Raw genomic sequence first — 144,179 nt, 5'->3', positions numbered from 1 at the left:
CCTTTTTACAAAAAAAAAAAAAAAATTATTTTTATTTATTTATTTATTTATTTATTTTGGTTTTTCAAGACAGGGTTTCTCTTTGCAGCCTTGACTGTCCTGGACTCACTTTGTAGACCAGGCTGGCTTCAAACTCACAGCGATCCACCTGCCTCTGCCTCCTGAGTGCTGGGATTAAAGGTGTGTGTCACCACGCCCAGCTAAAAAATGTTTTTTAATCATAATGGAGTTTTTAAAAATGGGCTATGGGCTTGAATACACATTTTCTTTGACTAAGACATATAGCTGGCCAATATGCACAGAAAAGTATGTCCAGAAACATTAATTGCCAAGGAAGTGAATATCAAAGATCATGAGAATCCAGTTCACACCCACAGGATGGCAACTGTCAAATACACAGAAGGAAAAGGGCTGGTGAGGGTGTGTGGAAGCCTCAGTCACTATGCACTGGTGGGAATGCAAAATGGCGCCTTCACCGTGGAAAACGCAGATCACACTGAGCCTGGCAACTCTACCGCTTGGTCTGTACCGCGAACTCATCCATACTTCCAAGCTCAGGAAGGGGCCACCATCACATGAATGGAAACCCATGGCATGGTAGAGCCACAGACCGGAGTATTATAACCAGCCTGAAAAAGGAATGAAGTGCTGCCTCACACAGCAATAAAGGCAGACCCTGAAGACACTGTTCTAGGTGAAATGAGGCAATTACAGCAAGACAAGGCTGTGTGGAGCTACCTAGATGAGTGAGAAAGAGCTGTGGAACTGAGAAGGAAGGTAGGACGGTGAGGGGTGGGGCCTGCAGAGTAGCTGGGAAGTTAGTGAGTAATAGGTACAAAGGCTCAGCTTGGGAAGGCGAAAGAGTTGTGGAGGTGGATGGAGACAGAGGCTGCACAGTACAGACAGCACAACCGAGCAAGGCATAATCATAAAGAGGCTGAGCTTTATGTCATGCCACTTGACCATAATCTTTAAAAAGGACGTCTAACAGAGGTACAAACTAAAGAAGTCAGGTTGTTGGAAGAGGTGGGGGCCCAACCCAGAGTACAAAGCAGGGCTGTGGTATGTGTGGTGGAGGAGGGGTGTCAGCGCCAGTAAGTCCAAGCAAAGGAGTCAGAGTCACCTCCCTGGGCTGCCGATCCTCAGAGCACATGCCCTGCAACTCACCTGAGCTACTGGTGTCGCTGGGTGGGAATGCAAGAAATGCCACCTGACTCAGGATTCTCTGGCAGTGGAGACACTTCCTGAGTTCCTGACTCCTAGGTGTTTCTTGGACCTCTAAGGCCTCAGTCCCCAGCATCAAAGAAGTGTGAAAAGTCACTCAGGAAGGGGCTGCCAGGAACAGTGGAACCTTCTGGAACATGGTGTGGACAGCTCTAGCTCAGCCCCTAAACACACACACACACACACACACACACACACACACACACACACACACACACATGCACGCGTGCGCCCCACACATCATGAGCTCCCAGGCACCACAACAGGAATGAGTGGAAACTCAGCTCAAAACTTCCTGGACTTTTGTGGACCTCCCAGGAACGACAGGGATCCCTACCATCAGAGCCCTGGGATCTGTGAAACCCTTGGTGGGAGGTCACCATGGAGTTAGTGGGCAGGACACATTGTGCAGGGTCAGCGTGTGCTGTTGACACAGGCTCCCTGCTCTTAGGTATCCTGAGCATGGATGTGTTGGCCAAAGACACCCTGGCAGATGCACATGGACACCAGAGGAGAAAATGACCACAGATACAAGAACTCCTATTTTAAAGTACATGCATTTAAGGACATGCATGATGGCAACACAGGAGAGCTCTGTCGCCTTCACAGGGCTGGAGAAGCAGAAGCTGGGAAAAGTGGGATCCGAGGTACTGATCACCTTAGGGTGATTTTTCTGGTCAGGACTCCATCAGAGAAAACCTGTCTGCCAAGCAGCTGACACTGACCTGCTAGGAGAAAGGAGGCTGTCACTCCATTTTCCTAATTGCCCAGGTAAGACAGCAACCTCACTTCAGCTTGCTAAGGTAGAACTTGAGTGTGTGACTCCATTTACAGTTTTTATCCTGGTCTGCTAAAGTCTGGAGCAGGAGTCTAGAACAAACCCTGCCTTCCTGAAATCTTTGACATACCCATAGCCTTCTGGGAAATGCAAATACTTTCAACCAATAGGGACATGACCAAAGGCCTCTGGACCAGAAAACAAAGCCTTCTGGTCAGAGTGGGTGTCCGGGAACAAGCCCAGTGTTTAAGCCTGCAGCTGAGGGGAAGGTGTGACTTCCCGAGAGCCAGGAAAACACTTGGGACAGGTGTCCAAACCACCACTGAGGGCCTGCAATGTGGTGTGAGTGCAGAAGTCTGTTCTTGGCAGCCACTTGCTCCTGATGATGGTGGAGCTTGAGGACAGCACTGGACATGGCCAGGTGGAGCGGAGGAGGCAAGGTGTGTACTCAGGAACTGCTGACAGGATGCCATAGGCCCGCTGACACGAGACCAGCCAGTAGGATGGGTGGCTGTACCTCCTCCCCCAAGTATGTTCTGGTGACCCAGGACACTGGCAGAACTAGCACCCTACCCTGGCCCTCAGCAAGGCCCACTGCAGGCCGAGCTGGTAAAGGTCTTCAGCATCGCCTGGATCTTTCCAAAAGCAGAAGGGAGTGTCTCATGCCACCTCCCAGCCCCTCTTACTTGCGAAAGACTTTAGATTCAGTGATGCATCCTGTGGTCTCTCTCTCTCTCTCTCTCTCTCTCTCTCTCTCTCTCTCTCTCTCTCTCTCACACACACACACACACACACACACACACACACACACACACACACACACAGAGTTCTTTTTCTAACCTGGCAGCTAGCTGGCAGCTAGCTCCCAAGCCAGAAAGCCAAGTGCAGCTGGGAAGGTGTCTGGATGCATCAGAGTCAAGGAGGGGTGTGAGCTCCTCAGCAACAGCATTCCAAAGCTCTTGAAATAAAAATGAAGAGGAAGTCAAATTGGGACTAAGGGATAAGTACCCTTCTGGGATCCCCGGAAGAGAAGTAAGGGGTGAATGTTCCGAGTAGGGATGGAGTGGAGCTGTTGGTGTGTGAAGGGGACCACAGATCATGAACGTCCGCTTTACCAGGAACCTGCATCAGCACCTCCATATGCAATCGAAGGAAGTGAGACACACGGGGCTCTCCAAAGGGGACAACAGAACACTGGGATGCCATGGAGCCTGCAGCTAGCTCCCTGAGCTCCTATGCGCTGTGCCCAGCACTCAGAAGGCTCTGTCTGGGCCAGGGTACCCCGAGTAAACAAATCTAAGCTCTCTAATGTACAGTTGCCCATTTTCCAACTAAGGAAACCCAGTTCTAGCGGGTTCTCAGCCAACTAACTGTATTATCGGCTGCCCATAGTGGGGGAGGCCCTCCTGTGTTTCTTCTTTATTCAGCAACACACAGGGGAACAGTGTGGCTGCCCCTGGCACTAGATCAGAGCAATCTGGATCACCCACCCCACTTCATTAGCTCACATCCCTCACCCTTCCCTTAGTGTCCCAGACCTTCCAGGCATGGAACTGGGGACCAAGATCCTTTCAAAGAACAGGAAATTCTTAGCCTAAGGTGGGGCTTCCCTGCTGTTTCCAAAGCCCGAAGGCCAGTCTGACATTTGGATCACTGAGGAAGGCCCAGCCAGCTCACTCCTATGGTGTGCATGCCACAGAGCAGACAGAAGTGAGCATTCTGCTGAAGCGGCCAGATGGCTGCTCCTGACCTGTGTGGATGTCAAGTAATTGGGGATACACAGGACAACTCAGAGGATGCTGGGCACAGAGTTGTAAAGGCCTTCAGGTGGCATCTGGGGCATCTGGTTCCAGGACTGTCTACCTGTATGTAGCCTCCAGGATGTGTACCAGTTAACCTTGTCCACCATGCTGGCCCCGAGACTTCACACCTGTCATTAGCAGATGGCAGACTGCCTGGCTGACATCTCCACCAGGCAAAGACCCTGGACTTCTGTGCTACCCAGAAGGTGTCCTCAGAGATGCATTTGCCACAGAATTTAACTCATCTCACCTCACAGCAGGCCTTCTTTCTGAAGGGCAGAGCCTCAGAAAGGGGGAGAAAGTCCTTAGACACACCACAGTGGAGTGGCAGCCAATCCTGGTCCCCACTCATGGATCCCCAGGTGAAGAGACCTCAACCCTGCCATGCAACTCACTGGGGTAGACTCACTTCCTTAAGGCCTCCTTTGTCCAGGGGTAAAAGAGAGGAGGGGAAGAGGACAGGAGGAGAGGAGGAGGACAGGAGGAGGGGAGGAGGAGCCATGTTTACTTGGAGCAGGTTTTCATATACATGTACTATTTCCAGACACAGTGAGCCAGGACCTCTGCCTCCTGGCGGAGGGAGGCAGAGAAGGAGGCTCTATTCTTTCCTGTGAACCCCTCAGGAGCAGGAACCCTCCCTAGATCTCTCACCTAAGGAGGCCTTGCTGCTCATCCTCCAGTGTGGACCACTGAGTCAAGTGTATATGTCCTCCTGAGGTCTGCCAGTGATTCTAGAAGGGAACCACCCGTCTTGAAGACTGCCACCACTCCTGCACTCTGGCACTCAACTACTCGTGTGCACACACAGGGGCAAGGTCTTGAAGGCCTTGATGATGCCCGCATCCCTGAGCTGAAGGGAGGAGTAGAGTGGGTTCTCCACCCTTGACTGGTGACACCCATCTGCTTAGGGGAGCTTGCATCCAGCTAGAAGATGCAGCGATGGAGACCCCAAGCATGGTGGCTCCCAGTTGCTCCAGAGACAGATGTCAGCCTCACCAAGGCCACAGGTGGCAATGGGTGCTGAGAGGTCAAGCAAAAGGTCCTTAGCATCCTCAGCTGCATGTTTATAGGCTCCAAGGCCCAGCCAAGCAGGGGATGAGGGGGTCCAGATGACAAAGTGACACACTGCTTGCTGTCTGAGTGGAGCCCCCATCTGTCAGCCAGCTAACTGCAGAACAAAGAACAGACAGACTGTCTCAGAGCTGGAAGCCCACGTCTGTGCCAGGTGCAGGCAGGCTGGCTGGCTCCTCCTGAGGCTTCAGGGACTCTGCCCCAGGCCTTGCCCTCACACTGAGAGGTCCATGTCAGTGTCGGGCAACCCGTGGTTCTTAGAGGAATTTCTCAGCTCTCTGCCCTTGTCTTTGTGTGACTATGGTCTCCATGTGTATAAGTCTGTGTCCAAATCTCAAACCCTGGGACTCCCCCACTCTCAGTGCGCGCATGCATATGCATGCATGCATATGCGTGCATGCGTGTGCCATGGATGCAAGTGAGGGCATGTGTGTGCCCCAGCATGTGTGGAAGTCACAAGAGACCTTTGGGTGCTGGTCTTCAGCTTTCCATCTTATGTAGGACAGAGCATCTTTGTGCTGAGTTACCTGGACAGCGGCCCCAAGCTTCTGAAGACGATGCCCTGTCTTCACTTTCCATTCCTGGCAAGTACACTGGGATTATAGATGCTATGACACTGTCTCCCCGTTTACATGGGTTCTGGGGATCCAAACTATTCAGGCAACAAGTACTTCACCCTCCCTTCCCCCATGTCACCTCAGCCCCTTAAGTCCCCCCCCCCCCGCTCCTTTACAGGACACTGGTCATGCTGGATTCAGGTGCCTCTTACTGTAGGTGAACTCCGTCTTGCCTCGATCACATCTGTCAAAAGCCTCACACTGAGTAAGGCTTGAGATAGGATCTGGTCGTGAAGCCCTAAGGGTTAGTACTTAACATCTTTGAGGAGGGGACAGAACTCAACCCAGGACAAATTCCCAAGTGAATATGTAACTCTACATCGCAACAGGTGCTTTAGAGAAAGCCCGGCGATTCACCACAGCAAGCTAGTTATGTTGCAAATATTAGGAGCGTGCTATTCCCAGAAGACTGCTTTCGGCCCCACCCAGGCTGGCTTCTGTCCCTTGGCATATCTTGTTGGGACATGACATTTAATTCCTTGTGGCCTATGCATAGCCGCAGGGGCCATCTGCCCTGCTTCTGGGTCTCACATGGATTGCTAGGGAGCACAGTCCCGGCAAGCCAGATGGCAGGATTCCCACCTCCCCAGCACCCCGTCATCTTCTAGGCTGCTGTCCCCTCCACCTGCCTGGAGTGACTCAGTGGGTGCAGTCGAGGCTTGTTATTCACCCTGGCAGCCAGGCTGGGTCATTCAGACACAGAAAACAGAACAGATGACAAAGGTTGCCCTTTTCTGGTCACAGTGCTTCTGGTCAAAGTTGGCCATGTGCCACTTGGGAGAGCCCAGTACATTTTGTCTGTGTTCAGGGCGTACAGAAGTTTGGGGTACAGAGCAGGAAGGAACCTCTGCCCACTTCCCTTCTGCCTAGATGTCCTTTGATCACAGGTCTGCTCTCAAACCTGCAGGGTCCTGGGCTGAGGGAGGCTGAAGGAGGCCTGCTGCAGGGAGCCCTGACTCTTCTCAGGGCCTGGGGCTTTGGCTGGCCATCTGTGCCCCCCCCCCCAGCTCCTTCTATGACCCATTTCTAGCATAGAACCTTTTCTAGGAAATATGGCTGCCTCTTTTGTTTGTAGCAAGAGAGGGAGAGGGAGAGAGGGAGGAAGGGAGGGAAAGAAGGAGGGAGGGAGGGAGGGAGGAAAGGAGGGAGATAGAGACAGAGATTCCACCTACAGACTAGGCTGGTCTCACACTCTTGCCTCCTCTCAGATGCTGGGACTGCAGGTGTGCACCATCACACCCAGCTCATGTAATGCTGGGGATTGAGCCCAGGGCCTCATGCAAGCTTAGAGGGGAATCTATAAACTGAGCTACATTCCCAGATAGACCTTTTTTTCCCCCCGCCCCCTTTTAAAGACCAATGTAGCATGGAATAAGTAAGGAGTTCCAACGTGAAGCAACAAAGCATCCTGCTCCCCTTGCACTAGAGAAAAGGAAGGCAGCCCTGCATGACCCAAGCAGTGCTGACTGTGGGGGCCTCTGCTCTCAGCTCAGCCACATGGATGACCTTTTACAGAGGAGGGGTCTTCAGATAAAGGAAGTTTTTGTTTGCTTGAGATAGGATCTGGTCGTGAAGCACAGGCTGGCCTGGAACCTTCATTCTCCTGCCTCTATTTTAGGAGTTCTGGGATCACAGGCTAGAAAGAATTGAGTCGGGAGGGCCTGGGAGGAGAGGACAGAGGGGGTATGATTGGGATTTAAAGGCAATACATGAATTAAAAGTAAATTTAAAGAAGAACTGAGTCTGCCTTCTGGTCAAGTCCACCTGAGTTGTAGTGTATATCTCTACAAATCCACACTCTAAATGAGAGGGGCTTCTGGAAAAGTATCTAGACATACAATAAATACATGCATCCATGTGCACATTTGCAACAGCGTCCTTTGGGGAAGTTCTATCTCTGGGATCTTCCTTAGCCTGGAGATTTAGTTGTTATGTGACATTCGAATGACCCTACTGAGCCATAATTGACATGCAGCAACTTACCCATGTTTCGAGTGATGTCTGGTTCATTCTGGCATAAATATATGGAGACACTAGCTAAAGCGTGAGGTTTGGTGCAGTTTGATATAAACCATGGGGAAACTCTTGGCAACAATACAAAAGTGAGCATGCCCATCCCATCCAAGGATCCTGGGAAGCCTCCTGCTTCTCCTCTGGCTTTCCCCCACCACTGGTCCTACTTTCATTCCCTACCTCCTTTCCCAGCAAACCAGACAGCCACAGCTAAGCTTCTGGCTACTAGAGGCTAGCTCGGACATTCTAAAGTGCCCAAAGGGATCCCACACAGGCACTTTCCTGGCTCCTCACTTAGCAGTGGTCCAATCAGCCATACTGGATGCTGATCCAGTACCTTCTCAGGATGGCTGTGTTCTTATTAGGCTGAAATGAGGCAGGCATCATGGCAGAAGGTGTGGAGGTAAGCTGATTACCTCATGACAGCCAGGAAGCATTCAGACAGGAAGGGGCTGGGGACTCAGTGTGTCTACCTCCAACTAGCTACCTCCAACTAGGTCCCATACTCCTAGATGCCACCACCTTCCCATAATGCCACCCTTTCACAAACATACCAATGAGTTAACCTACTGAAGAAGTCAGAGCCTTCTGGATTTAATCTCCAAAGTTCCACCTTTGGACACCAATGTACTAGAGCCAAGACGACACCAATGTACTAGAGACAAGACGACACTAATGTGCTAGAACCAAGGTGACACCGATGTACTAGAACCAAGGCGACACCAATGTACTAGAACCAAGGTGACACCAATGTACTAGAACCAAAACGACACCAATGTACTAGAACCAAGGTGACACCAATGTACTAGAACCAAGGTGACACCAATGTACTAGAACCAAGGTGACACCAACGTACTAGAACCAAGGCAACAGCAATGTACTAGAACCAGAGCAACACCAATATAGTAGAACCAAGGCAACACCAATGAACTAGAACCAAGGCGGCACAAGTCATTTCTTTTTTTGTTTTGCTTTGTTTTATTGGTTTTTTTTTTTGGGTTTTTTGTTTTGTTTTGGTTTTTTGTTTTTTTTGAGACAGGGTTTCTCTGTGTAACAGCCCTGGCTGTCCTCAACTCGCTTTGTAGGCCTGGCTGGCCTCAAATTCAGAGGCCTGCCTCTGCCTCCCGAGTGCTGGGATTAAAGGTGTGTGCCACCACTGCCTGGCCATATCCAAATTATTTTTTTTTTTCTTAACAGCATGCATTTAGCTTTCAGAGAAACTTTCAGATCGCGCACGCGCGTGCATGTGTGTGTGTGTTTGTGTGTGTGTTATATCCTGTGCACTTGTTCCTGTGTGTCTCTGTGTATATGTATGGTAGGGATGGGGTGGGGTGGGCAGGTATGTATGCCTATGCATGTTGATGTCACCAGATAATGTCTGGTGTCTTCCTCAACCACTCACTATCTTATTTTCAGACAAGTCTCTCATGGAACCTGGAGCACTTATTCAGCTGGGCTGGGTAGCCAGCAAGCCCCAGGGATCCTCTTGTCTACCTCCTCAGGGCTAGATTACCGGAACATGTCACTATACCTGGCTTTTTATGTGGGTGCTAGGGATCGAAACCCAGGTCCTCACGCTTGTGTAGCACATGATCTGCTGACTGAGCCATCTCCCCAGTGTCTCCCCCCTCACCCTAGACTGTTTTCTAGAGTGGCTTTACCAAGTTTCGGCCGTGCTAGCGTGGTAGGAGACTCTCAGCTTCCCCACAGCTCAACACCTGGCACAGAGCTTTGAACACTCAACTGAACTGTGCTTCTGGGCATGACTCTCATTTGCATCTTCCTGATGATTGATGGTGCTGAACTTGCCAGATCACTGCCACTCGCATCTCATCTTTGGTAAATGTCACTCACAGTACCCATTTTTGACGCTGGACAGTTTTGGTGTTGTGAGACCGAGGCAGTTACACAGTATTCCAGATGCAAGTCTTACTCCTTTTCTTGAAACAAATCTCCCAGATCTGGAGTTGTCTTTCCTCCTTGTCCTCTTCTTCATTTTCTTTTTTTAATTTGTTTGTTTTTGAGATAACGTCTCATATGCAGCCTGTGCTGCAGAGATCAAGAACGCAATCTTGAACTCACAGAGCTATATATGGCTGTGCTAGGATTAAAGGTGTGTACCACCGCATGGCTCCATATCTCCACTGAACAGCCTTTGCACCTTTGCACCTTTTCTTTTTTTTATTATTATTATTATAATGTATTCGGATTACATCCCAATTGTTATCCCCTCGTTTGTATTTTCCCATTCCCCCCTCCATCCCTCTTTTTCCCTATTCCCCTCCCCTAGACCTCTGAGAGAAGGAGATATCCTTCCCCACCATATGACCATAGCCTATCAGGTCTCATCCAAATAACCTACTTCCCTTTCTTCTGTGTGCCACTGGGCCTCCCCATCAAGGGGGAAGTAATCAAATTGGGGCACCAGAATTCATGTCAGAGGCAGTCACTGCTCTCCTCACAACTGTGGAGAATGAGCTGTGCACTGGCTAGATCTAAACAGGGGGTCTAGGTTTACTGCATGTACCTTGGTTGGTACAACAGTTTGGGCAGGCTAACCAAGCAAGTGAAAGACGTATATGAAAAAAACTTCAAGTCTCTGAAGAAGGAATTGAAGAAGATATCAGAAAATGGAAAGATCTCCCAGGATCAGGAGAATCAACACAGTAAAAGTGGCCATCTTACCAAAAGCAATTTACAGGTTCAATGCAATCCCTATGAAAATACCTACACAATTTTTTAAAGACCCTGAAAGATCAATTCTCAACTTCAAATGGAAAAACAAAAAACCCAGAAAAGCTAAAACAATCCTGTACAACAATAAAAGATCTTCCGGAGGAATCTCCATCCCTGATCTCAAGCTGTACTACAGAGCAACACTAATTAAAACAGCATGGTACTGGTATAGAAATAGGCTGGTTGATCAATGGAAGCAAATCAAAGACCCAGACATAAACCCACACACCTATGGACACTTGATTTTTGACAGAAGAGCCAAATCTATACAATGGAAAAAAGACAGCATCTTCAACAAATGGAACAGCCCACATATTTGTGCATCTGTTCTGTTCCACTGGCAGATTACAAGCCTTCATGCCAATGGCATGCCTTCACCACAGTGGTAACTTAAATACTAAAGTCTAAATTTAAAGTCAGATTATGCGTGTCCTCCAAAATTGAATTTGTCTGTTTTTCCCTTTCAGTAGTGTTGGTTGAACCTTGGACTTGGAGCTAGCCAGCTCAGCATCTCCTACACACCGTCGCCACCACCCTCTTTTAATTTTTTGAGATATGCTACCACTAAGCTCCACAGGCATTGAACTTCCAGTCTTTTAACTTCAGACTTCAGAGCAGCTATGGTCACAGGCCTGACTACTCTGCACTTACCAGATTTTATTCGGTCATTCTAGCTCCTTTCTAGTTCCCTATAGAGTTGACAACCATTGCTTTTCTCAACAAAAGACTCTTAGGATACTGGTTGGATTGCTTTAGATGGGCAGATTAATGCACAGAATAGACATTTAACACTGTAATTCCAAAACACAGACCCAGCTTCTCTTTCCATTTGTTCTATCTAGCTATCTACTCACCTTCCTACCTACCTGTCTACCCACCTACCTACCTACCCACCTACCTACCTACCTATCTACCTACCTACCTACCCACCCACCTACCTACCTACCCACCTACCTACCTACCCACCTACCTACCTGCCTACCCACCTACCTACCTACCTACCCACCTACCTACCTACCTACCCACCTACCTACCCACCTACCTACCTACCCACCTACCTACCTACCTACCTACCCACCTATCTACCTACCTACCTACCTATCTACCTACCTACCTATCTATCTATCCCCCCATGACAGGTGAGAGGGACCCCAGATTTGGAGATGAAGCCATTGTGGATACAATTAGTATGGTGGAGCCACAGTGAGCAAATCAGGCCTCAGTCTGATGCACATGGTGTCGTTATAGGAAGGAGATGTTTGGATACAGACTGACACACATGGAGATCATGTGACACACATGGAGATTATGTGACACACATGGAGATCATGTAAAAACAGAGGCAGAAGTTGGTGCAGTGCTTTTGCAAACCAAAGAATGCCAAAGACTGCCAGCAACAGTCTCCTTCAATTTGAGAGAAGCAGCCTGCCTCAATTTCAAACATCTCCATACTATGAGAAATCCATGGTGGAAAGCACCCAGTCTGATCACTGTTGGGCATCCCTAGCAAATGAAGAGAGGGAAGAGAACTCATCCTCAACTTGGCACTACTACCAAATGCATGGCAAGCAAGGAGGGGGGAAGGGATTCTCTCAGCTCAGAGTTTGAAGGTGCCGCCCACTGTGTGTATTGGGGGAAGGTATGGTGCAGTGGGACGAGGCCATAGTCAGGAAGCCCCAAGTGATGGAAGCCGTGCTCAGTTCACTTTGTTTTCCTTTTGCGTCTCTAACACCTCAGCCCACACTCTTCCCTCAGGTAATCCTGCCCAGAAACAAGCACACAGACATACTCAGTGCGTTTCTCATGATGACCTAGGCTTTGTCATTCCACTCAGGTTTACTGGGAAGATTGACCAACACAGCATGGGACATCAGCTGTGGGTGCCTCTTGGTCCCCTTAAACTTGCAAACAATAAAACAAAAGGGGCCCAGCAGCACATAGTCCCCAGGCCCCAGGCAGACGAGCTTGGCTCCTGCATCTGCACCGATGCTATCACCATCCCCTCTACCCTGCCTTAACGGTAGGCACGTGGAGGAGCGAAGCCTGCCCTCTGAGCTCCTTGCCATGGGCAGTTGCTCACTCTGCCCACATCTCCTTAGCTAAGGGATGGAAGGAGAGGGTCCTAGGCTGCAGTGCAGCCCACCTCCAGCCTAGCTGGGGCAGACACCAGGACAGCCACAGGCTCTGATGCACAGCCAGTTGTTCTGGCAGCACACAGTGTGGCTCCTCTGGGTGTCAAGCAGACAACTGAGATGTGGGCCACGCCTGCATGGAGTAGTCATGTCCACAAGGCCTCCTTGTCCTGGCTCTGGTAGAGTCTGGCGCCCAGTGGAGCTTTGGCTGCAGTTGCAGGGGTGGGCAGTACTCTTCCAGAACCTCCGAGAGCATTGTTGCTCCCCACCAACTCCATTCTCACGATAACTCTGTCAACACTAACCTGGTGCAGTGCCTGTCCCCGTTCCTGTCCTAGCTCTCCCCTGGCAGTGGTGTATTGCTCTGTGACTCATTCCATCGCCATCTCCATCCCATTTGGATTCTGCCTGTCTTGCTCTGTCCCCTATGTCTACATGGGTGCCTGGCACTATTTAAAAATGAGAAGCAGCTAGGGAAGGCAGATCCCTGTATGTTTGGGTAGAAGCAGGGATGCCTTGGCTGTCCACATGTATAGAGGTTGCCCTTCAAGTGCAGGCGCTTTGAGGCCAGCTGCTTTGGTCCCCTCTGGTTGGGTGGCCCCAGTTTCTGCAACCCACCTCTCCTTCCGAGGTGACCTGTGCTTTACACAGATATTTCTCCCTCCTGGTCCACAGAAGAACGAAGAGCACCATGAGGACAAAGCTCTCCTCGTGGGGACAGCCCAGACCAGCTCAGGTGGCCACTAGGACACAGATGGGGCACCCTCTTGGACAGGGACCCAGCCTCCCATCCCCTCTATACAGGAACCTCATGGGAAAAGATATAGAGGCTCAGACTGTCTCATCTCACAGACTAGGATTGCAGCCTAGAGCAGACAGGAATCTGTCTGTCTACCTGTCTGTCTGTCTGTCTGTCTATCTATTTATCTATTTGCACACCCCATCCATCCATCCATCTATCTATCTATCTATCTATCTATCTATCTATCTATCTATCTATCTATTTATCTATCTATACACCCCACCTCCCCCTACACACACGCTCTTCCTGTGAGTGGATTGATCTGTGTAGTTGAGTCTGGCTGGCAAGCCCACAGGGGAACTCTTCCTCCATCCTGCCAGAGCCTGAATTTGATCTTTTCCTTTTGAGGTCAGGATTTCAGCAAACCTTGGTGGCGGGGATTTTCTGGAAGGCTCAGTATCTCTCCTGGGGACCAACAGGGCCCTCTACCCACAGCCTCAGCCTAGGCTCAGGCCCTGACTGATGCCTCTCCCTGGGTTAGTTCCAGGAAGCCTGGTCACTGTCCTGCGTGCTGAGGGAAGCAGCTCCAGGCAGTGGCTCCCTGGGGTGAGGAAGGCACAGGACTCAGCAGCTGTTTCAGCTCCACAGGCTGCCTGCTCCTGTTCCCCAAGGTCACACAGCACCCAGGGGAGCAGTCCAGGCTGCTCCCTGCTTTACTGCTGGCATGGATCTGTGTTTCCTGAACACTGGGTTCCTGGCAAAACCTCCCTAGAGAGTGAAGGGCCTCCCATCATTGTTCCAAAGCCACAGGAACACAGACCCGAGATGAGGCAAAGGATCTTGAAAGTGGCCTAAGCCTCAGGGCAGAGTGCAAGCTGACCCTGCTACACACTGGTCTCCCCAACCACAGGCAGGGACAAATTTTGTCTTCCCGGATCTTGTTCTCAGCCCATCTGGAAAGCCAGGTTCCCAGCATCCTGTCCTTGGATCTAAAACTTCTAAGAGAGGCAGGCTTAGAACTTGTAAAAAAATGCCAGCTGGGACTCCCTACCAGCTGCACTGGAGGCCTGATAATCCCTTGTGGGCCATGTCTGAGCAATGGCAAGTACTTTCCTGACGTCTCTAACCCATCCCTGACAGGTGGAAAACTCACTGGGCCCCACCCCACCCCAGGGGCGGACTCTGCTGTTCCCAGGTTCCACAGTGCCAGTTCAGAAGGGACCAAGCCAAAAGCATGTGGTACCACTCCCTTGCTACAGATTATTGTGCCTGGGTGGGGGTACATTCCCAGGGACCAAGCACACCTGGTGTTGTGCAGGCAGCCAGCCCTCAAGGGAGGCCCTGCTGTCATCATCTCAGCCCAGCCCCCAGATGTGGAAACAGCCACAAAGTGTGCTTCTCCACCAAGTTCATGGGGCTGTGACTCAAGCAGCTTGCAAAGCTGTCTGCTGTGAGGCCATGTTAGGTGTGGAGGAGAGGGTGAGTGAGAAGGATGACCCATCACTTGCCTGCCTAGCATTACTGACAGGGCAGTGGGTGGGGCTGAGCAGCCAGCTCTGGCCCTGTGAGCCTCCCCATGCTTTAGAGGTTGGTTGGCCTCTAGAGGGTCATGGTGTCCACCCCTCAGGCACAGAAGCATATGCTCCGTCAGTCTCAGAAGCAGCATGTGGGGGTGGCTGGGCAGATAAGGGACAGGAGCTGAGGACCAAGGCTGCCCCCAGATCAGGACCTGGAAGTCCAGGCCACTGTTAGGCCTTTGCTGTTAGGGGCAGGCAGCTGCAGGGAGGTGCCGATTTCTCCCCTGAAAGAAGGCCTGCACCTTGGAAGCATCTCTGAGCTGGCCGTTAGAAAGCCTTCCTTAGGAACCCACAGCTGTCAGCAACGAGCTGCAGTGTAGCAGTGTTTGTTCCTTGTGGCCCTCTGTCCTGTGGGCGATCTCTCCAAGCCCTCACTCAGGGCCTACTATAGAAAGCACTGTGCTGAGGTCTGGTCTCTGCTGTGCTGGCCCCAGGGCACTTTATTTCTTTGATGTCTTCTGGTTGTGGCTATAAGTTTTTTTCTGTTTCTGTGGAGAATTACAAAATTATATGCTCCTGTGGTGCCATCTAAGTCCTAGGAAGGGATAGTGAAAGCATTCTAGGAAGCCAAAGCTATCTCTATCAATTGGCCAGGGCTACATTGAGAAACATGTGTGTGTGTGTGTGTGTGTGTGTGTGTGTGTGTGTGTGTGTGTGTGTGTGTATGTGTGTGCACGCATGTGTGTGTGTGCCTCCGTGCTGGGGATCGGTGGGGGAGGGGGTGGGCAGTGGGAGAAAGGAGGCTCAGCAGGCCATGAGGAGCAAGGCAGTACGAAGCACCCAACCCTGGTCTCTACTTCAGTTCCAGCCTTGACTTCCTTCAGTGATGGAGTGTGACCTGAGAGTTGTAAAAATAAACCCATCCCCCTCTTTTTGGTCATGGTGTTTTGTCACAGCAATAGAAACCCTAACTAAGGCAGACACCATGTGCTTTCAGCTTTGGCCCCGCTGATTAACAGCGGCGCCTCAACCAAAATGTACTTTCTTCCAAAGCAAACTGAGGAGGAAAGCTATTGCTCAGTGGGGACCAAGCTTCAACAAGGCGAAAAGCATCTGGAGGCATATGGGTTGGCAGCCGCCCAATAACAGTAACGTGCTTGTGCTTGACATCCCGAACTGCACTCTTAGAAATGACTGAGATCATCAGTTTCAGATGCATTTCACGAAAACAAAAAACCAACCAAAGCAGCTGTAACACCCACGGTATCTACGAGATGACCTTGCTACTGCTGCACATCCTGGGCTGCAGAGAGCCCAGGGAGATGGGAGGTGGTGGGCTAAGGCACCTCCCTCCAGGTGAGAGGTCAGCACTGGCTCACCTGGAGCAGGCTGTGCCCCCACAGCTCTCACCTCCATATGGCACTCACAGCAGCCTTGCCGGGCTTTCAACAGGCCTCCAAGCCCCTCATTGTGTCAGGCCAGAGTCACTCACACAGAGATGGGCCTTGGAGTCATGGTCAGAAGCCCAGTGGACAGGCTTCAAGGCAGAGCTCAGTGTTCTTTCTGGTGGAGCAGAGGGCAGATGCTAGTGTTCTTGGTGTGGGGGGCAGGTAACCTCCTACAGGGCATTGGGCAGGCAGTTCCCCACTCTAGCCCATAATGGAAGCAGCAGAGTGTGAGAAACAACAGTTCTTTTCAGGGATTCTCCCTCACCACAGACCCAAAGACACAAAAGAGACAGCCTTGACTAAGTCAGAGACACAAATGGGACAGCCTTGGCTAAGTCAGTCGGGGGTGGGGGTGGGGAGGAAGCTCTCTCACTTTAACAGTGTTCACTCACTTTTCACACTGCAGACATTTGCAAAGCTAACCCATCCAAGATCCTCAGCACCAAAGTGGGTTGGCCACCACTTCCATCCCCCACTCCTTGCCCAGCCCCAACACCTGCCTGACTCTGAGCTTTGGCAGACTCTTCCTTTCCCCTACACCTTAAATCACACGCACAACAGTAAGCTCTGCTTGGTTCTGAGTTTCACAGGATGTGAACCACAGTGTCCATCTTTAGGGACTTGCTCCACCGCTCAGCCTTCCATTACTGAGCAGTGTCCACGTGCATGTGGCCATCCATGTTGAAAGCCAGGGTAGGTCTTTGCATTGAGCTGCTCTCACTCTCTTCCCTTGGGTAGGAATACACAGCTGTGCCAGGTTGCTACTGGACGCTGGGGGCTGCTGGAACACCTGAGGACATGCTTGGGGGTCCCAGGCAGGCATGCAGCTTTCTGACGTGTAATCTGCTGCTCCTCAGCATCAGGGGATGAACTTGTTCCTGCATATTTGGCTGAGGTAACACGGCTCCCGTCATGGTCAAGTACGCTGGTTCCTCAGCAGAGAGTGACCGACTCTTTCCACATTTGCAAGACAAACTGCCCAATGCCCGTTTGGGACACGTGCCCTTTCTTCTATTGGGCTATTGGTCTTTCTCTTGATACTGTGAGCAATTTTTATTTTGCATGGAATTAAGTGTCATTACTCCTTGTAATGGTTTGTGGTTTTTTTTTTTTTACTTTTTTACTATATTTAATATTATCCACATTGTCATATGTATGGTTACTGTCCTTGATTAGAGCTTATGTTTAGGCATCCATGTTGGTGAGACTTTCTGGGTGTAGCTTCTGACATTCCTAGGAGACACGATCTCGCAGCAAACCCCGTTTTCTCTTGCTCTTACAATCTTTCTGTCCCCTGTTCCACGGTGATCTCAGAAACTTAGATAAGGGAGGTGGCAACTTTGAGACAGGGTCTCATTCCATAGCTTAGGCTGGTCTGGAACTCACTATGAAGTGCAGGCTGGCTCACAGTGACCCTCCTACTTCAGCCTCCATGATGCCCAGCTTCTTGGGAAGATTTTTGCTAACCCTGCTATCTCCATTGGCAAACGCTGGGTTCTAGTGGTCCTTTTCCAGACAGCTCTTCCAGGCCCAGCAAGTAGGTACACCCCCCACCCTGGCCACATAGGCCGCTGCAATCCCACTTACTAGCAGAGTGTACATGCAGAACATCTCTACCCCTAGAAGCTTCAAGCCAAGGATCCTTCTGGCCCCATGACAGCTAGAATCCAAAAGGACAGTGACCTCTTGAAGGGTAGAGGGGTCTCAAGGGACTCCCCTCCAATGAGACATATGTGAGCTGGGCCTCATTAGCTAGGAGTACTCAGGTAGGAGACCACTGTTGCCTGGAAGGGCAGAGGGTGCTGGGGCAGGGCTGGCTGGCTGAGTCAGCAGGATGCATGGCCCTGAGGACATAGGCCCTGAGAGGTTAGAGCCGCCTAGAGGGAGGAAGGTCCAGTCTACCCTTAGCGGGCTCCACAGACACCCAGATCAGACCCCACAGGGTCCCCAGGCAACAGCTGCAGCTGTACCCTGACAGACACTGTGGCAGCTGCGGCCTGGCCAGGCTCCCACGCATCCTTCAGAGCAACCCTGTGCTGCGGCACTGCAGGAAGAGACCATGTCAGCCACAGGGAGCCACCAGGAAACAGCAGGCAAGAGCACAGGCCAGCCGATGGGCACAGAGACAAGCTCCTGCAGCATGACTCAGGACAGCCCTGCCTAACCTATGGCCTGGAAGACTGCTCCTCCTGCTGTAATCCTTCATCGCTCTGTGCTGGGGTAAAGGCCAGCGGGGCGGGTCTGCACAAAGCACACATCTGGGGAAGATCAGTGAACTGTGTGCTGGTGTGGCCAGGGCCCAGCAGCTCTGGGTAGATTAGGCCGTTCAGGCCTTCTGCCATATCCCTGCTACATCCTGTGTGCAGTTAGGGCTTTGTGTAGTGCTGTCATTCACAACTCACACTCTCCTCCAGTAGACATCTCGCGGTCTCGACAGGCAGACTTGGTCCTTCTACAGCTCGCCCCTCCCCCCCCCAACCCAAGCACAAGGGCTTGCTGCCTGCCCTCCCTCCTCACACTAGCTGAGCCATGCAGGTTCCTTACTGAAGAGGTAATGTCATTCTTTGGACGGTGAATCCTGGGCAGGCCTTCAGGTTCAGAACTTCCGGTGGGGAAGCCCTGCCCACACTCAGGAGTCTCAGCCCTGGTCCAGGAGGCCCTGAGAATAGGAGGAACTCTCGGAATACTGCTGCTCCTGTACCTTCTGCTCCTAGCCACATCTGGAATCCAGCTCAGTGCCTCCAACAGCACCCCAATGCTGGGAAGGGAGCCCATGCAGGCTAGGAGCAGGAAGGAGGGCATGGTTCCTCTCCATCCTGCTGGGTGACTGCTGTGGCAAGTGCTCACACTGACTGACTCACTTCCTCCTCCACAGCCTGAGAGGCTGAGTGGTCACTGTCCTGGCCCACTCTGCAGCATCAGTGCACTTACTGTTAAAATGGCTTGCCCATCTTAGAAAAACATCATAGCTCAGGCATAGCATGTAAGTGAGGGAGGAAGAAGGGCTGGACTTGGGAAGCTGAAACAGCAAGATCACAAGCTCAAGGTAGAGGTAAACTACACAGCTAGGTCCAAGCCAGTCTAGGAAACACAGCCAGACACTGGCTTAATACACCGTATAAAATGGGCTGGAGATCCAGTGCAGTGGTAGAGCACCTCCCTAGCATTCATACGGCCCCAGGCTCAATCCTTGGTATCATAAACAAAACAAAAAGAAAGCAACAAACCACATGATACCAGGGAGGTGCAGCAGGTACAACAGGAAAGGGTTTGTCTTGGTGCCCAGGCCAGCCTCAGAAGCTTCTTGTGATTTCACATGAGAATCAGGCAACGAAGCCAGAGCACACCGGCAGGAAGGGACACTGCTGGGACTTAGGCTGGGCTCCAGTCAAGATGACAGTTCAGAAGAGGTGCCTGGGCCAGCGCGGTCTAAAGGAAGACACACAGCCAGGTATAAAAGGTTCTAAAAGGACCACGGAGCAAGTACAAAGCCCAAGGGCAAAAAACCATGGTATCGAAGTGTGCAGAGCCAAGGGACTGTGTGGCCTGGCAGCTGCACACATCTGGATCAACAGAACAAAGAATTCTCCTCCACCTGCAAACAAAATTCCCATCCAGGACTCAGGAAGGTTCTGGCTCGTGATCTAGGAGTTGATGGGGCTTGGGGGTTCCTTAATGACCAAGAAGCCATGGTTAAATGTGCAGCATTCATGGCCCTTCAACTATTTGGTAGCACTGCCCACTGACCTGTGGCCAAGCATCACTGTGGGTGCTGAGACAGGCAGAGAAGGTCAAATCCAGATAGATAATCAGCAAGGATTGTGCTCGCCAGCGCCAGCGGTGTTGGTCAGAGCCTAGGAGAGTTCGAGGGGGAGTGGGGATCCAGAACCTGAAAAGCAGGCTTTGTACCCCTGTTCCCTGTGCCCATAGCAAAGTCCCGGGAATCTTAAGCAATGAAATGTGCTCCTTAGGAGGTCTTCCAAAGGGACAACATACCAAGGAGCTGGCTAAACTTGAAAGGCCACCAGAAGTTGAGGGCTCCCAGACACTGCCCCAGAGATATAGGGCAGTAGGTATTTCTTCTCTGAGCCACTTCCACTCCAGTGAAAGCACAGGGCCTCCAGGGCGAGTAACCTAGGGCCACTGTGCCTCAAGAGTGTGCCTACATAGCCCTCACATCAGAGCACACCTCAATGTGTGTGAAAAGCAAGCTCCTGGGGAAGGCACTCTCTCCGGTCAAAGGCTGCCTGCCTGGGAATTCCAATCTACACATGCCAAGGCACATGCATACACAGTCTCATGTATATACCTTTCTCTATGCAACGGCATGTGTGTGACAACATACACATGTACACATTTCAGAGGCTCCTGGAGATGGCTCCAACTTTATACCAGGTCCCTCTAACATCTATCCAGGGTGTCTGGGTGTGACTCCTCAGGAAGGTCTCTATCAGGCCTTCCCAGCTTCCATCAACCTAGGGCACATCTAAGCTATCAGGTATGAGAAGGAAAAAAGAGGGGAGGGGTCTGAATGCAGAGGGATGAGAAACCAGTGTCTTAAGATGTCACCAACTGGATCAGCCTGTGACCCTGGAGCTGGAGAATAGATACATTAAGCCCAAAACAGAGGCTTCAGCCTTATTGCTTCCAGAGAAGAGACCTAGATTTCTGGAAAATTCCAATGGCAAGTTTTCTAGGCACAGCAGGCACTGGGCACTAGAAGAGGAGAGCCAATCTCTGAGGACAGTGAGAAAGACCTGTGGTGCAATGTTTGAGTGTTCTGATGTCCCCCAGACTAGATGCTGCCACTCCCACATGGCTGCTGATAGAACTGGAGACATTAAGCTAGCTAGCTCCACCTACTTTTCCCGGAACAAAGGCTCCCTAACCACCAATCAGCTGGCCATCCTCAGGAAGGCCAGGGCCAAACAGCCTATTACACTTGGACTTTTTGATAGGAAAGGTATTTATAGTAAAGCAAGTTTGGCCAAGAGAGGAGGCCACAGTGGCTTATTTGTACTCTCCTCAACCATCAGCCCCAGCTTCCCAGGTACCAGCTTCCCAGAGGAAGGATCTGGGGCATTGTTTCAGCTAACCTTGAACTTATGGTAAGGGAGTTCTGCAACCTTGCTCTGCTCCCTGTTCTGACCTGATGACCCAAGAATCCACAATCCTTTCACAGGATAAGTCCTCTACACTGGGAGTAGAGATGGCGTTCACATTGTGATGGAGTCCAAAAGTGCAGTCTCAGCTGAGCCTCCTGTCTTCCCAGAACACGAAATGGATCTGTCACTACGAAAGGCACAGGTGGACTGGGGAGAGGGCCAGTGGGTAAAGCACTTTCCTTGCAAGTGTAAGGGCCTGAGTTTGAATGCCCAGACTGACATAAAGTTGGGTAATAGTAGCTCACATCACATGATCCCAGTACTCTGACGGAGGGATGGGGGATGCAGACAAGAGAATCCCTAGAAGCCTGCCATCTAGGGAGCCTGGTGTACACAGCACAGCGAAACCAACCTAGTTAGACAAGACAGGGGCCACCAAGCCCAGCCCATGACACCATGAGGGTGTATACATATCACTACTTCCCAGGACGCCCTATTCCCCCCCCCAACCCCATTCTCTGAGTTAGTAGCAGACCCTCTCTGTCCCTCGGAATACAAATCAAGATACCACACAGCACGACCTAGTTTCTAGGTCCTTTCCCTGAGACCGCCATCTCTGTACAGTATCCTCTGATGATAAGGATGGAATGAGTATGGTGCAAACCCCAGCCCACTCTTTCTACAACGTAATCTTGAACCTTCAGCTTCCTCCCCAATGACAATTAATCCTTGTATTTGCCAGACAGTTGGGGAGGCTTGTCTGAGACCAGACCGGTGCTACAGCAAGCTTGGCCTGCCTACATGCTGGGCTCTTAGGAAACACTGCCTGCACTGAGCCTGACCCTCGGGTCTCTGAGTCACTCAGCCTTCAGCCCAGTCTACTGGAGTGCCGGGTCACTGACACACCTGCTCACTGGAGTGTGCACATTCCCTCACTCTCACTCACTGACTCACTGGGGCTTTATCCAGCCTGGGGTAGAAATTACACCAAGAGGGCTGGATGGCCAGGAACACCCACACCCAGACCTGCAGCAGGCGGGAATGTAATTGAACTTTCTCTCGGAAGATCTGGCTTCCCCCAGAGCAAGGCCAGAGGCCGGACTCCTGCATAGGCCAGCTCTGCCGCACTTAGGAAACCCCAGGGAAGGAGCAGGCCAGGAAACCAGGGGAAGGGGAGGCCAGTCTCAAAGGTCAGTTCCTCCAGCTGTCCATGTCCATGGACAGCAGAGGCTCTGTCTTGCAGGAACTTCCTGTGCCTACATGGGAATATGAGCCTCCTTTGTGAAGTGCTGACTGGGGGAGGGGGACTCTACCATGTCTCCTTAGAGGTAACTAGGAGAGGATCAAGAGAGCTGCAAGCCCACTCGGGCACAGAAGTGGCTGGAGGGGTGAGCAAACACACCTCCTGTGGCGTTCCGTAAGAGGCGGATGCCTGCAGTCCTATGAAGGAGAGTTCTTTAGTGCAGTCTTTGAAGCACTTCGCCAAAGACGGAAGAACTTTGTCAGACACTCTCCCTGCTGTACTCTCTGGGACATAAGGGTAGATGACAGGGGTACCCCTGGAACACCCGGGGAGATGCTGCAAAACCATGGGGAGCCAGGTGAATTCTCAGCTATGCCCACATGTTATACACAGGACAATGACCTGATCCATGACTGGGCAGCGTGGTGGACCACATGCCTTCACTGTGCTGTCCCTGGCTGGAGTGCCACTCCTACCTTTGTTGTGCTTGTGATGCCAAGGACATGCAGATAATGTTTAACAGATACCTAAGCAGTGCAAATAGGGGAAAAGTGATGGGGATAAAAACATGACTTTCCAAGGTGATGAGAGAAAGCCTTTTCAATTCTACTGCAGAGAGGTGCTTGATTTTCTTAGCACAAAAAACTCTCCGCTTAAAAAATAAGAAGGAATTGGAGGTACTAGTTGGGTAGGGACAAGCTCTCTTGTATGCGATGGCATACACCTATAGCCGGACTTCTGGCTAGTTTAATGGGTTCTTTTTCCTACTTCCTTACACCCACCACCCTTATGCCTTCCAAACCCTCAACACTAGGTAGGAGAGAAAGAAGGGAAGGAGCTTCGAGTTACTTTGGGGCAAGTTTGATCTTCGTCGTCAGGATCTCTCCAACTGGCAACTGGCAACAAGCACCCAGCAACAGTAGTGAGGATGAGCAGAGGCAGCAGCAGGGAGAACAGCAGAAGCTGCCACGGGCCCTCCTGGGGTGCGTGCATCTATATAACCTCTGAGGAATCCCCAGAATCCCAAATGTAAACTATCTTCAGCTGGCAAAACCCCACCTCTGCCAGAGCACGAGACGAGTCACAGTCAGTTGCTGTGGTCAGTCTGGAGCAGCCCCATATCCCACACCTGGGATTAAAACAAAAACACATTCCCATAACATTTCTGTGGTTTTTTTAAAGAAACCAAAAATTCTCACTACATACACCTAAACCCCATTTTCACAAGTCTGATCCGCATAAGTCTTCCAGACACTACCAGCATGGCATGCGATTGCTGAGTACTACCCCTGAGAAGGCCTTACATGTGTCTACCCTTACTTAGCACATATTTCATATTTCCCCAATCCTTCTTGCTATGTGCCACTCTTGACTCAGGTAATGAAGGCAGCATAACACTGGGGATGCCTCTTAGAGGGTATCTCCAGAATACTGATTCTTTTAAACTGTTTTCTTTTGGGGAGCACTCAGGCACTAGTGCAGAAGCCAATGGCTGTGGGGAGAAGGCAGATCTGTGGAGTGTTAGGCAGCCAGTAGCAATGGACAGGAAACATCTGGGAGCCTCAGGAAATATTCTGCTTTTCCACGAGGCATACTGTTTGCAGGCTGGTAAGGTGGGTTGGCTCACTTATGTCCTGGGGCGTAGCATATGCAGATTTGTAGGGAGTGGAAGTAACCACAACTTCAGTTTGTTTCTCATGGTGCCTATATCCCTTAACCCTGGACACCCCAAAGCATAATTGTTGCCCATCTTTCTTGTTTTCGTTGGTGGTGAGGCCACTTCAGGGGGCAGGATCTGGGCATATATGGTCCAGCATTACCTGCTCTGGACAAGGACACAGTTCACTGACAGCCACAAAAGCTTGGAAAGGAGACAGTGGGGCAGCGGGGCAGCGGAGGTGGGGAGGCTTCTCCAAGCCTGCACAGCAGTCCTTAAGAAGGATGCTGAGCCCCCCAGCTTAGAAATTGTTGTCTTTTCTGAAGTGAAGGCTGTATCCCCACAACCCAAGACATGGCCCAGGTAAGAATGCTCTGGAAGGACTGGGGAAATATGAAATGTGTGCTAAGTAAGGGTAGGGGTGACAAATTTTAAGAAAGAGAAGCCACAGTGCAACCTGCAGTGTGTCTCGCGCAAGCCACACTGGCTACAGTCTGCCCTTCAGGGCAGGAATTGATGCCAAAGTGAATTGCTTTGCCTGGAGTTGAGTGTGACAAACAGGAAGCCTTTTCACCTGCCTGGACCTTGGTCAAGGGTTTCCTGACACAAGATGATAGGATCAAGAGCCCAAGAGTACAGGCAGCTTTGTTCCTTGCTGGGAGTCTCCTGTGCTAATGACGTCAACAGGATAGACAGGGCCCCAGGAGCTAGCCAGTTGGCAGGTGTGTGGACCTCAGACACTACTCTCACCCAAACGCCTGAACCCTAGGCCGAGGGTTTGTTTTCATTGAGATTCTAGTATAACCTGAATAAACCTTTCCTCCTGGCAACTCCCGGACATGAGATTCTTTCTAGAACACCAGAGAAAACAAGATAGAAAAGGAGGCTTTAGGTAGCAGGAAAGCCAGGAACAGAGACAGCAGCAGGATGTGGGGCTCTGCTTTAGGCCAGCCTTCTGATCAGACCCTGGTCAGTGAGTCACTAGCAATCTAAATTTCACTTGGCTGGAATCCTGTGAGCTAGGGACTTTAGTTCAGTCCTGCAGGACAGTGATAAGTTGTCACCACTTCTGCAGACCTGACCAAGTGTCTGAGCAGGTATACCTAGTCTACAGCCAAAAAGATAGTCACACGGATAGTACAGGCCTTGTCTGCAAAATACACAGGGTTTGAAACCTATCTCCCAGGCCCACAGACTCATGCTGTTCTACAGCCCTATTAGATGCAGGGAGTGTAAGTGAGGAGAGGAGAGGAGAAATGTGTAGTATGTTGCCTTTACTTGTGATGTCTGCTCCTCAGAGAACCCTGTCAGGTGGCTGTGATTCACTTTGGAAAGAAGTCACCACGCCCAGGCTGGCCTAAGCCTTCCCATCTTCCCTGCACCCTCTTGGGGCTGCCTCACTGCCTGGCCCAGGTTCATTCATAAGGGCCCTGGCTCCCTGGAAACCAAGGAGGAAGAGGCTTTTATCCTGGGGAGGTGTTTGTGGACATCAGCTCACTGCTAGTCTAGACACCATGGTCTCTGGACACCTACAAAGGTAGTAAAGAGCATCACGATCAAAGAAAGACACTGTGCCCACTTACTGCTCAAAAAACGTAATCTTTTTTCCATTTAAATTTAAACCCAAGGTTGTCTCTGCCCCCACCTTCCAAGCCAGCTGTCATACAACATGCACCACAAAGGCCTCCACAGCTACACTCTAGCTCACCCTAGCACTGTAGGCTCTGGATGAGTATTCTCTGGCCCTCTGCCTTCTTGCTGCCTGGAATGCTCATGGACAGTCACAGACGTATTCTGCATGAGGCTAGAAATATAAAAATGCCCTCAATTAAAAACCACATTTGACAGGCTAGAGAGATGGCTCAGAGGTTAAGAGCACTGACTGCTGTTCCAGAGGTAGTGAGTTCAATTCCCAGCAACCACATGGTGGCTCACAACCATTTATAATGACATCTGGTGCCCTCTTCTGGTGGGCAGGCACACATGCAAGCAGAACTTTGTATACATAATAAATAAAAATCTTAAAAAACACACACACATGCCGGGCTGTGGTAATACACGCCTTTAATCCCAGCACTTGGGAGGCAGAGGCAGGCGGATCTCTCTGAGTTTGAGGCCAGCCTGGTCTACAAAGTGAGTCCAGGATAGTCAAGGCTACACAAAGAAACTCTGTCTCGGAAAACAAAAACAAAAACAAAACCCCACATACATACACACACACACACACACATTTGACTATGTGAACAGGTGTCACTTTTTCAGCTGCCAGGGACTGTGCCAAGTGTGTCCTAGGAACTTTAGGCTCACCTTTGTGAGGATTAAGAGGCAAGTCAGGGAGCACCTTTGGGCACAGTCTACAATCCTTAAAACAAGGGCTACTAAAGTTAAAAAACAGAAAGCAAAGTACACATCACTTTCTGAGTTCTGAAAAAAATCACATTTGTGATGACATGTTAAAACGATAATTATAAAATTGAACAAATGGTATTTAGAAAACTGGATATGCACATACCCAGACCTTTGCCTTATTCCATATGTAAAAATGCATGAGCTGGGTGTGGTAGCAGGCTCCTCAGCTACCCAAAAGGCCGAAGCAGGAGGACTGCTTACATCCAGGAGCTTCACCCAACACTGGGCAATAAAGTGAGACCCTCATCTCAACAAACAAACAAAAAATCAAAGTGGATGAAAGCTCTAAACCAAAGAGATAAAACCATAAAAGTCAAACGAAAACAAGGAAAGGGCTGCCTTCATGACTGCAGACTTTGCGATTTCTTAGGCATGACACTGAGAGTAAGACAAGAAAGAAACATAAGCTGGATTTGGTAGAAATGAATGACTCCTCCATATCAGAGGACACCACAAACAGTGAAAAGACACCACGAAATGACAGTAAGCACTGACAAGCCCCTAGTCTGGTAAAGGACCCTAAACTCATACAAACTCCTGCAGCTGGGCACCAAAAGGCACTAGGTATCTCAAGGACCTCAGAGCAGACCTTTCCACGGCAGCCACACCCATGGCCAATCCAGGCAGCACTCAACCACCATCAGGGAGTGAGACCTGCTTCATGGCTGCCGCCATCAATGGGCTCTCAGTAGGACAGGAAAGAGGGGCGGATGAGGAACCCCTGCAGCAGTGCTGCTGTGAGAACAGAGACTGTGCTGCTGCTGTGCACACTTTGACAGTTCAAGAAGCTAAGTATGCTTCTTGACTCCGTGGATAAAAGTTGGCCATGAAAGTGTGAAGACCCTTAGACCCTGGACCCTCAGAAGCCATGTAAAAGCCAGGTGGGTGTGGCAGCTGCCTGTAATCTTTATTACTCATCAGGTAAAGACTAAAGAACCCCAAGGCAAGCTGCTAGCTAGAGTAGCTAGAATAGGCAAACTCCAGGTTACTGAGAGGTTCCGCCTCAACATATACAGTGGAGACTGACTAAGGAAGACATCGGACACCAACTTTAGGCCTCCAACCTCACACTTACACACATGCACCTCAACACAGTGCAGGTGCAACCACACACACTTATGCAAGCAAAAAAGATTAAGCATAGCGTTACCATATGGTCCAGCAATTACACTGCTAGGCCTACACCCAAAGAATCAAAAGCAGAGATTCAAGTAGACCTTTGTACACCCATGTTCTTGGCAGACTATTCACTAATAGCTAAACACACATGAACCCCTGACATTATGCAGAGGAAATAATCCAGACCAAGCGGGACAAATGTTTCAGCTAAACCCACAGACATAAAAACAACAGGAATACCAAGAGCTAGGAGAGAGAGGCTTGGGGGATGGGGAGTTATTTGCTGGGTCTTTCTGAGATACAGAGTCCTAGAAACAGAGGGTGGTGATGGGTACACTGCTGAATTCTACATTTAAAATGGTAATATTTTATATTAAATTTATTTTGTAACTTTAAAAACTTTTTTAAAAAAACAAAGACAGTTTTCATTGTATAGCACACTAGAAATTCTTATCCTGTCTCCACATAAATCTAAATGCAAACATGTTCTGAGCAGACAGCCGAGTCTCAAAGATGTGGCAGTTGAAGTGTTTGCGGAGCTGGCCATACTAATTGCTTCCTGGCTTTCTCACCCCAGGTTGGACTGGGAAAGTATCCAAGGACCTTTCAGTGGATCCCCACAGTCTTCAGAGCTCACACCTGCACTGGTAGGATGCTGAGTCTAACACCACATCCTATGCTACTCCAAGATCTTTACTCAGAATTATCCGTGGGTCAAAAAAGTCCTTCTGGGACACTTTAAGCAGCTATGTCACGTGAACATATAAAACAAATGTCAATGTCATGATTTTTCAGGAACTCAGTAAATCTGCAAAGCTGCTGGCCAGCCTTTACATTTGGCATAATGTGACAGTAGCACACAACCCAGGTCTGGAAGGACAGGTGTAGCAGGCACCCTGCAAGCCTTTTCACATTCCTCCTGCTTGGCCATGGGCTGACTCGAAGCTTTGCTGTGCTTTTCTTTTGGCCACAGTCTTGTGAGTCTATGCTTTAACTTCTGGTACATGGGCTGCACAGCTCTGTCCCTAGAACTGTTGCACACAAGAAAGGCCTATCCCAATCATATCCTAGCAAGAGAAGAGACAGGTCTCCAAATCCATCCCCAGACTTCACATGGCTCTGTACACTTTCCAGGATCATCTTTCAGACTTTACAGAGCAGATTCCAAGGCTAGTGCTAATAACAGAGACAGAGAGGCTCAGTGGGGAGGAGTGGGTACAGTCTGGCTCTTAGTCTGCCAGGTTTCCCACCTTCTCACATAAACTGATGGTGCCAAGGAAGAAGAGCTCGTTAGCTCCACAAATACAAGAAGAATACCTTTAGAAGTTAAATTAAAAATACATGTATGTATTACTTTACTGCTTTATCTCTTGTTTTTAAATTCACAAGGGTTCAATCCCTGTAAGGTATATGCCTCATGTATATTTTTATTTTTATTTTTTAACTGAGTAGGTTTTCTTCAAATTACTAAATACAGAAAAAATTAAGGAAGGCATGCTTTCCTCTTGGCCTTGCAGTGAAGAGCAGGGTCATGGGCCTAGGCCCTCTAGTACTCTCTGTGGTACTCACAAAGAAAATCTGTGCATAGCAACCCTAGGAGACTCTGCCTGGGAACACCTGCCTATGAGACACCTCAGGACAGAAGGAATGATCAAGTCCTTACCCTCATGACCATCTAATCACTGGCAAACTACAACATTCTTCCTCTTTTTTTCTCCTCCTCTTCTTCCATCTTCTTTTCTGTTTAGGTTTTTCGAGACAGGGTTTCTCTGTGTAGCCCTGGCTGTCCTAGAACTCACTCTGTAGACCAGGATGGCCTCCAACTCACAGAGTTCCACCTGCCCCTGCCTTCTGAGTGCTGGGATTAAAGGTGTGCATCACCACCACCTGCCTGGCAGGTTTTGTTTGTTTTTTTCTTATCTACATAAGACTAGGCCTTTTTTCCTTAGAGAAATCTCAGCAATCCTGAAAGGAGGACAGGCCAATCCCAACAGCTTCCCCTGGTAGGACACTAAACAAACAGCAGGAGAAAGGAGGGGCTGCCATGCTACAGTGTGCACTCATTCTCCTTGCTAGGGACCTACAGACCACCAAGCATAGGTGGACACACACCTGCTGCTCCTCCATGAGTCTTAAGCTGCTTCACATCTCCCGGGCTCTGCTGAATTAGTACTCAAGAGGCTGCCTGTGACAGCCAAGCAGCCACGCCTTTCTCTGAGTTCTTCTTTCAACATAAAATACATATCCTCTTAAAATAAATGAAGTCACTCTATACCACCACACATACACACACAGAGAGAGAGAGAGAAATGGCTCAACATGTGTGCTGAGGCTGCCACTGTACACTGAGATTCACTTCCTCCCCCTCAGGGTGTTCAAGCTCAGTGTCCTGCAGTAACTTGTCCTGCCTTGAAGGAAGCCACCCAGAGAAAAGATGGAGTGTGCTGACTTAAGTGGAATTCTCTCACACCTTTCACTATCTGTGACAAGTGCAGTATGTTTTTCTTTGTCCTCTGCCAGTATCTTAGAACATAAGCTAGGTAGTGTGAAGGCTGCACAGACACAGAGGAACCTACACACACACACACACACACACACACACACACACACACACACACACACACACAAGTGCAGAGGCAGATGGATGGCCACTTAATGGAATTTAATCTCATAGTTCTCATGTTGAGGCCATTTTCCCATACTTGCTTTAAGTTCATAGTCAAAGGGCCAGAACAAAGTAAGCAAAGTGTATTTTGATAAACAAATAACACTGATAATGTACAAAGGACACAAACTTCCTAACCCCAAGATTATATTTCAGAATGTGATAGTTAATATTGACTCAGCTTTATTAAAAAATAAAAGAAGTACCAAACAGATCAAATGTCCAATGCCATGTGAAATAATAGGTTCACCAAGAGGTGACAAAGGTAAGCCTGAATGGTGGGCTATAGTTACCAGAGAAAGAGGCTGAGTTATCACAGACTCACAGTGCTTCTGGGAAATACTGACCACATGGTAGATCTAAACTCCTATCTTTAGGGTAAGCCTACTGGTGTGGGCAGCCTCCAGGGCAGCAAGAAGCTACTCTGAGAAAATTCTGGAAGAGTTTCCAGGTGTTCAGAGGGGACTGGAAAAATAACCTTTTTTGGTCAGTGCTCTGGCAAGATCAACCAGCTGTCTAACAAGTGTGCACACCCAGGAGGGAGAGGCAGGGTGCTCGTGCCCATCTCTAGTCAATCAAGGCCAACAATCTCTAACACATGACATACAGTGATATCTAGTTTTGCATACAAAGGTAGAGGGCCCGAGGAGGGGAAGGGCCACTGGCATTTCCACCAAGTCCCTGGTGGTCAAGCACACCTAAACACTACAGTCCAGGGCACGGAGGTCTTCCAGGAGCTCCTGGGCAGCAGTCTTCAGGTGAGAGTTGCGGCTCTTGGACAAAGCCAGGATGCGCTGCAGGGGTAAGGAGCTTCGCAGCTCTGCAGCAGCCTTGGAAAAGACTTCTGGTTCTAGAACCACAGACTGGATGAGCCGCAAGGCATGAAGGCACACTTCTGCATCTGGATCTAGGGAGAGGAGACACTGCTGGTTAAAACCAAAGCCTCCTCAGGAAGCCACCCCTGCACTGGTCTTTCTGAATGACAGCTCTGACAGCTGGGAAAGCTGGGGGCTAACCCAGAAACAGAAAGCCTCACTTGTTAGGTTCATGGCTGAACTCAGTCACCACCACCTTTGGTAAGCAGCCATCTTCAAATATCATAATCATATAATTTAAAACACCAAACTAGAGGCTAGAGAGATGGCTCAGCAGTTAAGAGCACTTGGTTTTTCAGTGGATCCAGGTTCAATTCCCAGAACCCATATGGTGGTTCACAACCATCCATATCTCCAGTTTCAAGGGATCTAATACCTTTCTCTGAACTCCATGGGCATCAGGCACATACATGGTACAATACATACACATAGGCAAAACATTAATACACATAAAATAAAATACGTTTTTTGTTTTGTTTTTGTTTGTTGAGACAGAGTCGCTCTGTGTAGTCCTGGCTATCCTGGCACTCATTCTGTAGACCAGGCTGGTCTCAAACTCAGAGAGATCCACCTGCCTTTGCCTCCTTCCCAGTCCTTAAAGGTATGTACCACCACTGCTGGCAAAAATAAAATAAATAAATCTTAAAACAAAACCCACTAAATTAGAAATATCAGGGCTTTAAACGTTGTTTTGCATTTGGCGGAAGCCTGAGCTTCCCATTCCCCATTGCCCCAGTCTAGCATGAAAGCGCAAGTGCACACGTTGGGAGGGAAAGGATGAAGCACAGAGTCTAAGTATCTCAGGGCTCTGGAACTCAGCCAAGCAGCAACCAGGGCCTGGACTGACTTGGGCAAGTTGGTGGCTGCTTCATGAGCACCCAGTAATGGAAGCTCGCTCAGAGCTCCAAAACTAAGAGGCAGAGACGGGAGCCCAGTTTTGTCAGGGCAGACAAAAAAGCTACTTCAGAAACAGCCCGCCCACAGGTACTGTGGTGGAACAGCACTAGGAAGATGGCAGCTATCGGTGCTGAAAGGCAATATCACATGGTTGACTGACCAAAAACCAAGCTCTAAAGGTCCAGCAATAAATTCTTCAGGGAGAAGGGAAGCCCTTGCTCCCCAGAATAAATGACAAGTATCAGATGATCTTTGATGAAACAGATAATGCTGGCCCACTTATTTCCTGTGATGCAGGGACTTAGAAACCTTGGGCAGTGGGAGGGGTTTTGAGGGTGAATGTTTTTTATTTGCTGGGGCTAGGAGTGCCAGGAATACTTTATTTGCATACAATAACACAGTTGTATCATAAGAAGGGGAACACAATACTTAATTATCCTATGGGTAGGGGAAGAACTCCAGGTACAGTTAAAAGGTCATTGGTTGAAAGCCAAGACACCAAGACATCTTATTAGCATAGGGTGGGTGTTCCCAGAAATCTCCAGGTGCTTGCTGAATGGGTGTCTTATCAGGAAAGGGTTGGGCCTGTAATCTTCCTGAAGGCTATGTGATGCTCCTTAGAGGATCTGGAGTTCCCCAGATCAGGCAGAGAGGAAACACAGCTGAGAAGGGAGTCCGTCATCTTATACAGGGCTCAGAGGCTCTCCGGAAATGCTAGACTTCGGCCTTAATGGCAGAGTCCCACATCTAAGGGGCTTGATGTTTCCTCTAAGTTTTCCATGTGAAAGATTTGGTTGTTAGCCTGGTGCTCTTGGGAAGTGGTGAACACTTTAGAGAGTGGCACTTAGTGGGAAGAAGTTAAGTGACAAGGGACAAGCTCTTGAAGGGGATCCTGGGACCCTATGCCCTTCATTTGTCTTTTTGCTTCTCAGCCCCTATGTGGTAAACAGACATAATCCCGCTGTCATCCCAAAGCAACAAAGCCAATTGACCAAAGATGGAAACATCTCAGACCACAGGCCAAAATAACCCTTCCTTCCTTTTGAGACAGTAATCACAGCTATGCAGAGCTGACAACATGAGGTTTCCCATGTTTTGCTGGACTGTCTACTTCTACAATTACTTAAGAAGGTACTACCTCTCATGTTCACTCCAACCATGGCGAATCCCTCAGTAACAACATAGACAGTGCCTACTCAGGGCCTTTGAGATGGGCAATATTACAGTGTCTTTGTTACCTTCTATTGCTGTGAAGAGACACCATGACCAAGGCTGCTTACAAAAGAAAGCATTTGACTGGGGGCTTGCTTACTGTTCCAGAGGGTTAGTCCATGATCATCACAGGAAGCATGGTAGGCAGGCATTGTGCTGGAGCAATAGCTGACAGCTCACATCTCATTCACAAGATGGAAACAGAGAGCAAGAAACTGAGCCTGGTGTGGGCTTTATGAACTTCAAAAAATAGGCACCCTCCAACAAGGTCACACCTCCTAATCCTTTCCAGTACACCATGTCTGAGCCTGTGGGGGCCATTCTCATTCAAACCACCACATACGAGGTACGAGATCCACAATCCACGTCTTTACTTTCCATCTGAATGCTCCTCAGGAGGTACAGAACCTGGCAACCCTGCTTATATTATAATAAGCACTGAGAAACAGACCAAAATAGTAGCCTATGTCAAAGCTATAGTCTTCAGCCAGGGTAAGCCTAACCACTCCTCTCTGGTGGGTACGCTATAGGCTGAGCACTGTAATGGAAGTCATGCATACAGCCAGCACCTCTTTCTTAGCAGTACACTCACTCAAAAGGACCTTTCAAGAAGTCAGTGGGGTGGAACACTACTTCCTCAGCCTGGGCCAGGGACTTCTCTTGTAGAACAAAAGTGGGGAAGGCTAAAATAAAACCTGTTCTTCACTGAGGGAGGGACATGGAGACCACTAAAAATCTTCTTATTCTAAAGGAGAGGCAAGAGCTGTGAAGATAAGGTGGCTGCTAAGAAAAGGCCAATATTTCAGGGAGAGCCCCCATACTAGGCACAGGTACACAGCAGCAAGCTGAAACAATGGAATACTCCCCCACCATGATTCCCCAGAACCCCACCAATACCTGGTAATTACACCCAGGCCAAAGACAAAACCAGAGCCCCTAAGGCAGGGAAGGTCAACAGTTAAAGGTACAGAGTAGCAATTTAGCCCTCCCTCAGAGCTGCAGGGAGGGCTAGAGGAATCTGACTCCAGTTAGCAAGATACATAGCAAACATGACAACAAATCCAAAACCCCCACCCAATTGCTCCCCAGCAGAACAGGGGGCATGGCATCCCCAGGTGTAAATACCATGCTTCCTCAGAAGGGGTGCCCAGGCTCCAACACCAAGGGCACTCCATAGGCTGCTATGCAGTATGATGGTTTCAATATTTTTAAAGATGTATTTTATTTTTAATTATGGGGGGTATGAGTGCATGTGAGTACAGTGCCCGTGGAAGCTAGAAGGTGTTGAATATCTTTAAAGCTGCAGTTACAGGAGCTTGTGAGCCACCTGACATGGGTGCCAGGACCTAAATTTGAGTCCTCTCAAAAAGCAGCACATGTTCTTAACCAATGGAGCTGGTCTTAACCAGCACTTCAGCCTTGAGTTCAATTTTTTAAAGAAGTAAACAAAAATAATATATGAGAGGGACCATACATGGCCCCCAAAGCTCAAAATGTTCTCTATATGACCTCAAGTAAAACTGTCTGACGCTGATCTTTTAGCTTACATGCCACACCCAACATTCAATCGAAAACTACAAGAAACACAAGGTCACTAACTACTAGTGACAATCAGTAGAAGTATGTACACACCTGCACACATGTATGTGTACCACATGTATGCTGTAAGTACCCATGGAAGCTGTACAAAGGCGTGGATCCCCTAGACTGGAGTTATAGAGGATTTTGAGCCACCATGTAGATTCTGGGAACTGAACCTGGGTCCTCTGCAAGAGTAACAAGTGCTCTTTACCACTGAGTCATCTCTCCAGCCCCATAAATGTATATTCTGAGTAAACATTATATTGTAAACTCTAAGGCAATATATTTAATTTGAGAAGCTAATAATACAAATAAAATAGAATATTAAAACAATCCATATCAGACAAAAAGGAAGAAAGAAATAGGTTTGAGATCCCTTCATGTATTTCTCATAGAGGTTTTGACCAAGTCTATCCCCAACTCCCTCCCCTTCAATTCTTCCCATACCCTGCCATCAGCACCTTTCCTCCCAACCTCATGTGCTCTTTTTTAAACTCACTAAGTGCACTTAGTGCCGTCAGTATGTGCAGATGTGGCTCCATCATCCCCTGGGACATGGCAGCCTATCAGAGGCGACATCTGAAGAACACTGTCTCTGCCCCAGCTGTCATCAATTGTCCAAGGTTCCTTCCTTCTTTCTGTATTTCAATAGTTATCTCTTGTAATGATTCTTCTTCTTGTTGTTGTTGTTGTTTTGTTATGCTTTTTGAGACAGAGTTTCTCTGTGTAACAGAGCCCCAGCTGTCCTGGACTCGCTTTGTAGACCAGGCTGGCCTCAAATTTACAATGATCCACCTGCCTCTGCCTCCCAAGTGCTGGGATTAAAGGTGTGCATGCCACCACACCTGGCTTGTACTGACTCTTAATGATCTCTCTTTTAAGATTGGACATTGTTTGTGAGCATGAAGTTGTGTGTGTGTGTGTGTGTGTGTGTGTGTGTGTGTGTGTGTGTGTGTGTAAGATTTTATTTTTATGCATATATGTATGCCATGTGTGCACAGGTGCCCATATAGACAAGAAAGGGGTGTCAGAAGCCCTGGAGCAGCAGTTAAAGGCTGTTATGAGCCACCTGATGTGAGTAGTGGGAACTGAACTCAGGTTTTTCTGCAAGAGCAGTACATCGTATTCTTAATTGTTGAGCTAATAGTTACATTAAGAGAACAGTATGGGGCAAGATGCCCCCTTATGGCCTCCATAGGCACTGCACATACAGGTAAGCAAGCTGGTCTAACTGGGTGTCTACATGTAGAAAAATGCAATTAGACCCATATTTGTCACCATGCACAAAACTCAAGTCCAAGTGGATTAAAGACCTCAACATAAAACCAGAGTCACTAAATCGGTTAGAAGGAAAGATGGGGAAGAGCCTGGAACACACTGGCACAGGAGACAACTTCCTGAACAGAACACCAACAGCCCAGGCCTTAAGGTCAACAATTAATATATGGGACCTCATGAGGCTGAGAAGCTTCTGTAAGGCAGAAGACACTGTCAACAAAACAAAGCGACAGCCACAGACTGGGAAAGATTTTCACCAATCCTACATCTGACAAAGGTCTAATATCCAAACTATATAAAGAACTCAAGAAATTAAACACCACCAAACCAAATAACCCAATTGAGAAATGGGGCTTGGAACTAAACAGAGAATTCTCAACAGAGGAGTATCAAATGGCTGAGAAACACTTAAAGAAATGCTCAACCTCCTTAGTCATCAGAGAAATGCAAATCAAAACGACTCTGAGATTCCATCTTACACCCATCAGAATGGCTAAGATCAAAAACTCAAGCGACACCACATGCTGGTGAGAATGTGGGGAGAGAGGAACACTCCTTCATTGCTGGTGGGAATGCAAACTAGTACAACCACTTTGGAAATCTATCTAGTGCTTTCTCAGAAAACTGGGGATAGGGCTTCCTCAAGACCCAGTTATTCCACTCCTTGGAATATACCCAGAAAAAAGCTCCACCACACAACAAGGACATATGCTCAACCATGTTCATAGCTGCCTTATTCATAATAGCCAGAACTGGAAACAAGCTAAATGTCCCTCAGTTGAAGAATAGATAAAGAAACTGTGGTACATTTACACTATGGAATACTACTCAGCTATTAAAAACAAGGAAATCCCGAAATTTGTGGACAAATGGATGGAACTAGCAATGATCATACTGAATGAGTTAACCCAGAAGCAAAAGACTCACATGGTATATACTCACTTATAATTGGGTACTAGCCCAAAAGGTATGTCCCATGAAAGTCTCCACTTACCAGGAGATTGGGACAGATGTGAGGATATCCCACTGGGAGATGGGGAAATAGAAGGACCCAGAGGGTCCTAGAAACCTACAAGAAGAACATCGTGACGGGTGGATCGGGGCCCAAGGGGTCTGCTCAAACTATTGCACTAACCAAGGACAATACAAGTAGTAAACATTGAACCCCTACTCTGATCTAGCCAATGGACAAGACATTCTCCAGTTATGTGGAAAGCGGGGACTGACTCTGACATGAACTCTGGTGCCCCATATTTGACTACCTCCTCTTGGTGGGGAGGCCTAATGGCACTCAAAGAAAGAATAAGCAGGCTACCAAGATGAGACTTGATAGCCTATGACCATGTAGTGGGGGAGGAGGTCCCCCTTGGTCATAGACCTAGGGGAGGGGAATAGGGTGAAAGCAGGAGGGAGGGAGGAATGGGAGGATACAAGTGATGGGACAAAAATTGAGTTATAATCTGAATAAATTAATAAAATAAGATTAAATTAAATTAAGAAAAGAAACTGCATAAGCACAAGAAACAGAGAACATGCTGCATGTGGAAGCAAGTCTCTAGGTGCTTCCTAGAGAAGAACAGAAGAGTCAAAAGAGCTGGGGTCTCACCTTTAAACAACAGCTCTGAGAAGACAGAGGCGGGACTGGCACAAGTCCTAGTCCAGCTTGGGTAAACGATGAGAATCTGTCTCAAAAAATAATATAAAATGTTTAAGTAACAAAATTATGTCATATAAGCTGGCTGCAGTGGCACATGCCTGTAATCCCAGTCCTCGGGAAGGTAGAGGCAAGCAGATCTCTGTGAATTTGAGGCCAGCCTGGTCTACAAATTAAGTCCAGGACAGCCAAGGTTACACAGAAGAAGAAAAAAAAACAAAAAACAAAAACAAGAAACAGAAACCAAGAAAAAATTATGTCATATAAACACTAACTATAAAAAAGCTATGTTTAAAAAAAAAAAGCTGTTACTATTATAGTCTTTTATTTGTATTTCAGAACAAAAAGTATCAGGAATGAAGAGGGGCATGGAATAATTAAGAGATCAGTGCATCCAAAGCTGAAACAGTCTTGAATATGTATGTACTTAACAACAGAGAGTCTAGAGATAGGCAATAGGCAAGAGTGCCCAGGGAAAATCAACATTCACAATCAGAGCTGGGAACGTTAACACTATTCATATTACTGCTTTAAAAAAAAAAAAAAGAAACAAAATGAATAATAAGGTAGAAAGCCCTGGCTGCCCTGGAACTCACTCTATAGACCAGGCTGGCCTCCACCTCAGAGAATCCTCCTGCCTCTGCCTCTTGAATACTGGGATTCAAGGCGCTAATCACCATGCCTGGCAAGAGATAGAATTTCTAAACAATGTTACTATTCTACCTTCCCAGCCATTTAGATGATTAACATAAGACATTCTTCCCTGGGACCTATGGAACAGCACCAATAGAAACTGTGTTCAGGGCCACAGAACAAATCTCAAAAAAAATTTAATGACTCCTAAGTATGTTCTGTGATCATGGGCAATGAGCTGGAAAGAAACTGAGTTCTGTAACCTAGAACATAAAGGCATCCTTAAAATCTCCAACACTATATACTTTTAAGTATAAGCATCAAACATAGAACCATTTCTAATTATCTTTGATTTAACCCTTAAAAAAGGAGGGGAAAAAGCTAAACCAAAACATGCAAAAGAAAAAATAATCAAGACATGTGCAGAGATCAGTACGGTTGTGAATAAAATGCTGGGCACGGTAGCTCAGTGCCTGCAACTGCAACGCTAAGGCAGGAGGACCACTGTGAGTTCCAGGCAAAGTTGCCTCAAATTCCAGGATAACATAAGATACACAATTAGTTTCTTGTCTCAAAGGCTACCAAATGAACAACAACAAGATAAATAAGATTAATTCGGGAGGAAAATTCAATAAAAGCAGAAACTGGCCCTAAAACTAGTGAAACTCTAGTCAAGACTAATGGAGAGGGGGAGAGGTCAGAAATAAGAAATATCAAGAATAAGAAAGTGCCTTTAATTACAAATCCTACAGATAATGAAAAAACAATAAGGGATGTGAACAATTTATGTCCATAATTTTAAAACTTGGATGAATGCACCTTCAAAGTTCACTAATTTTTCTTTAGGTTGAATAACCTAAATTAGTTCTACATCTACTAAGGAAATTGATTTGAAGTTAAAAATGTTCAAATAATGAATAACAACCCAGACCCAGATGTCTTCATTTGTAAGTTCTATCACACATTTTAAAAGAAGAAATAGTAATTCTACATATATGGATGGAGCTAGAGAGATGGCTCAGCAGTTAATAGGGTTTGATGCTGCTGGAGAGACTCAAAAGTTCCATTCTCAGCACCCACATCATGAGGCTCACAATCACCTGCAACAACCCAACACCCTCTGACCTTTGTCCCACTGCACTCTTGTGCACAAACCTCTCTCTCTCTCTCTCTCTCTCTCTCTCTCTCTCTCTCTCTCTCTCTCTCTCTCTCTCTCTCTCTCTCTCTCTCTCTCTCTCTCTAAAAAAGACTTCCAGAAAATAGAAAGAAAGAACAAATATCAACTTTCTAAATGAGGCCAGAATTCTCTAATACCTACAACACACAAACATTTTATGAGAAAATAACACAGCCACATCTTTTGTGAGAATCCTGAACAAAATATTGGCAAATCATATCCAAGAACCTATAAAGACAATATTTTAAAATTAATATGCATTTGCATTATGGGAATACTAAATGAGTTCAACATTTGTAAATTATGCCAATAACTCTTATCATAACACAGACTATGGAATGTTTATTTTTCAACTAGATGCTGACAAATCCTTTGGTAAATATAATATTATAAAAATTCTCAGCAAGTAAGGAACAGAATGAAATATTCTGAACCACACTGAGAACATCTACAAACACCAGGTGGCCAGTATCACATAAAATAGTGGAACAAATGCTTCTCTATGATGCAAGAACATGATCCTTACAACGTCCATCCAAATTATATCTGAGACTTTAGCCCCTGCAGTACAGAGACATACAGATTGAAAGAAAGAACTAAAGTTGTCTGTTTCCACACAGTGTGATGATTGCCTGTACAGAACATCTCAAAGAATGTGCAAAAGGCCCCTGGAACTGAGTCACAAGGTTTCAGGATTACAAGATCAGCACATAAAGAATAGTTTTATCCACATACTGACAAAAAATTATAAATAAAAAATGTAAAAGACCACTAAAGATGACCAAAAAAAAAAAAAGCTGTAAGATTTAAGCAGAAAGGATGTATAGACTGTTTGGAAGCTTGTAAAGGTAAGACCACATGGCACTAGCTTTCTGCTCAACAGAAACTCACACAAGGCTCATTGGCTGCTTGGTCCTGTTGCTTCAGGGCCTATAATGAGCTAGAACTTCATAGTAACAGTGCATGGTAGGAGAAGCAGCTCACCTCACACTGGGCAGGAAATAAAGGGAGGAAGAGGAAGGGGGCAAAGTTCCACAGTCCTCTTTAAAATCAAGCTCCCTGAAGGGATCCACTTCTTCCAACTAGGCCTTATCTCCTAAGTTTCCTTCATTTCCTGGAAGTTCCATTCACTGAGGACCAAGCCTCCAGCACACTTACGATCTAGGCCATAATAACATTTATGGAGAAGATGTCTCAAGAAGCTTACTATGTCAAAACTCTTTACCTTTGCCTATAGACTCAATGTAATTCCAACCAAAATCCCAATAAACATTTTTGAAACATCAACAAACCATGGCTAGAGAGATAGCTCAGCAGTTAAGAACAGTGGTTGCTCTTCCAGGGAACCTAGGTTCAACTCCCAGCACCCATATGGTGGCTCACAATGTCTATACATCCAGTTCCATGGACTCCAACACACCTGTCTAGCCTCTGCAGGGACCAGGCACACACATGATACACATACATGCATGTAGACACCCATCCATGCACATTAAATAAGTTTTCAAAATTCAACAAGTCATTCTTGAGCTTATTGGAAAGGAAAGAGACTGCAAGAGTCCAGGCAGTTAAAAAGAAAGTCAGGTCTTGTGGCTCTACTGACAGACCCTAGATTCACAGTTCTTAAGATAATAGGGAATTACCAAGGGCTTAGCCTGGAAATAAGAGGGTTGAAGAATCCAGAAGCGGACAAGCCAAGGATTGTCTTTATGTGGATTACAATGCAATCAGCCTTCTTTTATAAAATAAAACAGCAGCAGCTACTGGGCCCTGGGCCAGCTCCCCTTCCTGCCCTTCCTGGCTGAGTGGAGGGCAAAGGAGAGAACTGCTGCAAGAAGAGTCCTTCCTGAGCGATCCCCGCATTCCTGGAGGGGACAAAGTCCGGCCATCCGCTGAGACAGAATCAGAAGCTTCCAACCCAGAAACTTTACAAATTAAAGCATGATCACAGTAGTAACAGCTCCAACAAGAAGTATGGGAAATGGAGTCGAGGAGCGCTCGTAAGCAGTGCTACCAGACAGACAGACACAGGCTGGGACAGGAAGTCTGGCCTCCAAAGAACAGCTACTGCAAAGTGAGAGAACTAGTCACCGCTGTGCTGTGATTCGGCAACTGAGAGAAGCTTCTCAGAAGTGAAGGGTATGCATTTGCCAACTGAAAGAGTACGTTTAGTTTTCAGAAAAACTGATAAAAGATGCAGAAAATATAGTTCAGAAAGTGAAACACAGTGGATGAGATAAATTAGAACAAAGTACAACAGCACAGCATATGAAGATGTCATAATGTAAGCCATAACTTTCTCACTAACTTAATTTTTTTTATTAACAATAACAAAACAGAGAAGATTATACAAGTTTCTGAAAACAGATCAGGTACAAAGACTACATAGTAAGACCTGTCTCAGAAAACAAAAACAAAAACAAAATGAAACAACAACAACAAAAATGCCAAAACTTCTCTGCAGCACAGGATGTTAGAACGTAATGAAATGATGTCTTCACCCTGGAATCTATGCCCAGAGATGAAAGGAAAACAAAAACATCTCAGACACAAAGCATCTCCTCTGCTCTCTCATACACTCATTCTCCAAAACTACCAGAGTGCATGCTCCACCTAAACAAGCTGACAAAGCAAGAAAGAGGAGTCAGAGAGGAGGAGGAAGAGAAATCTGTGCACAGCAGAAGCAACACAAGACTGTGAGCGGAGCCTACCTTGGGAGCAGGAAACTACGGGCACACTTGGGATAAAGAAACATCTTCAGAGGAGACTTGAATAATGGGGAGAACTTAAGGTTAAATAGGTAATAAACATGTAGGAAACCAGACTAAATGAGCCAGACCTGATAGCACGTACCTGGAATCCCAGCACTAGCAAGCTAGAGACAGGAGGATCTCTGGGCTACAAGTTCCAGAGAGAAACCCTGTCTTAACTTAAGGTTGATCCCTAGCCTCCACACAGACAGCTGTGTGTACATATAAGAACACATCAGAAGGAGAGGAAGAAGGAAGAGGAAGAGGAAGAGGAAGAGGAAGAAGAAGAAGAAGAAGAAGAAAGAAGAAGAAGAAGAAGAAGAAGAAGAAGAAGAAGAGGAAGGTGATTAGCCAAAATAAACTGGAAGAAAAGGAAATAATTTAAGACTGGTCTGAATAATAGCAGCCATAATAGTGCAAAAGCTGCAAGTTAATCTGAATCAAGCTATGGCTGTTCTGGGATGGCGGGCTGATAGAAGACTTTCTTCCTTTGTTACCAGGAGTCAACAAGCAATGCTGAGAAATCAGAAGTGTCCTAGCAAGGCTGTCATGGGGAATCTTGAGTAGATTATTCCCAGCATCCATAACGAACAAGCCGCAGTGTCCACAAGGCATTTGAGAGGGATCAGCAAGGCTCTAAGATGGAATTAATAAATGAATTTGTACAAGGCTTTTAAACAAAATATGGATTAATTTAATGAGAATAGTATTTCTATGTATATATTCTATATATTAGAGTTCATATTCCAAATCCCATGCAAATTAACTTGGGAATATGCAATGTACGTTTAATAAAAATTCTTCACAATCACTAAAAAAAAAAATCATCTTTGTTCACACATTAGTAATAGTTTATGGCTCTTTTTCAACCATTCAATATGTTTAATGATTAAAAATGTCCTGAAGGAATCCAGCAGGCCTTCCCTCTCATCTGAGATAAGGCTGTTTGTTTCAACTGCAATGATACTTGTTGCCACCAGGATTTCCAGTGGCCTGGCTCTCAGGGCACAGGTGGACAGTCTTCCTCTGGGATCACTGGTGACGTCCAAAGTGCACCTAAGAACATAATCTGTCCCAGCAGCAGCCTGAACCTTGTGCTTCCCAACTCCAGAGAACAGAGGGAATGGTGAAGAAGCATCCTCCACAGCCCCAGTTCACGTCCAGACCAAGCCTGCCTTTTGCTTCCATCTAGAATACTCTAGGGACTGGCTGCCATTGCTCCCATTCCTGCTTTGCCTCACACTGCTCCTTTATCTTCCAGTCACACTGCCATCTCTCCAGACCTTGAGGTGGCACCTCTCAGGGTCACCATCGATCTCTATATTGTAACTGCTCAGTTCTTATTTAGTGCTCTGACATAGCTAACCCCCAGGCCCCTGGAAGACGATCAAGAAGACCTGTTCCATGGCTTCCACAGCGTATCTTCCTCATTGGTCTTCTTCCATGCACTTGCACCTGTCCCAACGTCCTCCTCCCCTTTCTCCTTAGGTGACCACACCCATGTCTTCAAATCGTGCATGCTCACTAGTGATGTTCATCTTTGTTTCTCTAACTCTCCCCTCTCTGAGTTCTGGATTTCCTCCTGGAAAGCTCACCTTGGGCGTCTGATGCCACATCTGCTTGTACAGCATCCAAGTCCAAGTCACAGTTCCCCATGCTCCTCCCCAGACACCCAAGGACAGAGATGTGGTACTGACTCTCTCATGCATCACAAGTCTTGCCTGCTCTTCCTTCCAGCACACCCTAAGCCCACAATGACTGCACTCCAGAGGGAGCTCCTTTGCCCCCTGAGAGGCCTTCTCATTTGACACTTCCACTCCTGCATCTTCCTATGGCAAGAATGATATTTTCTAACTGAAAATCAAAGTGCACTGAGTATGGCAGAAGAAGCCTTACCCAACCAGTTCTCCTGCTTCCCCGTGGCTCCTCTCATGCTGTGTGTTGTCCTTTCTGAACACAAGAAACACTAGCTTGCCATTGAGTTCCCCAAAGCCTCTGTCCTTTCACCCTGCACACCTTTCCCCTATTTCAAATGCCCTTCTTCCTAAGTCCAGTTGAGCTGTTCATCAGAGACATGCACAGAACATGAAAACTCTCTCTCTATCCTCACAACAAAATCAATGAACTTTGGTTCATCAGAGGGCTAGAATCCAGTATCACCATCACTGTGAAATCTGGGGTCAGTGAGATGACTTCCCTGGAAAAGAAACAGCTGGGTCCATGGGGATCTCCTGGGGGTCATGGTCTTATGCCTGTGTTTGTCTTAGGGATTCTCACCAGGTTCCCATGGTGACCTAGAAGCTGTGGCATGGAGAAAGGAAGACCCCACCATGTAGCAGCCCTGGGTGCTCTCCATAGCAAAGCTGGTTCTCAGGAAATTCCAGGGCCCAGTCACACCTAAGGACAGGGCATCCCAACTCACCTAGAGGAGAAACAATAGTGACAGTTACAGCCCAGGGTCACATGTCACTAAGACTGAGATTTTGCCTTCTGAAAGAGCATCACTGCTCTTTCCCCAACACCATACCTCACACCAACAGCAACTATATGACATAGTAATAGGGGTCTACAGCTGAGAGAACTGCCAGACACAGATCTCATCTCAGGAAGAAGTCCCAGGAGCCCCAAAAGGCAACAGGGGAGAAAAAACAAAATCCCTGACATTAGACAGATTAAAAGAAAATCTCAGTTAAAGGCCTATTTCCCTCAGTTCCTGTTACCCAATAAAACATGCCCCATTCAAAAGCTGTCAGAATCAAAATGGAGTACTGTGTTGCGCTATCAATCCCACACCTAATTAAGCAAAGAAGCTTGGATGGTATGAAGGAGAGGTTCTCATGATGGTATGCCTAACATCAAGAGCCATTCATGACAGGCTGCAGGGACCAGTTTTACAATGAGGTCACTGTAGCCTTGCCCAGAAAGTACTTCTACAGGGATAGCCTGCCAGCAGTATGTTGAACCTTGGATTGTCATCATTTTATTGATTCTTGTAGCCAAGGAGTATTGTTTCACAAGATCTGATGTAATCTTCACTTTACTGTTGAAAACTTCCCCTTACCTCATGTTCTTTAATATGCCATAGTTTACTAGGACACAGCTGTTCCCAGTGCAATCCTTTGCTAGTCTCAAATAAAGTGTCACTATTCAGGAGCATTCATCTGTTACTTTGGTTAATCCAGTTTTCAACTACAAGTTTACATGACACATTAAGCAGAAAAATAAGGGGCTGGAGATATGGCTCAGCCATTAAGACCACTTGCTGCTCCTGCAGAGGACAGGACCTGGATTCACTCACATGGGAGCTCACAACTACCTGCAGCTCTAGCGCCAGAGAATCAGGTGCCCTCTTCTGGCCTCCAGGGCAGACACTGTATGCAGGAGGCATACAGACATACATAAAATAAGCAAATATAACAGATAAAATAAAAACACATCTTTAAAAAGAGGAGGAGGAGGTGTGAAGAGAGACAAAACATTGGAAACAGATGCAGACACACACTGGGAATACACAGCTGATTAATAAGCTCAGGGCAGCTCCGCTGCCACAGCAACACCACAGTGAAGAAGGTGTAAACAAAGGAAAGTTATCCATCACAGTCCTGGAGGCTGAAGTCAGAGTCAAGTGCCAGCAGCTGACTGTTCCTCAGGCCTCTCCTTAGCACGCAGCCAGCATCTTTCCCGTGTCCTCACATGGCATCCTTCTGTGTGCCTGTGTCTGTTCTCTTCGTCTAAGGACTGCAGGCAGACTGCATAAAGGACTACCACAGTGACCTCACTAATTCACTTACCTCTGAAAGACCCTGTCTCCAAGCTCAGTGACCCTCTCAGACCAGGGCTTCAGCTTATAACTATGTACAGACCATGACAGATTCTCAGTTTTTAAAGAAGTTGAAAATACATGGATTTAAAAAGAGAAGGAAACTCCAAGAACGAATCAAATTTCACATCACCTCCTTACTCAGTCACCAACCAATCTGCCTTCATTCTCTAACTTACTATAGGGCTTTTCTCTGTGACAAAATGTCTAACAGAAACAAAGTGAAGAAAGATTCATTTTGACTCTTGGTTTTAGAAAGTGCAGTCTACGGTTGTATGGGTTCATGTGCTTGGGCAGAGCATCATGTTGATGGGAGCATGTGGTGGAAGGGCTTTTCTGCCTCATGGTGGACAGGCAGCAGAGAAAGGGATAAAGGCCAAGGACAAAGTCCTCCCAAGGAACTACCTTTGCAACCTACTTTTGCTAGCTAGGCCTCTCCACCAAAATTCCCAGACCCTCTTAAAATAGTAGCAGCAGCCAGGGACCATGGGGGAGTTCGTGTTCAGGGCACATCACTCGTTCTCTCTGCCTACCAGACTGAAGGCTTCGTGGGAGCAGGACTTCAGCTGTCTTGCCAGGGCTCTGTATGTGCAACACCTAGAGCCCTGCTTGTTCACCCTGTAAGTAACAAGACTCCTTTCTGTGATAAGGTCGCTGCAACATAACTATAAAGAAACTGCAGGATGAACAAACAACTACTGTTTGGGTCCACAGCAGCCCCCAAATGGCTGTGCTGCAGACACTGTCCTGAGTGACAGTCTGGGCTCAGCTCAGGCTGGACTCTGACCAGGTAACCAGAAGAACTGCTAGTGGGTAAACAAAAGCCTGAACTCAACATTCCTCAGAAACCTTGTAAAGCAGTTTCTGTTTGTTGGGGAAAGCTATCACTTCCCTTACCTGCCCCTTATGGCCAACTGCCTCTGGCAAAGGGCATCTACTTCCTGATGAACTGAAACAAGGAAGCCTGTAACCAGTTAGCCCCCAAACTAGTTTCCAGGCTGTTCTGACCTACACACCTCCCCTTACTCTACTTCCCAGGCAGTTCTGGCTCGCACAACTCCCCCAACTGCTACCTGTCCCTTTAAAACTGGCAAGGCTTATCCCAGTTTTTTGCTGTTCTCCTTCCACCCTGAGATAGCCCTGAAAGTTTGATTTCCCCAGTAAACCTTTCTTTCTACCTATAGAGTGGTCTAGCTTTTGGTGGTTTCACTATACCCTCACCACACTAGGCACACTAAGGAGAGCACTTGTATGGACTCCTGCAAAGGATAAATACAACTTAAGTCATGGGATAAACATAGCCAAGGGTGCAGCCAACAGGAGTAACCTCATGATTGTGGGCCTTTGTCTACAAGTGGAGGAGATGCCTGCTCCCCCTGCTGGCAACAGTCCAGACCCTAGGCTAAAAGGTGTCAAAAGCTGGCTCTTTGAAGAAACACATATCAAAGCTGCCCTGGTCTTCAGTTTCACAGTCAAGTTCAGTTGGTTAGGGGTTAAGATCTTTTTAGATTAAGATAAAGGATTAAGCCAATAGAGATGAGATATAATAGATACTGAATTTCATTCAGAAATTTAGACCCAACAAGATAGAAAAGATGTTTACTTCAAGTTTGACAAATACAAATAGCCAAATCACTATGAATATAACATTTATAGAATTCCTGATTGTCACATGGTTCTCCCTGCTGTATATAATTTGTATTATGCATGTGTAATAAAATAAATGTATATGGAAAAAATTTATTAAAATGATAAATCTTTAAAAAAAAAAAAAAAAAAGCTGCCCTGGAGACAAGCCCAGGAGATGTCCTGGGTGTGGCTCCTACAATTCAGATACCCTTGGTTTAAAAACCCAGAGGTCTGGGGTGGGAGCTCTCACTCTCCTGTTGGTTACCTGGCTCTCTTCCCCCACTGAAAGGGACAAGGACTCCCTGCGCTCCCTCAAGCTAGGGGATCTGACCAGAAAACTCCCTCACTGCTGAGGAGGCCTTTCTTGTGACCAGTTCTCCGGACAGAGCCTTCCTCAGCTATCCTCCAGAAGGCTGAAGAAAACTCTGTGACCAGACTCTCAGCCCAGACTCCCAGAGAAAGGATCCCACACATGATGACACCGTAAGAGCTCAGTCATTATGACAATATTTGCGGGGAGCCAGATCATGGTTGGTTGGAAAATATCAAACTATGTGGCTTGGAGAGTAATACAGAACTCAGCCCTAACCACAAAAGCCTAGGGGTCTAGAGACAGGCGAGGCAATGGGAATGACTAAGAATCACTACCTGTCATTCACAAAGAGGACACCGACGTTTCACAAGGGTCAACACAGGCCTTGCCCCCTCTCCCAGAACTCATGTGAGAATCTAAACACCTGTCATAAGTTAGTGGTATTAAAGTGTAGACAATCTATTGGTGGCTTTTAGAGGTAAGGCCTTTGGGAAGCGGTTCAGTCATTAGGATGGATGCAGCTCAGGGGTCCCTCACCAGAATATGAACAGAGCTGTTATGACATTGAACCTCAATCCCATGAACCAAAACAAGCATTTTTCTCTTTACAAATTGGCCACCCCAGGTATTTCAGTGTAGTTACAGGCCAATGCAATAGTTTTAAAGCAGCCACCGTCAAAGTTCCTCAATGAACAAAGGTGTAAAGTTTTAAAAATAATTTCAACAAATAAACAGAAGGTATACAGAATAACACAAGGAGAAGCTGGAACTGAAAATACATTAACTTTAAAAGGTGTATAACGAGAGAATAAAAGGAACAGATAAAGAAAAATTAGTGAGGGCCAGGGAAATGACTCAGTGGGTAGAGTGCCAGCCCCAGGCAGGCCTGGCAGTCCAAGTTTGATCGCCAGAGCACACATAAAAAGCTGGATGTGGTAGTTCACATCTGCAGGGTGGTAATGTGTGTCTGTGCACACATGCACAAACAGATAAGCAAATTAAAGATCATGAAGGGGCAGGCAGGGGGAGACAGGACAATGGAAATTAGTCAGTGTGAATTAGAAAGAGAAACAAAGGAAACTGGTAAGACAAAATGTTCACATCACTGTAGTCTAGGAGAGGAAACTGAGGAGGGCTGAAAACAGCTGAGAAACAGTGACAGAACATGTACCTGAGGAGCAAGCAAAAGACCGGCTACCAGAAAACCTAATGAAAGCACAGTGTGATATATAACATAGCCAAACCTCAGGAGTCTATGCTGAATACAACAAGAGAAAAATGACCCCTAAGTAGTGACACTGGCTTCTCAGAGGCAGTAATGCCACACTGCCCACACTTTGAACAAAAGAGAATTGTCAGTTCTAGAGACCTGTCTCCAGGGGAACAAGCTTTTAATATGAAGGGAAACTCTAGTCATGTTCAAGTGAGGGAGAATTGAGTTCACGGCCTGAGAACCCACTCTAAAAGAATGACTAGATAACACAAAAACTTGTGTAGGCACACTCCAGACAGGATGGCTCACAGCAAATGACCCAAGTGCCCATCAGACGATGAATGGATAAATGCTGGAAATCCATACTGTAGATATTATGTAGCCATAAAAAGGAATAAAGCACTGACCCACATTATAACATGGATAAAGTTTGGAAATGCCAGTGAGAGAACATCAGGCAAAAATGGTAAAATGCTTTAATGAGGGTTAACAAGCAGACAATAAATTACACTTCCAGCTGGGCCACACCTCTTGAAGTTTCTAGAAGCTCCCAAAACAGGCTCTGTCCTTTTAACATCTGAGCTCTTCAGAAAGCCATTTCACATGCTATGATTCTGCCCTTGACATCCAAAAGACCCATGTCCATCACACAAAAAATACCGTCAGTCCATCTCTAAGAAGCCCAAAGGTCTTACAGTTCTAATCCTGTTCAACGTGCTCTGAGACTCAAGACAAACTCAGCACACTCCCAAGATGCAATGGCACCAAATGAACTTCCCTATTCTGGATGAGGAGGAAGAATGTATAGAAAGGAAGGATTGACCAAAGGCTGAAACCAAAAGGTAACTGTTAAGTCCTGTGGCTTCCATATCTATCATCTAGAGCACGTGATGATGTAATATGGACCCCAGAAATCTTGGGTAGGCACAACCCTATGGTTTTGCCATTCACAAGCCTACATGGTCTCGCCTGAGGGCTGGCTCACCTCTTTACTTGCAGCTTTCCTTCACACACGTTTCACTCCCTCGCATCTCTAGTTTCTTAAGGACTCCATTTCATGTTCAGCTTTACCCCATCCTCTCATGAGCTTCCTGCGAGGATTCCAACTGTGCTACATATTGCCCGGAGTCTCAGGTTTTCCTCCGAACCAGATGATACCTCCATGAGCCCATAACTCTTGCATTCTGCATGCCTGAAACATCAGCATCAGGTGGATAGCATCAAGTCTGCCACTGCTCAAGTGGCAGCCATGCCCCCTCTGAACCACAGCTGTAGCAGCCTCTGAGTGCCGGAGTGGCTGGGAGGAAACACTTCCCTAGATGATGATACTCCAGAGGCATCAGGGGCACTGTCTTCTAGAGGGGAAATCTCAAGTGAATTCACTCTTTCGTGCTTTTAAGCCTACCACAGTTGAGACCAAGCCAACTCCTGAGACGCCCTCAAGTCATCATCTTATTGTCCCTGTGAAATGGAACTTTTTGAAGGACAATAATCTCTTCAACAACACTCTTAATTCACTTTGGCCCCAGCTTTAAATTTGATTTTCTGGCCAAATGCTTCTCAAATCTTTCTCCTCTCTCTTTTACTCCTAATTCTCACTGTCGATCTGGCTAAGAGCAGCCAGCAAAGATCTGGCCACAATCTGGCTGCTTTGGAACTTCAGCAAATTAATTACTCTGTCACCTGTGAACTCAGCTTACCCTAAGTCTTAAGGTATGAACAATACGTAGACAAATTCCCTACCACAAGGAACATGAATGGCATCGGGTCCAATCCCCAATACAGTCTTCACTCTGTTGGAAGCCTCTGGTCCTCTGAGCTCTGGTTTCAGCATCCTATTCCCTCTCTAGGTTCATCTCTGAAAGTCTTTACCCTCTTATACACCAGCTCCAAAGGCTAAGACACATAGATTAGGTTTATTTCAACAAAGCTTCCACCTCTAGCACCAACTTTCATTTTTCTGTGGCTGTGGTTGAAATGCTTGAAAGAACGAACTAATGGAAGAGATTTTTGCTTACAATTTTGGTCCCTAATTTATGGACTGTGCCTGTGGTGATGCAGTGTGAGCACATGGTCCCTAATTCCCTAAATTTAGGGACAAGATATAGTTCCTAGGAACCCAGCCCTAGAGGTATCTTCTCCATTTATGCCCACCTCCAAAAATTTCCAGAACCTCCCAAAATAGTGTAGCCAGCTGGGAACCAAGCCTTTAATACATGAGCCTTAGGGAGAAATACTTTATGTCCTTATGGTAACACTCAGAATACAAAACAAAACACACCCCTTTACTACAAAAGCTCAAACAATTCAAGTATGAAGTAACTTCTGCTTGTGTGTGCTTCCTTTGGTTCCTCAGTGTATGTCAATCCCCTTCCCCCTGTATTTGAGGGACTATTCTCTCTACGGTCCTTTGGAGTGTTTGGGAAGACCACACCCCTGGATCTCAATGCACCTCTGTCCCACAGGGGAAAGATTCCCTGTTGGTGTTTCCACTGTCTAAATCATGTGGGAGTGTGAGGGCAGAGGGTGGGGCAGAGAACGTGAGCCAGCAATCTAGAACACATATGACAGGAGGGTACTGACAACTGTGAAACTGTGGTGCGATTTTAGCATGGTTAACAGTAGGATCTTACACAAAAGTATCCACAGCAATGAGGTGTCTACCAAAAACACAAAACTCGGATAAGAACGGTGCTGTCTTGGTCACTACTGTCACCAACACCACATGAGTAGAAGACAAAGGGTCCTATCTTGTCCTGGCACATCCCAACACCCGTCTTACTGCCTCTCTGCCCACTGTGGTGAAGAACACCATCTGCTATGTCCTCATTGCAGGGAAACTCTGTCCAAGCACACAAAGCCATGGAAAAGAATCTTCCATTTCTCTCCGATGGCCCTCACATACCAATGACAATGTGGTAGTCTAAGGAAAAGCAATACAAAGGACTACTCCCGGGGCTAGAGAGATAGCTCAGGAGTTAAAAGCACGTGATGCCCTTGCACCATGTCAGACAGCTCAAAACAGCCTGAAACCTCAACTCTGAAAGGGAGCCGCTATGTTAAAAGAAAACCCATGTTTACAAACCAACCCAAACTAATTGTCTTAGCAATCATCAACAAAACAAATGACAGCCGTGATGGAGGATGTGGGGAAACTAGAATCCTTATTCATTATTGGTGAGAATGTAAACTATACAGCCATTATGGAAATCATGTGAAAGTTCCTCAACAGCAGAGCTTCCATAAAACCTGGCTCTATCACTCCTGGCATAGAGCCATAGTCAAAGGACTCTATATCCTCCTACAGGAATGCTTACATACACGTTTGTTGCTGCTCTATTCACAATCACAAAGAAATGGAATCAGCCACATGTCTAACAACTGCTGAATGGATAATGAAAATGTGGTACATGAGACCAGCAAGCTGTCTCAGTGAGTAAAAGCACATCCCTCAAGCCTGAAGACTTGAGTTTGATCCACATATTAAAAGGAGAAAAACAACTCACATAAATTGTCCTCTCACTCCACATAGGCACCATGTCCATACATGTACATGCATGTATGTAAAAAAATAAATACAACAAAACATTTAAGTAAAGTATGGGATACAGTAGAATTTTATTTATCCATAAAGAAAATTGAAATTTGCAAGAAAATGCTTTGGGGAACAATCTGTATTCAAGCCATAACAAAAACCTTGTCTCAGCTGAGAGCTTATGAAAGAGAAACCATACTGAGGATGTGGCAGGCCCCAAGCACCATCTCTAGCCTCTCCCTACACCCTCTGCTGTGTGATCTGCTGCCTGGCTATAACACTTTTCTGTATATTAGTGATTCGCAAAGTTCTACCTTCTGTAGCCAGTGCCTTCCTGCCTTTCATCTCCTAAATCCAGCTGTGGACAGCTGGGAACAGCTAGCAGGTGTCTTGGACTTAAATGAGCCAACCTGAACTCCTGGTTTTGCCTTTTCCTCACAACAGCACTACCCCTAGCCCAGACATGCAGACTGAAAACCATCCTGACTAAACTCTCTTCCTTCTTCAGGACCACTACCACAACCTGCTCTAGGCTGCATGGGTTCTCTCACCCTACAAGGTCCCCATGACTCCTCTTAGCTCACCCACAGGAGCTAAAACCAGCTCTGGCCAAGGCCGCCTCTGTTCAAATATTTCTTGAATCTTCACAGGTGATCTGGCCCCATCAGTCCCTCTGGTCACCTCTCCTGACACTGGCCCCTGTAGTCTCACTGGCCTACTGTCACTCATAAAATGATCACAGTTACTCAGCTACTCTCACTGCCCACCTATCCTACTGCTCCATTCATAGCTCTCTGCATGGCTTGTTCAAACACGAAGAGGAGCAGCCTCACTTGTCACTTCCTAGCCCGCTCTATTTCATCTCGTCACTGCACCACAAACATTGTCTGTTTGTCTACTGTCAAACTTCCCTACCTGGATATGAGTTCTTGCAGGAAAAGCCCAGTTTTGCTCGCTTAGACTACTGCAGTAATAGGTGGGCTGACCACTCACAGCAAGACTCATCACAGAGCTGGTGACGCAATGGAGACTCTCTATCGCTGTATTCTGTGGGAGACTAAGGAACCATGACTCAGAGTGCCAGATCTCTCAACAAGCCAGCAACTTTCAAGGTATCAGAATGCCATTCCTCCAAGAAATAGGGACTAAGAGCATGTGGAAAGGCTTCCTAGTGAGCGGCTTCAAGAATTGGGAGTGAAGGCCTGGGAAGATAACAAAGCAAATCATTCAGACACTTAGGAGACACACTGGTAAAACTGCACCACCAACTACTTTATATTTTTAATGTTTTCTTTCCCAAATCCTCACACTTTAGAATAAATCGAAACGATCTTATGATGGAATGCAGCCTCCTGACTTGCTCCACAAGCAATGCCGTCTTCTCTGTATCACACTCTAGCAACAGAGTCCTCACTTGCCTCTCACAAAATCTGCACTTTTCAAGTGATACTGCAGTTAGCAGCTCACACGGAAGGCAGCGGAAGAGGTGCTGCTTAGCCAAGTAGGCAAAGAGACAAGCTGCTCTTCCACACACACTGTTGTGGCAGGTGGCTTTCCTCTGAAGCAGTGCAGAGCCTGAGTCCCACTCCAATACATGCAAGACACATTAAAGTGGGCAGAAAAGGCACAGGCACAGAGCTTTCAGAATGGTGTGCTGCCTACTAAAGTGGAGGCAGCATGTAATTTTTACACTTCGCATTAGATTTCACTAATGAATTCAGCCTGGCACAGAAAAACACACAAGCTCAGGCAGAGGGAAGAGGACCAAAAAAACAGTGCCTCCTGGATGGGCAGGGCAGAGAAGGCGGCGTTCCTGTACTCTGAGTTGGCTTCCTAATAGGAAAAAGGAGAAGGTTCTCTTGGCACTTCACACAGTTTGATGGCTCGTGCTGGGAAGAGGATGTGAGGCACCAGGAGGGATTCTGTGGGCGGAGGCCTTTGGGATGCTTCTGGCTGCTGTGTTCCTTGCCCTGGACTGTGGCTGCCTGCTTCTTCACAGTGGACGCAAGGACTGCTTCAAGCTCCTACTGCTGTGACTTCCTGCCACACTGGACTCCTTCAACCATAGACAGGATGAACTTTTCCCCGTAGGTTGCTTTTGTCAGAGTACTGTACCACAGGAACACAGGGAAAGGAACCAGGACAGGGCGAGAAGAGCAGCAGCAGGACAGACGTCCACACCTGTGCGCTCCTTGCTATTCATGTGCTGTAAGAGCATCAGAGCCTGGCCAGAGTACATCAAACAGACAGATTTTGTTTCCTAAACCACCAACAGGGAAAAACTAAAGCTAATAAGCCAATAAAAGAGAGACAAAGAATTACTACTACTGACCATTACTAAATTAATCCAGAGGAAAACAGGAATTTAATGGAGCAAGCAACAAAAAACAGGACAGGCAGAAATTAAGCCAAGCCTACTAACACAAGCCTATATCCCAGATACTTAGAAGGTTGAGACAGGATGATCACAAGTTCAAGGCCAGCCTAGACAACTTAATGAGACACTGATTCAAATCTTTAAGTGCTATAAAGATTTGAGATGTGCAATGAGTGGTACTCAGTATCAAATAAATAGATATTCAAGTCCCAACTACAAAATGAGGAACACTTTAAACACAGTGTGGTGAGCTGAATGAGAACGGCTCCCATAGGCTCATGTATCTGCATACTTAGTCATCAGTTGGTGGAACTGCTTGGAAAGAATTAGAAGGTACGGCCTTCTTAAAGTAGGTGTGCCACAGCTTTGAGATTACAAAAGCCCACAACACCCCCAGATCTCTTTCTCTTTCTCTCTTGCTCTCATTCTTGCTCTTGCCTTCACTCTTTCTCTCTACATCCAACTTGCAGATCAGGATGTAAGCTCTTAGGCACTGTTCCAGTGCCGTGCCTAGCCTGTTTCCATGCTTCCTGTCATGATGACCATGGACCCTAAGACTATGGAACTGTGAGCCCCTAAATTAAATGCTTCTTTTATAAGATGCCATGGTCATGGGATTTTGTCATGATAATAGAAAAGTAACTAAGGCACATGATATTCTGGAAGTACAAAGATGGGAAGCAGGTATGACATCCAGCAAGAGTATCAAAGCAGCCTTCAGAGCAAGCATTGCCATTAGGGACAAGGAGGGGCATTCGGAAATGGCAACAGGTCAGCTCATCAAAAGACACAATAGGGAGAAGGGGGTTTCAGCAGCAGTTTCAGAGGAACAGGGCAAAGTGGGACAGAAATAATGGTCAAATGACTTCAACACTCCTCTCTCAATCATAGTAGAGCAAGTGGAGAGAAAACCAGCCAAGACATTTAAAAAACAAAACCAAAAACATTTCATTAACTAAAAAGAAAGCATTAAAATTTACAACACCAGCCCAACATGAGCAGAGCATACCTCTCCTTTGAGTGTACTAGTGACAGTTAAAGAATGGACCCTACTTTGAACTATAAAACAAGTCTTGACAAATTAGAAGGACTATAATCATGCAGAGAATGTTCTCGGCCACAGCAGCCTCATATCAGAAATCAGTAACAGAGAGCTAGCAGGAAAACTTCCTAACATTTGGAAACTAAAGATGCCAATATAAATTAGGGTATATGCCAAAAAAGCTAAAAACAAATAAAGAGGCCCTAATTCCACTAAAGCTAAGACATACTTTTGATGTCTGCTGTGGCATGCTAATGTAGCATATTATGCTCAACCCTTCACATATACTGATTAGCCAGGTGTGCTAAATTACTCACAGCATTAGCTTTGGTGCAGATCATGGCTCCTCCAGAGGCTGCCCAGATACAGATGGTGACCTAAAGAGACCACAAAGTCTCACAAGCCACAGGCCTCTTGCACCCAAAACATGCTTTGCGTGCTCTTGTCCACATTCCTGTGGCTGATGGCTGGTGACATGCATAGCGGAGCTGTGGCACCTAGGTACTGAAGTGCTCCACAGGAGCAGAAGGCTCCCCACAAGAAGCTGTGAGTGGTACTGCCATATCATCATGAAGCCTGGGACATGTATATGAGAAGAGGCCTCAGGAAAAAAGTGAGGCACAAAAGTAGATCCTGAGATATCCCAAACTCCAGTCATATTGGCCTTGATGTAACCTCCAAAGACTAAGAAATTTGCTTGTTTGATAGCAGTGGTGGAACCCTGACATGAGGTCACAGCTGAGTAGGGAGCAGGGAACACAGAAAGGCAGACTTTGAGGGAAGACCGTGAAGGAAGGGTAGTGAAGGTCGTGTTATAGGCTGACTGAGATCGTCCGCCTCAAACTCCACATGCTTTCTTTTAAGAACAACCATGAGATTGATTGGTCTGATTTCCTCAGGCTGGGTCTGATTTCCTCAGGACTAAGAAGATGTTCCAGATGAGGGTGGCAGTCCAGTTGCTAGCAGCCTTGGAACTCTCAGAGGCCAAGCTGTTACTTAGCTCCTTGCTCTACAAACCATTTCTGCAGTTAACAGGACTCCAGGCAGCCTCACATTATTGAGATTATTAAGATAGGGCAGGAGACAATTCGATGATGGCTCAGCTGGCAAGCCAGGAGACCTGAGTAACCTTGTAACCCAGAGAAAGGAGAAGAGGAGAATCAATTCCTGCGGTGTCCTCTACCTCCACACACACTGTGGCACTCCCTACCTCACCTCCACACCACACACACGCACATCATACAGACGCGCCCCTTTAAAAAAGGAAAAGAAAGATTGCTATTGGACTCTAAATCCTTAAGTTTTCTTCCTGTGATGAGCAGTATGTGGGAGGAAGGGCTCTCTGTGGGGACAGAGTTCACCACAGGGAAGATGGGGCTAAGAGATGCATCACTCCCAAGCTTAGGAGACAAGAGAGGTGAATATGGTGTTCTACTCCATCTCTCTCCCACATGAATGATGCTGCCCACATTTAGCCTAAATTCCCTCAGAGTCTCAGTCTAGAAATTCCCTCCGAGTCATGCCCACAGTTTTGTCTCCTAGATCATTCTAGAACCTGTCAAGTTGATAGTATTAATCCTCACAGGGCATTCGAGTCCCTGGAACTGGAGTTTAGATAGTTATTACCCACCATATGAATGCTGGGAATTAAGGTAGGTCCTCTGAAAGAGCAGTCAGGGCTCTTAACCTCTGAGTTGTCTCTCCAGCCCAGGAAGCATTTTTTTCTACCTGATTCCTTTCCTTTTTCCTTTGTGACTATGTATTATAATGTCCCATGTCTCGTTTCGACCAGTTCTCTGCTCTTTAGACTAGACACTCTAATGAATAGCTTTAAATGTGACAATTCTTTCTACTCCTTTCAGATCTGCTGTTGAGACTTCCTGGAAAAAAACACTTATTTTAAAAAAATTTTTTATTTATTCTTTGTGAATTTCACATCATGTACCCCAACCCCACTCATCTCCTCATCCCTTCACATCTGCCCCTTGTAACCTCCCTTAAAAAGAAAATAAAAATAAAATCTTGTCATGGAAGCTGTAGTGTGTCCCAGTGTGCCACTCACTACATCCTTCTGTCCACATTTTTTTACTTGCAAATGTTCATTCAATGAGTCTCTAGTTTGGTTTGAGGACTCTGGCCTTCGCTACACCATACTGGATTCTCACCAACACTCCTCTCGAGTATTCTGCTGTTGCCCTCTGTCACGGAGATCCTGCAGCTCTGGATCCATAGGATCTGCCCCTTCATGTGTTCTGGCAGATCATAATTAGGGTAGATGTTGGGGTGGGCCAACTCAAAGCCCTGGATCTGGGTCCGGATGGTAGCTGAGTTGGTCAGCCCACCGCCTTTCGCACACCAATCCTACCAGGGAGAGCTCTCCAGCACTGCCCCAGCTAACTCACCCAATGCTACAGCTGGCAAAGGGTAAGGCCAGGTCTCCTGCTCTCACATTCTCAGGGCCAGCTCACCTGCACCCACACCACTGGGGCCAACTCTACTGTGCTGCACAGGCAAGGTGTAGTGCCTGCTCTCCTGAGTGCTGCAGCAGGCACGGGGCAAGGATAGCTCTCCCACTCATCTTAGGTGGCTGAGTGGGGGGAGGGGCAGCTCTGCATAGCCCTTTGACATCAACACGGTCACAGGTGGTAGCCCAAACCAGGCATATATGCCTGGCCTTTGGTGATAATAAGAGCCATGGCCATGGACACAGGCTCCTGCTACTTCATGGCCACAAACCCATACAAGGCCTTCAGTGGCAGCATGGGCCATGATTTCTCCGTGGCCTCAGGTGGCAAGGCAGGCTACTCTCACGAGGTTATTCCTCTCCAGTCTCGCATCTCCAGTACTATCTCTCCTCATATTGTTCAAACTTCTCCTGGTGTCTTATTCTCTGACTGAATAAAGGAGAGAAATGGAGTAGAGCACCAAAAGAAACTTCCGCTTCTCCGGCTCTCCCATCTCTCCACTACACACGTGGACACTGCAGTGGCTGCTGGTGTGTGTAGGCCATGTGGGAGGCGGGCCTCTGGGTGTCTTCCACCTGCCTGCCCATCCACTTTCTTTTGCTTTTACTTTTCCCTTTGTGCTTCTTTTGACTTATTTCAATTTCTTAAGTTCGTTATCAAAATTCTTATGACATTCATTTATTCATTGGAAGGGCTCATGCCATAACATGCTTGTGGAGATCAGAGAACAACTTGCAAGTGTTTATTTTCTTCCATCACATGGTTCCTCAAGCTTGGTGGCAAGCACCTTTGACCAATGAACCATATTACACTGCCCCCAATTTCTTAAGTTCTTATGGTATTAGTTTAGTTCACTAATTTTCTACTTTCTTCATTTCTGATATAAACACTTAAACCTTCTACTAAGTACTGATTTAAATGCATCTCACTGGACTAGCAGGGTAAAGGTACTAGCAGGCATAGACTTGAAAACCTGAGTTCCATTCCCAGATCCCACAGTGGAAGGAAAAAACTGATTCCTGAGGGTTGTTCTCTGAGGGTTGTTGTATGCATTCACCACTGTATGTATACAGGGAGAGAGAGAGACAGAGACAGAGACAGAGACAGAGAGACAGAGACAGACAGAATATGAGAATTTAAATCACCTCATTCATTTTGATGTAATATTCTCATCATTTAATTCTAAACCATCTGGCTTCTATTATGATTGCCTCTCTTACTTTGAGTCTGCCTGAGGCGATTCTGGCTGTCTAACATCTGTAGAACTTTCCTGATGTGCAGCGTATAAACTGGCCAATTCTGGAGGGTAATCATGTGTGTAGGGAACACACAGACATTCTTTAGCTGGACACAGTGTTCTGTATATGCAACAGGCAAATAATTTACTGCTGAGTTTTTTGTAATACTGATCTGTCACAAGTCACTGCCCATGAAGTGCAGAGATCTCCCTCATCACTGGAGTCATTTCTGACACTTTCTACATTTTTCTTGAGACTATATGTTATCATTTGAGCATCTCATTTGTCATTGCCTCTGATTACTGTCCTGTGTATCTCATACCTCCTAGCCAAGACTACAGACATCCCACAGCATGTCCCTTAGAACTGCCCATTGCTCCCACTGGCCTATGGCTGACAAGATGGAGGTTGTTTTGTTTTGTCTATAATATTCTTTAAAGATATTTGGTGGGTGTTATGATCTGATACCCCACAAGCTTATGTGTTCCCGGATGGTGGTTTTTGTAGGACAGGTGAGGGGTGACAAGAAAGTGGATCATTGTGGGCATGCCTTTGACAGACATGTCTGAACCCTGATCCCTTCCTCTTCCCTCTCGCTGTCTGGCATTATGGGAGCTACTGTGCCCTTTCTCCCTGTCAGGAGGAACTAAAAACTCTGTATGAGCTATGTAAGTCTTCCTTCACTTTAAGTCATTTACATCAGGCATTCTGTGACAACAAGAAAGGTAACTAACACAAGAGAAAGACGGTCATAGTTGAGTTATTTTTTTTCTCCTAATAAAAGATCACATTATTGCTCTAAGGGACAACTATCAATCTGAGCTATTTCTTTAAGGTTTTTACCTTTTATCCACTGTTTCAATGGTTGATATATTTAGTGGTGATTTACTTTTTAAAGAATTACTTATTTTTATTTATATGTATGCGTATCTGCATATACATGTATGTGCACCACGTGTGTGCAGTGCCTGCAGAAGTCAGAAGAGGATGATGCAGACTGTAAGAGCCAGAGGACTAGGGAGTTTGTTGTGAGGTGTGTCCCCTAGGATTGCCAGAAGCTACACCCATAAAGTCTTAGCAACATGACTGCCTAAAACTGAGCTGAAGAAGGACAAAAGCAGGCATAATGGACATGCCTAAGTGAATAGAGAAAAGCCCAGGGGCTTCAACACGGTAACAAAACAAAACAAACCTACAGGCAACTAAGGAATGCTGAGAGTGGAGAGAATAGTCTTCCACAGGAAGAACACACTAGCGGTTACCTAATACCTAGTAGTCATCCCTAAAAACAATTACAGACTGAGCAGTTTATACTTATGCATTAAGAATATATGTACACACATAAATGTATATAGCAACATTTAATGAAAGAAAGAGACCATGAATTTGAAAGAGAGCAAGGAGGGATAAGTGGGAGGAAAGAGGTGGGGAGAATTATGTAATTATAATCTCAAAAAATAATTTTTTTTAAATCCTGGAATGCTATTTGTAAGAATTCATTAAGGTCTTAGCTGAAGTTAAAAGTTCCTCCAGAAACTTTTTTTCTAAATGGTTCTCCATGCAAAAGATGTGAGATTGGATGAGTGGATGGACTAACAAATCTACAGCAGGAGTTAACACGATTAACCCTAAAGAATGGTTCACTCAGGAATGAAGACTGCAAAGTATCAAATCACAGTCAGGAAATGGAGACCAGAAGGAGCAACACACAGTCCCGTCCAGAAACCATCAGCCTCACAACCGAGTACCAGCACTTCTGGTGCGGCAGGAAAGGGCCATATTCTAGCTCAAGCAGCCAGCCTTTGTGTCCTACTGAGGCCTCTGTCTGACTAGGCAAAGCTCAGTGCACTAGTCAGGGCCCTCTGCTTTACTCAAGTCTACTGTTTCCAAAGTCCATCTCCTCTCAAAACATCTTTATCTGTGAGCATGTCTAACAAATGTGTGGATACAGTGGCCTAGTCAAGCTGGCATAGACTAACACCACAGGGTCCAGCTAGGTAATTGGAAGTATGGAAATCAGCCTGGCTATTAATTCTTAAAAAAGACTTTCCTCCACTGCACTCAAAGCTCAAAGAGTTCTCCTGAAGACCAGAGTCAGGAGTTGGGAAGGTCTCTATTAGGCTTGTACCTAGAATCAAACTTGGGCTTTATCTGCTGTCCTCCAAGACCTGAGCCACAAAATCTGAAAGTCAAGTTTGAGTAAGAAGTTTGGTTATACTGACACTTACACTAATCCCAGCATGCAGTAAGCTGAGGTGAGAATATCACAAGTTGGAAGCCAAACTAGGCTACAAAAAAGTAGTTCTCCATTAATATCTGTCCGATTTGAGCACTATTCTTTAGGTACAATTCACCCTTCAGGTCAAAGGAGCACTTTTAACACTTTTCTTTCTCTCGGCTCTTGGTTTCTGGCTCCCAACTCATGGCCTGGAAGATGGACCATAAGAGGATCTACAGGGATTCTCCACACGAGATGATGTTAGCTCAGAACAGGGAGAAGTGGCAGCTGCTACCCTAATCCCAGGTATGTTTTGAAAGCACAGTCATCAGGACTCCAAACAGAATATGTCTTGGTGTGACACGTAAGAAGAAATCAACCAGGAGGACTTGATACCCTATGAGCATATACAGGGGGAGGAGGTCCCCCTCAGTCACAGTCATAGGGGAGGGGAGTAACGGGAAAATGGAAGGGAGGGAGGAATGGGAGGATACAAGGGATGGGATAACCATTGAGATGTAACAAGAATAAATTAATAAAAATAAATAAATAAAATAAAATAAAAGCAACAACAAAAAAGAAAGAAAGAAAAAAAGAAATTAAGAGCTGTTGGGAGGTTTTAAACAGCCTGATAAGTTGGAGGAAGTTGTGATTCACTGAGCCTGGGAAGAAGACTGTAGGTAGGGCTGGTGTGGCAAAGACTGGGAGTTTGGAGTAAACATTGGATGGGACTGTCCATTCAGTGTGCATGTGGATTCACCTAACGGAGCTCGCTCTGAGTCTGGAGCTCTGGAGGAAGGTCTGAGGTGAAGACACAAGTCTGTAAAGCTTGCCATGCTTCAGATCACTCAGAGAAGCCAAGTAGATGTAAGACGGGGTGTGAATGCCATGTGCCCATTCGGCACTGTATCCAGGGAATACAGCACCACAGCCGCAAGTGGGATTCTAAGACTAGTCTGCATTAGCGGTTACATAACATGTAGTCACCACCCCAATACACACTGTCCTCATCAGCTATTTGCTAGAGTTCTGTGCCAGTTCTGTGGCTTAAGAGGCATGTGAAGAATTTGGACCCAGCCTGGGAAAGACAGCCACGTGGATGAACAAATGAAAGGAACTGAAATCCAGCGGAGGCTAGAGGGAGTGAGATGAGCTTCCCAGAGATAAGCACAGCAACAGCTGGCCCTGTTCTCTAAATCAGAGGCTCTGAAAACTCAGGAGCACCTTGCTTAGGTCACGCGAAGAAAAAGGAGACAAGTTTCCCTTGCAGCACAAGGTACTTAGATGAGAAATAAAAGGAGAGCCCACACCTACTGCGTCAGGTGTACAACCCTGGGGTGGAGTCCCACTGTACAGATCAGAGGAGTGGAGCTCTAACAGACTAGACCAGTTTGCCAATAAGAAAGCTTCAAGTCATAGCTCCATGTGGGGAGTCTAAAGCTGCGTTTTTTAAAGACAGTGAGACCATAACAGATTATATGACAAAGCAGGAACTGATTTCTGAGAGTTAGCAAGCTCTTTGCTTAGACCTTTCAAAAATTATCAGAGATTCTGAGCAAAATTGAGTAGTTTCACAACCTCGATCTACCTAATGCACAAGGGTATAGGCAGACAGTCTTCAGATTCTTTCCTGGCCTGAGGTCACAAGGTCAGGTCCTGAGAGCAACAGCACAGTCACCAAGCACAGTTTTCTGCCAGCCAGTGTGCTCCTGTTGCTGCCTTACTTCATGAGAAAGTGTATTCTCAGCTTTCTAAACTTCAGAGCAGGGCTGGGGAAACAGCTTGGGGGCAGACTTGCTGGGCATGCCTGCAGCCCCAATTTACAGTACCAGCAGCAGCAGCAACAACAAAAGAAACCTTTATTTTTGTTTGATTGTTTGTTTGTTTATTTGCGATTTGAGACAAGAGTTTCTGTGTGTAGCCCTGGCTGTCCTGGACTCATTTTGTAGGCCAGGCTGGCCTCAAACTCACATCAATCCGCCTGCCTTCTAAGGTATCTTAATGTACTATTTTGCTTTGGAAGCTGTATGGAGTCCCAGGATTTCTTGCCCTTGAAGACAAGTCCTGGTTTTTTGAACATACAAGAACAGCCCAAACCCTGAGATGTACTGCAAGCTTATTTCACATAACTTCAGACTCATTCCTTCTGAAGTCAAACAAAACATTGCTGGATCATAATGCTTAGCCACTGGGTTATGTATGCTTTATGTTGCTTTAACTGTAAATTATTTAGAATTTAATGTGTGTTTAAAGGTTTTTTGTTGTTGTTGTTTTGTTTTGTTTTTTGTTTTTTTTGTTTTGAGTACCAGGTGTGGTGACACACACCTTTAATCCCAGCACTCAGGAGGCAGAAATAGACAGATCTCTGTGAGTCCTAGGCCAACCTGGTCTAAAAAGTGAGTTCCAGGACAGTCAGGACTATTACACAGAGAAACACTTACCTTAAAAAAAAAAATGGATACCTTAGAAACCACCTCATTGTGCCTGTGACCCCAAGTCAAGGCAGGAAGTCTGCCCATATCAGAGCACACCCAACAGAGCAACATAAATTCATCTGAAGCACTGAGATTCTCACTCAATTCACTAACACTTCTGGAATAGCACAGCTAGGGCCTCAGATAACACTTAGCTTAGATTCTTCTTTCATGAGCAAGAAAACTCCTCACAAAGGCTACTAGAGGGGCACTGGTGCCCACTGGATTAAATGGAGCCAGCCATCCTGTTTGAGAGCAAAATTCTCTTCAAACCCAAGCAAAGCCAGTTCTAATGGTGGCTAGTATAGGGCATCTCCTGAACAGAGGAGGTTTATGGCCCTGACAAGTGCCTACAGAGCAGCTTGGGTGGTGGACAGGGCCATGCAGCAAGCAATCAGGGTTCAAACCCAGCTCCACTGCCACACAGCTGCTAATGTCCAGCAAGCCACTTGGCCTCTTCATCTGAGAAGCAGTGCCTTGCCTTCCAGGAGACTGACAACAATAAACCACAGTATATATGTGGTTCATGGCTGGGCAGTGGTGGTACACACCTTTAATCTCAGCACTTGGAAGGCAGAGGAGGCGGATCTCTGTGAATTTGAGGCTAGCCTAGTCTACAGAGCGAGTTCCATGACAGACAAGCTGTTACACAGAGAAACCCTGTCTCAGAAAAAAAAAATTTTTTTTAGTTAAATATGTGGTTCATGTAGAGCAGCTGCAGCTGCTGCTCAGCTGGGACTTCCTCTTCAATTATCTTCTCCCTAGCCATCTCCTAGTCCTACAGGCTAGTTCTGAGGACCTGCACACAAACACAGCCCAGAATCACCTGATTCTGTGATGCAGTTTCAAGAGAAACAAAGCTGTTGAGTTGAGTATCCAGTCCTGGGGCACGTGGATCTAAAGCCCACTCAACCAGCCCTTAAGCAGAAGCCCTACAGTTTCACATTCTGGTAGGTTTGTAATAGTATCTTCTATTCACCAAATGCAATTGTCATCTTGGAGGCTTATTGCTTAATAAGCTCACCCTTTCTAGCTCTTTCTAAACTCTGGCTGGCTGGTTCAGTTTAGCTGTTCTGGCTCAAAACTCCTCTCCAAGTTGACTGATTCAAACTGGCCTCTCTCCGCTTCTCAATTGCTTTGCTTCTGAACTCCGCAAACTGAACTGCACCAAACTGCCAGTACTGTACAGTACTTTGCAGTCCCTGAGCAGTGTGCCATAGGAGCTGTCAAAGCAGCAGCAGCACCTCTTTCTTGCCCCAGCCTGTGGCCACTATAAAGTACCACCCCAGGGGCTATCCACGGTAGCTGCATCTCCTTTCCAGCCTTCCCACGCAGTTCAGTAGTGATGACACCTCAGCCAAAGCCACTTGGCCTGACACAGGGGGAAAGAGGATAAGAAAAAAGAAAAAAGGAAAAAAAAAAAAAAAAAAAAAAAAACACCAATCCTCAAGCTCTCTGAGCTCAGGACTTGAACTCTCACCAATCCTCACTCTGGACACCTCTACACTAAAAAGCTACACCCCTAAGAAATCAAGTATAAAGCCTGTATCTGTTCAGTTCTCTGTAGTCCTCTCCCAGGAGCAGGGGCAGCCAACCCTGAATCTGTCCCTCCACACCATGGACCCTCCCAATAAATTTTTTATGAGATTTTTCTGCCTGGTGTGACTCTCATCAAAAGAAGCCAAGAAGCAATGAAGAAGTGGAGCAGGGCTGAAGCTCCTGAGCTCCTCAGCTCAGCTAGGGAAACCCTCCCCTGAGATCCACAACACCTCTGCTGAGGGGGCTTCCTCTCAGAGCTGTGTGGTTCCTGGGCTTTTGAGTCCCAGGACACCTTTCTATCTGGGCTGGAAGGCCAACCTTGACTAAGGTAATGACTTTATAGGCAGATATTTTAAGCAAATAATCAACTTCTCATTTAAGATATATGCAGTTATTGGATCTCAATAAAACTGTTAGAAAAGAAAGTATTCACATCAAGAATAACTAAAGTTCAAAAACAGATTAATTTGAATTATGATTAAATGAAAATTCCATTTTTTGTCACTTGAATATTTGAATGACACATATACTTTTTAGGCTTTACAGTTATGGTAAAATTGAGACAAGACTTTAGGCTAAATTAATGGTAAACATAAATGAGAAAGGAAGCAGTAAGGTAAGTTTTATTTTATTTATGATTCTGAAGTTACGTCCAGACTTCTGGATTTCTACTTCAATATCCACCACAAATCTACTACTGTTTTCAGAGAAGAAGCATGCTGGTGCTGTTTCATAAAATATTCTTTGTGTCAAAGGTCACAACTAAACTAAAAACAATATTTGAGAAATGTAACTATAAACTACTAACATACCAGTTGATTTTCTAAAGTGAGAAGTCATTTGGGGAGGAAGAGGACAGGCTTTTGAAGCCACTGTCTGAGGGTCCCCATATTTGAGTTTGCCACCATGAGATTGTTCCTCTTCTATCTCCAGAAGCCACTCCAACACAAGGGAAACTGTGCCTCACCAGGCTGCTCTGGGAAGTTGTTTTTAAACAGTAAACATCATAAGATAATGGCTCCTGAATGCTAATACACCAACACCCCCTCCATCTATGGAGGTAGAACGCATGACCGGACAAGAACACGACAGAGTACTCCTTACCACTCAAAAGCCACCACAGCAAAGGGATAAATCCAGGACTCTCGCTGATGTATTTCAAGCCTTTTGAGTTGATGCTCACATTGTACAGGGACATCAGCATTAGACTGAAATGCAAAAGAGCACAGTGTTGACATGCTGGGCTAGCCACATTGTTCTTCCCCTTGAATTCATGCCCTACGCTAAAGGACCTAAGCATATTTACATCTCAGATGTCCAGCTATGACATCTAAGTGGAACATTTACAACGTATTAGACATGTTGAGTGGTTTTCATCTACTGAGGCCGTAAGACAATGGAAGCTTTAGCAGTAACATTGTGACACTGCCTTCTGTGTACAGAACCCTCAGGCAGAGCATCATGGGAAACCTCAAACCTCTATTTACCAATTTCTTAGCCCTTGTTGTACCAAGCCTGGACTTATATTCAGGCAAGCCTCAGTTTATAAGTGTACTATATTGCTGAGGTTCAGTGAGCCATCTAAAGTCTAATCACAGCTTTATCCAAAGAATCCATGGTGGTCTGAGTGAGAACGGCTCAGAGGCTCATATGTTTGAACACCTAGTCCCCAGTTAGTGGGACTATTTGGGAAGGACTGGGAGGGATGGCCTTGTTGGAGGAGGTGTGTCACTGGAAGCAGACTTTAAGCTTTCAAAAGAGTTTTGGCATTCCCAGTGTGCTCTTTACTTCCTGTTTATGGGTTGAGATGTGAACTCTCAGCTGAGGCTCCATTGCCGTGCCTGCCTGCTTGCTGCCATGCTCCCCACCTTGATGGTGATGTACTCTCATCTCTCTGGGACCATATGACCCAAATTCCTCTTATAAGATGCCTTGGTCATGTTGTTTTATCACAGCAACAGAAAAGTAACTAAGGCTAGGCGTGGTGGCACACGCCTTTAATCCCAGCACTCGGGAGGCAGAGGCAGGCAGATCGCTGTTGAGTTCGAGGTCAGCTTGGTCTACAAAGCGAGTCCAGGACAGCCAAGGCTACACAGAGAAACCCTGTCTCGGGAAAAAAAAAACATAACTAAGACAGAGGTTGATACCCAGGGTGTAGACTGTTTGTAATGACAGATTTGGCTTTGAAACACTGGGTTAGAAAAATGGTTGAACGTTGTAAGCAGAGCTAATGGGCCATCCTAGTTGGAGCTTGGAAGACAGTGCTAAGTGCAACAAAGACTATGGAGGCCCAGCTTAAGAGGCTTTAGAGGGGAACAATTTTAGCAACTAGGCTAGAGACCATTCTTGTGATATTTTGGGCAAGAATGTGGCTTCTTTCTGCTCTCATCCTAAGAACTTGGCTGAGGCTAAACTGAAAAGTGACTAATTTCTTTAGTAGAGGAGATTTCAAGGCAGCCTATTATCAACTCTGTCTCATGCTTATTAGTAATCACGTTTACATGGGTCTACAATGAAAAAGAACACACAGGGCAGAAAGAAATACAAAATTCACAGTTTGAAGAGAAAATGCACCAGGAAATGTAATATCAGAGCCAAAGCTTATGCTGGAAGAGATAAGATTAAGAAGCCTGAATTAAAAAAAAAAAAAAAAAAAAAAAGCCTGAATCATACTGGAATAAAAGGAAGGGTGTCCTCAGGGCAGGACTCCACTCAGATAAGCTTCCAACTTGTGAAAGAAAAACATCTAAGGAATTTTCTGCTCCTAAGAAGCAATAACAAATCAAAGGCCCTGCAAATAGGATTCTAGAGGGCCAAGGTTCTCCCCAAGTACTTGGCAGTGTCATCCATGTCATGAAAGACACACCAGTAAAGTGATCATGAAATCTTCCTCTGTGGTTACAGAGAGCTGCTGATGCCAGGCATGTGTCAGAGAATCCCTGCATGGAGACCCCAAGAGGCCACCATGTGGAAGTATGAAAGTGGAGCCTGGATGTACTGGAGCCCCAAGATACTAGAGACATCAGAGCCATGAGAATCTGTTAAGGACAGCTGTAGGCAGGGAAGGAACCAGCTCAAGAGCAAGAAGCGTGCTGCAGGCAGCAGAGCTGGAAGGATGAGCCATCTAGCTCTCTGACATCAGACATGGAGCTACGAGATTTGAAGTTTGCCTTTCTGAGTGTCAGTCTTGCTTTGGTCCAGCATTTCCTTACTGTGTCCCTATTCCTCCATTTTGGAATGTTAATATATACTCTGTGTGGTTATATATTATCATAAGTATATAATTTGCTTTTTTGTTTTACAGGGGGTTATAGTTAAGAGATTGTCTTGAGTCTCAGAAGAGATTTAGAACTTTGGACCTTTAAAAAGGGTTGAGACTAAGACTGTCAGGGACTTTTGAAGTTGTACTACAGGCATTTTGTGTTAATGATATGGCCATGGGCCAATGGGATCCAGAGAGTGGAATGTACTTGTTTGAATGAGAAGGGCTCACAGGCTCATATGTTTGAATACTTGGTATCCTTTATTGGATGAAACTGTTTGGAAAGGATTAGAAAGCGTGGCCTTGTTGGAGGAAGTGTGCCACTGGTGGTGAGCTTGAAGAGTTCAGATGATTCCATGCCACTCCTAGTGTGTTCTCTGCTTCCCATTTGTGGATTAAGATGTGAGCTCTCCAGTGAGTCCCCATCACCATGCCTGCTTGCCTGTTTCCATGCTCCCTGCAGTGATGGACTCTTATCTCTCTAGAACCATAAGCCGCAATAAATCCTCCCTTTCATAACTTGTTTGGTCATGGTGTTTTGTTAGCACAATAGAAAAGTAACTAATACAGCATGTGACATGTAATATTAGCCAAGCCAGGCCACATGGCTTAACGCACAGCAGGAGGAACCCAATCTATCACAACCCATCCTCTGAACAACCAACAAGGTAATGACCCCAGCAAACAGGATTTTACACTGTTCTGAACAAGTGGCAGGTCAAGTTGTCCAGTGAAAGCTAGAAATTATAGCCTTTTAGTTTCTGAAGGTGCTATATAATATGGAGACTCCCTGACCCTTCATACAGTTAAGCAATATAACAGGCCATGCAGCAGGTTTGGGGGTTGTCTTCCAGGATAAAAGTGTTTGCCACACAAGCACCAGGGACCAGGTTCAAATCCCCACAACATACATAAACCTAGATGTCATGGAGATATCTTTAATCTCAGTGCTCCTACAGCAAAATCCCAGGAAGCTCATAGGTCAGCTAACCTGGAAAGCATGATAGCAAACAAAAGACCCTGCCTCAAATAGTTGGAAGGGGAGGCTGGATGCCTCCCTGTGACCTCCACGTATACATGCTCACATTCACATGCATGCACATGCTCCATGGTATGTATATGCCTGTATTCTACACAGATGCCTTACAAACACACACAAAAGAAAGGCTTGATATCAGCTGGGGTGTAATTCAGTGGTGGAGCACTACCCAGCCACCAAGGCCTTTGGCCTCATCCCAGCACTATGGGGAAAAGGCTATTTTGTAATTTTATGTACAACATGTTGACAAAGGCACATGTATCCATACGAACTTGAGAGCTACAGTACCTCTCTTATTTCTTTTTGCTCAAAATTTTTAATGACAAGACTTCGTTTGCCAAAAATGAAAGGAACATCTCATTGATCAAGTCCAAAATGGGAGGTAAGTGTGGACCACAACAGGTTCCAGAAGCCAAGAGCTTCCATTACAGCGTCTTCATGTGGAAAGACAGAAAGAAAAGTCCCAGGCAGACACAGATACAGTCACAGAAACTGCTGAGAAGCAGAAAACAACAAACTTTCAAGCCTGGCTTGAACTCACAAACACTCACACACCACTGACTTAATACACAGTAGACCCAGAATGGGAGACTCCCCAGTCTTCCTGGACATTAAAGATCTACCTGGTCTTCCAAGAAGCACAAACACAGTCCTAACAAATGTGAGTTTGTATCACAGACTACTGGATAGTGATGAAAATTCAAGGCTGCACAAATAACAGCCAACATAAGAACACTGGCAGAGCCAGAACCAAATAGTTTTCAGTCATTAGAGGTATCAATCTCAAAACAGAAAACAGATGTACTAACTAGGTAGGAAAAAGCCTTGCTGCTATTTTTGTTTGGTTGGGTTTTTTTTGTTTTTTTTTTATATAGGGTTTCACTATGTAGCCCTGGGTAGCTTGGAACTAGAAACACAGACCAGGCTGACCTCTCAAATTCAGAGATCAGCCTGCCTCCGCTTTCTGAGTGCTGGGATTAAAAGTGTATACCACTATATCCAGCAGTAAAAATTAAGAGAAACTAAAACATGACCAAGAAGCTAGGGCTATTGTTATGAATCATCAGGCAAAACCAAAAAATAAAACCTACGTTAGGGAAGTGTCTCGTCAGTTAAGTGCTTGCTACGTAAATACAAGGACCTGAACTCAATGTCAAGAACCCACATAAAAATTAAACATAACCATAAAGGGCAAGTGAAGAAGACACCCAACATTCCAATATATGAAAACACACAAACAGGTATCCACACATGCAAGTCTAAAAATCTTTTGTAACAAAACTTATAAAAATGAAAACTACGAAGACTGGAGAGATGGCTCAGCAGTTAAGAACATTGGCAGATCTTCTAGAGAACTGGTTCAGTTCCCAGCACTCATGAAGAATGGCTCACCATCACATATAGCTGCAAGGGATCCAACACCCTCTACTGAACTCATGTGCACATGCCCACCATAGACACAAAATGTTTTAATTAGAAAAACTCAATTTTAAAACTAAAAAAAAAAAAACCTGTAAATTCCAAGAGTACCTGCACACATGAGAAAGAAGAAACACCAAACAAAACAAAAGCAAAGAAAAAAAATAATAATTGCGAGCAACTAGAGAAAGTCTAACTTTCTTCCAATTAGGGCTCTATGAAGGAGCCCCAGAAAAAATACAGCAGAAAAAAAGTGTTTCCAAAAGGTAAGGCTGAGACTTTTCAGAAACGAGGAAACTGCCTTCAGATTAGATCTACATACATCACAACCCAACCACAGTATGCCAAAACCAGAAAGTGTTCCAAAGTGTCAGGGTAAAAGACACTATCTACAAAAGACATCCCAAAGCTGGACTCTCAGCACCAAAGACAGGAGCCAGGCTGAGGAAATGGCTCAATTGGTAAAACACTTGCTGTGCAAGCCCAAAGAGCTGAGTTTGAATCTCTATAATCCATAGAAAGCTGGACTTGGTAGTACGTGGGTACTGTGCAGCAATTTCCTCCAAGTTTACCTTCCAACTTGGAGGGCAACTTCTTGGGACACAGGATGTAAATCAAGAAGCATGGCAGGGGTAGAGGCAGACAGATCTCTGTGAAACAATACAAATTTTTAAAAAGGACATAGGATAAAGGGAAAGGATCAGATAGTCTAGAATATGATGTTTATAAGGAGGTGAAAAGACAGCATATCTTGGGGAGTACTGGGTAAAACACACCATTCTGTAGGGAAGCCCATTAAAACAGGAAGCAAATAATTCAAAATAGCTTCAGGAAGTTCCTGAAACTGACCAGATTCTCTAGGCCCCTTCTTCCCCAAGAGTATATAAACAAAGACTGCCTGAACTGCCTGGAAGAGGCTCAGCCCAACTGAACAACCTGGAAAGGCCACTCTCCATCCTGCTGAATGCCTGCAGGCATTCCACATGGTAGAATGGGTTTTGGTGATACAACTGTCTTTGAGTCATTTCTGCTTCTGTACATAGCCCATATTCCTGTAAGTGACCTCAATAAAACTCATCAGTTCATCAAGTTGGAGTTCAATGGTATCTGCACTTTGCTCTGTTTTGGGCTCCCTATCTGGACTGAGTAGACGTGCATCTCTCAAAAAAGATCTGTCATGAGACAGTAACTCTGAAATCCTATCATCTCTAGAGGGAGATGAGAGGCAGAGAAAAGAGAATCTCTAAAATCATGGGCCAGTCTCACACACATCAAAAAGAAAAAAAATACTCAGTCTCAAACAAGGTGGAAGACAAAGGATAATTTGAGGTCTCTATATGTGCTCTGTAGTACGCTGGCTCACATCCACACACATGAATACGTGTACACATACACTGTATATACACACTGTACACAGTTGTTTTTTTAAAGATGAATGCCAGAGGGTGGGCAATGTGTGCTTTTCAAGAGAACAGAGACACCACTGTAACCTCAGAATTAAAAGCACACTAAAAATATTTTCAGCAAATAATACAAAAGAAATCTCAAGACATTTTCCCCAAAACAAACCTGAACTACAAAAATTTGAAAGAACTTCAGAAAAAAAGGAACAGACCTCAGAAAAATGTTCTGAGCTACAAAGAGAAATGGGAGAGGGTACCATGGTACAGAGATGCAACCAAGGAAGGAAACACTGGGTAAAGGCAGTGATAACAATGCCTAACACTGTGACTAATATTTTTTAAACAAAGCAGTGACACAGCCTCCAAACACATGTGGACTGGGAGGTAAGAACTGAATCATTCTGTGGTCCTTGTGCTGTTTAGAAGAGAAAGGTAGTCATTACTTTGCAGTAGACACTAAATATATCCTAGCATGGCTTAAGGAGGCTAATCACTTAGCAGAGGTCAACTTTTAATACCCTAGGGAGAGAAGTAAACTCAGGGAGGACAGGCATCATGGGAGCAGAGTGAAGGAGCAAGAAAAGAAAAGGAGGAGGGGATCGAGATACTGAGGGGGAAAAAACTCGAATAATCCTAATAAAAACAAGACAAGACGAAAGGAATAAAGCCAAGCAAGGATTTCAATAGTTGGAAACATTAGGAGGCAGGATTATCTTGCCAAAAGGCAGATGGCCAGGCTGGATTACATCACGACATAACCATGTTTCACAAAGGGTGAGAATAAAGGAACAGCAGAAGCTATAGCAAACACTAACAGAAAGGAAACACCAAAGCAGTGAAATCAATACACTACACAAAGAGCACTTTGCAGACAAAGAGAACGGCAATGCCAAGTGCCAAGGTCCTCAGGAAGCCATCATCATAGATAACTTGGCATGCATCTAGACTTGCTTCTCAAAAATACGTCACAGAAGGGTGTGGAAGCCTCAACAGGCAGAGGCACTTGCTAGCAAATCTGATGGCCCGAGTTCAATGCCAGGGGACCCACACTATGAAAGGAGAGAATAGACTCCCGCAAGTTGTCCTCTGATCTCTGACCTTCACACGCAGGCTATGGCACACACATATGTACATGTACACACAAACACTTAATGTAACTACAATTTTAAACATATACTATATAAAGACCACATCAACAGAACTAGAAAGCATCCAGCACACACCAGTAGGCTCTCACAGTACCTGGTACATTACACTGATTCTCTGGTTCACCATGCAATTCAGTTTAAAATAATTTTTAGTTGCTTTGAAACAGGATCTGACTACATAGCTAGGAATGCCATCCTCCTGTTTCAGACTGACTTAAAATGATTTTTAAAGTAAGTTTTAAAACTTCAAGCAATATTTGGAAAATTAAAATAGTGTTTCCAGGATGGAGAGATCACTCAGCAGTTAAGAGCACTTGCTGCTCTCCCAGAGAAAGAGCTCAGTCCCCAGCACAACTTCAGGCCACTCACATGCACGCAGAACACCAGGGAATCTGACACCACCCTCACTCAAGTGCACATACCCACATACACATAATCTAAAAAATAATTTCCCCTCCTAGCTATAAAGAATGCCACCATAAAAATAAGCCAAATAACTAGGAGTAAAGTCAGACAACAGTTAGAATTGAACAATAATGAATATACAGCATAAAAATTTTTAAGTAAAACTAGTAGAACACATAAGCGTGGGGGGGGGGGAGTTGAAACGTAATGAGCACCAGTGAAGACAGCCCAGATGCATGGCAACAGCCCTTTCCTTCACAGTAATAACCAATTCTGGACACAGTAAAGGAACCCTCTTGAGAAGATCTGTGATCAACACCTCCTTCCAAAGAAAGAGTATTGCTTGAGAGAAAGAGGGCAGTTCTGAAGGAGGCCCACATGTGTGAGTTAAAAGACAGAGCCTAGGTTTCCCAGAGTCCAGGCAAGGGAAGAGGAAGCAAAGGAGGAGGCTGCAAGACAGAAGCACCTGGTGCACATGACAGGCCTCCTGAGTGCTCAGCTGACCAGAACCACCTGAGAGTCTGAGGCCGACACTGAGGCACTAAGAAGAGTAAGTGCTGCAAACTGAAGATGCGGCGCAGTGGCTTGCTAAAACAAGCATCAGCTCTCTTCAGGAAAATGGAGAGCCCAGAGGCCTACAACACACATCTGTAATGGCCAATAGACAGACAGACATCAAATACTTAACTAGCAGCAAATGTGTGGAGAGCTAAGTACTTCCTTTGGGCACAAATCTAAAGAATTGCCAGAATGCTCTATGACCATAATTTTTTATATAATAATTAATATTAAAAATTCTATATGGGCTACAAACTTATAAATAAAGGTGGAATGGGCACCAGCACCATGCCAGGATATATGGCAGCCTGGAGCAAGAAGGAATCAGGAACACTGATGCAGTCTATTTAAAGGGAATAATTTTTAAAATGATGGCACATGCATACAAACAGACAACATCTACTACAGCTTTCTTTTGGGATGCTGGGTTTGCCCCATGACTTCAGTCTAAGAAAGACAGGCTCTTTGGCTTGTCTTTACCATATCACAGACTAGTACATGGATACAGAAAGATAGTCATAACAGTAATTGAGAACTTCAAGTGGGCACAATGCACACAAACAAGATCTCCCTTCTTCCTATGTTTCCATTGACAATTTTCAAAGCAACAGCAATTCCAGAAGTCAAAATAGACCAGCACTTTCCAGAGCAGTGTCTTAGTTAGGGTTTCTATTGCTGTCATAAAACATCATAGCCAAAAGCAACTTGGGGAGGAAATGGCTTTAGTTTACAATTCCCAAGTCACATTCTGTTGGTGAGGGAAATTAGGGCAGGAACTCAAACAAGGCAGGAACCTGGAAGCAAGATCTGATGCAGAGGCCATTAAGGAGTGCGTCTTACTGGCTTGTTCCTCATGGTTTGATCAACCTGCCTTCATCAGCCTAGGGGAGCCACTGCCCACAGAGATGGGCCCTCCCACATCAATTACCAATCAAAATGATGCACCATAGGCTGCCCATGATCAGCCTGGTGGGGGCAGTTTTTTAACTGAGGCTCCCTCTTTCCAGATGACTCTAGCTTGTGTCAAGTTGACCTAGAACAACCAGCACAGCAGGGATTCTCAGTCTTCCAACTTCCCAACAGGCTGCAAGCCATCTGAATGTCATCAGCAGCCTCACAGGGATTGCAAAGATGTTTCTACTAAACTATGTGCTGGGCCTAAGGCTGCTCAAATGCAGTGCCTTGGAGAAGTCAGCCTTGACTTCTACTCAGTATCTCAAGAAGGGGAAAGCCTCTACTTCAGATCACAAACCCACAGTCACAAGTCCTCCACCTTAAACTATGTTACCAGTAGCTACTTTTATAAAGTTCACAAGTATAAGGCTGAGTAACAGCAACAGGCAATGGTGTGACTCTCCAAGCCCAAAGCATCTCTCAAACATTTTTACAGAAAGTTGCCAACTTCTGTTTTAGAGCATGAAAACAGACCAACCAATCTTCTCTACATCTCAGAAAGCAAAGCCACCATGTGAGGGTGACTGTGGTTCAGGGAAGCCTGGGCAAATATGTTCTGCTGATTTGGCACTATCATGTAACCTGAAAGTGGTAAAAATTACTCAGTATCAGTGAATGTCTTGAATTTTCCTATTTGTTCCCAGATCAATTGTCCTTAAGATGCTAAAATGGAACCAATGCAATGTTGACATGGTGTCACCTGAGTGCTGTGTCATTGTCAGGACACATGTCACAGAAGCCAGAGACCTCTAGGTCATGAAGGTCACCAATCCAGAAGACTTGTTTGCAAATGTTTTCTCCATATGACATTTCCATTCCAACAAAAACTATTTATGAATGATATATCAGGTTTCCAATTGTCAAGTAGCCTAGTATCTGCTCGCCTGATCCTGTTATAAACACAGCTGACATTAAGAATGCAAGGAATAAAAGCAAGACAGAAAACAAACATGTTGCAAGACCTGTCTATTGTTAACTTTGTGGCCTTAAAATGCTTAGCAATCAACCTAGATAAACCTTAATGTTTAAAAGGAAAATAATGTTTTAAGTGGGAGGCGTGAGCTTGGAAAGCCACCTAGGCAGTTCTGCTTAATGAAATGGAAGCTGCTGCTGTCTGGGCCAGGGCCTGGGACAGGACAGAATATATTCACTGTTCTCCAGCCGCACCTGCAAGTGAGTCACCTGAAGTGAAAGGGATGCAGCTAAATGACCTTTCCCACCCTAAAAATCAATACCTATTCCGTGAGCAAGGAGCAACAACAAACAGTCAACACCCAGTACCAGAAAACTAGTCTACCAAAGACAGAAAGAAGCAAGAGAACTCCTGAGATACCAGAAGCAGACAGACTCTAGACCCCAGCATCCTCGGCCAGCTGAGCCCAACAGACAAGTCTGCCATCAACCAATCAAAGGCACAGAAACAAGCTCCCCATCAAAGACAGCACGTGATAGCCATGCTGGAAGTAGGACTCGGCGCTTACACGTGCTAAGCGGTGTTCCACCACACCCTACACACCTACTAGCCCTACTCAGATGATTCATGACAGAAATCACAATTAGAAGTCTATGCATATTTTTAAAAGGAACACAACAATGAAGTACATTTTTTTGCTATACTGGGGCCCAGTCCCAGGACTTGTGTGTATACTTAGCAGCCAGATGCCTCAGCCCTGGTAATTAACTACTTTACATCCTTATTTAGAGTTGGGGTCCCCACCCCTGTCAAGTAAGAACCTAAAACTGAGATTTACAGCTGATGGGGTTCTAAACCATACGTGAATTTAAGGCTCATCACTATGTATCACAAAGAGAGGAGACCAGCACCAGCCTCACTGCTTAAGAAATGTACACTCAGTGTTTTGAGTATCAGTTTTTCTGAAAGGCAGCTGCTATGGTTTGGGCCTTCAGTGTTGCCCAGAGGCCTGTTATGTACCTGGATGCCAGCCTGTGGCAGTGCTAGGAGGTGGTGGAACTTCCCGAGGATGAGGCTTGAAGGAAAGAAGTAAGGTCATTAGGGATGTCAAGGAGAGGGTAACTGAGAACTGAGTTTCAAGTGCTCCTCACCTACAGGGAGGAGACCCTTGACAGGTGACATGGAATAGGGTTCCAGGAAAGGACCTGTTCCTAAGTGACCACTCGGTTCTCGGGTGAATGCTCTACCCCAGGTACAGGCTGGATTGCAAGGCCAGTAAAAAAGAATGCCCTTCCCCATATGGAGCCTAAGGAGAGGATACAGTGCTTCACTGAGGGGTTTCAGAACATGCATGTATGTAGGTCAGACAAGGGCAGGAGGGAGGACAGGGCTCCTCAAGACCATTTCTAGTCAAGGAATGGGGCGCTGTAGAAATACTTCTCAGAGTTAGAGGTCTACTTAATCCCTCTCCATGAGGTTATAATTTTCTTAAGCTTCCTCAGTGTTACCATCTGGTGGAAATCAATGGAAGCACTGGCCTTCAGAGCCTCACCGTCTCAGGGCCTTCACAGCCATCTTTATGGTGGTATGCCTATATGTCCTGTAGGAAGGCCAGCCTACCTCTGTAAGCAAGCCCATTGGATCACATCTTTCTCACTCTCTGGAAGACATGTCTTTCAGCCACATACAGATTGCCATGAGACCTTTCTCATGGAAGTTCTTATGCGCCAAAGACAACAACTCTGGGATGGTCAGGAGTGATGGCTATTTTTGTTATCTGTTTGCTTTGAGACAGGGTCTCGTGTAGCCTGCTGGCCTTGACCTTTCTATGTAGCTGAGAGTGACCTTGAACTTGTATTCTGATTCTCCTGCCTCTACTTCCAGAGTGTGAACTACAGGGCACCACTGTGCCTGATTTATATGGTGATGGGGCAGACCTGTGTGCTAGGCAGGTCCTCTACCAAGTAGGCCTCAGCCTCAGCCTCAGGGAAGTACTTTAAAATGCTTCTAGAAGTACTTCCACAAAATGTCTTAAGACAATAGGCAGAATCTATGAACCAAACATGAACAGGAAATGACAAGGCTCATACCTTACTGTGTCCAATGAGGTTGTTACTTCTCACCTATGCTCGTCAATAGAAAAGGACCTTTAAAAAGCTGGGAAATTCACTTGTTTAATACAAAACTAGAGGTTTGGTTGTCTGTTTTCATCTAAGGTCAAATGGAAATACCAGTGTCACGTGAGAGCAGGGGAAGAAAAATTCAGGAAGCAAACAAACTTATACTTCTTGGGAAGTTCCCAAAACTTAGGAGACCCTCTCCCCAAAGTTATATAAGCACTAACAACTGCTGGAGATGAGCCAAACTGTCTGCAAGTTGTCTAAGGAACTGAAGGAACACAACTTTTCTGAGTCATCACCCATGCTGGGGTCAGAATTTCAGTGATGCAGCTGCCTTTGAGTCATCCATGTTTCAGTAAGTAACCCCACTAAATTTTGGTTCACTAAGCAAAACTTAGGTATAATCACTAATTTAGGCTGTTGTCAGTACTCTATCTGGGGTAAGTAAGCATCTGCTCACATCTCCCAAAAAAGAGAACACAACAAAGCCACTCATGTAACAATTGGCAAAGACTCTAGCTGCACTCTGGCCCTGTCCTGAGAAGCTGAGAGAAGCTGGACTCAAAAGCAATTGGAATTGTTTGGTGAAAGGAATGTGAAAGCAGAACAGCATTCAGGTTGTGACACGATTTCTGCCCATTGCTCTTATCAAGGTCTATAGTTAAAATGAGTGGTGAGTGGAATAGAAAGATGTGATGTGACTCACAAATGTGAGGCAAAGAGAAAGCTACCTTCGAATGCTGTGGGCTTCTGAAGCTTCAAAGCCCACCACTGATGACACATCTCACCCAATAAGGCCACATTTCCCAATCCTTCCCAAATAGTTCCACTAACTGGGGTTACATATTCAAGCCTATGGGGAAATTCTCATTCAAACCACCTCAACCACTGAGGCATCTCTCCAGCTCAAAATGCTTAGTTTTTAAAGAAGATTTTACACATAAAAAACCAACTGGGAGAAAGCTGAGCCCATCTCTGGGCCTGAGGCACCAGCTCTGAAAGTGAGTATCCTTTGATGGTAAAACAATAAGAGCAAAAACCCCAGGGGAAAAGTGAGTCACAGACATTAAAAAAAAAAAAAAAAAGTCATCACAGCACAGCAAGGTCCTATAGACTCAGGCTACTGTCAACAGCAAAAGGACTTCAGTGGAGGAGAGAGAAGGCAAGCAGTCTACATGGAAGACAGACAGACTGCCACATGAGGAAGCCACCTGAGGCTGGAACATGCCAGTATCAAACATGGGGTTAGGAGATAATTGTATACAAACTTGGAATGCTGCTGGGAAGGTAAGCCAATGTGATGGCTCTGCAGGAAGTTCCTACACCATTACTGGCATCAACATGTGCTTACTGAGATCCACAAGCACAGTTGCTAAGGAAGGGAGGCAGAGAGGCTCGCAGAGACGCAGCCCTCTCAAAGCTTGCTGGGAAGTTAAAGGAGGGATTAGCTAGCCTTATAGAGACCAGAGAAGGGAAGAAGGCAATGGATCAGCATCCAGAACCTACATAGACATCAGCACATCACTGTGGAAACAGCTTAGCAGGAAACAGATAAAGAGTGCAGACAGGTGATTCATGGGGACTTAATGGGCCAGGCATGCAGAAAATCTCCAACCTCACTGGTATTCCACATTAAGGAGGGGGAAGTGGGTGGATGGATGGATGGCCAACTGACTGATGATACATAAATTCTCTATAGGAATAAATAACAGAATGCTGACAAGGATGCAGGAAAGAATACAATAGCAGCATCTTACAGAGCTGCATGTGTGCCACTTCTCAAAAATCCCACTTCTGGGCAAACTCCTAGAGGAACTCACACACAGATCCAAAAGGAGATATTTACCAAGTGTTCATTGCATATATGTAGAGAAACGTAAAATATCCTAAATGACCCCTTAATCATAGAAGAGCGATCCAAATCTTAGGACTTCTGCGATTATTGAGATCCCATCCCAAAGAAAGAGATGAGCTCCATGGTCAAGTTTTAACACTATGACAAAGAAAGCAACATGTCACACTACAGTACACATTGCTCATGCACGCAAACATGTCAGCATAAAATATTAGAGTAGACTATAGTGTGGTCTACACAGAATGTCACAGCACATGTACCTCTTACCTCCACTAAACACAACTATAAATTCTGAGCTGAATACATGCAGCAGCTACCTGGGATCTATGACAGATAACTAGCAGATGAGCTGGGGAAATGAGAATGAAGCATGAAGTACAAACCACCAGCTTCCACTGGCCTGGACTCAGACTGCACAGAAGGCTCTGTCTCAGTCTTATGGAGAAGAAAGAGGGGGTCTGCTGGAGGCCACGGAGACAGGAGGAGCCCCAGGCAACTCAGGTGCTGCAGAAGAGAATGTTTCCCCACCATGGTAGCTGCAGGCAGATAAGCAGCAGCCCTGGTAACACTTTAGGCCACACCAAGCCTCTGCATTCTAGATGGGGGCTAAAGGGAGAGCCCTGGGAGAACCACAGAGCACTGCAGGCATCATAGAGTCAGCATTTCAAGAAAGGGATCCCATAGAGCTATCTGTAAATTCCCAGCCTCTCCTCAAGCTGGGCATGTGTGGACCTCACCATACACAGCATTATTCTCTGGGCCTCTAACAAGCCCCAGTGGTACCAGGAGACACATAAGACAGCTCCACTAGCATGGGAAACACCGGGTTAAGACATTGTAGACAGAGGGTTCATACTGAAACAACCCTGTGACTTGTGACTCAAATCCAACCGGACTGTTGCATTTTCCAATGGCTTTATACATGAGGCTTCTAACATAATAGTTCTTATGCCCAGGATGCATCCAAAATTATTCAGCATACAAAGAAAAAGAGACAATCTCATTTCATGGGAGAAAGTAAGAGACACCAAGGCCAAGATGGCTCTGGTGCTGAAAGTATCTGCCACAGACTTTAAAGGGGCTACTGAATTAAATAAGATAAACAGTAACGTGGGCTGGAGAGATGGCTCAGCGGTTAAGAGCACTGTCTGCTCTTCCAGACGTCCTGAGTTCAATTCCCAGCAACCACATGGTGGCTCACAACCATCTATAATGTGATCTGATGTCCTCTTCTGGACTGCAGGTGTACATGCAGGCAGAGCATTGTATTCATAATAATAAATAAATATTTTTAAAAAGATAAATAGCAACACATAAGGCATTTGGAAGACCATATCCCAGGAAGAACCCCAACGGCCCCAAAACTTCCTGTGATGGGGCTACATGTCAGCACAGGAATGCTTGTCTTGTGAAAAAGCTTTAGGTGCCATTCTCAGACCACCCAAAAAAAGCAGAAAATTTTCTGGCCTAATCCCCAAGTCTATATATACATCACACTCTGATAAAGTTAAATTACATGGCAATGGAGGTTCTGCAGATGCAATCACAGTTACTAATCAACAGGCTCTGAGCTAATTAAAAAGGTTTATCCAATATGCCTAATCTAAACACATGAGCCCACAGAAAGAAAGATGACTCCAGGGCTTGTAGCAACAGAGAAAGTCTGATACACACTGTGATGGATAATCATTATCAACTCAACTGGACTTAGAACCACCATGGAATAGCAACTCTGAGGATGTTTCCAGAAGGCTTGAAAGGGAAGACGCACCCTGAATATAAGTGGTACTATCCCATGGTCTGGGGTCCTAGACTGAATCAAAAGGATAAAGTAGGCTGGTGAGATGGTTCAGTGGGTAAATATTTCCCACTAAGCCTGCCTGGCCTGTATTCAGTTCTTGAAGCCGACACAGCAGAGAGAACTGATGCCCATTAGTTGTCCTCTAAGCTCCACATGCATGCTATAGCATGCTCACAATTTCATGAGGAGCACACATTTGTACACACATAAATAAGTAAATAGTTAAAATAGAACTGAATATCAGCATTCTCTGTTTCCTGACTATGGATGCCATGTGACCAGCTGCCTCATGTTGCTGCCACAATGCCTTCCCTGCAGCGAGGGACTGCACCCTTAAACTGTGAACATAAACAAGGCCTTCCTTCTTTAGCCTGCTTTTGTTACAGGAACCAGAAAGGTAAGTAACACGGATACCAATTATAAGAAGCTCTGTAGCATGACAGTGGGGCCATGGGAGAAAGTCAGTCCTGGATGGAGCTCAGCTGACCAACTGAAAGAAGAGAACAAGAAAGCAGACCTTCCAGAGCCCCACCTTGATTTGGGCCATGTGAGACAACCAGCAGAGGACCTGGTGAAGCCAATTCAGAGCCTGACCTTCAACACTGAGATACTAAATGGATTTCTGTCATGATTTGTTACAATTATTTTTTTTAAACTACAAATTTTAGTACCTGGGTAAGAAACTGCAATAGCAAACACGCACTGAAGTTCATTCTGAGTAACTAGTAACACAACCCTGAAATATTTAGGGTCCATTGATCACTCTAAGGGGTAAATGTTCCTTTTCTTGATTCCTTTTTTCCTGAAATACTATTTAACTCAAGAGTCAGCAGGCTGAAGCAGAGGGGATGTGAGTTCAAGGCCAGCTGGTGCTACATTATCAATCCTATCTCAAATAAAATTAGATAAAATATAGCACATCTCGTTAGTCCTCAGGCAGTTTGCTTGTGTTTTAGAACTGCTAGATCAACTGCATTTACTTAAAAGAAAGGCTTCATCAGCATGTTCTAACCCCAGGCACGCTAAGAGGCTGTGAGCTGTTATCTACATACACTTTGAGTTTGGTGCACTGGCCAGGCTTTAAGTCCCCCAGCAGCTGCAGCATGGTGTCCAAGAGCACTCGGCTGGAGTTCACCAAGAATTCCCGACCACATGCAATGGCAGCAACATCTGCAGAAGACAGAAGAAATCATCAAGATCACAGGGGCAGCACAGAGCACCTAGCGTGGGCAGAAAGGAGCGACTCCACAAAGCTTCCCTCTCACCCACACACACACACACGCATCATGGCATTTTCACTGTGGCCTCCACAGTGCTGCTATCCCTACTGAATGGCTCTAGTAACTGAAAGGTACAAACCTCTGTGACACAAACCCACTTATGCAATGCACCACCAGAGTTTGAAACCTTTTCAGGCAAAAAAATGCAAGTTGCCCTTCTAGCAGGCTCGTGAGAATTTACATGTCCTACTGTGAGAAAAAGCCAAATGAGCCTGAATGGTGGGCAGTAGGCTGTTCTACCTTCTAACTGACTGCCTGCTTCATGGTATACCAACCAGAAATTGAAGCAGCTTACATTCATAACCTAGCAAAGCAACAAAACACATGGATTGTAGACCTCTGAGGTCACCTGCAGAGAGAACACATCATCAAATGTACAAATCCAGCCTTTAAGGCCTGACGCTGGACCTGTCTAAGGAGACTTAGACAGGATGACTGAAAGGACAGATGATGTGATGAACGTACAGAGAGCTGCCCTGCTTCAGCCAAAGTGCCAGCCAAGCCAGAGTACTGGACTCCCAGCACCCACCCAACAGGAAGTACCACTGGGGGCTGGAGAGACAGCACAGCAGTTAAGAGCACTGGCTGCTCTTCCAGAAAACCTTGGTCCAATTTCAAGCACCCATATGATGGCTCACAACCATCTGTAACTCCAGTTCTAGGGGATCTAACAGCCTCTTCTGGTTTCCACAGATGTGAACATGTGACACATAGACATATATACAGGCAAAACACTCATACACATAAAAATAAATCTTAAAACAATAAGTTTGAGGCCACCCTGGTCTACAAATCAAGTCCAGGCCAGCCAAGGCTACACAGAGAAATCCTGTCTCAAAATAACAAAAATAAATAAATATGTACCAGCAACTTTTAAGAGACTTTTAAAAAGACTGATTTATTTATTATGCAAACAGCGTTCTGCTTGCATGATAAATAAAGTGGAGAGTGACCAAAGATATCCACTGTAAACTCAGGCCTCTACACAGTGCACACACGTGCCCTTGCACATACAACTGTATAATACATGAATATGCATACACACATAACAATTATGCAATGACAAGAGGGTGATTTTTCCTTACAGTAACAGCAAAAATTAATCCATCAAGTACACAGGAGAAAACAGAGGTGAGAGGCCACTATTTCACCACTTTGCCAACTTCAGGAAAAAATAGCGTCCATGCACACTGGTGCTACTCTACCAAGAACCACTGCTCTCTGGTTTATCACTCACATTTTCGAGGGTTGGAGTATTACTTTAATTTATTGTTTGAAACAGAATCTTGTTATATAGCCAAGGGTAGCCTCAAATTCTTAATCCTCCTGCCTCAAGGCCTCCTAAATGTTCAAACTGCAGGCTTGTGCCGCCATGCCCAGATCCTCCACAGTTTTGCTATAAAATTCCTTTGCCATTTCTTCAGTGAGAGGTTCCATTTATTAGCTTCCAGGGAAAATTTACTGAAAAGGCACAATTTTAGAGTCCTTTAACTGGAGTTTAGTTTTAAGCTCAGCTCACAGCTTTTGCCTTAGCCAGTCATGAGTAAAACAGCAAGGATTCCAAGTAACAAGCAGTTAAATGTACAATCTGGAGCTTTTATTCTTTTATGTATAAAAATAAATAGCAACCAACCAACAACCAAATCTTTGTTTCCTTTAAACCAGTTATTTCTAATAAGTGATAATGAACACACACACACACCTAACTGTACGTATCAACCCTGTTATGTGGCACTGTGTCTAAAAATTACCTACTTGTTACAATTCCAGCCAATGCAAATACAAACTGATTTTCATCAGAATCAACCTCCTTGATGTCCCCATCCAATGACTTCACAAAACTCTCCATTGTCTGACCAGTGATATTGAAAAACTTCAATGCTTTGTCCTGAAAATAAAAGAATAGACATGTCACATCTTTCCTTAGAAGCCAGTGTAACAACATTTTGAAAAATTCAAAAAACAAAAACAGATAAAGTAACAATAACATAACATAAAGTAAAATAACAAGCTAATGTAACAAATGTGTAAGCCATATAGAAGAAAGAAGGGTACAATTACAGAAGCAATCATAAGAAACCTGTCCCACCACTCAAAGTTCCCAGGGAGGAAAGCCATCAATGCTGGCGTCACACCTGGCCACAGTGGCGAGAATAAGTGACTTGTGAGTGTTCAGCCCTAAGTGAGACATCTATATCAAGCCCACACACCAAGGCTTGGGGAACATCACAGAAGACTGGGTGGAAAGAAGGTCAGAGTTGGAGGATAAAAAGGAGTGCTGTGAAGTGCTCTCCTCCAGACATGACAGGACCATTGCACTAATGAGCTCACAGCAGCTGTGCAAGACCTCCACAAGACCTGTACAAATCGAGGCAGTGCACACTCTAGCCTCACCTTGCCTTACTGAGGAGTGGTAACAACCAATGGCTGCCGGGGAGTCACCGCTCTTCAGCACTGTGTGCACTGCTGGGTCCCTGCTCTGGTGGATGGCCCCCACACATGCACATGCAGGCAGCACTAACTGGACTTAGTGATGCATGAGTAAAAAAGCAAGTGAAAGGAGAAAATAGGAGGGGACCTGGGTTATCCGTGACTGAGATACACTGTGTACAAGTGTGCACATGCATGTACGTGTGCATAAAATTGTCAGGAGTCATTCACAACCAAGGCACATTTTAGAATGTAAAAACAAACAACAAAGCCTGAGAGACAGCATAAGGAACCTCCTGGGTGATAGGACAGTCTAAGACTGGACTAGAGTTGGGTCTCCCAACTCTAGAAATCTAAGAAACAAACGACCTGTGAAAGTCCAGTGGGGAAATTACATCAAAATTATCTCTATTTTTAAGACAAAGTCTCATGCAGCCCTGGAAATTACACTTTAACAAAACTCAACAAACTTTTTATAGGACATTTAAGACCTCCCTCGTACACTGCCCTCAAAGTGGTAACTAGTGTGTCTCTGGCTTTCTGCCAAACACCCCCTCCACTCTATTCCTTCTCCAGAGTCAAACTCAACCTGCTGCAGGTGCTTTCCTCCCTCAGCTGTCAACTGCACCCTGACACCACATCTGTCTTCATCACACAGCTCTCACTAATCTCCTTTTCCCCAGCTGCCCTGCAGAGAGCTGCATGCCTCAGCCCTAACCCTCATTCACTCATAGTCATGTGCCCATGTCCTATCACTCCTTCACTCAAAAGCACCTGAAGATGCCACAGCCCTCAACCCTCAGGGCAAAGCCATCGTCCACTTATCTCCTATCACAAAATGGCATTCCAATGCCCAATAAGCTTTCTCTCCCACTGCTTCAGTGTATGAACTCTCCACTCCATCAAATGACCTCCCCTCAATCCTAAAGCAAGACAGACTTCTGACCCTATCTATACCCTTGATTTGATTGATTCTGTCTTTTAGAACTGTCTTTACAATTTTCTGCCATTTCTACCAACTCATCAAGTCTCATCAAATTCCTCTCCTTATGGGAAGTTTCCTAACATACGCGTATATAAATACTATACATACATTAGATGCATATATATGTCAAATAATACAACATTTTAATTACTATATTGCCCATGAGGTAAAATATACATGAGCAGTGTGAATTATGTATAACATTGAAGTGGTCAGTTCAGAGAAACTCCCCTTGGGTGCTGGAACAGAGAGGATGGTGCTTATTTTACACAGCCCCAGAGCACCAGGTGACACAATGAACAGCAGGCATTTGGCCACCACCTGATGAATGAATCTTACAAAGTTAGAGCATGGCAGGGCTCAGCAGTCAATGTCACAGCAGACATGCTGTCTCTTCCAGTCACAAGGCACGTTCAACAGTGCCAGACAACTTACTCCTCCAAGAATGGCTTTGACAACGTCCTCACTGCTGGAGACTCCCCAGAGGAGGGTACAAGTGACTGCTCCCATTTGTGTACAGTACTCTGCCTGCTGGAGGAGCTGCTGTTTTGCCTCATTCAGCTGCTGTCGAAGAGCCAACTTCTCCTAAATTCACAACAAAACAAAACAAGAAAACAGATACTAGTATTCAATCTTAAAACTGTTTTTCAAATGTTGTTTTTCACAATGATATTTATCAGAAAGAAAGCATTTAGACACTTCCAGCGTGCCTTCCTGGGGACGGGTTTGCTCATGCTATAGCCTTCACTGTGGGTGCAACATAGGGCAGGCTTGAACTGCTGAATGGTGATTATGAGTTTAAACAATTAAAAAAATGTATTTTTTTCAATACTGTAAAAGAAAGAAAGAAAGGATTTAAAATTCTAGAAAACAGCTGCAAGTAGAATCTAACCCTTACTGAGCCACAGTCCACATCTAAACAGTTAAGTTCCAAGCTTAGAGAAGAGGACACGCCTGCTCTACAGCTTATGGATAACTACAAAGAGCTAAATTCATCCATTCAAGTAAAGAGAAAACTAGAGGAGGCTTGGGTGACCACACCCACAGCAGCACTTCCAGACTCTGGAGCAAAGCAGCAACCTAACATGTCGCCTACACTACACAGCATTTCTACTGAAGAAGCTTGTCGCTGCCAAAGATTCACTCCACTGGCAGACACCACATAGAGTTTAGGAAAGAAACTGTAGGAAGTCTCCTAGGCCAGTGGTTCTCAACCCGAGGGGCGCAACCCCTTTGGGGGTTAAATGACTCTTTCACAGAAAACACAGACATTTACATTATGACTCATAACAGTAGCAAAGTTACAGCTATGAAGTAACAAGGGAACAGTTTTATAGCTGGGGTCACTACAACAGGAGGAGCTGTATCAAAGGGCTGCAGTGTTAGGAAGGGGAGAACGGCTGCGCTAATCAGGCATCATGAGGAAGCCCTCATCAGAGAGTCATTGAAGGTGCTGGAAAATACGAGAAGCATGTATGCTGTGAAATGACACCAGATCAGGCAGGAAGGCTGTGGAGGCGGGTACCCCAGACACGCTCAGGCTCAGTGCAAGACCATGGAAGGCAGGGAGGGTTTCCTGCCCTCCCTCCAGCAGTGCCTGGAACACCTGAAGCTGGGCCAGACTCAGACAGGAGCATTAAGGGAAGAAGACAACCACTCTCCTAATGACTCTCCCATCGGCACATCCCGAGGAGTTCTCTTCAGGTGACTGATGCAAGCTTCTCCTCCCCAATGACCATGCTTCTCTGGTGCTACAACTCCCTTGAAGGAGACAGCATTTCCTGAGAGATGAACTGGAATGGGGGTGTCCCTCAGTTGCAGAGCACTTGCCTGTCATACAGAATGTCTTGGGTTCTACCCCCAGCACCACCAAAGAGGGAGCAATAAACTGAAAAATATGAAAACCTAGGTAAATTCATTTATATCAAACATAATTAGTTCAACCACAATTTAAATTATATTAGGTTTTTTTCTTTTAAAGAAGTCAATATGCAAATAATGATAAGAAAGGGGCTTTTTGCCTGGGATTTCAAGAGAATCAGGGATGGGACTGGAGAGATGGCTGAGTGGTAAAGAGCACTGTCTGGTCTTGCAGAGGATACAGAGTCAATTCCTCGCACACACACTGTGGCTAGCAATGGCTGTAACTCCAGTTCCAGGGTCCAGCACCTTCTTCTGACCTTCATGAGTACCAGGCTTGCACATGATACACATAAATACATGGAAGCAAAATAATCATGCATATATAATAAAAATAACTAAAATTTTTAAAAATCAAAAAATGTAAAACTATGCGTTTTTCACGTCTGACTTAATGCAGTCTGGATTTCTAGACTGCCCTTCACACATATGTAACTGAGCTGACAAAGAAATGGGTTTCATCACGGCAGATAGAGAGAGAGATATAGATAGATAGATAGAGAGAGATGGATGGAGATATGCATATATGCCTCATTATACTTTGTTCTCATTTCTTCCCTCCATCACATCCACAGTCAATAGGGGAGGTAAATAAACACACCCATACTTAGTTGTTTTCAGTTAACTTTCTTCACTCTCACACGGATCAGAATCCAGACCGTGAAATGGTACCACCTATATTCAGAGTGGGTCTTCCATGCCACCTAGATTAATGCAATCAAGACAACCCCACAGACATGAACTGATCTAGACAACCACTCCTCTCTTCCCAGGCAATTCTGGGTTGTGTCACATCACAACATCATACTGGCAAATTGTCATGCTTTTGAGGCTTACTGAAAGAATACTGGGAAAGGGCAAGCCCTCCCTTGTCTCAGACTCTAACATGTTTATGTGAAATGTCCTCCAAAATTTGGCCTGCCCTGGGTCAGCCTTCTCTTTCCAGCTCTATAACAAGGAAAAACAGCAAGTAGCTAAGGGGATTAAAAACACTGTGTCCTTGAGAACAGTGAGAAGATGAACCCTTTCCAACAGAGGTTAATACTGTTGACCCACAGTGTAACACGCTTTCAGAGGGAACTAAATGGAGAGCCCTCCAACCAGTAGCTCCAGCTATCTGTTTCACCCTCAGTCCATTTCCTCTGGTGTCGCAAGCCTCCACTGAATGATGCTGCCATTGTTTGCTCTCCATCAGACTACACCAGCCACATTTGATGATGTTATCTGTTACTTGCTGTTTGTTCTTTTACTTCTGCTTGCTACATACTTAAAATCATTTATTTGAAACTGCAAGTACAGAATTTTTAAAATATATCACAACAAAAATCCTGATCCATTTTTTTTTTAAGTAATAGGGTAAATTTCAACATTCAAACTTCAACCAGGCATGGTAGTACACACGTAATCCCAGCACACAAGACATCAAAGGACAGAATTGACAGAATACATAGCAATATTCTATCAAGGGGGGGGGGGGGAGGGAAGCCAAAAGCTAAGAAAAACTGTATCCAACACATATAAAGGCCTGCCATACCTTACAGGTTCCAGATCCTCTGATTCAGCTGATAGGGTCTAAAGCTACCACACCTGACTTTTTTGGTAGGTGCTACCAATTGAACTCAGTGCCTCATGCTCACACAGCAAGTACTTTACCAAATAACCCATCCCCCTGACCCAAGTATAGTAACAATTTATACAGCATTCTCATTGAATTAGATAGCACAAACAATTTAATAAATTAAGGTATGTATGTGTAGGCTGTATGCAAATACTGCATTTATTCATAGAAAGGTCCTGAACACCCTAGGACTATCCACGAGGGGTCCTGGAACTGATTCCACTAAGATGCAGAAGGACTACTGTATCTAAAAGAGGACAAATAATCCAATCAAATAGGGAAGAAGTGTTGGGTTCTGTGCATACTATGGCAGGGGGCAGGGAAGCATCATTAGTCTTACTCAGCTGTGACCCCCTACAAGCTACAGTAATGACTGGCCTGGCAAGGTAGACAGACACGCTGGTGCAATAGTGGCAAAAATGGTATGGCGGTACTCAACCACTTTCTTGTTAGATTCAAATCTCACTCCACAAGACAAAATCCATTTCGTGGTACTGACTGTTAAATGAGTCTAAGTCCTAGGTTCTGGGAAGAACAGTACAACTATTCTGTTAAATGGGCATAGTAATAACCTACCCTACACTCTTATCTTTATACCTAAAGATTAGTGCACCTCTCAACCCTTATTAGAGAAGCTTCTTTTTGGAAAAGATGGCAACTAATACAGAGACCTACAACTGGTCAACATGAGAGTGCTCAGCTCTAAATAGGGCATGTATATCTCAGACACACACACACACACACACACACACACACACACACAGAGAGAGAGAGAGAGAGAATATGACTGACTCAGGGATCATTGTAGAAGAGAGGGAAGAACAATTTTAATAGCCTGAAGGAATAGAGTTTGTATCAAAACTGTATGTGCTGGACAGGACAGTGCAGCTGCACACATGAACTCATGGTACTCATGGACATGTGCAAGGCTTGCACAAGGTCAAGTCAGCCCAAACCCCAGCATGGATGAGGAGGACCTCATGAGATCCCACCACTATCTGAAGGACTATTAGCAGCTGATGGCTGCTGGAAGAAGGGAAGCAATGTCTTCACCAATATGGCCCCTTGGATCTATTCATGCTCCTACAGGTACCCTCACACCCATCTACAGACAGCACTCAGTGGGCATTAAGAGAGGTGGGGACAGTGTGGGAGCAAGAGAGCGTGTGCAAGCTCAAGAGTACACACGAAGCTGGGAGGGAAAGCGATGCAGGTGTGATAGGAGAAGAATTAAAGGGGAAGGAACAGGGGTGGATTTGATCCAAACATGTTATATGTATGAATACATAGCACATAAAATATTGCATAAACTTTTAAAACAAGTACCAAATAAAGATCCCTTCTAAAATCTTTGTATAGTTCATTTTAGATTTTAGCTGGATTATACTACCACCTAAGTTTTCTTTTGAGGTTCCTTGAAGGGCTGGAGGGATGGCTCATTATTTAAGAGCGTATACTACTCCTGCTGAGGGCCCAGGCTCCATTCCCATGTAATAATAACAACAACAACAACCTTTAACTCAAGTTCCAGGGAATCTGACTCTCTCTTCTGGCCTCCAAGGGGCACCTTACACACATGATGCACATAAACTCACACAGGCACACATACACATAAATTTTAAAATATTTTTTAAAGTTTCTTGAAACACTGAATTAATGTTTGCAACAACTTCCTTTTTAGCATCTTAAAATAGCAGCTCTTTCTTAACAAATTAAAAATATAGAAACTAAAATATTAACAGAAAACTGACAGTTTCTATCTTAGCTGATTTGCTAATGGGGAAAGGTACACAACATCAGATAAAAGTGCACGCAGCCAAACACGCTGGTAAATGCCTTTCATTCCAGTGCTGAGAGGCTGAGGAAGATCAAAATTCAGTGCCAGCCTAAGCTACATAGAATTGAAGGTAGCTCAGGCTCCATAGCAAGATTCCATCTCAAAAATAAACAAACAAACAAGGAGGAGGAACAGCAGCTGCAGCTGCCTTTCAGTAAACGCCTGTATTGAATGATGGAATGAATGGTCAGGGCCTCAAGCACGTCAAGCACCACAAGTGCTGTCACTGTCACTGTCCTAGTGCTCTGGCCGTAGTGGAAATGAGGGATATTTTAGTTTCAACTATTTTTCTATTTCCAGTCAAGTTTCCTGTTGAACAGCTCACTGGTTGAACAGGGATAAGCAAGCTGGCTAAAATAAGGCCACTTGTCCCTGGCAGCTGTCTTTTCTGTAGCCCTGTCTGTGGTCCCTGCCCAGGCCTGTATAGATCATGAGGCACGGACTGGAAGCTTATTTTAGAGATGAGGAACCAGGAAAGAATCCAGCAACTAGAAGACTGAATTAGTCTACTGCCAATAAGTGCTTCAGTATGGGTAAAAGTCCTTATGAAAAGACAGAAACGGGGCCAACGTAGTGGCACACGCCTTTAATCCCAGCACTTGGGAGGCAGAGGCAGGCATATCTCTGTGAGTTTGAGGCCAGCCTGGTCTACAAAGCAACTCCAGGACAGCCAAGGATACACAGAGAAACCATCTCAAAAAAACCTAAAAAAAGGAAAGAAAGAAAGAAAGAAAGAAAAGGCAAGACAGAAATGACTGAGTCTAGTATGTAAGAAAAGCATGGAATCAAGAACATGAGTGTGTTATGCAAGTGGCAATTCCTGTTCCCCTTGGGGCTGTTATGCAGGGGCTTTGCTAAAACTAATGGAGTCGTTTCCTCTCCTTCAGTGCACCGACTAAGTTGGATCATGGAAAGAGAGCTGAGACTGGATGCCTGCTCTTGGGGTGCAGAGGCTGCCCAGAGGAAGGGTCTTGGCCAGGGCAAAAGACCTCAGCACTGCAGGACAGGCACAGCTATTGGGAATACAGAACACCTGGGAAGAACTTAGCTCTACTTGTTTGGAGTTTGTTTTTGGAATGAGTTTTATGTAGCCCAGGCAGATCTCGACCTCACTACGTAACAGGATGATCTTGAGCTTCTGACCCTCCTGCCTCTAAGTTCCAAGTGCTAGGTGTGCACCGCCATGCCCACTCTATACAGTACTAGAGATGAGTCCAAGGCCTCGGTCATGGTAAGCACTCCGCTAGCACAGTCCAGCTCCCACCCCTCTTCAGTCTGATCTGCCTGTTCACAATGTGTCTGCCCCACACACCTTTTCAGTACTGACCTGGTATGTTGTTAGTCTTCCACTACTGACAAATGCCTGACAGAACAATGTAACCCCAGGTTATACTCTGGACTGTAGACTGAGTCGGCCCTCCCTGACCACTGACCTGCCCTCAAGGCACCTTTTCTATAGTCTTGGTACATACAATGGTGCTAGTCTCTAATGATTCTCTATCCATTTATTGGTCCCAACTTTAAATGTGATTTTTTTTTTTAAAGACAGTTTTAAAAATCTTTCTGCCCTGGTTTTTGCTCTAAATGCTCATTATAAATCAGGCTAAAACTGGGCAGCAAAACCCCTGAGAGCCCAAATGCTAGACTACCTTAAAATTTCCTTTTTGGAGAGATTGGTAAGATTGTAAGAAGCACAGGGCCACAAAGTCCATTGGGAAACTGGGTCTTCTAAACATGGCAAGGAAGCTATATCACCGAAGAATTTACAATATGGCTGCCTAAACAGTTGTAACACGAGTTGACATACTACTGTGAGTGAGAAGAGCTCCCAGGGCCTGCCCCTACATGAAGAACTACAAGCAATTTACAACTGCTGAGAGGAGAGTTAGTCTTCCCCAGGCAGCAGCCCCTGACTGACTATCCACGCCAAGTGGTCAGCCCTAACTCACATACATGCAAGCATACAGTAACTGACTCAGAAGCTGCATTTTATTCATGTATGTATGTACGTGCATGTGTACTTGTATAACAACGGCAATTAAAGAGAAACAGGTCATGAATTTGAGAGGGAGCAGGGATTGGGAGACATGAGAAGATTAATAAAGAAAAAAGTGGAAGGAGAAATTATGCAATACTTTAATTAAAAATAAAATGCTTCTCTCAGATGACTCGCTCAATTACCTTTGAACTCAGCCTCCCGTGGAGTCTCAGAGCACAGGCACAAGGAAGGCCAGTTCCCTGCCATAATGGAGCGTGGCTGGAACAATTCCCAATGGAATCCTTGATTCCAGCCTCCACTCTGTGTTTCTAGCCTTCCGAGCTCCTGCCATAATCCTCATTAAGCTCTACTCACAGTATTTTACGAGTTTTCTAGCTCACATGTCCAGTTTTCCAAATCCCTCCTACAAACTAGCTCCAAGGCTCACAAACCACATGGCCAGGTTAGTCACAGCAATGGCCCTGCTCCAACACCAACACTCTGTATAAAGCAGAGTATTTCTATTGCTGTGGCAAATACCTAGGAGAAAAAAAATCAAAATGAAGAAAACTTCACCTGACTCACAGTTTCACAGACCTCAGACCAGTCACCTGTGGATGTCACGGAACTCACTATGTGGCCCTGGTTGGCCTTGAACTCAGAGGTCCGCTCACTCTCGCTTCCAAGCTCTGGGATGTGTTTTCAATGTCTATCAACTCCTCCTTGCCTACTGGCCAACTTTAGGCTGTCGTGTTTAGCCTGAAAGCACCAGGCTGTCTTGCAGCTTATCACCTGAGCTTAATGGAATGTAGCAAAGCTACAACTTCAGCTTAGTGTCGTTCACACACACCTAACCCAGACTTAAGCAGGTGTTCTTTCTTGCCATGTACTGCTGGCTCAGCATTAAAATACCAGCCCAATCTACCAGTTTTCAAAAACCTTGACAACAGCCACAAACATTCAGAATCCCCTAGGACATTAGCACCCAGGCAGTATGGCCCTGGGCCAGATAGTCAATCTCGTGTACAGGAGTAATACCTGCTGATATGCCTGTGATGGAAACACATGGACACAAATGGCTGTGTACCTGCTAGCACACAGCAAATATCCAAAACACACCAGCTGTCACTGCTTAGCACTATTATTGGTTTACTATTTTACAGTACAATGATATGCAAGCCCAAAATTTTACAAATGGAAGCAAAGAACTAGTTTTATAAGGGATTAAGGAACGTATGCCATCCAATTGTAAAAATATTTTCAAAACTATTACAGGGGCTAGAGAGGTGCCTCGGCAGTTAAAAGCACTTGCTGCTCTTACAGAGGACTTGGGTTCAGTTCCAGCACCCACATGGCAGCTTACTGTAACTCCAGTTCCAGGGGATCTGATACCCTCTTCTGGCCTCTGGGAAAACCAGGCCCAAACATGATGCACAAACATACATGCAAGCAAAATACTTGTGCACATAAAATAATTTTTAAAAATATAGTCACTCTTCCTGTAAGTGGCCAGAGGTGACCTGTGAAGATGCTTCACTATTCTCTTGACCCAGAAAACCCTATAAAATCATGCTAATCAAGAGGTTCAAATCTTAACCAGGTGTGGTGGCACACGTCTTTAATCCCAGCACTCAGGAGGCAGAGGCTGGTGAACTGCTGTGAGTTCAAGGCCAGCCTGGTCTACAAAGTGAGTCCAGGACAGTCAAGGCTACACAGAGAAACCCTGTTTCGAAAAACAAAAAACAAACAAAAAAAGGTTCACATTTTCGTGTTCACTTTAAGAACACCTGGAAAACTGCCCAGGCCATCAAGGATAAGTATCTGAAAGATGTCACTTTAAAGAAGCAATGTGTGCTGTTCTGGTGGTATAATGGTGTAGCAGAGAGATGTTCCCAGGCCAAACAGTGGAGCTGGACTCAAGAGTCGGTGGCCAAAAAAGAGGGCTGAATTTTTGCTGCACATGCTTAAAAATGCACAAAGTAATGTTGAACTTAAAGGTTTAGATGTAGATTCCCTGGTCATTGAGCACATCTAGGTGAATAAGGCCCTTAAGATGCGCCAATGAACTTACAGAGCCCATGGCAGTTTAACCTGTACATGAGCTCCCCCTGCCACACTGAGATGATCCTCACTGAAAAGGAGCAGACTGCTCCAAAGCCAGAGGAGGTGGCACAGAAGAAAGATATCCCAGAAGAAACTGAAGAAACAAAAGCTGACGGCACAGGAATAAACTCAGCATAAAATAGATGCAGGTAAAAGTAAAGGTCTTCTAGTGGTATTTATTTATAAGCAGATTGTCCCAGAGATTACCTGTTAATCAGCCCTATTAGATAAATAAACCCTGTTGGGAGAGATGTGTTTTAACATGGAAAAAAGAAAAAGAAAAATATAGTCTCCCCAATAGTAAAATAAAATTAGCTATTTGCTGAGTTTCAATGAATCATGCCCAAATTAATTAGACTGTTTTCGTTTTACTTTGTTTGAGACAGGGTCTCCCTATGTAGCCCTAGCTGCCCTGGAACTCACTATATAGGCCAGACTGGCCTCAAATTTACAGAGATCTAGCTGCCTCTGTCTCCCAAGTGCTGCGTGCACCATCATATCCAGCTGAAAGGGCCTTTTAAATTTAAAAATTAAAAGGAGGCCAGTGAGATGCTTATTGGGAAAAGGTAGTTGCCACCAAATCAGAACCCACATGGGAAAAAAGAACCAGCTCCCACAAGTTGTCCTCCGAACTCCATACAGAGTGAGACATACACATGCCTGCACAATAGACACAAACATATACACGCAGACACGTTCTCATGCATAGACATACTCTAAATGTACAAAATATATTTTAATTAAAAGGAAGTTAAGGATCTACACGTTAAATGGCTGTTGCTAACAGTTCACCTACCTTCCAAGCTACTCAAAGTATACATATTTGAAACTCCAGTCCCCTGAGGGTTAACAGAAAATGGAGACCAGAAGCTCCTGGGGGCAGAAGGGAGCAAACCAGCAGCGCCTTCAGGGCCCAGCCACCGGCAGGAGCCTCACCCAGAAGCCTACCTTCTTCTCCCTCCCGCTGTCTGCCTGTGCAGTTTCTAGCCGGGCTTTGAAGTGTTCACAGTCCAATCTCAGCTGCTCTAATTCTTGTTCTTTCCTTTCCAGGTCTAGAAGAGACAGAAAAATACTCAAGACATGTCAAATCACATTCAACATTCTTATAGTCCTATTTCTAAGCTCGCTTCCATTTTTCAGGCTATACAGAAATTGTATTGGGGTGGTGGAGATAGACTCTGGGGAGTGACCCCTGACCTGTGCACACTAAGCACACTGTGGTACTGAATTGCCTCCAGTCCTCAAATTCTCCTGTTATCTTATTTTGTGATTTTAAGACCTCATTTACTGCCAGACGTGTACTTAAGGCCTCAAGAAAATGAGTTATTTAAAGTACTGCAGGCAGAGCTGAGAAGCCCAACTATCTCATGGCACAAACGTGTATCTGTGCCATAAAAAGCAGAAGGCATCTCATGAGTGGCTGGTGCCAGCAGAGCTGACTCACAAAGCACGTCCCACCAACTGGCAGACTGAGTAATGGGAACTACTGCAGTAGTAGCCGGTGCAGGCGGAAGCAGCGGAGATCAAGACGAGAAAGTGCTACAGTGAGGGGTGTGACTACGCAGCACTTCCTCTCCACCATAATTATTTACTTATGAGTCAAATGGCCAACAAAAAACCCAAAAGACACCCACATCAACAGATCAATGAAAAGCATTATTATCAACTTTAAATGTGGTCATACTACAGAAATACTGATGTCTTAAAAAATTGGATACTTAATTCAACTTTTTAAGAGTTTGATCTCAAGGCTAAGAAATCAAACCTTTTCTTTTCTTTTCCTGTTGCCAATATATACAAGGTTTGAGAACAAGTGCTAAGAGTTGGTGGCTGACTAGAGCCTAATATGCTAGGATCTCAGAGGACTTGGCCTGGTGCATGGAGTCTGTGGTTCCATGGGTTCAGGTGGGCCTCAGAGCTTACATCTCTTTCCTGTAAGGTAATTTTTTCTATTAACAATTTCATGAACGTATGGACTACATTTTGCCCATTTCCACCCCCATTATCCACTCTCATGCCCCTCCCATTCCTGATGATCGCCTTACACCAAGAAGCCTCCTCCTACTTGCATATCTTTGTTGCTGCTTGGATATTTTTATGACCTCCTGAGTTAATTGCTGTTGCATGAACATAGAGAGTAGGCAACTTACCAGAGACTACATCATTAAAGAAAACGGCTCCCCGTCCCCCTGCAACCAGTAACTGCCCGTAGCTCCTCATGGAGGGGGATAGATTACAATTCTTTTTTTTTTTTTTTTTTTTTTTTAAGACTTATAGGTAGGGGCTGGAAAGATGGCTCAGTGGCTAAGAACACTGGCTGCTCTTGCAGAGTTTTGTTCCCACCCACACGACAACTCACAAGTATCTGTAACTCTGACTCCCACTCCTGGCCTCCTCAGCACCAAGCATGAATGCGGTGCGCACACACACATGCAAGCACTCACAGATACACATAAAGGTAAATAAATCTTTTTTTAACTGTATAACTGTTTTGCCTACATGTATGTATGTATCTGTACCATGTTCACGCCTGGTGCCAATGGAAGCCAGAGAGGGTGTTGGATCCCCTGGAACTGGAGTTAAAAATAGCTGTGCGTTACCAGTGCTGGGAACCAAATCCTAGCCTTCTGCAAGAGCAGCAAGAACTCTTAACCACTAAGCCATCTCTCTAGCCCAAAGAAGTTACATTTCTAACAAGGTTCCTGGGTGAGGCTTTATAGAAATCATACTTTAAAAGCAAGTACTTCAAGTCCACAGCCTCAGCTCTCATTACTAGTGATAGGAGAGGAAGCGCAGTGGACAAGAGAGCTCAGCTACAGCACTGTGAGAGGATGGACGGAAGCCAGTGGAACCAACTGAGTAAGGAGAGCGCCTCTGAGAACATATGGAAAAGCACACACCCCCACCTCAAGGAGAAAGGGTTACAGGATGATGCTCACGAACGGCAGGCCAAGGAAGGGGCAAAGCTTTGTGCTCCCAAGGTCTGAGCGGGCAGGGGACACTCACACAAAGAGCCCCAGGGACTGCCCAGAACTACTTGGCATCCCAAGTGTCCTGGAGAAAGAAACAAGGAGAGTGTCTCCATTTCCTTGAGACCCTGTCCAAGAAGGAAGATTAGAACCAAAGGTCAACAGACAAGCTGGAGATTATGAAACTGGCTGGCAAGCTCCCTTTCACATTTCCTAGAAACATGCAAGCCACGTGGGGCTATTTATTCTCCCTACGTCAGAGTTTTCTTCTCTGACTTTTCAGGTATGCCATACTATATGAACTCTTTGTCCCACTAGTCCTGACCACCCGTGAAACCAACAAGCAATGGATCTTTTTTACTTAAAAATAATATTGTTGAATATATGTAACCGTGTTGAATGTTACTTACACATATGTATATGTACATTATAATCATATATGAACTATGAAATACACACCACATAACCAGACATAAATAATAAAATTATCAGTAGCTTAGATTTTTCTCTGTGCAGCTCTTACTGTCTGCTTCTATTATTAAACACTGCTACTCAAACACAGCTGAAAGGAGGGAAGTAATTAAATCTCTATAAACTTTGTCATGTAAAAATACATAGAAACTAGTTTTAACCACCCAACACTTTCATTATGATAAATTCCTCTCTGTGTAGCTTTATGTGAACTTACTGAAGGTTTTCTATCGAAGCAGCAGGCTCAACAAGGTCCATGTCACAATATGGAATCCCAGAAAATTCCAGACCACTGTTCAGGACTATGTCCATACCTAACCAGTTGTATTGGCTGTGTCAGACCGCCACCTTGTGGCCAGATGGGACCATTGCCTGCAGCCTACCCCACCCAAAGCACATGAGATTATCATGCTTTGTTTTATGCTGCGCTCCAAGTGCCTAGGATATTTTCCCTCTTTATACATTCTTCACCTTTCTACTTGGACAGAAAAATACAACTTTAGTTAAGACAGAGATCTTCTTCGTAAGAATATACTGCTTTTAAGCCATGTGTTGGTAGTGTACATCTTTAATCCAAGCACTCTGAAGACAGAGGTAGGCAGATCTCTGAGTTCAAGGCCAGCCTGTTCTGCAGAGCAAGTTCCTGGGCAGCCAGGACTACAGAGGAAAACTTTGTCTCAGGGAAAAGAGAGAGACAGAGAGAGGAGAGAATGCACTGCCTTCGGCCACCTTTAATGCCAGCACTCAGGAGGCAGCACATACATCTATCTATGTGAGTGCAGGCCAGCCTGGTCTACACAGCAGCTCTAAAACAGTCATAAAAACAATGCATAAAAACAAACAAAATTACTTTTGCAAATGTTTACACAGAAATAGCATAAACAATGCAATGACTGCTACACAGAACTGAGGTGTCTTATACAAACTCTGTATGAAAACTGGGTGTCTGTCTCCCAACCTCCCTGTTTCCCCTGCTTTTGGCATTTGAAACAGGAAAATGTCTAGCTACATAAACTGGATGGAGGGTGTCACACTAGACAGACTAGTAATAGAAGAAAGCCATCTATGCCACAGACTATTTCAACAGCAATCCTCTGGAACAACTGCCTTTATATAGCTTGGGCTTTTGTTTAGGGGTGTAGATCACCAGAGTTCACTGTGCTTTCCAGAATCCAGCTGCCTCGGCCTCCCCAGGGCTGAGATTATAGGTGTGCACCACCACATATAGCCTGATACGTTTGCATTTGGGATGTTTTGTTTGTTTTGTTTTTGTTTTGTTTTGTTAGTGGTGGCAGTTGGCTTCTTGATAGCACTGTGGATTGAACCCAGGGTCTTGAGAATGTTCGGCAAGCCCTCTATCCCCAGCACTCTTTTTTCTTTTATGAGGCAAGGTTGCCCAGGGTAGACTTAAATTTACTTTGTAGTGCTGGCAAAACTCAAAATCACCAAACTCCTGCTACATTTCTCCCCCAAGTAGCTGGCATGGCACATGATGGTGTTGGTACCAGGAAAATGACTGTCTCCACCTTCAACCTACTCAGAGAGAGGGAAGAGAGATGCCCATGAAGGACAGGGTTTCTGACACGCAGATCAAAGTGCTATGATTACACTGCGGTCTGGTTTCTCTAACCCTGTTACCTGGCATGTTTATAACAAATCATCAGTTATTTTCCATTAATGTGAAATGCTTTTTACCAAAATCGCTGTGTGAAAACAAAAATATTTTTAAATAACCATGGATTTTCCCCTTCCCATCACTCCAGCATGTTGAGAGTAGTGGATGAATACTCCCTTCCCAGGACATGGAATGTATGTCTCGCAGCCTGCAGACTTCCAAACCCAAGTCCAGGTGTTAGCAGGGCCAGAGCACTCTGAAACCTTGGCAGATGGGGCTGTTCCTTGTCTGTTTCTGCCCAACAGTCCCTGGATTGCAGAAACAATTTGAGAGACCCTACTCCACCTCCACGTGGCCTATTCTTCACACTGTCTTCTCTTTCTGGCTTTCCTGTATCTTCACACAGACCTCACGCCATAACAGTATACAAAATTCTCCTGACAAGAATGTCATATTGGACTACAGCCCAACTGGCCTCATTTAACCTCTGTGAATACCTTTTTCCAGAGCCCCATTCTAAGAACCTGGGGACTGCATGTGAAGATGTCTTTTCAGGGAAATACTTGACAGGTACTTCTGCAACTTGCCAGAGTTTCATCAGACTGTCAGCCCTCTGTGAGGCATTCCTGCTCATGGTTTTCCAACTCGAACAGCTATCTCCACAACGATTCTGCATCCTACAAAGTTCTCAGAAATAAGCTGTTGCAGTGGCTCAGGGGCTCCAAAACTAAAGACCCAGATCTCTGGGCCACTATTCCAGGGGGGCTGCTAAGTATCTCAGGTACACAGAATAATCCAGTAACCCACAGATGGCCACCATATAAGCTTGTCTGATGAACACTGCTTTAGTCTAGCAAATTCACTGCCAGGGTGGGCAGACAGACTATACAACCTGTATTTTCCAACAAGCTAAAACTGAAACTCAGTCAGGCTTGGTGGCGTACCCCTTTAATCCCAGCACTCAGGAGGCAGAGGCAGGTAGATCTTTGAGTTCGAGGCCAGCCTGGTCTACAAAGAGAGTCCAAGATAGCTAAGGCTACACTGAGAAACCTTGTCTCAGGGGGAAAAAAAAACTGAAACCCATTTGCTTACTACACCAAATGCTGTCCCATCTCTCTTGAAAAAATTACTTCTGGGATGCCTTTTAACTGTCTCCTAAATGTACTCCTTCATAAAGCTGCTTTGGCTCCCCCCACCCAACCCCCTTAGGATTCTGGGTGCCTTTTCTGGTTATGTGGTGTCTGTGACAGACTTCCCGTACAATTGTTCTCATCTGGTGTACTTGTGGACTCCTTTGAATAACCGGTAGAGGGACCTCATGGACCGAGAGCCTTAAGCTCACATTATGTTCTTTAAGTACCTAAAACTCCCAACCATCCTGTCCCATTTCCAGTCACAAGACTTTTGGATGTGAGGGCCATCTGGCTTTGGCATTTCACCCACTCTCCATTAGGTTTGTCAGGATGGCTAGGTAGGCAGCTCCTTCCTCACCATTCCCTCCCTAAAGCAAATATCCAGTTGAAGAGGACTCTGATTAAGGACCAGTCTTCAGCCAAGAACATATAAGTAGCTGTGATCCTCTGCTGGAACTGCCAAGCAAGCTCCTTATCCTCTTAGGGCTCTGCCCAGGACTCAGTCACCATCAGCTAACCCTTTACAGTCCTCACTACAGCAGGCAGAAAATGACACACTCTCTCAGTCACGGACTCTAACCAACCAGCTGGAAGGTCGTAAATGATAACTGAAATACCCAGTGTCCTCATTCTCGCTGTCATGCTCTCACCTGAGATCTCAACATGATAAACACAGTGGAAGGCTCTCCCTTCACAAGAGCCTTCCTCCAGTGCTCGACACTGAAGGGTGCTGACAGCGTTTTCATGGGAGCGTTTTATATTTATACACTTCCCAAGTTGGTAAGCCTCGAGTCAAGGCTATTCCAAGTCCACTGCGTGATGGTGCCTGAGCTGCAACTGAAGCTGCTGGGCTGTGGGTCTGCCAGCATACTCTCCATTATACCAGGAGCTCAAGAAGCTTCCCAGCTGCAAAATACTCCTTCTTCAAGATTCCTACAATACAGGAACCATACAAACCCTTTAGAATGATTAAGTCATGTCAAACTTGATGCATCTTAGGAGTCTGGGGAGTGGGGGTGGAGGAGCATAGTCCTGGGGGTCTTTCTCAGGGCCCTGAATACAACCAGGCAAGTGCTCTGGCGTCATTAGATGAGTGTCTTTTCCTCAACTAAACACCTTCCCATCCTCTAGAAACATCCCACCTTCACTATTCTTACTTCTGCTATGCCCAAGTCCTTTGCAAACAGGAAAACCATCTGATGAACCCAAAAATCATCCTTACTCCCATTTGTGACTCTCATACATCTTTCCTTTTCCTTCTTAAAAAGAAATTGTGCTTTGGGGGAAATAGAGATGGCTCAGTAATTAAGAGCATTGGCTGGAGCCCGGCATGGTGGCGCACGCCTTTAATCCCAGCACTCAGGAGACAGAGGCAGGTGGATCGATGTGAGTTTGAGGCCAGCCTGGTCTACAAAGTGAGTCTAGGACAGCCAAGGCTACACAGAGAAACCCTGTCGCAACAAAAACAAAAACAAAAACAAAAACAAAGAAAACAAAGAGCATTGGCTGCTCTTTCACAGGGCCTGAGTTCAATTCCCAGCACCCATATGGCAATTCACAACTGTCTGTAACTCCAGTAACAGAGGATCCAACACACTCTTCTAACTTCCTCAGTCATGACACACCATGTGGTACATGTACGCGCGCGCGCACACACACACACACACACACACACACACACGTATACAGCCAAAACACTCAGAAATATAAAATCATAATTTTTTAAAAGAAATTGTGCCTTTTCTTCAGTGTTGATTATTCAAAGAAGCTTAGACAAGACACTGATCAGGATTATTCTAAGCCACTGCTTATGTACCCAGCTTCTCAAAGGCAGGTGTCATGCTAGCTCAGAACCAGGTTCCACATGCTGATACCCATCTCAACAACTCAGGCACTCAGGACGCAGAAGCAGGGGGATCTCTGTGAGTGAAAGGCCAGCCTGATCTCCATTGAGAATGCCAGGACAGCCAGAGCTACCAAGTTGAGATCTTGTCTCAAAAAAAAAAAAAAAAAAAGAAACAAAGAAAGGAAGGAAGGAAGGAAGGAAAGAGAATTCAAGAACAAAAACTAGATAAACAGTGCTTTAGAAGGCCATCTCTTCACCCACGCCCCGCCAGAAAAGCAGAGACGGTCAAGGTAAGCCCAAGTTCAAAGTTCACAGTGACCTCTCAGGAGGAAAAGGATAGGGCCATGCCTAATTTAGGTTTCATGTCTGGCCGGCCAGACAGAGTGAGGTCTGTTTATGTCCTGGCATACAGCAGTTTGGTAGTTGGTCTATATCCTGAGGACAAGGAGCAGCTATTTTAACAGCTTAACCTGAATAGTGGAATGATAGAACCAGACAAAAACACCCAGACTGGGAAGAGCAGACAGTGCCTGAGGAGGCAAGGACAAGGGCCACCAACCCCAGAGCTGGAGAAGGCTGGTAAGGCGACCATGCCTCTCCAACAACAGTGTCCACAACTCGCTGCACAAAGGCAGAACTCCAAGGCTGCGAGTGAAAGGCCTAGATCTAAGGTTGTTCTCTAAGGAGATCAAAGCAGGCCAGTGAGAAAAGCACAAGGGGATCATTATAAGTTAGACAGAGGACCATAAAAATGATCCTGCTGACTATGTGAAAATATGCCCTGCCATTTGTCAGGCTAGAGCAGCAGCACAGACAGAGCCAGCTGCCAAGTAAACAGAAAACGGAATGCCTCCCATTAGCTGGAAAGGGTCACAATGTCCCTTTGTTGGAGTGACTGCTCACTTCTTATTTGTCAAATTCATTTTGAAAACTTTCCCACTATCAGAAGGAAAAAAAGCATGACCTGGCCTGAAGAGTTATGGTGACACACAGAAACAGCCTGACCTCCCGCTAGCCTCAGAAGTGCCGGTAAGGTATGTCTAAATACCTTTCTACATTTATTTGAACTTCATTATTTATAAGTAAACAAGGCCTGGGTCTACCTCACATTGACATTCTAGTTGCCTCTTTACACAAAGCTACACCTTATCATGAGCAGTAAACCATTGCTCAAGGACTTAGGAGGCTGAGGCACATGTATCTACAGTTTGAGGCCAGCTTGGGCTTCGTGGAGAATACAAGGTTAGCTCAGGATATATAAGAAAGCCATCTCCAAGGAAAACTGATGTTTCATTTCCACACCACCTAAATCCAAGCCTGGCCCCAAGGCCCGGTGAGATGCCTCTCATTCCTCTGGTATATGGTCACACACATCTCAATGAGACATAAATCTGTTCTTGTCAGATGCAGATCTGTCCCTAATTAGGTTAGGACAGATATTTAGAGTCTGAATGATCAAGGACAGGTGGGGAAAGATGGCAAGTAAGAGTCAGGGCAGCCAGGCATGGTGGCGCACGCCTTTAATCCCAGCGCTTGGGAGGCAGGTGGATCTGAGTTTGAGGCCAGCCTGGTCTACAAAGTGAGTTCCAGCACAGCCAGGGCTACACAGAGAAACGTTGCCTTAAAAGAAAGAAAGAAAGAAAGAAAGAAAGAAAGAAAGAAAGAAAGAAAGAAAGAAAGGAAGGCAGGCAGACAGATGCTGGAAGTACAGGTGTATCCAGCATCCACCAGCATCAGGAAAGCGACTGAAGTTTTGTGGGTGCATGAGACTGCCTTGGAGAGGCTACAATGAAAGAGGACAAAGCTGAGCCTCAATCACTTGCACTGTCTAAAGGCTCTTGAGCCACAGTTCTCAACCTGCACTGCAAGTCACAACCCCTCACGACCTTTTCACAGAGGTCACCAAAGACCATCAGAAAACAAAGGTATTTATACCACAATTCCTAACATTAGCAAAATTAGAGTTATGAAGTAGCAACAAAAATAATTTTATGTTTGGGGAGGTCACAACATGAGGAACTGTATTAAAGGGTCACAGTGTTAGGAAGGATGAGAAACACTGGTCTTAAGAAAGGTAAATAAGCAAAGAGACCAGGAGGACATGACTAGAGAGTAATAGGAAATGAGAGGTAAGTGACTCCCCAGCCCAGGACAGCCAGGAGCCTCAAGCAAACATCTCCTGTAGTCTGACTTTCATCGGATTCCTGTGGCTCAGACCGACTTAGGAAGGAGACTGGCCTCTGAGCACTGATCAATGAGACCTAGTGTACTTTTCAGAATACCAGTTCATGACTCTGCAGCGAGACAGTCAGCCTGTCGGCTAATGCACTCTGCTACCAGGCAGTGCCTTCCTCTTCTGGAAACAAATGCACCAACAAAGACTAATTCCTCTCAAAAACTGCCAGCCAGGCATAAGATCAGAATGAAATAGTTAAAAATCAATACCTGGGACAGGAGGAGTAAGGACCCACAAAGAATGGCGACATAGCCAAGAAGTCACAGCAGTCCTGTAGCTCTGGGGGACAGTGGTGTTACTAGAGCCCAGGAACAGGTAAACGGAGGAAGCCACTGTGAAGGAATGCAGCCACCTGAGGCACAAGGCGGGACACAGGGCAGGGCAGTGCCCCTCCCGGCCACTCCCTCTCTCTTGGTTCAGAGAAGCTTCCTTTGACCAGCCCTGCCAACTCCAGTCTGCAGGGGATCCACCTCTCAGAAAACAGTACAGGTCAGGGAAGTTAATGGATGTGAAGACTCCTGAAAGAACAGGGCAGGAGGGCACAGTGTAATCATGACCATTCACTCTTCTTTTTTTGTTTGTTTGTTTGTTTTGTTTGTTTGTTTGTTTTGGTTTTTTGAGACAGGGTCTCTCTGTGTAGCCTTGGCTGTCCTGGACTCATTTGTAGACCAGGCTGGCCTCAAACTCACAGTGATCCACCTGCCTCTGCCTCCCTAGTGCTAGGATTAAAGGTGTGTGCCACCACACCCAGCCACCCTTCCCTTTTTAAAAATAAATTATTTACCTTTCATTTTACATGGATTAGTGTCTTGCCTGCATGTATGCCTGTGTGAGGGTGTCGGGTCCCCTGCAACTGGAGTTACAAACAATTATGAGCTGCCATGTGGATGCTGGGAATTGAACCCAGATCCTCTGCTGAGCCACCCCTCCAGCACACCCCACTCCACCCCATTCACCACACCCTGGCCAGGTACGCATGTGCAGACTAGAAACCCATATTCTGAGCCCCATTGGCTTGGTCCTTAGGCAACCTGGTTGTCCCTGACTTCCATGGAGATCACCATATCACTGGTCTCCCAAGTTACAGGCTAGGCTTGGACCCTGTATGCAGATGAGAATGACGCTGAGCCTTATACCTCCACCACTTAAGTACTGGATTACAGGTATGCGCCACCAAGCCTGCCTCAAAACCCGCCTCCCTGAGTCAAGACAGTGCCTTCTCTGCACTTACTGCTAGAAACATTACTTGGGCCTTTGGGGTGTACACTATGAAACCACACTATGAGCGCTGACAGTCAAATGTGATTTAACAAGAAACTTAACAGGGGCCTGGACTAGCAGGATATATGATCCCACTGTGAACCCCAAGACTGTGCTATCTACTGGGAAAACCTTTTTTCAGTTGGGGTGTGGCCCAGCCTTAACACACACCTTTAATCTGACAGTTTTCTGCTTGAGCATTATAAACAGGATTAAAGAAAGTCAACCGCAGGTCAAGAGGCGGAGCAAGCAACCAGTTGACAGGAAGTGAACGTGAGGTAGGATAGTAAGAAACAACCCCTGTCCCACCCCCTTCCCCAGCCCCCTCCCCCCTCTAGAGTAACAGAAATCAGGAGGACAGATAGAGATGCACAGGAAGTGTGAGCCGGCACGGAGGGGACATTCCTTCTGGGACATCAGCCAAAGAGGAAGGTCAGCTGGGTGCTTTCTCTGTCTCTTCGAGCTAGGAAGCTTTCACCCCAGCATCTGGCTCCCCCGTCTTCACTGGTACAACCAAACAATTAAGAGTCTGTTAAAAACAACAGCCACAACAACATGCTGCTCAGATGTCAGACTGGACAAGTCCTCGCAGTCCTGGCTTTAGCTCAACGCTGAAAACTGGCTCTCCTGCCCACCCCAACACCAAGCAGCATATATGCTACGGTAAGACTCACTTTTTTCTACAGTCTTTAATTTCTGGACACTTTCCAGTAACTCCCCACTTAGTATTCTGGGTAGGAAGTCCCGTATTTGCATCACTTCCGTCGTCAGCCGCTCCAGGTCCTTCTTTCTGACTTTAACAAATTCTTCTTTAGATTCCATGTGCTAAAAGAAAAATTACATCTTAACCACTTCTCTTCGAGTGACCAAAACCAGCACCCCATACCTCTTACGTTTGTAACTGCCTCACAAGAATGTTTACGTATGTACCTCTGTGTGTCCATATATGTGTGTTGGATTTTGTTGTTGCTGTTCTTTTTTGTTGTGTTTGTTTTGGTTTGGTTTTTGGTTTTGCTTTTTTGAGAGAGGGTCTCACTGTGTAGCCCTTGCTGCTGTTCTGGAACTACGTAGACTAGGCAATGTGCCTGCCTCTCTCCCTTAGTGCTGGGGTTACAGACCTATTCCACCACCCTTAGCACCTAATGTACCTGCTGTTACACATATATGGATATAGATGTGTGTGTGTGTGTGTGTGTGTGTGTGTGTGTGTGTACATAGGTTTTATAGACAGAGAGCCTTGAAGACGGGATGAGGGTACTGATACGCACCTACACCTACAATCCTAGCTTCTCAGACTGACGCTGAAATATGACTTTGCCCAAGAGATGGAGGCAAGCCTGAGCAGCACATCCAGATTCTGATTAATAACAATAATGGGGGGAGGGGGCTGGAGAGATGGCTCAGAGGTTAAGAGCACTGTCTCTTCTTCCAAAGGACCTGAGTTCAATTCCCAGCAACCACATGGTGGCTCACAGCCATCTATAACGAGATCTGGTGCCCTCTTCTGGCCTGCAGATGTACCTGCAGGCAGAGCACTGTATAATAAATAAATAAGTAAATAGATAAAGAAAAGAAAAAGAAGAAGAGTGGAAGAGGAAATGGAAATACTGAAGGTGGAAAACTACACACTTGAGCCTATTCCTAAAAGAATAAAAAAACAAAAAACAAAAAAAACAAAAACAAAAAAACCTGCAAGTTAATGTGCCCCAGGCTGAACCACTCCAGGATGGGATTCCCTACGGCCTCTGCTGACCCTTAACATGCACGCTACCATCCAATGACGTCACACACGGGAAGCAGGCATCAATCAGCAAGGCCCTCGCTCGATCAGTCACCGGAGCGGGGGTGAGGGACAGAACCCAGCTAAGTGAGTACTGGGCCCCGCCCCCCTCCCACCCACAGCCTGGGTGGCCTGGGCCCCCACTTTCTAACTTGACCGAAGGCCTTCAGAGGGCTTTGGAACTGCGCCTCGAGCCTCCCACCCTGGCCCGCCCTCGCGCGCGGCTCCAGGCCTGGCCTCGTGGCCACAGGGCCTGAGGGGAGCGAGTGTCAACAGCTCCCACGTGCAGGACACCGAACTATCCCACTGACCCGACAGGTCTCCTCAATACCGGACCCTTCGCCCACGGTGGCCACCTCGCCCACACTTGTGGCCATGGCCGCGGGCCTCAGCTTTTGTGCGCCTGCGCAGAGCTCCCCGACAAGCGCAAACCAGAAAGCGAGGGAACGTGGTGGTTCCAGGATCCGACGGGAAGCCGCGAGGTTCAAATCTCGCCAAGTTTGCGCTGCATTTCTGGGCCTCTGGATCCAAGGATGAAGTGGACCCGGCTCTACTGAAGCTCTTCTGTTTCCGCTGTGTTTCAAACCTGTGACCTGCAAAGTGAGGCCTGGATGTCTAGTAGAGTCGGTTCTTTCTTGTTTAGGGAAAAGATGCTACAACTAAACCCACACCCCTTCTGTGAGAAACTGTACGGCTGCCAGCAGCACCTCATTCCTTGGCCCCAAGCTTAAAGCATGCATCTTTGTATCCACAGAAGAGTTATTTTGGCCAGGCAACTGAGAGGTATGAAGTAACCAAAATTTGAACCTAAATGGCCCGACACGCCTGTTATCCCAACACTTTGGTGGTAGTAGGAGTTCAAGACCCACCTTGCTACAGAGTAAGGGAGAAGCTAGCCTGGGCTACCTGGGGAAGAAAAAAAAAATCAAAATTAAATAAAGTTTGGGGGGCTGGAGAGGCTCAGAGATTAAGAGCATTGTCTGTTCTTCCGAAGGTCCTGAGTTCAATTCCCAGCAACCACATGGTGGCTCACAACCATCTATAATCAGATCTTGTGCCCTCTTCTGGCCTGCAGGTGTATATGCAGGCAGAGCACTAAATAAATAAATAAATAAATCTTTTTTTTTTTTTTTTTTTTAATTAAATAACCAAAGTTTGGAAGAATATTCTAATCTAATCCTTCTAATATATGTCTAGTCGGGTGCCCTAGGGTTTTAGCTGTCACTAAAGTTAGCACACCTATTAAGACTTCTTTCGTGTGGAGTTAGTATGCTCCCACTTGTACTGGATGGTTTTCTGTCAATTTGAGACAATCTGAAGTCATGAGAGGAGGGAACCTCTATTAAGAAAGTGCCTCCAGCCAGGTAGTGGTGGCGCACACCTTTAATCCCAGCACTTGGGAGGCAGAGGCAGGTAGATCTCTGTGAGTTTGAGGCCAGCCTGGTCCAGGACAGCCAAGGCTACACTAAGAAACCCTGTCTCAAAAAATCCAAAAAAGAAAAAGCCTCCACAAAATCATATTATAGGCAGGCTTGTATTTTCTTCCTTTCATTATGATGATGATGAGGATGACGATGTTTTTCCAGACAGTTTCTCTGTGTAGCCCTGGCTGTCCTGGATGCATTTTGTAGACGAGGCCAGCCTCTAACTCACAGAGACCTGCCTGCCTCTGCCTCCCAGAGTGCTGGGATTACAACCATGTACCACCATGCCCAGCTTTTTTCTTTGTTCTGGCTTTTTAAGACAGGGTTTCTCTGTGTAGCCCTGGCTGTCCTGGACTCACTTTGTAGACCAGGCTGGCCTCGAACTCACAGAAATCTACCTGCCTCTGCCTCTGCTGGGATTACAGGCAGCACCACCACCCCGGCTGATAAGGCATTTCCTTAGTGATTGATAGGGGAGAACCCAAGCGATTGTGGATAGAGCCATCCCTGGGCTGCTGGTCCTGGGTTCTATAAGAAAGGAGGCTGAACAAGCCATGAGGAGCAAGCCAGTAAGCAGCACCCCTCCATGGCCTCTGCATCAGCTCCTGCCTCCAGGTTCCTGCCCTATTGCAGTTCTTGTCCTGATTCCCTTTGATGATGAACAGTAATATGGAAGTGTAAACCAAATAACCCCTTTCCTCCTCGACTTGCTTTTTTTGGTCATGGTGTTTTATTGAAGCCATAGAACCCCTTAGACACCGCTGCTAGAACTGTGTGTTTTGCATGCAGGAGGACTTAAGGACAGAGCCAAGTTCCCTCCCTGTTAGATCACCCAAGTTTTCCCCAGCATTGTGCTGGGTCATGTTATTTCCCTCTCTTGTCACTACACTTCTCTCTCTCTCTCTCTCTCTCTCTCTCTCTCTCTCTCTCTCTCTCTCTCTCTCTCTCCCTCTCCCTCTCCCTCTCCCTCTCTACCCTACATCTGTCCTAGAACGCTGCAACGGTCTCCTCTACACCTCTACACCTGTCCCATAATGCTGCGCCTGCATCAGGACTCCAAGCACTATGCTGGGGAAAGCGAGACGGGAAAACACTGCCCCTCTGCAGTTGTCAGCTCCGGGCTGCCTGGATGACATCCTTCCTTCTGGGTCTCTCTATTCTGCCCAGGGAAGCCCCGCGGAGTTCCAGACCCTGGGTGAGTGGAGGTCGCTCTCCCGACAGCTCTTTGTTAGCTGTGCTTAGACTGTAGACTGCATCAAACCGGCGTCTCGCTGGCGGAGATCTGATCCCATATAACCTCCACGCCAACCGCCTGAACTTGGACCACCCACAGGACATACTTCAGCAGCTGTGCTGCAGCGTCCGCTCGGGCCGCAGCCACGCGGGCTCCCTGGGCGTTAGGCGCGCCGGTGACGCCATCACCCGCGCGCCACGGCCTGGGCGCAGGCGCAGTACCGATTGCTCGGCGGCGAGCGGCACGCGCGCAACCCGGGGATGCTGGAGCGGGTGCGATGGCTCCCGCCATGCAGTCGGCCGAGTTCCAGTTCGCTCAGCGGCTGGCCTCCAGCGAGAAGGGAGTCCGCGACCGCGCCGTGAGGAAGCTGCGGCAGTATCTCAGCGCGAGAACGCAGAGCGACACAGGTGTGGGCCCAGGTCCGTGCCACGGCGCGCGGCGAGGGTCGCGCAGGTGGGCACGGGTGGCGGCGGCTGCTACGGGCTGTGCGGCGGAGCTCCAGAGCCAATCTCAGCACTGGCCCAGCTCGCCGAGGCTCATTTGTGTTTCTGGATTTCTTCCTTGCATAGTGCTTGCAGGCGGTGGGGTGCGGAAAAGAGTTGAGGCTGTATTCGTGCCCCGGAGGAACTCCGGCAGTGTGGTTTCAGGACTCGTGGCGATGCAATGGAGCATGCGGGAATGCGGGGATGTATACCAGAGGTGGAGAAAAGTGCAGGAGAAAGTCCCTATAAAGGAAGCCTCCTGTGTTCTGTGAGATTTTGACAGGAGGAAGCCAGCCAGGCAGACGAAATAAAGAACTAAGTATGCCCCGGGCCAGAGAAATCAGTAAATTGGCGCGCAGGGCGTGTTCAGGTGAAGTTGAGCCTGGGAGCAGTGTGGCGAGACCACTGGCGTTTTCGTTTGGATTTTAACTGCCGTTGAATGCATTGCAAGATTTTATTTAAGCGATCCAGAATAGATTCTCTCTTGGGTGAGCACATAAGGTCTGGACTGCAGAGTGCTGTGGCAGTTTCAGGTTGCAGTCAGTTGCTTAAAGTTTGAGTTACGTGTTGTTCACATTGAAATCTGGAAGCGATTGCCCAGCGGTTCGAGTCCCAGTACCCACATGGCAGCTCAGAACCATTTCCTGGAAAGGAGTGACCCCTTCTGACCTCTCCTAACACCAGGCGCGTGCACGTGGTGCGCAGACAGACAGGCAAAACATTCATACACCGAAAATAATTTTTTTTTGTTTGTTTTTGAGACAGGGTTTCTCTGTGTAGCCCTAGCTGCCTTGGCCTCGAACTCATAGATGCACCTTCCTCTGCCTCCTGAGTGCTGGGATTAAAGGCGTGCACCACCACACCCAGCCAGAAAATAAATCTTTTAAAAGATATTTTTTGATTGAAATCTGCCCCCATATGATAACTCACACCGTTAATTCCAGCACTTGGAAGGGTGAGGGCAGCCAAGGCCATAGAACAAGCAAGACCTTGTCGCCAAAAAAGGAGGAGAGAGACTTTTTGAGAAGTCTGATAGAGGAATAAAATCTAAACTTATTGTGGGTTTTTTGTTTTTGTTTTTTAATTATGTTGTGTGCTCTTGTGAGCACTCGTGTGGAAGTTAAGTTTCGAAAGTTGCCTTTTCCACCATGGAATCCTGAGGTCAGACACAGGTAGTCAGCCTCTCTTACCAAATGCTACTTACTACCCACTGAGCCGTCTTGGCAGCTGCGCTTCCTCCCCACCCCCACCCCACCCCCATAACATTTCTGTTAAGGACTGCCCCAGGAATTCGGTGTGCCCTCATGTTTTCAAGTTTCCTGTGTACATGTATGTGCTGGTAGTCCCTAAACCTAACTTGTTGCCCCAGGTGGACCTTTGCTGCATAGACACACCCCTCAGATTGGTACTGCTAACCTGGTGCTCTGCCTGGCTGTCCCATGAGTTCCTCAGTACCAAAACTGGGGGCCACTCCCGCTCCCCAAAACACACATATTGTCTCTTTGTCCTGCCTTCTTGATAGCCTGAATTACCATTGCCTTAACCAGAAATTCCTTTATATTACCTAGATTTCTGCCGTCTATTCCCTAGCTAATCTCCTTAACTACATTGTGCCTTCTGTTTGGTTGGTTGGTTTTGTTTTGTTTTGTTTTTGTTTTTGTTTTTGTTTTTCTGGTTTTGTTTTAGGGGAGGGGTGTTTTGTTTTGTTTCGTTTCATTTTTTCCAAGACAAGATTTTTCTGTGTACTCCTGGCTGTCCTGGAACTCACTCTGTAGACCAGGCTGGCCTCAGACTCAGAGGCTCTGCCTCCCAAGTGCTAGGATTAAAGGCATTCGACCCTCAGCTTGTTTTGAGACAAGGTGTCTCTGAGTCACAGCCCTGGCTGTCCTGGAGCCCAAACTGACCTCAACCTCCCAGAGAGTCACCTGCCTCTACCTCCTGAGTACTGGGATTAAAGGCATTCCCTGTCAGGCTGGGCTTCCATGTGTCGTTAATCTGCCATCCACAAACCAGCCCAGGTTATTTTCCTAAAGCAGATCTTGTCTTAGGAAGGTCACAGTCTGTCAGTCGTGGTGTCCTCGCCTGCTCTTCTAAGTCAGTAGCCCTTAAGCCCCTTGAAGGCTGAGCGCTCCAAGCAGAGTTTCTCACCTCCCTGCCTTTGCCTTCCCGCTGTTCTGCAAAGAGTTCTACCCTTCTCCTTTAGCAGTATCTCTTCTGAGGGACATCTTCCTTTACTATCTCCCCCACCTCATTGTTACCCCCAGAGTTATAAAATAAGTTTTCCTTTTGTAGTACTTAGATACATGGGCGGGGGTGGGGGGCTGTTTATTTGTTTTGAGACAGGATTTCCCAGAACCAAGACTGGTCTCTGCTAGCTATGTGCAGATACATAACTTTATTTCTGGGTTCAATGGCTTGTATCCTTTTCCCCTAAGCACTGTAAGCTTCCCTTTGTTTTCTTAGCCATAGGTAAAAGCATAGAGCCTTAGCAGGGCCCTCTGGAGGCCAAAGCAAAAGAGTATAATACATCTGGACCCAAGACAGCCAGAGAGCATGCTCCTTAGGCCCCTGTAGAGAGCAGCCTAGGACTTGGAACACCGAGATGTCATAAGAGCCCCAAGCCATTGGCGCACACCAGTACTCCAGGATCCTTCCTGGTTTAGCGCCATCCCACCAGGCCTGCTTATCTTGTTCCCCTCTTCATCATCGTGGCCAGTTTGTGGAATGTGGTGCGCCTTCAAGAATTCTAAATAACTGTAGAGGGCTATAAAGATGCCTCGGCGGGTTAGAGCATCTTGCTTTTTGTTGTTGTTTGAGACAGGGTTTCTCTGTGTAGCCTTGGCTGTCCTGGACTCACTTTGTAGACCAGGCTGACCTTGAATTCACAGAGATTCACCTGCCTCTGCCTCTCGAGTGCTGGGATTACAGACCTGTGCCACCAAGAGTATCTGTGCTTGTGGAGAACCAAAGTTCCAGTGCCAGCACCTACACGGTGGCTCATGACCATCTATAACTCCAGTTCCGGGGCACCTGACACCCTCTTCTAACCTCTGTAGTCATGGCAGACATACACGGTATATGTAAGTGCAAGTAAAATAAACATATGCATAAAATAAACTGCGGGAACTAGGACAGTGGCTCCATCAGTAATGTACTTGTCACATACTCAAGAGGGCCTGAGTTCAGGTGCTCAGCCTCCGTCTATAGGCCAAGTGTAATCCTGGTGTAGCCTTGATGGCTAGACAGTCTAGCCAACATGATGAGTTTAAGGTTCAGTGAGATGACCTGTCTCAGAATATTAGCTGGAGGGCTAGTGAGGAAAATACCTGACAATGACTTTTTACCTATATATGCGTGCAATGTAAATAAATAAAACTGCAGAGTAAATGTCTTTTTTTTTTTTTTTTTTTTTTTTTTGGTTTGTTTTTGGTTTTTTTTTTGTTTGTTTGTTTGTTTGTTTTTTGAGACAGGGTTTCTCTATGTAGCCTTGGCTGTCCTAGACTCGCTTTGTAGACCAGGCTGGCCTCGAACTCACAGCGATCCACCTGCCTCTGCCTCCCAAGTGCTGAGATTAAAGGCGTGCGCCACCACGCCTGGCTAAATATCTTTTCTAAAAGTTTTTTTTTTTTTAATTTTTTTTTTTTTATACAGTGCTCTGCCTGCGTGTACACCTGCGTGTATAGATGGTTGTGAGCCACCTTGTGGTTGCTGGGAATTGAACTCAGGACCTCTGGAAGAGCACTATCTGCTCTTGACCTAGGTTCAATTCTCAATACGCACAGGGGATCTGAAACCCTTACACAGACATTCATGCAGGCAAAAAAGAAAACATTCAATGGTAATAGTAATCATGGGATAAGAAAATGCAAGTGCCTGGCATTACTGTGCCCGATCATAATGAAAGCACAAGTCGCCCTACATTTGCTGCTCGTTGACAAGCTCAGTTTGTTTTTGCGCCCTTGCATCTTGTTGGGAGATCTGACATTTTAGTCTTTCTGAAACACATAGCTAGCTGTCTGTGAGCAGCATAAATAGATAGCTTTGTGGTCTTTACTGTCATGAAACGGTCACTGTGTTTAGTTTAGTTCATAGTGGCTCGTGAGTCCTGGTGTAGTCACTTCTAAGTGCAGCAAACATTGATGAAGCACCATGTCCTACTGTGTGCACTGTTCTTGGCACAGGGTATACAGCAGTGAACCAAGCGGGCAGTCCCTGCCTGTGTTAGCAGTTCTCAGCCTTAAACATTTAACAAAGCTATGGTGCATCTTAAAACCAACCCGATGGCAGTTGTGGTTATTAGTGTCAGTAGTGTGCGTGTGGAGCACACACGATGTGAGAGATGGATGTGCCACAGCACACGTTTGGGGGATCAGAAAACAGCTTTGTAGAGCCAGTTCTCTCCTTTCACTTTGACTCAGACTCGAAAGCTGGACCTCTGGCCACCAGGTTCGTGTGGCCAGCACCTCTAACCAGCCGAGCCCTTCCCCAGCCCCGGCTTCTTCCTTTTCTCCCAGCACTCAGGAAGCAGAGGCAGCAGATCCCTGGGACTCACTGGACAGCCAGCCTGGCCTGCTTGATGAGTTAATTCTCCAGGCCCGGAAGAGAAAGTACAACAACAGGATGGGTTGACACGCACACATGAAATACCCAGTATCCAAGTGTTGTTCTTCTGGCCTCCATGCATATGTGTGTGTACACACACACACACACACACACACACACACACACACACACATACACACACACACACACACACACACACACACACACACACACACACACACACACACACACACACATACACACACACACACACACACACACATACACACACACACACACACACACACCCACACACACACACACCCACACACACACACACACACACACATACACACACACACACACACACACACACACACACACACACACACACACACACACACACACATACACACACACACACACACACACACACACACACACACACACACACACACACACACACACACACACACATACACACACACACACACACACACACACACACACACACACACACACACACACCGCAAGGAACTGGGATAAATGAGTGGGGCCAGGTTAAGAACGAAATGATACTAACCTTGGGAAAGCACTCAGCCCTGGCAGTGCTCCTGTGTGCTCTAGCTTTGATGCTAACCCTATGCCACACATAGACTGTGGGAACTGAGCCCTCGCCAACAGTGTGCCTCCACCAGGCTGTGTCACCCTTCTTCAGTACAACTTAGATAGGGTGTGCTGTCCCTGAGCTCCTGTTTCTGCCTGCTGCCCCAGGCCTGTGGTCAGTCTGTTGACATCACTATGTTTCATTGTGGAAGCCTGGGGTAGTTTTGCCTGTGATCGCTGTGAGCTGTCCAGAGATGCTGTGTGCACTGAATTGTCACTAACCATTGGCTTGTCATATTGGTACCCTTAGAAGAGCCATCTGTAGGTCTGTGGACACAGTTTAACGTGGAGCACTTAGTGTATGTGAGACCTTGACTCCAGTCTCCAACAGAGAGTGGGGGCACCAGGAGGCAGTGTGTACATGTGAAAGGTGCAGGTTATGGTAACACATCCCACACACATACCAGTGCTGTTCTGAGGTACATGTAATGGTTATGCACATAGAGACGATCTTCAGGGGTACATATCAGGCGGGTCCCAGTGTCCTTCTGGGGAGAAGCCAGTGAATCACACATTGACCACTGACCACAGCTTTTGGGATTTTGTAAATATTTTGCAAAATGCATTTTCATTGCACATTTGGCCTGAGGTTGATTGAGAGTTCACTACACACGCACACGCATAAGGTAAGTTAAGACTGGTCAGCCAGACCCCACCCAGCATCTGTGCCACACATTTTAAGGGCAGAGAGATGTCCCTGTGCATCAGGAAGCCAGTGACACCAGAGCCCCAGTTTCTCTGAAGGAACTATGCTCCACTGAGTGCTCCCCAATCTTTCACTGTCCCCTGTGCAGACAGGAAAGGCTTGTATGCCAAGCCTAACCAAGACAGATATCCTAAGGACGCAGGCGCGGGAACTATGTGTGAGGAGGTTGATTGCCCTGTCTCTGACTTGCTCGAGCCCTCATCGCTGGCACTCCTCTCCACACCTCACCCCACTGCCTCCTTCCCTCTACAGCCTTGTTAGCCCTGAAGGGACTAACAGTGCAGCTGGCATGCAAGACCTGGAGTGCCCAGCCCTGGCCTCATGTGGAGCCAAAACCTCAACCCTCTGCTGTGGCTCATTGATGGCGACAGCTTCCCACTCGCTTTTTGGAGAGTTCTTCAGGTGTCAAATCAAAGCACTAAGCTTGTGGAGGAATTTCAGCTCCCTCTCTCCCCCTCTACCCACCTTCCCTTCCCTCCCCCTCTTTTATTGAGGGGCATTTCGGATATTTGAAAGTGTCCTAGAGCTGGGCATGGTGGCACACACCTTTAAACCCAGCACTCGGGAGGCAGAGGCAGGTGGATCGCTGTGAGTTCGAGGCCAGCCTGGTCTACAAAAGCGAGTCTAGGATAGCCAAGGCTATACAGAGAGACCCTGTCTCGGGGGGGAAAAAGAAAGTGTCCTCTTCTTGCTGTGTGGGGTTCCCAGCACTTGAGCGGCTTATCTGCTGTTCCCCTTCCCTATGTGACCTGAGGCCTCTCATCGCACTTCCATTCACCTCACAGCATGTAGTCCTCAAAGGTAGGGACTCCTCTGACAACCACAGCACCATCCTTACAGCATAAAGAAGGTCTCAGCCAGGCCCAGTGATATGTACCTGCCATCATAAGACTAGCCTGGGCTACATAGCAAGACTCTCAGAAAAAAAATCACACAAATTAAAAAAAAAAAAATCTTGATGTCATGAAATTATTCAATGTGCTAGATTTTTCTCATCATCTTTTTTTTTTTTTTTTTAAAGATTTATTTATTTATTTATTTATTTATTATGTATACAGTGCTCTGACTTCACACACACCTGCAGGCCAGAAGAGGGCATCAGATCACAATATAGATGGTTGTGAGCCACCATATAGTTGCTGGGAATTGAACTCAGGACCTCTGGTGGAGCAGTCAGAGTCCTTAACCTTTGCGCCATCTCTCCAGCCTTTCTCATCACCTTTTGTGTTTTTATATCAATCCAAACAAGGCTCCTCTGGCTAGTATATCTGTGGACTTAATTTCCAGGGGCCTCTTTAGCTTTTTCTTTTTTGCCTGTGCTGCTTATTTGTTACAGAATGTGGGTCATTTGTCTTGTAAAATGTCATGCCTTAGTCTCATTTAACATGGATACCTATAAGCGAGTACTCAGGGGTACAAGTCAGATTTTATAAGATTACTTAGACTGTCTGTTCTTGGTTTTCCTGTGATAAGCCCCAGCTGATGGTTTGGTGCGGTCTAAAGTAATTTCTGCAGTCACCAGTCTTTACTCGGAGCCACCAGTTCTCCATGTGCCGTCTCGGAGCATGATCAAATACAGGAGCGGGTTACCATAAGAAAAGTTGTAGCTGCAGTTGGACAGGCGCTAGGGGATGTGTGCCATATTACATCATCAGCGAGGCCAGCTGGCACATTGCCTCTGTGGAGTCTGTTACCCTGGTGTTGGGGATTTGTGCATTGTTGGAGACAGTCTTGCTCTGCATCTGTACTGTTATCAAAGGCGTGTGCTACTGCACGTGCTGTCGTTGTATCTTTGTTTTAAGTAGAAAACTATCACAAAATTAGTCCCAGCACTCAGGAGGCAGAGGCAGGTGGATTGCTGTGAGTTCCAGGACAGCCAATGCTACACAGGAAAACTCTTTCTCGAAAAACCAAACCTATCACAAAAGAGTCAAATGCAGCATTAAAGGCATTGAAAGGAGAAGACCTTTCTGCGGGGGAGGGACACAAAAAGCTTTTTTGGGGGAGTGTGGGAGGGGGTGTGCATGAAAAGTCATAGGACGATGTTAGGTGGCCTTTATGATCTCTCTCCCCCTTTCCCCCTCCCTATTCCCTTAAGAAAAGGTCTCTCACCAAACCTGAAGCTTAGTGTTTCTGCTAGGCCGGGTTGACCGAGCTTCTATGTGGAGCTGAAGATTCAGGCAGCTCCTCATGTTTGCATAATAGGTGGGCTTGCCTTACTGTGCCATCTCCCCAGCCCAGAGTCAGGTCTTCAGTCAGCTGGAAATCAGTCATAAAATAAAATTAGCTCACTGGGCAGTGGTGGCACACGCCTTTAATCCCAGCACTTGGGAGGCAGAGGCAGGTGGATCTCCCTGAGTGTGAGGCCAGCCCGGACTACAGAGTGAGCTTCAGGACAGCCAGAGCTATTATATATAGAGAGAAACCCTGTCTCAAAAAACAAACAAGCAAAAATAATAATAAATTAAATTAAATTAAATTAGCTCATTCAGTACACTAAAGAAGCATTAGTCCATCACAGGGGCTCTCTGTCATTTTAAAGATGTCTTTTAGAGCTAATGGTACACTGGTTTCAAATAAACACTTGAGTTGTGTAAGGCAAAACACAGAGGCAGGAGGATCACCAGTGTCAAGGCCCTGACTTCAAAAACTAAGCAAGCAAACCAGCAAAAAAGAAAAACTTGTTTTTATTCATCTAGTTTGTCCCAGTGTGCTGAAAAGACTTCCTACTTGTACACGTAGCTAGAGGCTGTGTGTGACCCCTTGTCCCCAGCCTCGTTCGCTAGGAGCACTTAGTGGATCTTTTATAGGATTTGTAGTTTTCCTTCATTAAGATCAGTGGAACTTCTCTTCTTCTCCTGTTGGTTCAAGGGATGAGTTCAAGGCCTTGTATGTACGTCACACTTGCCGATAAGGACTTGCCCCCCATTGCCACCCTCGCTTGGCTGATAACAAACAGCACGTGTGGTACCTCGGGCTTGCTTGGAACATTACCATCAGCATAATAAGGTGTACTTCAGGTTTACAGAAAGGTGTGCGGAGGAAGGGAGTGTATGTAGCAGTTTTGCCACTTGTATCACAACTGTAAACATTACAGAAAGAATAAGGACTCTAAGGAGGTTGTACCATTTTTCCTCCCGCAGGAAGTTTCAGTCAGGAAGAACTCCTAAAAATATGGAAAGGACTCTTCTACTGCATGTGGGTACAGGACGAGCCCCTTCTGCAGGTAACGCGGCCCCCTCATCATGTTCCTGGACCTTAGCCACGATGGATAAGAGACTTGATTGTTTATGCTCTGCCACTCTGCTGCCACCCCCAATCAGATGGAAGTAAATGCTTCAAGTACCCATTGTCTCAGCTCTTGTCCCCCAGGAAGGGGCAGCAGGCACTTAGGCTGTGCACTCAGACACCCTGGACACACTAAGTCTTAGATTCCCTATTGTTTGCCATTTCGTAGCCTCCATGGTAGGTTTTAGATGACATTTTTAACGGTTCTGTTTTGTTTTCTGTTGTTTATAATGCATGGTCCGAAGCCCAGCAGGGGCCTAGTGAAGGTCCCACAGGGCCTGGTGCTCAGGCCACACAGTCACCTGCTGAGTTTCAGTTCCCACCCAGAGCGAGCAGCCCGGCCCTATGGCTAACGTGCCACAGGGCTGCACTGGTGACCAGAACGCACAGGCGAGCTTTTTATCCCTGCCCACTGAGCCTGCCACCAGTACTACCATAGACCAGTTTTGTTCTGTCTGAAACTAGACCCACCTCAGTAGCAGGGGCGTGCGGGTCACAGCACACAGCCACAGAGCAGATCCTCCGCTAGCACTATCTTGTATGCGAAGCCTTGCCGCTTTTCTCAGGACATATACTGACTCGCCTCCGTTCACTATGTTGATTCTACTGAACATATTTTGAGTGGGATAGCGGAGCAAAATATTGTGACATTGTATTCAGAAGTAGCAAGGAGCAGCTTTAGTGGAGGAAGAGAACCAGCTAAAGGAACATCGGCTTCAAGTCTTGGAGTTCATTCAAGACGAATAAGGAACTCTGGGCCTAGGAGAAGTAAGCAGTGCCGGTGAGGACTCCCGTCTTCAGGTAGCTGGGAAACAGAAGCCTCTTCTAGGCCCAGCCACTTAGTTCTGGTGATGGAGCCTGCTGTGGCTCCACAGGTTTGGTCCTGGGAGGGAAATTTTGCCCAGAGCACAAGCTAGAGGACGCTGTTGGCATTCCAGCCCTTCTCCGGCCAGATCCAGCAGAAGACTGGAGTGAAAACCCAGCAAGGTGACGCTGTACCTTCTGCCTTTGCAGCATTCAGTAGTCATAATAGATTCAGCTTAGTCTGTATGTCAAAGCCAGGATGGAGTATAGTATCTCATGCCTTTAATCCCAGCACTTAGGAGGCAGAGGCAGGTGGATCTGAATTCAAGGCCAGCCTGGTCTACAGAGCAAGTTCCAGGACCACCGGGGCTGTGTAGAGAAATTCTGTCTCCAAAAAAGACCAGGAATTGGACTTAAGATTATTTTCCTGGAGTCATTCAACCTCTCACTGGAGATGCTTTCTTGAACACATAGTTTTAGCATTTTTCCAGAGACACATCAATCATCTTAGCTCAGTATCTCATTGAGGTTCACAGTAGATAAAGGCCACAGAGGGAGGAGGCCACATCCCGCAGCGCTGTGCCCAGCGTGGGCACCTGCTAACCGCTCTTTCTCCCCACCCACCTCTGCAGGAGGAGCTAGCAGACATTATCTCCCAGCTCATCCATGTTGTGAACAGCTCAGAGGCTCGTAAGTCCTGCCTTCTTCCTGCCTCTCAGAACTCCTGTTCAGTGGGTTTGAGAGCTTGCCTGGGGAACCTAGGCAGTGCTCTCCTGGGTAATAGTGAGAAGGGAGCTCCCTGCTAGCACTTTGTGGGTGTCAGGGCCTGTTCTTGCTGTAAACACTCAACTGCTAACTGAGCGGAGATCTTTGGCATCTCGGAGAGTGATCAGCTCTCCTCCACAGTCTCCAGATTCAGGCTGTGTTGCATATGCCAGTGTGTACAGTAACCCAGCAGATGCACCCTGGCCAAGAGCAGAGCCACTGTGGCAATAAATCACTGTAATGGAGTAAGGTGACCCTTCTCTACCTGAAAGAAAAGGTGAAGATTTCTGAAGTTAGAGAGCAGTTACTTTTGTTTGGCATTCTCTGAATTCCAGCTGACTTATAACACAGAAAATCCTACGTTGGTTGTAAAGTAAGGGTCTGCATTTGTTAGTGAATTGTGTTGGGCGTGGCAGTACATGCCTGTAATCCCCACAGGCTGAAGGCTGAGACAGGAGCGCGGGGTTCCAGGCCAGCTTGGGCACTAGCAAGCCCTACATCGAAGGGAGTGGGAGTGTTCGAAAAAAAATCAGTAGATAAGGAAAGATTTCCAATTTTAAAGATTCTGTGGTTTAAATAATGTATGCTGTGAATCAGCCAGACAGCGCTTCAGGAAAACCTGCATTTGTACATGAATTGTAAGGGTGCTCTAGGGATATCTAGAGTGGGTTGGTTGTTGGGTGCAAGTGTGGTAGAAGGGAACTCTAAGAGGGGTGGGCTTGAGGCAGACAAAGAACAGTGCTTTGGGGAGCAGTCTGACTGAGAGATGCCGATAGCGTCTTATTATGATGTCTCTAGATAGCCATAAAGGAAGTCACCGAACAAATCCAGTTATTGGCCAAACTCTACCTTTCCAAGCATTCTTGGGACAGACATATAAAGAGAACTAGCTGTGGTCTCTGTCACTTCCTTCTTGCTGTGAGCTCATGTGGCAGCTGCGCACTGAGAGCCTCTTGTCCCTGCAGAACACCTCTTCGTTCAGACCTTCTGGCAGACCATGAATCGAGAGTGGCAAGGCATCGACAAGCGGCGGCTGGACAAGTTCTACATGGTAAGGGGGTGCCTCCCCCACAGCCACTCGAAGGATAGACTCAGAATGTTCTGTCCAAAGACCAGCAGAGAGCTGGGCTGCAGCTCAGTGGTAGTGCACTTGCCTGCCCTTGTTTTTTCCCCCTTCCTCTTTTTGAATCTGAGTTGGAGTTTGATAGTGAGGGTTGGTTGGTTAGTTGGTTTTGGTTTTGGTTTTTCAGGATAGGGTTTCTCTGTGTAGCCCTGGCTATCCTGAACTCACTCCGCCTGCCTCTGCCTCCCGAGTGCTGGGATTAAAGGCCTGCACCACCATTGCCTGGCTTGCTAAGAGGTTTTATGGGTTATAAGCACTAGAGTTTTAAGAGAAAGAAAGGCTGTTGGGAAGAAAGGAAGTAGCACCCAGAAACATGGGCGTGAGGGTCTCCAACAGGAGCTGCCTGGCCTGGCCTTCTTAAGACCTAGCTTCCATCCAAGCAGAGAACGATGGGAAGCCAGGTGTGCTGTGGCAGAGTGCAGCAGTCACAGGAGTGTGTGCTGAAGGGGCCTCTGTCCCTGTTTGAGTGGTTGGGATGGGGCTGGGGAGCATTGGCATGTTTTCTGGAGGTTGTGTGGCAGAGTCTCTGCTGTGTAGGCTGGTGTCTGGCTTGGGTACAGGCACGTACCACTGTCTGGCTCAGTGCTGTTGATCCAGAATTTGCTTTTTTCTTTTCTTTTCTTTCTTTCTTTCTTTTTTTTTTTTTTTTTTAACTTTTATTTTAATAATATGTCAACCATTAGCTGATCCGTCTGGTCCTGAGGCAGTCCTTTGAAGTTCTCAAGCGGAGTGCCTGGGAAGAAAGGTGGGTAAACTCTTTACATTAACATGTGTCATTAAAAGCGTGTCACAGTTGCTGATGGCTCAGTGGAAGAGTGCTTGCTTGCCTAAGGGGTATGAGACCCTGGCTGTGATCTTCTGTGCCCCCCTACACCCGAAAACCTCTATAGAAGAGTAGAGTACTCCTAAGAGTTCAGGCAATCAGAACCGTGAAGTGGCTGGCCTATGCCCACCACTACGTAGTGCTAGAAGCAGAGTAGATCCTGGCCCAAGGGAGTTGAAATCCAGTCAAGGGCCTAAAACAGTCCCTGGAGCCTGATCAGAGTAGCTGGTTTCCTCTTGGTCCTCATATTAACTGTTACGCGGTATGAGCAGTAAACTGTTTCTGTCCACTTACAAGCGCGCACGGACCACGTGTGTCTTTCTGGCTCTCAGTCACCTCACTCAGGATGATGTTTTTCTAGTTCCATCCCTTTGCCTGCACATTTCATGATTTCCTTGGTTTGTTTTCTGCTGTTCCTTAGCCAAATCAAACTTTTTCTGGACATCCTGATGAAAGAGATCCTGAGTCCCGAGAGTCGCTCTCCTGAAGGTGTGCGATCCCACCTGATCAGTGTTTATTTGGATGAGCTTTCCACTGTGGGAGGGAGCGAGGTGAGAAGCAGCACTGTCCGATGGGGCCACTGTGCTGGGGGGTGGGGGGGTTCGCTATGGGCACAGTCAGAAATAGCAGCCTCTCTGCACCTTCTCCCCACGTGAGGCCCCATGTTCAGGCATGAGATACGCGTCTGCCATCTCAGCACTGAAGCAGGCCAGGTCCAGGGGAGCCTGTGCTGCCCAGCAAGACCCTGCTGAAAGAGCTGAAAACAATTTGCAGAATCCTGTAGGGAAAGAAACAGTTTATAGTGAGTATTCCCAAAGCTGTGTGGGAAAAGCAGTAGACTGCGCAACCCTGTGCTGATTATACCCAATGCACTAAAAGCTGGAAAGAAAAGGTACACTTTTTCATACAGATAATTTTCTCAGTTTGGGAATATAAGCAATTTTTACTATTCTGTTTGGCATCCTGTACTGAATGTTTTATAAATATATTAAGTAAAAGTAATTATAGATTATGTTTTTCTTTTTAGTTTTTTGAGACAGGGGTTTTCTGTATCCTGGACTCACTTGTAGACCAGGCTGGCCTCGAACTCAGAGATCTACCTGCCTCTTATAAATGATATATTTTTAAGAAAGGGGCAGTACATGTACACATATACTGAATCAGTAAATGAAATTTAAAAATAAAGAATGCCTTTGTCTCATGCTCTGAGATAGCATCCACATAGAACTCACATTTTCTTTGCGATCTGGAGCTAGCCAGGGCCTTCGGTTGGGCAGGTGCCACCCCCAGCTGTCTCAGGGGGCAGGAGCGCTGCAGCTTAGCCCTAACCAGTTGGTGGTTCTTTAAGTCACTGCCCTAAGACACCCAGAAGACCAGTGCAAGGCCAGCTCAGACTGCTGGGAAGGTCCTTCAATATGTCCGGGATTGCCAACGACAGGCATGGCTGCAGCTGATCTAACCTATGAGATGGGCAGATGCTCCCTCTTCTAGAACGTGTCAGAAGAGAGAAACAGCTGCCTCCCTCATTTCCCCTCTATTTTATGTCTAAATTACAGCTTTTAGCAGACCAGAACCTCAAGTTAATTGATCCATTCTGCAGAATTGCTGCCAAGGCTAAGGAGTAAGTGGCTCGCATGTTCTCACTGCTTTCGTTGGTGCTTGAGGGTGGGCTCTGTTGTGCAGCACAATGCCAGGCAACTACTAGAGCAAGGAATACCCATTCCTAATTCCCCTCACAGGCCTGAGACCAGGCCAGCCCGGGCTACACAAGATCCTGCTCAGAAGGAAGCAGGTTCTGTTGGCCACTCCAGGGCACTCTCCAACACCAATTCCCTGCCTTCTGTCTGTCCTGTGGCATGTGGTGCTTCCTTGAATCTTCCTTCAGTGGATCTGCTGCAGGAGTGTCTTTGAGCCTTGGCTGACCATTTGGTGGACACACCAGGCCACAGGCAGGCACAGGCGCGTGGGCGCGCGCGCGCACGCGCGCACACACTCACACACACACACACACACACTCACTCACTCACTCACCCACTCACCCACCCGAGCTGTCCTCAGCTACGCTCGTTTCTGCACAGGCTCCAGACTGAGTGTTTTAATCCCGTTCTCTCCACTGTGCTTCTGCCCTCAGCCACACACTGGTACAGACTGTAGCTAGGGGTGTTTTTGAAGTCATTGTAGATCAGTCTGCTTTTGTACCTGAAGAGACTGTGGAAGAGCAGAAAACCAAAGTGAGTGACAGCGGCCTCCCTGGAGAAGAGATCCCCGTAAACAAGACGGCCTGTAGGAAAGTCAGTGGGAAGAAGGCCGGTGAGAGCCTTTCCTTTTATGCTCTTTTCTGGGGGGTTGGTTGACTGGCTAGGTATTGCTTGTTTGGAGGGGGGGGGTGTGCATACGCGCGCCTTGGAGGCGAGTTGTCAGCACTGGGAGTTATTCCTTGGGTTTCATCCACCTTTTATTTTGAGATGGGTTTCCTCATTGGCCTGGAAGATGCCTAATTGGGCTAGGCTGGCTGGCCGCTGAGTCCCAGGGGCCCATCTGTTTGTGCCTTTCCTGTACTTAGGCCCATACTGCCATGCCCAGCAGTTTTACATGGACTCCAAGGGTTGAACTGAAGCCCTTGAACTTGAGTGGCATAAACTTGCCTGGCTAAGCACTTTGTTAGCATCTCACTGAATATAGCCCCCACCCCCACCACCACCACCACATGAAGCAGGGTACGTAAGAGATATACGGCCAGAGGCCCTGGGGAGAAACCCAACACCAGGTTGATTCTGTCCCTCCTAGGAGCTTACCTTTGTTGTGAGGTGTTTGGCCCATGCCTGTGAGAACTGCCCTCTAGTCAAGATCACACACTGTGTCTGTGGCTCCCCTCTGGCATACAGCTTCCATTCAGGATGTAGTTGTTTTGTGGGGGTTAGGGTTGTTCAGTATGGGGTTGGTACTGGGGATAAGACCTAGAGCCTCACATACAAAATAAAAGACGGGCATTCTTAAGAGGCTAATTCCATGTATCTCCCCCAGCAGCAGTTGCTGGTGCACTGTTTTTAATTTTCTGCCTGGTAATGGGGCTTAAACCCAGAGCCTGGAGGAACTGAGCCATATCTATTCACGGATGTCAAGACTTGTGTCTTTGTCTTTGGATGTGTTTTGGCAGCACTGGGTGAATGTCTCAGAGATGGAGTCATTGGCAACAGAGAAAGAGACAGCTGTGCAGCCTTGAAGGATTCAGGGTCACCTCTCCAGGTGGGGGCGGCTTTTGCTTTTTATAGAATGTGGGTTGGCCTGGGGTGGCTTGGCTAAAGAATTAGGGTCAGAGCTCATTAAGCCACAGGGCCTGAAATGTAAAGTCTTTATAATCCCTTCTGTAGTTAACTCCTTAGAATGAGCTTGTGGGGACAAATTTAAAAGTGAGATTTTAGGCTGACATGATGTTGCATACATGGAATCTCAGGATATAGGAGAGTCTCGAGTTCAAGACCAGCCTGGGCTGTCTAGTAATCTCCTGGTTCAAAAAAAGAAAAAGAAGCCAAGCATAGTGGCACACACCTTTAATCCCAGCACTGAGGAGGCAGAAGTAGACAGTTTTCTGATTTCAAAGGCAGCCTGGACTACATAGAGAGATCCTGTCTCAAAAATAAACAATGAAAGATACGTGAGGTGGGATTTTGAAAGACACGAATTCTCATTTTCTAATCACTGTTGTCTGTTTCCTTTGTGCAGCAATAACAGCCCTCGTACTTTTCTCTGGGAAGGGGGTTGTTTTGGTTTTAAAGCAGAATCTTGCTATATAGTCTAGACTGGATTGGGACTCAGAGTGACCCTTCTGCCCCCCAAGTGCTGGGAATACAGCTGAGCACCACATGCTGGGCTTCCAGTTTGGGCTTTTGCTTGATTGGTTGCTTGGTTATAGGGTATTTCTACTGTGTAGCCCTGGCTGGCCTCGAACTCACAGAGATCCGCCTGCCTCTGCTCCCCTAGTACAGGGATTAAAGGCGTGCGCCACCACACAAATACCACATCACACACCACACAGTGTGCTTTGAAAAAGTAAGACTATTATAGCTTCTAAAATTGAGAACCCAGGACAAACGTAAAAAAGGCTCATTGGGCCAATTTTGCTCCATGTTTGAGAACACAGATAGGAGAGGACTATTCCCTAAAACACATAGATGGTGATTGTTTCGCCACCACTCACATTCCCTGTCTCTTCATGGTAGTTTGACTATAAGGCTGTTGCTGATCGACTCCTGGAAATCGCCAACTCGAAGAGCACACCTCCCTTCAACCGGAAGAGACTCTGCAGACTGATCAGAAAGTAAGCAGCCAGTGAGAGCCTGTGGCCACACCAGCACTCCCATGTGCTTAAGTGTAACTGTGTGTGAGTGTGTACGCACACGCGCATGTATTTGGATGCCTGCAGCAGCCAGGAAAAAGTGGTCCCGTAGAACTGGAGTTACAGGCAGTTGTGAGGCGCCCAGTGGGGATCAGGAACCAACTCAGTCCTCTGGAACCTTTGAGCCATCTTTCCAGCCGCTCCGCCCCCTTTGTCTTCTTTATCCTTTATCATTATATTCATAGCGACATAGCAAACGTGTGAACTGAAGTCAGGAGGGGGGGCAGCCTTCCTTACCCCACACAGCTATAGGGCGGTGGTGCCACTGTGCTCCTCTCAGGTCACCTGCTGGCATGCCACGGGAGGGAAGGAGAGGTTCAGCTAGTCACCTTCACCCTCACCTTCCATCAGGGTTGTGCCCAAAGGGTCAGGCAATCCAGGAGTCAGCATCAGTGTCATTGGGACCACAGTGATATGGGTGATTGGCCAGAAAGCCAGCTGGTGCATTCTGACTGATTGGTCACACCCTTTGTTTAGGTTAGCAGGTACTACTCCAAGCTCTACCTTTTATATTACGGATCCTGTAGAAGGAAGCTAGGGACATGGCCTAACCCTAACCCTTGCTGCGGAGTAAGGAAACATGAGGGCTTGGGAGTTTGGATCCTCGTACCCGTGGAAGTGCCCAGCAGCCGTGGAGGCTCATATCTAACCCCAGCACTCATGAAGTTCAGCAGCTCACTTGCTTGGGAGGCAGAGATGGAACTCCCAAGTAAGCTCTGCATTCAAGTGAGAGCCCCTGCATATGACCTCTGCATGCATATGTCTCCACATGCAAACATGCACACACACCAAAAAGTAGCATTTTAAGAAAAGAGACTCTCAAAGATGGCATCCATAAGTCCTCGTGTTTTATAGCAGGGTCTCTAAAGGTCTCCAGTGTGGATGCTGGGCCTGCCTTGCCCTCCCCAGCCACCCACCCCAGCCCCACGCACATCCTTAGCTTTGATTATTTGGTCTGATGCACAAAGAGAACCCTACTGGGCCGAGCTCCCTGCACATAGCAGTATGTTGAGCTGTCTCCTTCAGAAACAAGTGAGAAAAAGAATGGGTTTCTTATAGCTGGGCATGGTGGCGCCCGCCTTTGATCCCAGCACTCGGGAGGCAAAGGCAGGCAGATCTCTCGAGGCCAGCCTGGTCTACAAAGTAAGTCTGGGATAGCCAAGGCTACAGAGAGAGACCCTGTCTCAGGGGAAGGAAAAAAAAAAAAAAGAATGTGTTTCTTGCTATTTTGTGTGCCTAGAGGTTCTGTAGCCACTGTGCCCCATACAGTGCTGATGGAATTCAGATGCCTTCATCCTAGGTTTCTGCCTCCCCAATTCATCGCACCCTCGGGGAGCTGCTCCCCCCTTCCCGTGGACAAGAGGGGAAGGAAGGGCGCACACATCCCTACTGTGTGCTCAGAACCAGCCTTGAACTCTGAGTTTCCATGCATTCTTTTCTTTTTCAGGTTCCAGGACCTCTCTGAAGGTAAGAAGAAGTGGACTGTGAGTCAGGATGTTCTCGCCCCGTACACACCCACCCAGGGCATGCGGCCGGAGTCTGAGACATGGCATTGCAGGCCTTCTCTGGAAAGTAGCTTACGGGGTGGCCACCCTCACCTAAGCTGGCATACCTCAGCGAATACCCTCGAAAATGCCACAGGTGCAAGAACCTTTGCGCCCTCTTTCCATCCATCTGGTGCCTCCTGTGTGGGGATAATGTGGTATTTGTTTACATTTTTATTGGTGCTTTCTACAGTTTATGGAGGAAGGGAAGGCAGGAGAAGTGGTTCAGTGGTCAAGAGCACTAGTTGCTCTTCTAGAAGACCGAGGTTCAATTCTAGAACCACACAGTAGCTCACACCCACCTTCAACTCCAGATCTAAGATCCAATCAGCGCCCTCTTCTGGCATCTGAGCACCAGGCATACACGTGATACACAAACATACATGCAGGCAAAACACTCCTATGGGTTTTTTAAAAAACCAGACTAGAAAGATTACAATCCTTGGCTAAGAAGAAAATCCTGGTTTCTCAAAACCTTTAGTTTTCTTTTAGGACACTTGTTCCCAAGGTAAGGTGCTGTTACCTTGGTTAATCCTGAGCAGGGCTGGAGAGATGGCTCAGAGGCTCTTCCAAAGGTCCTGAGTTCAATTCCCAGCAACCACATAATGGCTCATAACCATCTGTAAGTTCTGGTGCCCTCTTCTGGTATGCAGGTACACATGAGGGCAGATACTGTACAAATAATAAATAAATAAATCTTTTTTTTAAAAAACAAAAACAAAACCTGAGCAGGCCAGTGAACCAGCTGTCCTGTTCCTTGTGCACTGGGTGGGCTCACAGAGCCAGAGCAAATGTAATGCTAACTACTTGAGACACCTACACTGTCCAGTGTGTATTCTGGCCAGGAGCCTCTGAGTTAGTTAGGAAAAGCGGCTGGATATACAGGTGGATGGAGCAGAAGTCAGACCCGGGGGTCTTAGCTGGGTGGCTTAAAGAGGGGCCCAGGGCCTAGACTGCTGCAGCAGTCCAGAAAGACCTTGGAGGCTGACCAGTGTCCCTTTGACACCTACAGTCAACAGTGCTCCACTCGGTTTTGCTGAAGACATTTGTACCGATGAGAATGGTCAAGCCCTCAGCCAGAAAAGGCACAAGAAGAAAAGAAAGAAGCTTTTAGAGAGATCCGCCTCGGAAGGGGAGAGAGGTAAGCTGCAAAGCCTCCAGTCTCAGGGCTGAAGAAGGCTCACCTCCTGCTCACATCCGGGTAACTCTGCCCTTGAGGTCTGGGAAATTGTGAGCTAGTGTAAGCTTCTGTTATTTTCTGTGCAGCCACTGTTGTCACCGCACGTGTGCAGAGGCATCTGCTATTGGACGGCAGCTTTAGGTAGCATGGGAAATACTAGAGTTCCAAACGCTACCCTTTGATGCAGCTTTTGGTTTTGGTTTCGTGGGTGGTTACATTTCTCTGTGTGTGTGTGTGTCTGTCTGTCTGTCTGTCTGTCTGTCTGTATTCTGACTTTAAATTTGTTAGAAACCTGGGCTAGCAAGGTGGCTCAGAAGATGAAGGCACTTACTGCCAACTCCAGGCTCAGTCCCCAGGACCCACATGGCTTTACACAAGTTGTCCTCTCACCTCCACATGTACAAAATAAAATAAAAACTAGTTTCTAGTTTGTATATTTATTTATTTAATAATTAGGGCCTGGAGAGATAGCTCAGTGATTAAAGAACACTGCCTGCTCTGACAGAGAACAGGTTCAATTCCCAGCACCCACATATCAGCTTAGAACTGCCAGCAACTCCAGTTTCAGGGGGTTCAACACCTTCTGGCCCCTACAAGCAGTACACATACATGTGTACATGAAACAATATAAAAATCATTTTCAGGCTGGGCATGGTGGTGCACGCCTTTAATCCCAGCACTCAGGAGGCAGAGGCAGGTGGATCAGCCAAGGCTACACAGAGGGGAAACAAAAAGAAAGAAAATCTCATCATACGCCCATTTCTACTGAGATATACTTGAGGAAGATGTCGGGTCACAGGAGAAGGGAAGTGGGACCAGCTAACCTAACTAGCCACAGTCGGAACCTTTATTAGCAGGTGACCAGCCTTAGGTACTGTCTCCAGCACCACAAGAAAGTAGTCTCAGCTGCACATACATAATCTGAGCACTCAGAAAGCTAAAGACGCTTTCACGTGTGAGGCTAGCTGGGGCTACTGTGACCACACACCTGACTAGAAGTAACTTAAGTGAAGAAAAGCTTGTTTGGGCCGTGGGTTAGGGCATAATGGGTCATGGTGGGGAAGGCATAGCCGCGGGAGCATAAAGCAGCTTACTTATGTCTGGCCAAGCCAGAAAAGAGCAGGGTCAGGCCTATAAACCTCAAGGACTTGTTCCAGCCTTCCCAGAGGTTCTGCAACCTTCCTAAATAGGGGTCAAGGGTTCAAATACATGTGCCTAATGTGTGTGAGCCAATGCACACAGGTCCACCAGCACCAAGGCCAGGAGTCAGCATCAGGCATCTTCCTCCATTGTGACAGAATCACTCCCTTATCCTGGCACTCTGCAGAGTGGCTAGGGTGGCAGGCCATTGAGCTTCGGGTGTCTACCAGTTTTACCCTGTGCATACACACGCACACCCCATCCCTAGCACTGGGTTACAGTCACATTTCTCCACACTTTGCTGCTGCTGCCCCCCCCCCCCCCCCAATACGGGTTTCTCTATGTAGCCTTGGTTAGTATGGACTCATTCTGTAGACCAGACTGGCCTCAAACTCACATCAATCTGCCTGCCTCTGCTTCCTGAGTGCTGGGATTATAGGTGTGCACCACCACGCCCAGCCAGATTTAGCTTCCTATGTGGGTGCTGCAGATTCAAAGTCAAGTCCTCATACCTTGACAGCAAGCACCTTACCTGCTAAGCCATCTACCCAGCCCCACCTCTGGGGTGTTTTAATTCCAGACCTTAACAGCTGTGTGGTGAGACCCTGTCTCTAAAGGCATATGCTGTCCACTTGTATTTCCATCGCTCATGAGAGGTAGACAGGAGTATCAGGAGTCCTGCAGCAGCCTTGGCTGCACAGCAAATTTGAGGCCAATCTGACCTTCCTGAGACCGTATCTCAAAAAAACAAACAGAACCCAGGCTACCAGCCATCCTGAGAGTCCTCAACAGGGCCAGCCCGCCGCTCATTGGTCTGCATTTCTGTAGGTAACACGGTCTCTCCTGCTGGTGAAGAGGTCAGTGGAGGCCACGTTCACAAGAGGAAAAGGAAAAAAAAGAAGAGGAGCCACTTCCAGTCTGAGACTCAGGACCTGGATGCTGTGGCCATGCCCCCAGCACAGAGTGCTGGCAGTGAGCCTGGTGCTGCCCAGAGGCAGGACCCACCGACCTGTGTGACTGCGCCTGCAGCAGAGGCTGGATCCAGCATCAGAGAGAACAGCCCCAAGCCAACACCCATTGCTTCCATGCACAGTAAAAGGAAACGGCCAAGAAAGAAGAGCCTGAGGGCCCACAGAGAGATCTGGAAATCCACCACTTTACCTCAGGAGGACGCGTCAGAGAATGGCCCTGTCGTTGGCCATCCTCAGAGCTCTGCTGCTTGCGTTTCCTCCTCAGGAGGTGTCCAGGCCCAGAAGAGGAAACGGAAGCTCGGAGCTCTCCATATTAGGGGTGTTGGCCTGACCGTGCAGAAGGCAGGTACCCCAGCAAGCCTAGTGGAGGGGAAAGATGACCAGACCACCCTGCCGCGGTGCAAGAGGTCACAAAAGAAGAGACCGTCCAGCAGCCTTGACCTCTGTGATCTGTCCAGTCAAAAAATAGGAGTCTTAAAAAAGAGGAAAAAAGTGAAGAAGATGTCAAATTTGGTAGAGCACAACGGAGTGTTGGAGTCCAGCGCCGGGCAGATCCAAGCTCTGGTAAGGTGGGAAGGGCCCGGAGTTTGTGTGCTAGGCTTGAATGGGTGTGCTCAGAGGGCTCGGCTGCCTGCTAGGGATGAGACATAGGGACAGCTACACTTCAGCAAAGTCACAGTCAAAATACACTGATTTATAACACTACTTACCAAGAAATAAATGGCAGCTTCCTGTCTCAGTGGCCAAGTGCAGGTGTTCCATTCAACAGTATCACTCCCGACCCATCGAGTCAGAGAGGGTTAAACATGAAGCTAAGAAACTGCCAGAGCTCCCACCATTCATCCAGGCCAGGCCCTGCCCTGCCGCAAAGAGGAAGCCCTGAGCTCTTACACTTGCAGGCTAATGAAAGACTGTTCTTCCTCTATGGACTTCCAGGGCTATAAATAAGGACCCAAGCTCTTGTCTTGTGCCATGTCTAGGAAACATACTGCCTCTGTGCTCAGCATACACGTGTGGCAAACACACCACACCACACGCTCGCTGCTGTGGCCCACCAAGCCACCAAGATAGTGACTCCCTGGCACCTCTTTACTTCGTAGCCTGATTCTCATGGCCTTGTCAGCCAGTCTTGGAGTTGGGGGGATTGTTAGCTAGTTGGGGGTCTAGGGAAGTTGCTGCTGTCTGCTCTCGGCCTTGGTTTGCTTTGGGGCATTGTGCTGCAGCAAGGGAGGCACCAGGCTCCGGCCAAGCAGCCCACGTGGTGCTTCCAGGCTCAGCCTCCCAGATGTACAGACCCCGGAGTGCCTTCAAAGGGAAAATCATTCAGACCGTAGGACCTGTGTTAGAGCATAAAGTTACCCAAAAAATGGGCTTTACTGCTGAGAAGACATTGCGATCCCTGCTGGGATGGTACCAAGAGTAAAGCGAGAGTGAAGGCTGTGCTCTCCTGGGCAGGAGGCTTCCTAGCAGAGCTAGCACCAGAACCAGTGGGCTGTGGGCTAAGGGGCTCGGGTGGGTCAGCCGCCAGCACTTCTTCCCCGTGGGTGTGAGCCTGGCAAGGTGCCTGAGATATCTGTCCCCCTTTCTCACAGCGAAGCGACAGGACTCTGAAGAAGCCGCTGAAGACGGAGGGCGACTTCGTGAAGTTCGACACCCGCTTCGTACCAAAGCCGCTGTTCTTCAGGAAAGCAAAGGGCAGCTCTGCCACCCGTCCCCAAGGTCCTGCTGTCCAGGTGAGGCCTCCGCAGGGACACGCAGACAGCGTGCTGAGCTCAGAGCTGTCAAATTTGGGGATTTTGATCTGTGATGGAGTCCCAGCAGTAGAGCATTTGCTCAGCAATAGATTAAGGCCTTGGGTGCTATCTCTAGCAAAGATTTTACATTCATGTCCACTGCCCACTGAAGTAGACTGCATTTTAAGGCTGAGCTAATCAGTTGTGCCTGAGCTACAAGTTGCAGCTTAGAAATCCTGGGCCTGCTGGACAGCTTGGCTGGTAAGTACTTGCCGCCCAGGTCTGACAATTTGTGTTTAATCCCCAGAACCCAAAGTAGAAGGAGAGAAGCGACTTCAAAAGTTGTCCTCTGGCCGCACATGATGGCGCATGCCTTTAATCCCAGCATTTGGGAGGCAGAGGCAGGCGGATCTCTGAGTTCAAGGCCAGCCTAGTCTACAAAGTCCAGGGCAGCCAGGACTAAAAGAGAAACCCTATCTTGAAGAAAATAAAAAAAAGTTGTCCTCTGATGAACACTCACTCACCTGTCACGTGCACACCACACTGACCATACACACGAATAATAATAACTTCTTTAAGATTCTGAGAAAAAATGAATGTGGGATTCCGAACATTCTTACCCTTCTTTGCTGTTTTTCACTGGGAATGTAGTGTCCAGCTTGGGAGGTCTGTGCACACGTAAAAGTGGTCTTAAAGGTCAAGGGCAGAGGTGAGGTCTGGGCGTGGAGGCCATTTAGGCAGCATGCCGCCCGGTTAGCCTTTGTGTGTGTGCAGGTCAGGAAACACCGCAAGGGCCCTCCCTGGGTAAGTTCTTCATAAAAGTTCCCAGGAAAGGGGGCTGAGCACCTGTGTTACCATGGTTACTCCCTTGCTCTACAGCTGAATAAAACACCCTCCAGTTCCAAGAAAGTCACCTTTGGATTGAACAGAAACATGACTGCAGGTGAGTGGTAGTTTCTGGGAACCTTCCTTGGGACCAGCCAGATGACTGCAGGTGAGTGGTGGCTTCTGGGAACCTTCCTTGGGACCAGCCAGCTGGAGCTGGCTCAGGGCTCTTTGGCAGCCAGAGGTCCTCTTCCCCCTGTCTGTTCCCATGTCAGTAGTCAGGCAGACAGTGCCAGTGTCCCTTTCCTCAGGTAGGTGGGGGTGGGGTGGGGTTACTTGGGTTTGGATTTTGAGACCATCTCCAGCTGGCCTAGAATTTACAAAGACCCACCACCTCTGCCTCCCTCCCCAGCGCAGAGGTTAAAGGCACATATCACCACACGCTGCTATTTATGTAGACAGCAGTGAATGAACATCCACAGCTTCGTTTACCCGAGTGAGAATGTGCGGGTTTGGAGAGCGAGCAGAGGGTGCAGGAGAAGCAAGGAGCACACACCTCAAGCTAAAACAGCCTCACCTCTAGAGCTGGAGGTAAAGGCAGGTCCCAGGCGGCTGCCTGTCACTGCCGCCCACACACACAGGACCCGCCAACTCGCTGTATCATGGTGTCTTGTGTGTTTCTGGGGCCTGGGAAATGTGTGTCGTGAACCCTGCATACCTGGAAGGAACAAACATGGCGCCCAACTAACACCCTTTCCTTTCCTCTGGGACAGAATTTAAGAAGACAGACAAGAGTATCCTAGTCAGCCCCACAGGCCTCTCCAGAGTGGCCTTTAACCCTGAGCAGAGGCCACTCCACGGAGTGCTGAAGACCCCCACTAGCTCCCCGGCCAGCACTCCTCTGTCTGCCATGAAGCTACCAGCCTCCACCCCAAAGAGAAGGCCAAGGGCTGCAGACTTCTTCTGAGAGCCAGAGACGCTTTTTAAAGACTGCTTTTATACTGGATGTTCTATAAATTATAACTTTTAATGGACTTCTTACTTATTTTACAAATCCACATGAATGGGGCAAATATTCTGAACCTGAGCTGCTGCCCCCATGCCTCCTGCGGGGGCTGCAGACCATGGGTCTTGTCCAGAAGGACCAAGTGCTGTTGGTGTGTGGAGCCCCTCCCAGGTGCCCATGGCTGTACCTGCCACAGTCCGCTGCCTTTCTGGGTGTTTGTAACCTCAGTCTGCCTCCTTGTGAAAGCATGTCAGCTTTCAGCCCCTTCTGTGGGCGTTCATTCGGCTGGTTCTCCTAGTGATGACTATTGAAACCGAATGAGCAATAGTGTAGCTTTTCTACGTGTGACCAGCAGGGGGGTGGACAGGTATCGGGTGGGGAAAAGCCACTCATCCAAGAGGCTTTTTCTCTGCCCAGCCTGTTCCTGTCCCTGACTTCCTACCTCTATAGCAAACCCAAAGTGTCTTTTCAGGAGGGCCAGTGCCCCCCAGACTGTTGCCCGCATTAGCACATTGTTTTTCAGGCCTGGGCCACTGTTCGTATGCTCAGTGAGCGAGCCCCTGCAACTGCTTTTTTTTCCCCTCGAGGTTTGCACCAGCATTATCTGGACCCCAGGCTCTTGCCAGAATGGGAAATTGGCCACCCTGGAGTGCCAACTGTATAAGCCCAGGGGCTTAGACAGCTCTTCCAGCGTGACTTAGAACAAAGCCGACTTCCACTGAAACGAATCTGACATTTTTGTTTTAGAGCAAAGCCTGCTTGGCAGTGGAGAGCACTGAACACCACAGGTTTGGCAGTGAGGAGCTGCAGGCTTGACGTGGCAGAGCCAAGTCCCTGGCTCTGAGCACTCAAAAGCACCGTCAGTTTGCCTACTGCACTGAGGGTACTCCCAGGGGCTCCTACTCTGCGTACCCTGTTGAAGGAGCCCCAGTTTTCCCACTGCTGCTCCCCAGGAGAGGACTGCAGCTCACTGCCTCTGGGATTGCAGCGTCAGTGTGTCTTTCTCTAGCTTCACACCGTCAAGGGGTCCGCTTCCGACTGACTCCTGAGTGACAGCCTGCTCAGAAATGAAATGTATCATTAGGGCCATGAGAATGGAGATATGTTGTTATCATAATAGGTCATGTGCAGTGTAACTTGTGGTTGCCTGGGTACAGTCACATTCAAAACTAAAACCTGTGTAGAAAAGGTTAGGGTCAAGGTCAGTGCTGTTAGCGTTTCACTTAAGTTCATCGTGTCCAACAATGTTCTGTTTTAAAGAGAGGTTATACAGCCAAGTGGTGTGGAGCAGGGTACCAGGCAGCGGTGGCAGAAACATCCTCACATTTTCATGCTAGCCACCCATCCTCAGCGACCATCAAGTGTCCTGGGAGCACATCCGCCAAAACTGCTCCCAGGGCGGAGGGCAACCCCTGAGTGCTAGGTGCACAGGAAGACACTGCCACAGGAAGGAATGCGTTTATGATGCCTTCTTTGTCCTTGATACGTACTATTTTCTCAAGTAAAATTGCTGGTAGATTTGGAAGTCCAGAGAAGCAAATCATAGTGCTAACAACCTGACTAGTGTTTGGGAAAGTAATTGTCTCCATCAATAGTGTGGATGTGGTCAGTTTTGCACAACTTGGTTTCAAACTGACTTTCTTTTCCTTCCGCACCCCTTTTGTTTAAATAAGGTCATATTTTGTATCCTGTACTGGCCCCACTCTGGTGGTTAGCCTGCCTCAGCCTGCCTAGAGCTGGGACACAGTCACCTTTCTCTCTGAACTAAAGCACAAGAAGAGGCATGGGGCATCCGGAAGCGGTCGCCCCCCGGAGAAGCGGTCTGTATCTTCTCTGGACCACAAGACTGCCCACGACACTGTTGGTTTACGATCAGACTGTAGTGGTGTCTCCAGGGCTTGTCGGTACAAGTCAAAGCCAAGACCAATTAAAGAAGTATGTTTTTATCCTCAGATTTGTCTTTGATGTTGACTTAGTGTGTATTAAAAATAGGCCTCTCTGGAAATGACTGTAATGTCACAGTCTGGAACGTTCAGGCATCTGTTGTGTTTGATGATGGAATACACCAGATACTTGAAGTCTCTTCTCCCCCAGAACTAGTGGGCTTGCTCAGCCAAGGCAGGTGGTTCAGTCCGTGACAACTCACTGCCATTCACTGTGTCTAAAGCAGAGCATCTGTGTCCTGAGTGCAATTCCCGGAACTCTACCACAGGGAGGAAACTCATGCACCAGCCATGTAAGATCAAAACTCAAAGGCAGCCAGAGGAAACTGACACGTGTACAAGGGAGACCCAGGAAGCTTATCAGCCAACCTCAAGAGCGACTGGGGGAGTGGAGATTGTAAGGGGCCCTTCATGGGACAAAGCACTCAGGAAACCAGGAACCATTCGTCCTGCAAGAACGTCATTTTGACCTGGCACGATAGGTAGGACATGCCTTTGGTCCCGGTTCTGAGTTTGAGGCCAATCTGGTGTACATAACAAGTTCCAGACCAGCCAGGACTGCATAATGAAACCGCTGCCTGAAAAATTAAAAACACTTCTTAGCTAGGGTGTAACTCAGCGATGGGGTGCTAGTCTGGGCAGCCATGAGTTGACCTCCCACCCCATCACACACACTCCCAAGGGCTTTACTACTGTTGGGTTGTGCATCTTGAGGTAGGAGCAAGAGCAGCTCCCTTGGTCACACTCCACTGTCTAAAAGGGAGGCTGAGGACGTGGAAGGACCCATGTGGAGTGAGCCAGGGCACACACTATGCCACACTGTTAAACCTCTAGAGTGATGTGGATTTGAGAGCATAGAGCAAGTAGCTTTTCCCTCTCAGCCCCAAAGCAGTTCTCTTTAGACAGGAGGTAGTACCTCCCCCAGCCCCTGCTTTGCCTTGATATATCCCCATGGCTGGGGCTGGTTTGTGGCGGGATCTCCCCAGTTAACCCAGGCAGGATCTGCCATAGGCTCTAAAGTTTGGTAATGTCAGTCACTGACCATGACCTCTACTAGACATGACATGTAGATGGGTCTCACCGGCTTCATAGCCCACTGGCTAGACTCTGGCAGCCCTGCGGATGGTCCAGCAGTGGTCATGATCTTTCTGTGGCAAGTGCCTTGCTGATGGGCTAGTTACCCCCATACCTCTAGCCTTAGCCTCCCAGCTTCCTGAGGAAGCTAGCCTAAAAAAGGTCTTTACTTTCAGCTAGCAGTAAGGGAACACACACACACATGCTGCCAGCATCAAGATTGGATTCCAGAAGACTGGAGGGACAGGCCTGGCAGCTCACAGTGGCTCTCAGTCACAGGCAAGCATGTTCTCTAAAACCACACTGAGCCAGCCACCTGGGGACAGTACATTCCAGCAAAACATCACTCCTACAGAGGTCCTGCAGCTTGTCAAGGACAAACTCACCTGACTTCTCTGAAGCTGTGGGTCGCCTAGGACCTAAGAGGTCAGGACACCCTGAGGTTACAGCCATGAGCCTGGTTTGCACAGCAAATGAACAGCCTTGGAAGGAATTTTGTTATTTTACCAACTCCCCAATTAAATACCGTGTCTCTGGAAATGAAACCTGAGCCAAGCCAAAGCTTTGTCTAAAAGCACAGTACAGCTAAGTCTGTGGTCCCCACACTCGGGAGGCCAGAACTGGAGGGTCTCAAGTGCAGGCCAGCCCCGGCTACATCAGGAAAACTTGTTTCCAACAACAAAATGAAGAAAAACACACTCAAAGCTGGAGGAAGAAAATAAGCTGGGGAAAGATAGGCTTGTGGTTTTTTGAGCCTACAAGTTGCCTGAACTTACCCTATGGCCTCCTGTATTCACTAGAGACCCCTGGGACCAGGCAGGGCACCTCTGACACAGGAGAACACCAGCTGCCACCAAGCTTTTGGCCAGCAGGCATGGTGACGTGGGAGCTATAGGCCCTCTTGTACAGGGTGAGTACAAAGGCTCCATTGGGCTGTCCTGTGGCAGACACATCTGGCTCCTGCCAGGTGCCCAGCAACAGGCATCAGAAAACAGGAAAGACGTTCAGGGTCTGAGGGACAGAGGCACACACACCAGGATGAAGGAAGACCCCATCAGTGCCCCATGGGTCACAGTCTCAAGCCACTGCCTCGGCTGGCCCTCCTGTTTTCCTGCTAGATACTTACCTGTTTACACCCTCACGCACTCACTTTTTTAAACAGGCTGATTATGCAGCTCTGGCTGTCCTAGAACTCACTCTGTAGACCAAACCAGCGCCAAACTCACAGAAATCTGACTAGGCTGAGATTAAAGGTGGGTGCCACCATATCTTTTTAAATTTTATTAACAATATATATATATATATATGTAAACATATGTTTATAGCTAAACAGCTATGTATTTTGATTAGCCTTGCCTGTCCTGGACTCTCTTTGTAGACCAGGCTGGCCTTGAACTCCCAGAAATCCTCCTGCCTCCTGAGTGCTGGGATTAAAAGTGTACACCACCACCGCCCGGGTGAGAACTTGTTTCTAAAAACAAAATAATTAAATAAAAACAAACTCAAAGCTGGAGGAAGAAAAGTACAGACAGGCCCCATTGGGTTGTCCAGTGGCAGATACAGCTGGCTCCTGCCAAGTGCCAACTGACAGGCATCAAAAAACACAGGAAAAGCCAGGCATGGTGGTGCTGGCCTATAATGCCAGAACTCGAGAGGCAGAGGCAAGTGGATCTCTGTGAGTTAGAGGTCAGCCTAGTCTCCAGAGTGTAAGAGCAGGGTTACACAGAGAAACCATGTCTCAAAAAATACAAAACCCAGCTGGGCGCGGTGGCACATGCCTTTAGTCCCAGCACTCGGAAGGCAGAGGCAGGCAGATCTCTGAGTTCAAGGCCAGCCTGGGCTACAAAGTGAGTCTAGGACAGCCAAGGCTACAGAGAAATACTGTCTCAGAAAAAAACAAAACAAAACAAAGAAAACCCAGCTGGGTGTGGTGGTCCACGCCTTTAATCCCAGCACTGGGAGGCAGAGGCAGGC

The 144,179-nt window shown here is 46.7% G+C and overlaps 2 protein-coding genes across 2 annotated transcripts; one reads left to right on the top strand and one right to left on the bottom strand.

Annotated features, from left to right (window-relative positions):
- Positions 1 to 30,266: 30,266 nt before the first annotated feature.
- On the bottom strand, positions 30,267 to 110,913 carry Hsf2bp (heat shock transcription factor 2 binding protein). The gene is made up of 8 exons (XM_051152504.1): positions 110,848 to 110,913; positions 109,431 to 109,581; positions 98,175 to 98,278; positions 88,206 to 88,355; positions 86,111 to 86,243; positions 84,128 to 84,245; positions 67,303 to 67,406; positions 30,267 to 31,185 (listed from the first exon to the last, which is right to left on the bottom strand). Exons 1-8 carry the CDS (start codon positions 110,911 to 110,913, stop codon positions 30,977 to 30,979), a joined length of 1,035 nt encoding a protein of 344 aa, XP_051008461.1. The 3' UTR covers positions 30,267 to 30,976.
- A 2,488-nt stretch (positions 110,914 to 113,401) lies between these two features.
- On the top strand, positions 113,402 to 139,754 carry Rrp1b (ribosomal RNA processing 1B). The gene is made up of 17 exons (XM_051153365.1): positions 113,402 to 113,601; positions 122,734 to 122,816; positions 124,315 to 124,372; positions 125,413 to 125,498; positions 126,254 to 126,315; positions 126,815 to 126,944; positions 127,950 to 128,014; positions 128,525 to 128,703; positions 129,551 to 129,639; positions 130,614 to 130,711; positions 132,237 to 132,266; positions 133,353 to 133,474; positions 135,482 to 136,193; positions 136,509 to 136,523; positions 137,228 to 137,357; positions 138,237 to 138,300; positions 138,956 to 139,754. Exons 1-17 carry the CDS (start codon positions 113,472 to 113,474, stop codon positions 139,147 to 139,149), a joined length of 2,247 nt encoding a protein of 748 aa, XP_051009322.1. The 5' UTR covers positions 113,402 to 113,471; the 3' UTR covers positions 139,150 to 139,754.
- Positions 139,755 to 144,179: the final 4,425 nt, after the last annotated feature.

Source organism: Acomys russatus, chromosome 11 (assembly GCF_903995435.1).
Source record: "Acomys russatus chromosome 11, mAcoRus1.1, whole genome shotgun sequence".
NCBI classification, from domain to species: Eukaryota; Metazoa; Chordata; class Mammalia; order Rodentia; family Muridae; genus Acomys; species Acomys russatus.
Note: the sequence above shows the minus strand (reverse complement) of the source record. Positions and strands in the feature narration are given on the sequence as shown.

Bases quoted from the DNA above. Each gene is read 5' to 3' on its own strand.
- Hsf2bp (XM_051152504.1), bottom strand. From the start codon at position 110,913: ATGGCCACAAGTGTGGGCGAGGTGGCCACCGTGGGCGAAGGGTCCGGT. The intron at 98,279-109,430 runs GTGAGTCTTACC...TGTCTCTTCTAG, and splicing joins ATTAAAGACTGTAGAAAAAA to ACCTGGAAAGGAAAGAACAA. The intron at 67,407-84,127 runs GTATGTAGATAA...TTTGCATTTCAG, and splicing joins CAGTGCACCAAACTCAAAGT to TCTAATGCTGATGTCCCTGT.
- Rrp1b (XM_051153365.1), top strand. From the start codon at position 113,472: ATGGCTCCCGCCATGCAGTCGGCCGAGTTCCAGTTCGCTCAGCGGCTG. The intron at 137,358-138,236 runs GTGAGGCCTCCG...CTTGCTCTACAG, and splicing joins CCCAAGGTCCTGCTGTCCAG to CTGAATAAAACACCCTCCAG. The intron at 138,301-138,955 runs GTGAGTGGTAGT...CCTCTGGGACAG, and splicing joins GAACAGAAACATGACTGCAG to AATTTAAGAAGACAGACAAG.